Source organism: Drosophila persimilis, unplaced genomic scaffold (genome assembly GCF_003286085.1).
Source record: "Drosophila persimilis strain 14011-0111.01,24,50 unplaced genomic scaffold, DperRS2 tig00000863-arrow-arrow-pilon, whole genome shotgun sequence".
In the NCBI taxonomy this organism is placed as follows: Eukaryota; Metazoa; Arthropoda; class Insecta; order Diptera; family Drosophilidae; genus Drosophila; species Drosophila persimilis.
Window position 1 is genome coordinate 106,576 of NW_020825364.1, and position 136,441 is coordinate 243,016.

Genomic DNA, 136,441 nt, shown 5'->3' on the forward strand with positions numbered 1-136,441 from the left:
ACCCAAGACCCAACCCCCACCCTACCAGCCAGGCAACAACAGAAACAGCAACAACAACAAGCGTCACAAAGATACGATTCTGGTAGGGTCCGACGCCGCAGCTGAATTTACACACGCTTTTTTGACCGTCCCCCGCACTAGCACTGGGCCGTCCACAATTGCATATCACAGTAGCACCACTTAATTGTTGATAACTTACAGAAAAACAGGAAAAAGCAAGTTGAAAGAGTGCTAAAATTGTAAATAAAACCAACACTTGGAAAAAAAAATTCGTCGCGGATTTATCGATATAATGACATTGGTCAGCGAAAAAAACGAAAATAAAGAACAACAGCTGTGCTGTGGATGAAAAGGAGGGTATGGTCAACAGCAAAACGGCCCAGAAAATCAAACGATTTCAAGGCAAAATCCACCCCCTTTGCCTAATATACCTTGAAGAGCGTCAGACCCTCATAAATATACCAAAATATACTGTCTCATTTTGAAAATATACCGCGAATATACCGATGTAAGGAATGAACATGGTCCACTTAGCCCCCCCCCTCTATTTAAACAGGTGAACAACTTGATTTATATTTCTCTCTTTTGATATTCGACTTAATGTTACCAACTAGCAAGAACCCTCAGCGCTGAACACATAAATTTATCCGATTGGTGAATCAATTTCCTACATAACTGGCTAATTTTAAGTACTCTCTTTTATTTCATTGTGTTTAAAATAAGGTTCAAACAAACGAGATCAACACAAATGTCCGTTTTCTATATAGCAACTACACGGTAACTCTGGGGATCCAGTCGATTGGATTATCGCTAGAGCTGCGCGCCAAAGTGGAATTGTTTTTAAAGTGAATGAACGACATAGACATGAATGAAATTCAGTGGAATGAATGATGCAGGACGGCACGATTTGAGAGAGCATGGAATTTTCTGTGTCCTATGTTCTTTAATGTACCTTTAAACTGAAATTTAATTCAATAGATTGATAAATTATCCCATTATACAGAAAACTATATGGTATACCGTAAATGGTCACCCTGCCATATCATGTTATCGATGAGACGACATCCCACTGTTAAGCGCAACAGGGCGCTGTTATGTTAAGTGCGCACTCATGCTCTGGCAACCCTAGTCGTGGGCGGAGAGAGAGCGAGCGCCATATTCAAAAATCTACTGAAAGCCACCGAACAATTTGAAACAACTTAAAGAGGCAGCGATTTGTATTTTTAAGCGGCAAATCAAAAGACTAAGCGTGATTAATGATGGCCCGGGCTTAAGGGCGCCCCGCCCTCATGCGAACATTTTGATAAATTTGTCTGCCTTTCCGTACGATCATCATTTCCGGCATGATTCTGGGCGATTGAAGAGACCGGACGACCATAAGTTACAACCCCCCGGCGGCAAAAGATGGCAAAAACAAAAACCTACCGACTGCAAAAACAACTTGGTAATGGTAATACATAAAATCATAAAAATAACCAAGAAAAATTCATGACTTTGGAGAAACCAACGGACCGCATATAGCGCTCGTATGTGGGGGCCGTCTTGGCCTTTCGTTTGGGGTTGTTTTTGGGCGAAATAAAAATAAATTTAATGTTTCTGTAAGAAACATCCTTCCCTTCTCTTCCCTTTCCCCCAGCATTCCTTTCTTGTCAAGCATATCATAGATATCCAGATACAGATACAGATACAGATCCAGATATGTGTATGCGCGTAATTTATGCTGGAAAACATCTCGAGCATAAACAGGAAACAAGCGTCCACGCTACGCTCCTCCTTCCTTCCTTCGTTCAAGTCAAGACGAGTGAGTCCTGGGCTTGGGCTGGGCTTGGGCTTGGGCTTGGGCTGGGCGCAAATTCAATTAATTTCAATCGAACGCCTGTCGTTTTGCCCATCCGGCATTCGATACCCCGCGATCTATAGGACAACAAATAGAGACTACAACAGAGAGTGATACCACCCCTTGGCTCGATAAATCTCGGAATGGGATGGCGATGGGTATGGAGATGGGAATGGGGATGGGAATGGGGATGGGACACACACGACACACGCCGCCGATGTTATGACTGGCTGTTGGCCAGAAAAGCCATCGACATGTGTGTGTCCCTGTGTCGCAGCTCCTGCTGCGTCATTGCTTTAGTTCCGGTGCCAAGCCAAGATTTATGTCGTCACAATGGACACACAAAACCCGCGAGAGAGAGTCCTTTTCGAATCCTTTCGAGTGACCCACTTGGGACTGACCAGCAGAAGGAGATGCGGCAGAAGTGGCATTGGCCCGGGGGACACTAATTGAACGATCTTCCGGTTGGCTAATGGGTTAACTCTGTGAGTGCCTGCCTTTTGGGTCGTCATGTCATATATCTTCCGCCCCGGGGCTGTGATAATTTCGGAATTTTACCAACCAAAATGTAGATGCTCGACTCTTTTCTACGATTTATTGCCCTCTAATTTGGTTGATAATTTTCCTATTTCTCTGGGAATTCTTTCTCTCGTTTTCTGGTCTATGATTGCGGATGCAAAGCTCGGCTGCATACCCATAAAAATCAGGGATTTATAATTAATAATTTTCACATTATACATTTATGTGCAGTGGAAAACGGGTAAAACTAGAACTTCAGAAATTTGATAAGGAAACGGGGGATATTTATGGGATGCGTGGAGATCGTATTCAAGTGGTTTTTGTTGGGTTTTTTAATGAGGAAACATGAACGAAAGCTTGATTTAAAATGTGTGAAATGAAAGAACAAAATTGGGGAAGACTCTGTCTATCTTCCCACGGAAAATATAGATATCCGTATACCTATCTATCTTCTGTCGATAAAAAGCATGGCTTTGGGGTCCAATATGGTGTAAAAATAAATCATTTTCGGCAAATACTTCCCGTCAATCACAGAAGAATATTTGATTTCGAAATAGGAATCTGCAGGACATACATATTTTAGATTTAATAAATCTAGCTCCTGGCTCTATTCAAGTTTAAAGTCAACAAAACAAAGAGATAGTTCTTCAGCGAAAAAACACTCCTTGGAATGCCTCCCCCAAAAAAAAATCCCCGACAAATTCGAAGGCACTACAAAAAGGCATTTGCATGCCACACACACACACACACACACACACACACACACACACACACACGCACACGCACACGCACGCACACAAAAAAAGGGAGAATAAAACTTATATTGAGAACAATAAAAATTTATGAAAACCCATTAAGAGGCGGCTGGAAAAACAAGCAAACGACTACAAATTGCCGGCAGCCGCCAGAGTCGCAGAATCCCAGTCCATTCCCAGTACCATTCCGTGGCACGCTCTTACCCCTTGAACATTGAACAGAGGGGCGGGGAGGGGTGCGGAGGGGAGGGGGCTGAGCATTTTTGGCCACAAATTATTTTTATAGCTGCGACCGATCCCAGGCACGAGCCACGCCACGACCAAGTCATAACCGATCCACGGTTGCAGAGCTCTAAGCCCAAAGAAGTGTCCGGATGGACGTTTCGCTCGTAAAAAAGGAGCAGAATTTTCAGGGGGCCAGACGACTGGGTGTGTGTGTGTCATTGTCAGTGTCATTGTCGTCTGGGGCATGGTCATGGAAGAGAGCAAATTTTAATTGATGACAATTTCATTAAAATTTTGAGCAGGCAGCAGCGGCAATCCTGAAAATCTACATCCTGCAGTCTCAGCAGGGGGAGGTGTCCTTGCTCCAGATGGAGATGATAATCATGATGAGACTGCGAGTGGGAGTGGGGAGTGGGGAGTGGGAGTGGCTCTGAGGCAGGAGTTAGCGAAGCATGAAGGATGCAAAAAGTTAATCGCTCAGGCGGATGGGTCCATCCACGAGGCACTTTGTATCTGGACAGATGTGTTAATGCTTCTCTCTCTAGTTTCTCGTCTATCGTCTCTCGTCTCTCGCCTCGATTCTCCGTTCTCTGCCCCGTGCGGGGGTATTTTTTATTGCCCCCCCGGTCGACAGGGGTATCCTGCATCCTGTGTGTTTGCTCGCTAAGTAAATTGCGTAAATTTATGGCTGTGTAAATTGTTTAATGACTCAACAGTCCATGGAGTATTTATCCCGGCCAGGGCATGCACCGACATGGACATGGACATGGGCATGGGCATGGGCACGGACATGGCCGTGTGTCCTAATGGCCATGTTTGAGGTTGAGGTTGATTCACTTTAGAGTCCTGGAGGCCGTCAAGTGGTGTCAAGGCGGTGCCCAGGGTTGATGGTTGGGTTTCCGACTGCCAGTTGTGGCCATAAACAAGTTAAAACTTCTCATTTACGTTGCTCATTTATTGATAGATTTTATTGCTATAGATTCTATATCGAACTGCAGCATTAACTTATTTATGTCGTTAATGGCATAGAATTTGTCTAATTGTTGGACTGTATTTATCGCTCTGAGCATTCCCCAGCAGGGTACATTATGCTGCCTCGCGGCCCAGTCAAGGAGCAGCTCACTTGGATACACTACCAATGGCATTTGACCAACGAGGCCACTGAGGAGCTCCGCAGCTATCTGAACTTGCCCCCAGAGATGGTGCCTTGGACCCTGAAGAGCCCTGGAGAGGTGGCGGTTCGCGGGCGGATTCTCTCTCTATTTCCTCAAGAAAATAACATTCTTCATAATTCATTATAATTATAATGGTGGAAAGCTCTACCAATCATTGCTACAAATCTAATCGAAGAGCTATTATACTAATTATAATAATATTTATTAACTCTTTAAGTTTATTATAGAAGAGCTGGCAGGTCTGGCCTGACCCGGGGTCTGCCTCTCGCTGTAGCCGCATGGTTTGAGTGGAGTGGCAGAGGAGTGATTGAGGGAGGGTACAGAGGACCGCCCTACACCTGACAGCTCGACAGTGAAACAGAAAAGAGCAACACACGGAGAATTACACGGATTTATGAAAATGCCCACAAAGCGTTCCACACGCAAAGCCTGGAAAGCTTGGATATGATATGCACTTCCAAGGAAAACACACACCACATCGCATCCCAGCCTTAATGAAACAGGGAACAGGAAAAGGAGGACCGACACTCTAATAGATACAAGGACTGCTGGGGAAACTACATATTTCGAATTTTCTTATTTCATTTTGATTATTTCCCAATTCTACAAGAACAACTTATTTCTCATGCAATACTCACTCACGAGTTACCAAATTAGAGAATATTCTGTTCAACTCAAATCGAAACAGTGACATATGTACATATATATATTATATTAGTTTTTATATTTATGCCTTGGACTTGGCTTTGCCGGTCTGGGCCAGATTGCCAAAGGATTTAGTCTGTTAAACAGACTAACAGTTTACAAACATTTTTGATCTAAGATTGAATTTAAGTTTCGTAACAGCTACTATGTCGGAAAATACGTTTTCCTTTCTATAATCCTATCTATCCTGGCCTACTATACACCGGAGAGCTCCACGGCCACGACCTCATCAATGACATTAGGTACATTAGTTCTTGAAAGTGTGTATTTCGGTGGTGTTTTAAATTTTTTTTTAGGTAACTAGATTTGCATAGACAGTCCCAGATGGGACAAATCCCATACATAGTACGAGAAATCAATCCATGAATTTCGACATATATTAATATTCGGCTGCGAACTATAGTTTCATATATCTCTTCATAAACCATCGGATAATATTTCCAAGTCACAGGACTATACATATGATGTGGTTTCCATACGAATCATGAGGCAAGGGTATTTAATGCATCGAAATCCGAAACGAGTCCTATATTCTTCATTTATATATTCAGTTCAAATAAGTATAGATGTACTGCCCAAATATACCATAATTTTATCCTTGAATGTCCCGCTCTTTAAAATAAAGACCTCCCTCTCCATGGCACCCTTGCAAAATGTGTTAACTTGTTGTTGTTTGCAAATTTTTAACAATTTTCAGAGGCAATAAATAAAGAGTTTCGTTTTTTCAAAGCAGTTTTGGATTACTGAACTGCTGAACACGTGTGAATTCGTCCATTTAGGGAACCTATGTTATATTGTGGTTGATATTCCCTCGGTGGCTGAAAAGTGCATTAGCTAGAAAATTCGAACTACATATGTATGTACATATGTAGGTAAACATAAAGTGTTTCAAAATTCACCTAAGAAAACAGTCAAAGAAAATCATTTCAGGTGGTCCCCCCACTTCTCGTTTTAGTTATTTTTTTCTATATAAAATATATTCAATATATTCAAACAGAAACGGTAAATAAACTATAAGCAAAAGACTTGGAGAAGACATGGGCCTTATCCTAGACTCCTACTCCCACTCCTACTTCTACTTCTCCTTCCTTTTTTTCCTTTTTTAACAATTAGTACCTTATTTTGTTGAGAATTAATGCCACGAAAGAACTGACCTCTAAAAAAGGAGCAAATCATTAAAAATATTTGAAAAAGTATTAAAAATGTTAGAAAACTTGAATTTTGGGTCGCTATATCTTCAGGCATATCCACTTTATCGACATGAATCAAAAATCCAATGAAAGGTCGCTCGATTCTCTTTTTAATGCATTAGTTTTGGTGGATATCCGCGGATATTCACTCACGTCATTGAGCAATGCCACAAAATCGAGGTGTATATTACTGAATTTAGGTACAACGCTGCAACCTAATTTGTTTTGTGTTCTTTTGTTCCTTAGAGATCGCTACAATCTCCAAATGTACAATATATTGAAGGAAAATCCTGAAAATCCACCCATTTCTAGAATATATATGCAAAAATATATGGGAAAAAAGAAAAATCTTTTGATCTATAGAAGTTCCATGATATTTCTGAGATCTTAAGCGCGGATCTTTTTAAATTTGTAGGAAATTGTAAACGTTCTATAAACATCTCTATCGATGTATGTATCCCTCTACAAGATATGCTATAACAAATGGTTTTACTCAACCTCAAATTGACTTCTCTGAGACTTGTCTATCGAAACATGTAGTACTGCTCCCCCAAGCATTGCCGCCGTCTAAAACAATGTTGCATGAATGTTTTTTTGGAGGAAGCACTCACATGCCAAGATTTAGGAGACGATTTTCCCTTATCCGAGCTCTGTCATCTGCCCCGGCCCACTGTTTCAGAGGGCCAGGGCCAGGGCCACGGCCAGCAATTAAGCAAACATTAAACATGTAAACAGCTCGCAACGCCCCAGAGATGAGGCCTGGAGATGGGTCCACCACAGAGGACTGAAGGAGAGTGTAGAGTCTAGAGCTGAAGGATGGAGGATGGAGGACGGAGGACGGAGGATGGTGGAAAAAAAGTCCATTCCTCGTCCGTTTTCCAATTCGCTGACTTGTCGCACCCAGTCAGAGAGTGCTCGACGATAAACGGCACTGATAGCGCGCAGCATTTATCAAGAGGGACGGGACGGGATGGGGAAGGGAAGAGCAGCCCTGAGACAGAGCCAGAGCCAGAGCCAGAGCTCGAGCTCAATTGAGTTTCAAATTGATGTCACCATTATCGGGAGCTGTCATCTCAGCAGCGTGATGGGGTGACGCCACAATGAGGGATGGGATATGGGATGGGACAACAGAGCCAGAGCCAGAGTGAGAGTGAGAGTGAGAGTGAGAGCATCCCGTTCGTCCCAGAGATGTTTCCCAGTATTTATATATAATTTTTAGTCATCATTTATCAGCGGGAAACATTTTCACATGCCCGCAATTGCATATTTATGTAGATGCAATGTGCAATTTTAGTTTGCGCTTCGATTTAAGTGCTCATAAATAAAAATCCAAGCAAAAATCCACCCCTTAAAGGGATCGAACATGGTGAGGGAGGGGCAGGGGGAGGGGAAAATGGATGGAATGGGATGGGATGGGATGGGAGTGGATGGGGTGGGCATGTCCACCCCAAAAAAGCAGAAACTGTCAAAAAGGCAACGGGCAAAGTTTGTAAACAAAACTAATGCCGACATGGGTGTTGATAAAGTTCTCCAAGTTCTCCCCCTATCAATACCATTCCCATCCATCCTCTTCTCCTTATTGAATTGCCCTACACGCTTGATTGCCCGCTAAACGGATGTGCGCGGGGAGGGGGAGGGCGGAGAGGGGAGAGGGGAGAGGGAGGTTACATGGCCATTCGATTCGTGTATGACATGTGGATTCGTCATACCAAAAAGCGCAAACTATTATCCCAGTCGCGACTTTTGTTCTGGTTTCCTCGCGCACAAAAACATCCACATCCACATCCACATCCAAAGGGGTGCACTGGAGGATGCAGTATGCACACAGGACTACTACTGCCAGCCGGGGCCCGTGCTCATGGTTCAATGGAATTGTGACTTGTGTCTAATGGACTATCCATTGTCATCCTCTCGCCGGCGACCTAATGGGCATCGCCGCAGAAACTAAAGCAGTTGCACAAACACACAAACATTCGAATGCAGATGGAGATGGAAATGGAAATGGAGATGGAGATGGATGGAGACTTTCCTATGGAAATGTTCGGGAATCTGTTTGGCAGCTGTAACGATTCCGGTTTTGATTACCTCTAAAAGGGGGTAACATTCGGGAATTCAGTTTTAATTATGTCCCCAAGTGGTAATCTGCTTAGCTAGAGAAATCGAAGCCTAATGGCAGGAAAGGACTCTTTGGATTTCCTATTAGTTTGTAATTTGTTCCAGGCCCCATCTAGAATGCGGGTGAACCATCTTTAAAGTTAATATAGCTAGTGCAATCCATTCGGTCAAAGCTCTAAGAATCAGTCCCACTTATCAGCCAGCTAACATGAATTCTCAATCATTACTTTGGTATTTATCTAGCTTGATTTATTCCCTTTGCGAATTACTACAACCCATAGGCGTATAATCGGGAACATTGCCTCCTTGCTGGGGGCCGATATACCCAAAATTTCTAGTTCCTAGATATATACATAAGTATAGAATAAGGAATATTCTAGTCAGTTTTATCATCATTAAACACTTGTACGCTTAAATATTCCTAAAGAGTTTTGAAAGTCTTTGGAAAAGTGGTCTTCTTTGAAACTCGACACTCCAAGAGTATGGGGGTATGTTAGATTTGAGGTGTAACACCCAGAAGGAAGCGTTTCCGAGCCCATAAAGTACAGACATTCTTGACCAGCATCAGAAGCCCAGTCGATATAGGCATGTCTGTCAGTCCGTCCCTCCCGATAAGCGCCTAGATCTCTGAGACTATCAGAGTTAGAGCAATCGCATTTTGCGTACAGACTCCTGTAATAGCACACTGAATCAAGTTTTTTTCAAACTTAGCCACGCCTCCTTTCGCCCCCACAAAGGACGAACAGAGGAAAAGAGATCGGGTATATATGTGACCGATCGTTTTCTTTTTAAATTAAATACTCGTACATATATTATGTACGACATATAAAGCCACAGTTCGTGGCAGCACACGATTGCCCCAGAACTCAGGCTTGGAGGCGGCAGACAGGCAGACTGGACTATAACCAAGGAAACGACAAGGAACTCTGGGGCAGGAAGCATCCTGGTGCTCTTGCGGCAGCTATGCTTATTCGACTCCTTTCCTTTCAATGAATTGAATCATCTCTAAGAGGTAATGCCCCGCCGTTGATTAAAAAACTCGGTAAGCTCTGTTCGGGTCATTAGCAAATTACGAGGCAGAATTCAATTTCGGGATTCGCAACAAAAGCTGGGTCGTACTGTGTCGTTCTGAGCTGAGTAATCCCTTGATGGCTAATTTGCCTTCTTATTGAGGAGCAGAAATACAGAAGAAATCTGCCCAGATCGGATGACAGTTATGGAAATTTATGATTCATTGTCTGGCGACAGCCCGGGATAGGATGGGATAGAATGGGATGCGGATTGCCCATTGCAATGTAATCCATTTGTTTGCGCAACATTTGTCACGCTGCCAGTGGAGTAGTGCCCTGCTCCTCCTCTTTGAATAGTAGGAAGGGATGTGGCAGGACATGGGCAAGGGATATGTCAACAGCTACAGCTACAACGCACATATAGTATGTACTTGTACGATCCACAGCCACCCCGTTATACATATCGTAACGTAACCACTTTGACTTTGATTTCAATTCCCCTTTTTTTTTGGTTTTCGCAAATGTTTGGCAAATGTTGCAAACTGTCGACGGTTTTGTTGGTTTATGGATTCGAGGGGAAGGAGGGCAGAGCGTGGTAACGATTCCGGTAGCGATTTATGAATTTCATTTACTAATGGATTGGATTGTGGCGAACTCTGATACTCCACAGATGTGTAAATATGCAATATGGATTATTTTTAAAAATATTTTCGATCTGTTTCGGGGGGTAGGCACTCGTAATTGATCTGACTGATACTTAAATGGATTGGAAATGGATTAAGAGACTTATCGATTCATTTATTTCAATAGATAAATGACTTTGACTTTGACAGTACTGACTAAAGTTTTCAGGGGCCTGATTTAATAAGCTAGAATAGAATAGAATTAAACAAGTTTTTGATGGCAGAAAAAGCCTCTCGGACGCAGAAAATGTTTAAAAACATTCATGAATAAAATAAATGCTAAAAAAATGTCAGATATAAGCTCCGTTTGCATTTGTGCCTTTTAAAGAATATCATTAAACTTATAAATTATTATTAATCATTAATCAAGAGTAAGAAATGGTACAAGAGTTTACCTACCTTCAGACACACTCGAATATTTTTACATACATTTGTGTGTAGAGTCGAGATTTACCATCCACCATTCGAAATTATTATGTTGGTGACCCCGATGCATCGATTGTGCGGGTGAGTTCTGTTCTCAGTATTTCCACTTCTCTTGGTGAAAAAAATGGTAAAAAGTGGATTTTTCCCGACATAGGCACTTCCATTCTGGCGTTAAGTTTCATTCGTACGACAGACTGTTAAAAAAATAATGAAAAGGTCCAATTTTGAATACAAAAAGCATACCAATTGAGTATTAATTGGGAAGCCTTATATTTACCAACGAACTGACAACAATCGAATGTACGGTTTTAAAGATTTAAACCTAAATATGACCTGACCAAAAACAGAAGCGCTTTTTGAGGTGGCAAAACTCTGCGGATTGGGTGGGACTATCTGTATAACATTTCTTCATACTAATAAATGAAATATTTTGTGTTAATTTCCAAGTAAGAAAATATCAAAACCTTTCCTGTTATAGGGACTTTGAGGAGAATCTTTTCTCAAGTATCATCTTTCTCATGGGAGATAATAGCAAAGGAAAACAGGACTGAATACAGGAATGTTAAGCTCTGGCTTATTTTAATAGGTTAATAGGTTTAATAGGACTTTTAAATTTATTTTGTATTTTTGAATCATTTTATAAACATCTTTTGTTCTTTGTAGGTATTTTCCACAATCAACAGTATTTAATGTTTTATTTTTTGTATTTATTATTTACTTGGCAAACTTTATCTCTGCATCTATCTATCTTTGAACTGAATCTATCTCCTCATCACACATCTAGTGTGTAAGAATATTCTCTCAGTGTATCCCTACGCATTCATTCCCCAAAGCAGAACGAAGCCATTTTCTATCCCTGTGAGCCTCGCTCCGATTGGCTGTTGTAAAATGTTAGTAGCCGTGCAACTGCCCCCAGTTCCGTGAGCGCCTCCCACCCTGGCACCAGCCATGATGTGCGACTGGTGTGCGATGTGTGGACTGGTCCTGATCCTGCGCACTGTCGGCTCTGGCCAGTACATAAGAAGCCTTTGGTTTACATAAACGGTTGGGCCGTGGACCGTGGGCCGTGGGCCATGTGCCATCCATCCAACCACACAATCGACTACATCTCACTCTTCAGCTGCGGAGGCCAACCCCGGACCCAAACCCCACTCTCGGACGGAATTTATAGCATGGCCCATGACTGCCGTTGGCTTCTGTCCATTTATCTTTGGCTGGATGTATTCCTGGCTGTTTGTTGTTTTTTTTTTAACCAGAAGGAGCAGGAGAAGGAGAATGGCACCCAAACCACATTGGACTATGCCCACAATGCCACCAATGGCAGTTACATTTTATGGCCAAAGTTCACCAGAAGCCTCAAACCCCCTGCGTGCCCCACTCAGAGCCCCACGCATTTGGCGACCAAGTGGCGCCATTTTTGCCGCATTCTCATCGAGGCTGGGTGGAGAGGGGGGCTTCAGACAGGACGGCAATTCCAGTTTATGCTAGCGCAGACTTTTTGCAAAAATAAAACATTCGCAGGAATATAAAAACAAAGCAGAAAAACTATAAGAAATGACGTTAATGTTATGGAGGAAATGTTCTTCTGATGATTTTTTTTTCTATAAAAGGATTTTTTTATTTTTTTCAGTTTAAACATTTCTATCGAGAGTGGAATGGACAACAGACTATACTTGTACTCGTACTCGTACTCATACGCGTACTCTAATTCGTTTATAAAAAACACACTTGACTTCCATTTGTAATCATAATTTATCAGTATTGTATATATATTAATATTATTCAGTATAAAACTTTCATGAAAAAACAAAAAAAAACTTAGTGAGAGAGAAGTTTCATCATCAATCATCATCCATCGTCCATCGTCCATCAACCGTCATCCGTCATAATAATTCTTACATAAATTCACTTTCAGGCTAAATAACAACAAAAAGCTGGCTATCCCTTTGAAAATGGAAAGATTTCTGTTGCCCATTCATCAGTTCAACGCACATTCAATTAAATAAACGATATTATGGAAAATTTGCTACATTTACGGAATCATCTCATACATATATTTATATAGATTTTTTTCAATTTTTATGTTTTTTTTTGTTGGTTTTTTTTGTTGTTTTTGTAAGAAATGCCTGCACGCGCGTGATATGCAGCGTTGAGAATAGTGACTTTCGACTTGCCCTGCTGGAAAACAAATAGAAAACATCTTCATCAGACTATGTTCTAGTTGGAGAGGGGGAGCCGGGGGAAAGGGGTATAGGGGTATAGGTTTGTCTTGTGGCTTCTTCGATCGATCGATTGTTTGTATTGCTTGGCATTGTCATGAGGCGACTGCATTGTTCAGATTTCTTGTTCATTCTTCAGTTTAAGTAGTTAATGGCTTCAATTTCGATCCGGCACCTGACTAATCAATCAATCAATATTCGTCAAATACAATACAAACGGAACAATTACATATGCATAATTGTAGAGCACTCTACGCTGTAGTCTTAAGTAAATCATTTTCACTAAATTTAGTTGCGCCTAGTCAGGTGTGTGTGTGTGTGTGTGTGTGGTTGTTAATTGTGTTTGTATTCCATGTGTTCCTTCTGTTCCTTGTGTTCTGTGTGTTCCGTGTGTTTGTTGTTGTTTGTTAGCATTTTGGCCTAATAGAACTTTTTCGCCTGCGCCTCACTGCGGTTCCTGCAAATGAAAAGAAACGAAAAGAAAGTAAGTAAATAAAGAAGATGCTAGATTCTATGTTAGAGATCTGTTACTCACTTGAATATATTATAGATAAATACTAGCAGCAATTGCACAACGGTTACACTTAGAAACAGTGTGACACCCACGCAACTGCCGGTGGGGCAGTTGGCCACCTGCGCTGCGCCCTGTGGCGCAGATGCCAATCTGTAAAGTAACGGAAGTAAACGGAAGTTGAGAATCACAGCACATTCTCTATGCGTAGCTGAACAACTCACTTTTGTCCCACATGGGAGATGCCCTGCTTGACCTGATTCATGCCATCACGCATCTCGGCTATGAGCGTTTGCACATCGTAGCCGGTGGACTGGATCTGGGCTGTGGGAGCGTGCTTCTGATTTGTCTGAATGTTATCAGTGCGCACATTGATATCGCCCACCAGTTGCCGTATCTCCCGTATGGAGCTGAGCAGAACATTTTGATTGGTAAGAAGCAAGTCCACATCGGTTCTGCTGACCACACCGCCGCCACCCAATTGCTGCTGCTGGGGCACACTGCCTGCGGCTGCTGGTGGCAGGGCCTGTCCGGCGTTGGCGGCCAGGCCGCGAGAGACCAGCGTTAACGTGTTCTCCTGGCGTCCAATGATCTCGTCCACTTTGCGGGACAGCTCGCGCAGGTGTTCGGCGATTTGGCTCTGTCCCTGCCAGATTTGACGCAGCTCGCGCTGGTCTTCCGACTCGTAAAACTCGTCAAAATCCTCCTCGTCTTTGTGCTAGAAGAGAGGCATACGAAAGCGATTAAATCACAAACAGATTATGGCGTATCAATGGAACAGATAAGCCGCTAGGCGCCAACCGTCGGCCGCCAGCGGATGGCTTTATCTGTTGTCGTCGTGGCACCCACCTCGTTCGGATGCTCCTTTTTGTATTCCAGCTTTTGCTTCTCCAGCTTATCCTGATACTCGTTGTATTCCGCAGTCAGCTTCTGGTTGTCCACCTTCTGGTTCTCCTGGACCTGCCCAGCAGCGTGCAGGGATGTGGTGAGGAAGTGGAACACATCGTGATCATCGGCCAGGCCGCCGGTGGCAGCCGAGACACCAAAGTAGCCGTTCTTGGGCAGATTCACGCCATCGGAACGCATACACAGCTCGTAGTCGTCGTTGTTGTTGGTCATGCCGTTGTGAATGAGAACGGTGAGCACGTTGTTGTAGTACTCGATGCGCGCACGGGTGGGGAAGGGCTTGTTACGGAAATCCCTGAGGCAACCGCTCAGCAACTGCGTCGTTCCATCATTGGTATGATCGTACTGCTTGGTACCGTCGTTGACTACCGCACTGATGTAGGGATTGTTATGCTTGTTGTCGTTGTCGAAGGAATCAAAGATAATGCCCAGACCATTCCAGCGGTCCGAGGAGCCGAACACCGGCCCATTGTAGTCTCCCTTCTCGGTGGTGTACCAGAAGGCCAGACCATCGGCTCCGATACGGCCACGTCCCGTCACGCGGAACACAATCTCCACATCCCACCAGTCGAAGTTGGTCTGCGTTTTGGTCCAGATGGCACCCTTCTGCGAACGCAGCGACGGTGCCACACGCACACTCTCGGAGCTGGCAATGGCATCTGAAAATTAAAGCAACAAGTTGTAATCGTGGTGTCGCGAATCGGGTCTAAATTTAAATTAAAACAAAGTGCCTGCGTGTCCACTTTGCCGCTTGGCAGCAGCCAGTTCGGGCCATCGCCGTCTCGCTCGCACTCGCTGGAGGCGGCGAATGGGCCAAAACAACTGACGTGGAGCTCTTCTACTTACTTCCCCCGTACTCCCAGAAGGGTACGGTGCCGTCTTTTTGGGCCAAATACGGCGGCTTAAACGAGTACTTGTACTCGAATCGACGGTGCACGCCAACGGCCCCTGGACTCAGGTTGGTCGTCGCATATGTTTGTTTAGCAAATATGCAGAAAATGGCCAGGAATTTGCAAAATGTTGGCAGCATTGCTTACAATTTTATTTTGACAACAAAACTGACAAACGAAAGCCAGTGGGGCCGGAGATTTATTAATAAAGTATACGGTCTGACTCTCAGAAATATGCCGTCTTATTTTACAAATATACCGAAAGTATACCGATGAATTATTTGTATTTCATATACCATCATATTTTTCGATTTTAATATTCGGTTGAAAATTGCCAGCTAACTAGGACCCTCAGAACTGAAAATAAAATGGTATCCAGCAATCTTATTAATTGTATACAAGTATGGTTTATTGTAAGAAGTTATCTTTATTGAATTACTTATAAAATAAAGTTTAAACAAAGAGGTAAATTTTCACATTTTGTACATGCGGTGTAGTTAACACGCTACACATTTGCTACATATTTATGAAATTATCAACAGCGACCTCTAGAGGGGAAATGAGTAAATATACTGAAAGTACTAGAAAATATTAAACATGCTCAAAAATACTACAAAAAGTATAACATTATCCATTTAAAGCATTTAAAAGTACTGGAAAATAAAAAAAATATTAGAAAATACTCAAAAATACTATACAAGAATATATAAAAAATATTCTGAGATACATAATAGAGTATAGTCTTTCAATCATAGATTACTTAAATTATCAAATCGAATCACTGCAACATTTATTCCACTTGATTGCATTCATAACCTTGGCACTCATTGAATGCACTTTTAAACAATTTAACTTTGACCTATACACCTTTTTTAATTTTGCTAGCGGTCTAGTGTGACCAGGCTTGCATGCGCTACGGTTACACTGTTATGTTTGTTTACAATTAAAATCAGTTAACAATTCAAACTTTGCATTAAGAATGAAATTATGAAAGCAAGCAAGAATGTATTATTTGTGGAAGCTGTGGATAAATCCGTTATTGAGGAACAGAAGTGCAATCAACAAGTTTTTTGTGGCCTAAATTATATAAAAATCCCCCCTGCTTGACTTCCTTTATTAATTGCATTATTGTTGCACTAATCGCTTGTTTGCTTTCTTTCTGTTTGTTTCTGTCCACTTTATCTTTATATATAAATGTATTCAGATACGAATCAAATCCACTGAATTTGTTCTGAAGTTTTTTATTTTCATCAATTTGATTGGTTTCTTTAAGTACAGCTTAATTATTCATTTTATCAGCAAAAAAAATGTAAAAGACGTCAGCATGGTCAATAAATAACGTGGTCTGATCGTTAAAAAAAGGGTACACAATAATGTCGCCACCAAAAAACAGAAGAGTGAATCTGTGTACAAACATCAACACTGATTTTGTTCGCATACCCTTTTTTCGGATCTATAAACTAGGCTTACAGCATATTTGATAAACAACTTAATAAAGAATCCTTAAAATTAGCCAATTTATGAGAAAATGTATTCATTAATCGGGTAAAATTATGTGTTCAGTGCTAAGGGTCCTATCTTGTTAGTAATATTAAATGGAATAACAAAATAAAGGAATATGACTTCCTATCATGGACAGCAAACGATTAACCTACAGTGGGTTAATCGTTTGCTGTCCATGATAGGTATTTAAAACACAGACAAATATTATGAAACTTGAAGAATCTTATTCCAGCTCAGGTGAAAGACATCTTATTAGTGAAGGGAGAGGATAGGGTGAATCTACAATAATAATTTACAAGGTGGTTCACCTGTTTAAATAGAGGGGGGTTACGTTGGTTAAGTTCGTTCAATCATCATGAACGAAACGTTAGCAGTGCTCGTTACTAACGAGTACTCGCTCGAAATTACTCGCACACATGCATAGGGATGGATGTTTTTGTTATACCTTTTTTAGGGGGGGTATTATGATTACGCCCAGTTGTTTGCAACAGCAGCATACATGCCCCATTGGCATTTTTCAAGGGTATTTTATGCTTCATTTCGATATAGTATTGATAAAGACGATCGATCTGCAACGAAGATGTTTTGCTTTCACATACACACATGCAGAGAGGGTATGATGGGCGTATTAGACCGTGCGACTGTACGTGTGCCAATCCACTGAAACACGAACCCCACACCAGATGGATGTGTATGTATCCCACTGTACAGCGTATGTATGGTGCATGAAATATGTAAGGGGAGCAGAGCATAGGCATGTTTGTATGTAATGTAGGTAATATTTAATCCATTTACTCTAAGTAAGCACAGGAGATTGTTGTTGTTGTTTATGTAGTACATGATAAAAAAAAAAACAGAAATACACAACTGCATGTATGTAAAAAAATCGCGTAATTTTTTATAAATGTACTCGAATAAATGAAGTTTTCTATTCCGTTTCAACTAGAGAGAGCAATTCGAGGCAGAAGACAAATGTTCCGGGACAATTTGCGCTGTAAAAGTTAATACAATATAAATCTTACGATATATTACGAATCCATCCGACACTCTACACATGATCGATCTTTAGGGAATCCAGACTGGTGCCATCGGCCTCGGCCTTCTGCTGATAGTAGCCGTCGTAGGATGTGGTGGCCTTCATAATCTCCTGCTGCTTCTGCAGCTTCGTAAGCTGCTCGCAGGCAGCCGCAGCGATCTTCTGGCGCTCGATGTCCGCTTTCCGCTTGGCCTCGTTCTCCTCCATCTGGTGGGCGAGCAGCTCAGCGGTTGCCGCCGCCCTCTCGGCAGCTGGATCCTGATACAGATCGTAGTTCCTCGGCTCGGCCTCAGGATCCAGTTTCATGAAGGTGGGTACAGTCGGAGCACTCCTCTCCGGCACATGTCGGCGGCCGGGCTTCTCGTGCGTCTTGATGTGCTTCTTGAGGGCCGTCTCCTGGCGGAAATGCTTGTTGCAGATCTTGCACTCGAAGGGCTTCTCTCCCGTGTGGATCCACTCGTGGTGCCGCAGGATCTGTGCCTTGGAGAAGCGCTTGGGGCAGAAGCGACAGGCAAAGTCCTTCACCTTCTCGTGGATGATCTTGTAGTGGAGCTTCATGTTGCCAATGTTGTTGAAGCCTCGTCCACAGCCGGGACAGATATGCTGGCCCTCCTTCTTGGTGAAGTTCACCTGGGGCGACCACGAGGGCACCGACACAGAAGGTATGGGATTGACGGCAGTGCCCGCCAGCTGCGAAATGTCCACCCGTTGGACGCGTCTGGAGTTCTTCTGTTTGGCCAACGGTGCAGCGGGCCCGCCACTGCTAGCGCAAGCCTTGAGCATGTCGTCGTTTGGATTGGGGTTGATGTTGGTATTGGTGTTGGGATTCCCCAGGCCATCGCCTTGCATTTGGCCTGGTATCGGAATGGGAATGTTAAGCTGTTGTTGCCGTTGCGGCTCTGACGGTGGCAGATCCCGCTTCTCGTGCGTCTTCAGATGCTTCGTGAGGCTCTTCTCGCAGAGGAAGATCTTGCCGCAGATCTTGCACTCGCAGCACTTTTCTCCAGTGTGGCTCCGCTCATGCACCTTGCAGGCATGCGACTTGCCGAACGTCTTGCCACAGTACTGGCAGGCGAAATCCTTCCGCTTCTCGTGCACCACCTTGATGTGGTTCGACAGGGCCTGCTTGTTGTGCGAGGCGTGGTCGCACTGCCGGCACTTGAACTTCTTCTCCTTGGTGTGGGTGAGAATGTGGGCGTTCCACTCCTGGCGCGTGGTCTTGCCCACGCCGCAGTAGGGACAGACGTGGTTCTTGATGCCCGCATGTCGCATCAAGTGATCCCTGAGGGCGCTGTTGATCACGAACCGCTTGCCGCAGATGTTGCAAGGGTAGGGCAACTCTTCGCCCGTGTGCTTGTACATGTGCTTCTTGAGGGCCGTGGGGCAGCGGAAGACGGTATCGCACTCCGGGCAGGGGAAGTCGCGCAGCGGTGCGGCTGCCTTGGTTATGTTGTGCACCTTCTTCATGTGGAACGTGAGCAGCCTGATACGGGGGAACGTCTTCTCGCATCCCTCCGCGGGACAGTGGTGCACCTCGGACAGTTCGGTGTGGGCATGGTCCACATGGATGCGCAGGCCATTCGCTGTGGTGAATCCTTTCCGGCAGGTCTCCACTTTGCACTGGAAGGGGAGCAGATCGTTGTGGTACTTCATGTGCTCCTCGTAGCGGATGGCCTTCTTGAACTTCTGATGACAAATGTGGCAGTCGATGATACGATGGAGGTGCCGCTCATCGGCTGGAATCCTCTTGCGTTTGGGCTTCTCCCTGTTCGAGCCATCGTTGTCATCGTCGTCGTCCGAGTCGGAGGTGGAGCTGCTGAAGTCGTCGTAATCCTCCACCTTCTTCTTCTTGGGCTTGGGCTTCGACTTGGCTGGTGTACGGGTGGACTGGGACTGGGTGGATCCCCTCATGCGTTGGGCCAAAGGAATGTCGTCGTCGCTGCTGTTGGGCTCAAAGTCCAGATCTCTGTCGTTGTCATTGCCGCTCTCAATAGAAGAGTCGTCGTCGAACATTTTCAGTACGTTGCTGGGCGAAGCCTTCACCTTATCCTGCTTGACGCTCTCGTTCTCACACTCCTCGGCCTCCTTGTCCACATGCTCCAGCATCTTGAACACATCCTCCTCGTTCTCAATCAGCTCCATTTTGTGGTTTAACAGGGGATCAAAGTTGATGTGATCCTCATCCTCTCCGGGCAGATCGTGGGCCGTCGAACTGGGATCCAAGACATCGAAGTTCGTCTGGCAGGTGAAAACGTTGCTGGCGACAAGGTCCTGGAACTTCTGCACCGAGTCGACGCACAGTTTCTGGAACTCGTGCAGGTCGTTCAGCCTGGTGTAGCAATTGCTGCACAGATTCTTGGGAAAACCATCGTTCTGCTCGACGGAGAGGGACGTACACAGACACAGTTTTTTCGACAGGCCTGGCACTAGATACAAATCGTATGCGGCATCGTTTTGCAAGTGGTTCAGGCAAATGCGACACAAGGTGTGTATCGAATATGTCCTGGCCATATCCATGTTGCGGTTTGTGTTTTGCGGCAGCGTTTTCAACAATTGAGATTTGCTTTTGCGTTTTTCCAGCCAGCCAGCAATAAAAATAATATTGACACAGAAAAAAAACGTATACTCGTCGTCAGCGAAAAATGGGCGAGTGGCAATAAGAGAAATGTACTCGTACTCGGTTAGGTATCAGTGATGCCGCATGGGCTAGAAAAAAGCTAGATGATATAATTCTAATTTGAAGTAGTCATGGATACAAAAAATGTAATAATCTGTTTCCTGAGCATCATGGCTCGTATTGAAGCACCTACATGTAACATTCACATATTCCACACTTACAGTTATAGCTAAACATCAGACAGCATCGGATGCACTAGCACCTAGCTCTAGCTAGCTAACCAGCTCTCGCTGGTACAGACTAAACCGCCGAGCTGCCACAACTGCTTCAAGCTATACATCTCTAAAAACGCGTACATTTTTGTTGCAATCAGCAACTTCAGTCGCAGCTCGGGTTTCCCTCCATGGATATGGTTGCAAGCGAACCATATCCCGCCAACTCAATATGCCGCCTTTGTCTGATGTACCTGGACCAGAGCCCCGCCCACGATCTCTATCTGGAGCCAGATCTGGCCAAAAAGCTAACCCTCTGCACCACCCTCGATGTGGATCAGCAGGATGGCTTTCCCCGGAGAATCTGCCATGGATGCTTTGGGAAATTGAACGAGTTGCAAGAGTTTCAAAAACTATGCCTGGACTCTGTGCAGCGATTCAAGGAAATGGTGGCCGCCAACAGAATCATCACCATCGAATTGTTGGAGCCGGTGGCGGAACAGGCAGCGGAAGTGATTGTAGGGCCGGAGGAGCAGGCTAGCTATGATCCACTGCTAAATCATAAGCTGGAGATTATTGAGAACGAGGAGGAGGTTTTCAAGATGCTGGTGACTGTGGACAAGAACGTTTTCTCCGACTACACATCCGATGAGGAGCCGGAAGATGGCGAAGAGAAGAGCTCCACTGATGACGAACTTCCATTGGCCCGTCGTTTGCTGGGAGAGGGAGAGGAGACGGCCAAGGAACGGGCAAAGCGAAAAAAGATTCCACCTGCCGAGCGTCGCCTCCGTCGTATCATCCCCTGCACCATTTGCCCGCAAAAGTTCAAAAAGCAATCTAAATTCGACGAGCACATGAAGTATCACAACGACCTCCTGCCCTTCCAGTGCACAGAGGAGACCTGCCGAAAAGGATTCACCACAGCCGGCGCACTGCGTCTCCATGTGGACTATGCGCACACCAGGAAAGCGGATGAGATACCCTGCACCGTGGAAGGGTGCAAGTTTCTGTTTCCCCGGCTGCGGCTGCTCACCATTCACTTGAAGAAGGTCCACAACCAGACTCGGGTGAGTGCTCCGCGAGCGGAGCAGCCGTGCGGCGAGTGTGGCATGGTCTTCCGCTGTCAGGTGGCCCTCAAGAAGCACATGTACAAGCACACCGGCGAGAAGTTGCCCTACCCTTGCAACATCTGCGGCAAGGGATTCCACATCAACAGCGCTCTCAAGAACCATCTACTGCGGCATGCGGGCATCAAGAACTACGTCTGTCCGTACTGCGGCGTGGGCAAGACGACACGACAGGAGTGGAGCAAGCACATGCTGACACACACCCAGGAAAAGCAGTTCAAGTGTGCCACCTGCGACCATGCCACGCACACAAAGCGTGCGCTCGACAATCATGTGAAGATCGTCCACGAGAAGGTCCGAAACTTTGCCTGCCAGTACTGCGGGAAGACGTTCGGCAAGTCGCACGCCTGCAAAATCCATGAGATGACACACACGGGGGAGAAGCGGTGTGAGTGCAAGGTAATAGAGAGAGAGATGAGATCCTCGAAATGAAAGGAGTCTCCTTCAAAGAACAGCTTTCTTTATTTCAGGTCTGCGGAAAGAAGTTCCTGTACACCGAGAGCCTCACAAAGCACCTGAAGATACACGAGAAGAGCGTGGAGCGAGCCCTGGAGACGTATCGTCAGCGGCAGGGAGAGACCTCTGCCGACCAGGACCAGGCCCAAGTGGATGCCAATCACCTGATGAAAGTCTGCGCGGAATCGGTGGCCACAATCCCTCGGGATCCGCGACGCGTTGAACGTGTTGATATGGCCCAATTAGCGGGCACAGTGGTTAATCCCATTCCCAGCGTATCGCTGCCCTCCAGCGCGCCGCCCCAGGCAAAGTTTGTCCAGAAGGAGGGCATGCATCTGTGCCCGGGGTGTAATCAGGGATTCAATAATCTGGGGAACATGAAGCGACACTACAAGAGCATCCACGAGAAGGTCAAAGACTTCGAGTGCCGCTTCTGTTCGCGACGCTTCGCCAACTCGCAGTCGCTCAAGCAGCACGAGTGGATACACACGGGGGAGAAGCCCTACGCCTGCAAGACCTGTGGCACCCACTTCCGCCAGGAGGCGGCTCTCATCCGCCACCAAAAGGTGCACGACGAAAAGCCACCCAGGCCGGCGAAACCCCCTAAGGAAATCACAGACAAGGCACGCCAGAAGCTGCTCCAGAGGTGCGAGCGCAAGCGCAAGGTGGAGGCACTGCGTCAGGAGATAGCCCAGGCCGCCAAGGAGGAGCTGAAGGACTTGGAAAAGCAGCGTGCCCTAGAGAAGGAGCAGAATACCTACGAAAAGTATCAGGCAGCTGCCGAGGCGGTGGCCACCACCCCAACTGGCAGTTGAGGTTGCCCTCCCAGAGGAGTATAGTTAAGGCTTTTTGGTTTCAGACTGAGAAGAAAGTATTGCTGGTTAATATTTAACCCATTGTTAAGACTTGAAGCAACTTTAAGTTCAGTTTAAAAGGTGTCGGGCCGAGAGTTTAGTTTAAGCAAACACAGGATTAAAGTTTTTCCGATTTTTTTGTATTTTTTACTTTCACTTGCTTGTTATTTTATGAGAGAGTGGTTGAATGTCGTCAAATGATTGCAAACCGTGAGGACACCGTCGAAAAAGCCATCCGAGGTGTCCGCCAGTTCATATGATAGATGGAGTGATGGATGGATGGATGATAATGAGATTAGATTAAAATGATACAAAATTGTGATCAAACAAATCTACAAGTAGATAGCAAAAATTTTGTATACATTGAGTAAAGCAAGAAGTGTTCTAAACTGTGGAAAATGTGAACCAATTTCGGACGTCATGGGCCACGCCTGTGTCTGCCTTCTAGGGAGCCTCTGGTGTCTTCAAATTGTACTTGGCCTTGATGTTGTTCAGCTCCTCCTGCTTCTTGTCCATGTCGACACGCTTGAAGGCCTTGTTCGACTGGTAATAGAGGACCACCAGATAGCGATTGCACACATTGAAGCCGGATAAATGGTCGCAGGCGTTTTTCGCATCAAATATGTCCTCATACACAACAAAGGCTGTGCCGCGCGTCTCTGGTGTGTTGCCCCTGTGGAGAGAGCAGATAAAGAACCATTAATGAATGATGCTGCAGACGAGACACAATGGGCCAACTTACACGCGTATCTGACGTATAGCACCGAATTTGCCGAAAATATCATACATTTCATCCGATGTTATTTTGTACGGCAGGTTTCGCACATAAAGCAGCCGATTCACCTCTGGCGGCAGGCGGATCTGCAAGAAAAATGCACCAAATATTTCATTTACTTTCTGTCTGGAGTTTTCCTTTCACTGGGGGCACCACTCACATGGTTGCGCTTATTCATGGCGCGTCTGGTCGCGACGGATGTTGAAACGCGACAAGTTAAGAAACTTTCACTCGGCTGTCTGGTAAGCTAGGCGGCTTTGTTTGACCCCGGGATGAATGTCCTGAAGAGCGTGGTCTCGTCCTTTGTTTAAAATTAATGTCTGTCTGGCCCCAAACCTAAACAATGTTGGTATTAGGGTTGAAACCGGCCGACTCTCAGAAATATACCGAAACATACCGTCTCATTTAAAAAATATACCGTAAATATACTGACGAATTCAAGTTCTAATTTACATATTGCTCGTTTTTGATATTCCCTGGATTATTACTAACTATATAGAACATTTAGCCATGCCCACTTAATTTTATACGATTAATGAACTTATTTTCAAGTTGACTCGCTTATTGTAAACACTTGCTTTTATTACATTTTACGTAAAAAGTGGTTTTAGCGAAAATGGTCAATTTTGATATTACGTGGAATGTTATTAGCTAAATAGAACCCTCAGCCCTGCCCACTAATTGTATACGATTTATGAAGCAATTTTGTACTTAAATGATTTATTCTAAATACTTGCTTATATTGGAACTAATATCCTTTTCCCTAGGTTAAGCAGAATGTTGCCCATATTGCGGGACATGAATACTCGTTTTCTGGGCACATGAATCGGGCCATCAAATTAATATTTGCTGCAAATTTTTGCAATACGTTTTTGACGATTTTTATTGGTCGAAAGCAAAAATAGCGTCGTTTCGGTTTCAAAACCGTTTTAGTTACAAACCGTTTCCATTAATGTGCGCTAAATTTAAACCCAACCACATGAAAAAATAAGTTTATAGGGATATATTATATGTGGTGTATATCAAATACATATTAAAGTAACTTTTCAATACCAAGTAAACAATGTTGGCTTTTAAAGTGGTTCAGCCTTGAATACCAAGATCTATTTTTGCCGACAACCCTTGCACTGGTTGGGAAATGCAGTTCCAATCAATATGTCCGATCGAAGAGAGCCTGAACCGATTTGAAGAGAGCGCCAAATAGAAATGGTTTGAAAGTGAATAAGCAACAAGGATTTAAATGAAGTCCGTTGGAATAAATGATGCACGGAAGCACGTTTTGAGATAGCAAAAATTCAAAAACCTGCGTATGGAAGTTTCTGTATCCTTTGTTCTTAAATATACCTTTAAAAATTAAATTTAAAATTAATGTCTTTTGTCTGGCCTCAAACCCAAACAAAATTGGTGTTAGGGTTGAAGCTCCGATTATTCGATAACCTCTCTATAGAGACCGTTGCCACCCCTAAGTGTGACCATATTAGGAGCAACAATTTATACAATATATAAAATCCTTTTGACATTCGACAGGACAAGTATTCCATGATAAACCATACATTAAAATAGTTAGTTCTCAACACATTCCCAAAAATATAAATATTCGCGCCACGAATATTCAGTGGCAATAGCAAAACCAATCGATATCCCACACAACCCTGATAATTGTGCAAAGAAAAGGCGAAAAAAGAGAAATTTATAGAAAAAGTTCAAGTACTTTTCGAGTGAATTGGTTTTAACGCATACCGCTATTATAAACAGTAAGTGGAAGGTGGTTAATTAAACCACATCTAATGTCCTATATAGTGTTTTTCCGTTGTGAAATACCGTGCTAGAACATGGCGGTGATAGGCGGGTGCTCCTGAAGGAAATTTTTGTGTGGCTTGTGCTTGTGCGCCCACCAAAAGTATTTCTTTCGCTCGCACGCATGTAAAAAACCACCGCAGGGAGGCAACAATCGGGCGAGATACTTAAAATAAATGCGATTAGGGCAATTTGCAGATGATGTAAATATTATATGCACATATGTACTGCAAAATACATGTGCATCTGCGCGAGTTTGCACACAGTGTCTGTGAGCGCGAGGGTGTGTGTGTTTGTGAATGTGCGAATGTGTAGGGGAGTGTGGCCTCGAACAAAGTGTCTCTCTGTCCATCCATCCGTCCGTGCGTCCGTCCATCCGTCCGTCCTACCCTTTCGAGAGGGCATTCAACTTGCCGCCGAATTAGAATTAAAATTCGAAAATTCAAGTTTGTGTGAATTTTTAGAAGAGCTGCACAATGACGTGGGAACCACAAGGAGACGGTCTGCAGCAGATCATTGCGATCTTGAAAGAATCTCAATCCCCGGACACAGCGACCCAAATGGCCGTACAAATGGTGAGAGCTCTCCGCAAATTCAACAGGGGAAAGGAGGAACCTTTTGATTATTAATTTCTATGCGTTGTATTTCGTGCTGTAGAAACTGGAGGAATTCAATCGGTATCCAGACTTCAACAATTATCTCATCTACGTGCTGACAAAACTAAAAACAGAAGACGAGCCGACACGGTCGCTGAGCGGCCTAATCCTAAAGAACAACATCCGCATGCATGGCAGCACTCTGCAGCCGGAGATCGTCGAGTATATCAAACACGAATGCCTGCAGGCTGTGGGCGATACCTCGCCCCTGATTCGGGCCACAGTTGGCATACTGATCACGACGATTGCCAGCAATGGAGGCTTGCACAACTGGCCCCAGTTGCTGCCGTCGCTCTGTGAGATGCTCGATAATCCAGACTTCAATGTGTGCGAGGGTGCATTCAGTGCTCTGCAGAAGATATGCGAAGATTCCGCCGAGATCCTGGACTCGGCTGCCCTGAACAGACCCCTGAACGTGATGATTCCCAAGTTCTTGCAGTACTTCAAGCACACCAGCCCCAAGATCCGTTCCCATGCCATCGCTTGCATCAATCAATTCATCATTAATCGCTCTCAGGCGCTGATGATCAACATCGACTCCTTCATTGAGAATCTGTTTCACTTGTCGTCCGATGAGGATCACGAGGTGCGCAAGAACGTTTGCCACGGACTCGTCATGCTGCTCGAGGTGCGCATGGATCGATTGATGCCGCACATGTCGCAGATAATCGAGGTAAGTTCCCCAACAATGTAGGCAATCGTTTGGCCACCTTTAACCACCATCTCCGTTTTAGTACATGCTTCTGCGCACCCAAGACTCCGATGAAGGTGTGGCCCTGGAGGCATCTGAGTTTTGGTTGTCGCTCGCCGAACAGAGTATCTGCAAAGATGTTTTGGCCCCCTATTTGGCGCAGCTGGCGCCCATACTGGTGCGCGGCATGAGGTACTCGGAGATTGATATTATCCTGCTCAAGGGAAATGTGGAGGAGGATGACATGGTGCCGGATCGCGAGGAGGATATACGCCCACGATTCCACAAGTCCCGCACACACACAATCAAGAGCGGCCAGGAGGCGGGCGGCGGCCAGGCCGGTGCCGCCGGCGAGGATGACGACGAGGATTACGATGATGGCCTGGACGATGACAGCTCTCTATCGGAGTGGAATCTGCGTAAGTGCAGTGCGGCCGCTCTGGACGTCCTGGCGAATGTGTTCCGCGAGGATTGTCTGCCCATTGTGCTGCCCATCCTGAAGGAGACGCTCTTCCACCAGGAGTGGGTGATCAAGGAGAGTGGCGTCCTGGCCCTGGGCGCCATTGCCGAGGGCTGCATGCAGGGAATGATTCAACATTTGCCGGAGCTGATTCCGTACCTCATCAGCTGTCTGTCCGACAAGAAGGCCCTGGTGCGCTCCATCACCTGCTGGACGCTCTCGCGGTACGCCAATTGGGTGGTCAACCAGCCGCACGATCAATACTTGAAGCCCCTGATGGAGGAGCTGCTCAAGCGCATCCTCGACTCGAACAAGCGCGTGCAGGAGGCCGCCTGTTCGGCCTTTGCTACCCTCGAGGAGGAGGCCTGCACGGAGCTGGTCCCCTATCTGGAGTACATCCTCAAGACGCTCGTCTTTGCCTTCTCCAAGTACCAGCACAAGAATCTGCTGATCCTGTACGATGCCGTAGGCACCCTGGCCGACTCGGTGGGCCATCATCTCAATAAGTCGCAGTACATTGACATTCTGATGCCGCCTCTGATCGACAAGTGGAATCTGCTGAAGGACGATGACAAGGACCTGTTCCCACTCCTAGAATGCCTCTCGAGCATTGCCACAGCCCTGCAATCCGGCTTTCTGCCCTACTGCGATCCGGTGTACAGACGCTGCATATCCCTGATTGAGCAGACTATTAACCAGGAAATGGTGCGTGTGTTTTCATTGCCAAAATCTCTGATTTTACTTTAGCCTGTACTTGTAGCTGTGCAAACAGAGCCAGACATTCGATCATCCGGACAAGGAGCGCATGATTGTGGCATTGGATCTGCTGTCGGGCCTCGCCGAGGGCCTGGATCGTCACATTGAGACACTGGTGGCGAACAGTAACATCATGCATCTGCTCTATCAGTGCATGCAAGATGTGCTCCCAGAGGTGGGTCACTTTTTGGGCCTTTTCTTGGATTGTATCTCATTAGCGAATCGTTCTTTAAGGTGCGCCAATCGTCGTTTGCACTGCTGGGGGATCTAACCAAGGCCTGTTTCCCCCACGTGCATCCCTTTATGGCCGAGTTCTTTCCCATTTTGGGCCAAAATCTGAATCCCGACTTCATTTCGGTGTGCAATAATGCCACATGGGCCATAGGAGAGATATGCATGAAATTGGGTGAGTTTTGGGGGCTTTTTACTTGCATAATTAAATGGTTGGTTTGGTTTCGATGGCCCAATCTCGGGTCGAGTAGAGCGCGGAACAAACGAAGATTAATTTTTGATCGATTTGCAGGCGAGGAAACAAAGCAGTACATACATCTTGTACTCAGCGATCTGTTCGTTATAATCAATCGCCCGAATACGCCCAAGACACTGCTGGAGAACACAGGTGAGTGGTTCGAGGAGGCTCGTCATTGATTTCAAAAGAGAAGCTGCTGTTTAAATATATATATATGTGTATATATATGCTCATATATGTATGTATGTATATGAACACATGTATATGTGTATCAATGATATTTATTTAACATATATCTCTGTATGTATGTGTGTATGTGGAATATTTGAACATTTGTTTCTGTCTTATTTTCTGTCTCAAAACGAACAATCAAAACGAACCGAAATCCATTCACATACCCGTACCACATGCATAGATATAGATATTCTAAGAAATACGATAATTTATATATCAATTTGAGTGTGTACTATCAATCGAATCGAATCTAAATATCTGTGTTAATTATTGATTTATTTCTAGTTAATATATGATTTTCTGATTTCCACTTTTGTTTTCTGTTCATTTTAGCAATAACAATCGGTCGTCTAGGTTATGTGTGCCCGGTTGAAGTGGCTCCTTATTTGCCCGAATTTGTGCGACAGTGGTGTGTAACACGTTTTATTCAATTCAACTAGATTATGCTTTCTTTTCCTCTACCTATCGCCTTACCGTAAATTGAGCTTAACACTGAAACAACCAATCAATCAATCAAAATCAAACAATCCCACCAGTAACACACACTTCATCTATCATTTGTACTCCCCCACTCGCCTCTCGCCTCTCGCCTGTCGCCTCACAAATTGACTGGAATTTCAAACGTTTACATTTGAACTTTCGCCTGCGGGTCGCTGCCCCAATACCAATACCAATACCAATGCCAGTGCCCGTTCTAAAATTACTAAATCTCTTGATTTTACATTGATCTTTCCACCCGAAACCATTCGGTATACAGGTGCACATCGTTGCGACACATCCGGGACAATGATGAGAAGGACTCGGCCTTTCGTGGCATGTGTAATATGATCACGGTGAATCCAGCTGGCGTGGTGCCCGACTTCATATTCTTCTGCGATGCCATTGCCTCGTGGGTGAATCCACCACAAGATCTGCACCAGATGATCCAGAAGGTAAGGGGCGGGCGCTCCCTTGAAATGAAAAAAAACAACCTTAGAAATGATGATAATTGAGTAAACGCCTCCCATAGATTCTCCATGGCTTCAAGACACAGGTGGGTGAGGAAAATTGGCGTAGATTTGTGGAACAATTCCCGACAACACTGGCCGAGCGCCTGGTCACCATGTACAACATCTAAGCAGCCCACATCAGCCAGCGGAATGCAGAGCAGAGCAGAGCAGAGCGGAGCAGACAGGAGACAGAGTTCTAAAACTAGACAATTATGTACAAGCATGCGTCGTAGCAACGTTCATGGCTTCGTCTTAATCTTTAACACAGCCCTAAGTTATCCGATTCGATGCTGTTCGAATGTTACGTTAATTAATTGAAATTGAAAACAGCAAAAGAAAAGAAAAAAACACACATAAAACCACATAACCATATGCATAACCACATATACTATATCGATATATCTTATAGAGATTGAGCTAGATATCCAGCATGCATGCATATATCCAAAAAAAAAAACAAAAAGAAAAAGGAAAAAAAGATTAGCAGATCCTAGATCTGGCCAAGAGCTTCTTTAGGCAGTCTGTCCTGTCCTGTCCTGTCCTCTCCTGTCCGTCTGTTTAGATCAAGTATCAATAGAAAACAACAAAAGTATATCCATAGATGAAATTATGTGTTCCGGACGTACTTAACCGGATCCAAGTGCTATAGAACATATTCAACCCAAAAACCCAACAACCCAACCGCCCAACAGCCCAACAATCCAACAATACACTCAGAATCAGCCCCAAGCGAAATAGGGAAATTAATAATGGGTAGACACACGGGTGTTTTCCCCATTCGGTAATTCATGAATATAATAATAATACAAACAAAAATCAAATCGATCGTCGTATCTCGTGTCGCGTTAAACTATAAACGTTAACTGAAAGCGTTGGGCTAATTGTGAAATCAAAGTGAATAGAAATTGCAAATGAATATACATACGTGGAAAAGATTCAGCTAAACCAAAACTCTTACAAATCAAAATAAAGACTGATGTTCAAACAAAACAAAAAAGATTAAGAAAAACAAATCCGTTCAAAGACAAACAGCATACATCAACAAACGATTTATATTTCACAATTGAAACCCAACACTTTCATGGATAATAATGATAATAAAAACCAAAAAATCGTCGCGTTTCGGGTTCTTCGCGTTCGCGTATTCTCGTCGCTCTCGTCCGTTCGTTCGTAAAATCGTAATCGGTAATCGGTAATCGGTCAATCGTCAGTCGTCACGTGCGTGGTATCGTATCTCGTCGGGTAAACCAAAAAGGAAAAACAAAAATCAAATAATACAAGGATTACAATAATACAATACAAAATGCAACTGTTACAGATACAAAAATTTACTTATACACTACACACACACACACAGACACACACACACACACACACACAAACATTACTACGGATGATATTTATTTACAAAATTATAGATTTTTGTTTATTTTAAAGAGAGAAAAAAAAGGAAGAAAATTGAGATTAGGATTTCGTTGAGTATAATAATTTGTTGTTTTTGTGCGATCTGAATAACTGAATACAAAACAATTGACTGATCACTTTTTAAAGTATTATTATATAATTTGTTTGCGTTGTATAGGGACAAGTGTAATTAAAATTATCATTATACGAGTACTACATATAATTTTTATCGAAAACTTTTGCTTTCATTTTGTATTGTATAGGCTTTCGTCTTTTGCGTAAGATCCTCTTTCCCAAATAATCATTTATATTGTACAGAAATTTGTATTTTTTTTACAATTATTCGATGATTAGGGTGTAAAAACAATGTACTACTAAATGGAAACAAAAGTCTTTGAAATTGTCGCGGAACAAATGAAAACAAAAAAAAAAAAAAACAAAAAAAGAGGAGAATAGAGAAACTAAAACCAAAACTCAGTCAGAATAAAACAAAAAGATTAAGGAGATAGATGATGAGTAAACCAAGTAAATCTAAGTAATAGTATTATGTAATTAAATGCAAACTTCGTTTAAGTTTGTGTTAATTTTTTATTTCGTTTCGAGAAAAAAAAAAAAAAAACAAAAACCAGGGGGAACGTGTGATAATAATGTAACTTCGGGTCGTTCGTTCGCGTCGCGTTAAACTCAAACTAAAACTAAACAGCAAAAAAGTCTAAAAAATAAGGGACTTTCGCCCCCGAGTCCCAAATAATAATGAAAAAAATACTTGAAAACTATTAATAATAATACAAAATAAACCAATTGCAAAACTAAATGAAACTAAAAATCGTGATTTCGTTGTACCTTAAACCGGATTCATCGCGGAATCCGGTCGCGTTCGCGTGCGTTTGTATCTCTCTCGGGTGATCTTAGTGATTAGCGTTTAAGCAGTAACTAAAATAAAACAAAAACAAAAACAAAATAGGAATCAACACACACACACACATTGAATACACACACACACACACATTCATAAACATACATATATACATATGAATATAATATATTTATAAAGAAAAATATGCAGCATAGGATTTTGTTCTATGATTTTTCACCACGAAATGTGTTAGGTCAAAAATTAGGACAAGAAAATTCAACAACTACAAATAAGAACAAAAGAACAGAACAGAGAATGGAGTTCAGAATCAAAGAAAGGATAATTTTTTGCAGATCCTAATAAGGGTCGTAAATCGCATGTTTGTTTTCTCAATTACAAAATGTACGTGTATTACAAAATTCAGCTGCGGTTAAGAAAAAAAATTGGAATTTCCGACTTAAATAGATTTTGTTTTTACTCTATTGCCCCCACCTCTCTAATAATAGATCTGATCTGCAACATTTCTAAGTAAATTAAAGTACACATAAATATACATATATACTGGATATATGATCCGATCCGATGCCCTCTATACACATGTTGCAAATATTCGGAAAAACTGGAAAGAAGTCCTCTTTCTGGTTTTTCAAAATATTTGCTATACTGTAAACTCCATTTAATGATTCGTCGATAACTGAGAAACTATATATACTATATCTGAATAAATATGTATGTATAACATTACCATCAACAAAAAGATACAATGTTTTACTCCGGCCTCGAGGGCGTGCCCTGCTTCCCTTGCTCGGAGATTTCTGATTGCTCGTGAATGAAACAATGAAATGCATGCCGTGCACCCGAGAAGGCTAAAAAAAAGTACACACGGTCCACAAAGAACGGAAATCAATGCTACTCACAATTTTATAGATACAAGAAAACTATGCAGAATCATAGAGAAAAGACTGCCGAATCGATGGATCAGATCGGATACATTTTATAGCCAGAAGCCAGGAACAAATGAAATTTTTTTGTGGCTACTCTACGCAATCCTCACTCAATATATCTTTTTCCTTCTCTCTCCCTCTCACACACACTATTCCTCGTGCAGTGTGCACGGTCTGGCGTAGGGGAGCGAGACAAAACGGCTGGTGTTGGTGTGAGAAATGAAAGAGAGAGAGACAGATATAGAAAAATTTGAGTAAAATAGGCGAAGAAACTTTTCAAACACGATTTATATTTAACTGAATGCAGTCTGAACTTCCGTCTTTACTAGAAGAAACCAAATACCGATTTCAGTGGGTTTAAAAATGATTAAAATAGGAAATAGGTGCCGCTGTGGACGCACTACATGCAGCAGATATTCGATACTCATACTCAGACTGTCCTGATGTCGTAGCTGGGACTGTTGTACGTCCATCTGCAAGCACGCCGAAAGATATCCACTTCGGGGGCACAGAAGAAGTCACCTTGGACTTCATTTTCATTAGCTTTGTTCTTCTCCAGGGTATACTTATAGCTTGCATAGCCCTATAGCCTTTTGATTTCGGGCACAAGTGTAGGCTCACAAGGCTCGTTCCCGCTCTTTTTCAGCTTTTTCTGCTCCGAAATTCAAAAAGCATGCCGCGTTGCTGTTTTAATTGGATATTTAATGATTCTAATATTTATTTAGTTGATTTCAAAGGCAAAATACAAGTTCAAAAGAGAGAGAGAGAGAGAGCTATGGCGAAGATTGTAGATTACCAGGGGGAAGGCTAGCGAAGAGAATGAGAGCGTAAGCTGTTCATTCGGCTCTGTATGCGTTCCACAATCTTTGGTGGTGCTCTCTCAAAGAATTGAAAATTACAAAGGAATTAACATATATGTATAAGTTCTGATAAAAATTGGCACAAAGAAAGAGCTTAGAATCTACATTGCTTATACGACTGGCAGATGTGCTGAGGTTCCACGTAACTGCAGGAGCCCCAGGCCCTACGTTTGCCTGTCGATTGTGTTTGTTCGTTTTGGTAATTTGTTCGTTTCGTTGTCCATCGATTGCGTGTTTCGTCAACTTTCACTCCATTGTCCATTGGGCATAGTTTCTTATTTTATAGAATCCAAAATCGTTTGTCCTTTTAGCATTTTGCGAGGGTCCTTCACTAGGGTCTCTTCCACTGCTCACTCTCTTTGTTCCTCTAGTTGAGAGGACAGTGGCCCTGCCAAATGTCGCCAGCGATCATGTTCGGCGTAATTCGAATCGCTTTCTTGTTGATTTCCACGTTGCTGATGCATCCCTTGAAGGTCTTCTTCGTCTTGATGCCCGGCGCCTTCTGGAAGGCATGGTGTCCGCCCATGAACAAGGGACGATTCGTCTTGGTCAGGGCAGAGGACTCGTTGCCCACTGCCGGATTGGAGCTGACAAAGTCCACGGCTATGTTGATGACAAACTTCGATTTGATGGCCTGCACGTGGCGTGTCTTGCCATCGCAGAAGCTCTCGTTGGCGGGCAGCGTGAAATTGGTCACGAGAGTGCTCTTTGCATCCGATTTGACGGTGAAGAAGAGTTCGTTGTCCACCAGCTCAAGAATGGCGTAGGAGTTCTTGCCGTGCACCGAAAAGACCAGACCGTTCGGCTCTCGGGGACGGAAATCAAAGCTGATGGCCATCTCGGCGCCAACGGTGAAGCGCTCGAAGAGCTTCACGTACGGCGGCGTTGTTTGGTTGGAGCTGCTGTGGAAGAACACTCCCCGCTCCACCTGCTCGGAGCATGGCACCACCGAGTACTTTGTGGGCTCCGTCTCCAGGGCCACGCCATCGAACTTGATGTCCGTCAGGCAGCCATTGAAGTACGAAGTGTTGCCCCCAAAGTACGTGTGTCGCCTCAGCTCCGACTCCACAAACTTCGTTATGCCGCCCACAAAAATGGGCATCTCGACGGAGAACACAGGGGGGCTGCGCTCCTGGCTAACCTCCACCGAGCCCGGCTGCATCGTCTGATCGATGATCAGGCTCACCCGTGGAGCAGTGCGCACAATCTCCACCGTGTGCCACTTGCCGTCGTTCAGCTCCGCCTCGCTGGTAATGTTCGCCGTCAAGCCAGCGCCCACTCTCAGCTGATAGGTCACCCGCCCATCCAGCAGATACACTGCTACAAAGTCATCCTTCTGCTTGCTGCTCGCATAGAACAGGAGTCCATTCGGATGCTCTGTGCGGAAGGAGATGCTCACATCGTGATGGCTCTTCAGTTTCACCGGCAGGGAGTTGATCTCCAGCCGCTGTTCCCTTAGCGAGTAGAAGCGATAGCCAGCCGTCTCGAAATCCACATCATAGTTGGGTTCCACTGGGAGTTTGCAGCGCTTGTCGCTCGGTTGATTCATCTTCGGTGTGGGTCGAGTGGTCAGTGTTTTCTGTGGCACTATTTCTGCTGCTTCTGCTGGTGTCGGCCGGACCGTTGTGCTAGTGATTGTGGCAGGAGTAGTAGTTGTGGTGGTGGTCGTGGTCGTGGTAGTGCTCGTCGTGGTTGGGGCCGATGTGGCCAGGGGCTTGTGTGTCGTTATCCTGCCCGGCGATGGCGGTTCCAGCTCATTGGCGCCACTTGGATAGTAGTTGGGCAGCAGATCCGGCTCGTAGGCTGCCAGGAAGGACACAAAACAACACACATGAATATCGTAAGGGATCAGCATCAATCAGCGTCAATCAGCTCAAGCACTTACCTAGTATATCGGGTGGACAGCCATTGATGTTGCCATTCTTCTTCTCCGCACTGTTGGCAAAATTAATGATCTCGTCGTTGACGGTGACATCGCTGATGCAGCCCACGAAGTACGCCAGTGTCGAGAGGGCACCCCTCGGGGTTTGGTAGTTGTCTGGGAGACCCCCGAAGAATATATCACCCGCCTCGATCTGCAGGGGCTCTGGGGAGCCCAGTCTGAAGGAAAAAAGCACAGATTAGATTTCAACGAAGCAGAGATTTCCACCAGAGATAACCTACCGTTCCTCCTCTTCATCATCCACTGAGAGACGCAGCTCCCCGGCATTATGCTGCACTGTGACCACGTGATCTTCGCCGTCGTTGAAGGGCCGCTGATCGATGACCAGTTCGCTGCCTTGGCTCCTCAGCTTCAGATAGCCATCGTCCAGCGTGAGGCCAATGGCAGAGCTCTGGTCATTGTTTGTGGCGTAGAAGAGGATGCCCTTCGGCTGGAGGGTCTTGAAGCGCAGATTCAAATGCAGATTATTGTCGGACGAGATGTTGTGGGAGCGCAGGAACCCATACTCGTTCGGGGCAAAGGACAGGACAGTGGAGAACCGCTCGGGACAGCCCTCCTCCACGCCCGTGCCATTCACGTACTCCGTGAGATCCACCACAATGCCGGAGATGATCACATCATCGATGCAGCCATCAAAGTTTTGCCGGACAATCTCCGAGTTGTTGAATCGTCGCGGATATCCACCGAAGTACATGCGCCGCAGCTTCGGCAGCTCCTCGTCGGCCTCCGCGGGCGCTGTCTCATGGAATAGCAGGATATCGTCGACTTTGAGCAGGCCCGTGCGCCCGTCCCGCCCAGCCTCCACGGTGTGCCACTTGTTGTCGTTGTAGCGATTGCTGCTGCCCGAGGAGACGCCGCCGTTGCCGAGCTTAATGTTGAAGAAGACGGCCCCGTCCACCAGCTCAATGGACATGTAGTGCTTGTCGCGGCCGTAGAAGAAGAGCAGCCCGTTGCTGCTGTCCTTGTCGGCCTTGAAGTTGAATTTGATGGTCGATCGGCTCTTGAAGTTGTACGTGGCATTCAGTTGGACGAATCCCTTGCCCTTGAAGCGCAGCCCCGTCACCGGTTTCTTCTTCTCGAGCAGGACATCCCGCTCGCGAACTCCCTCGGCATTATCCTCGCCGTAGACAAAGTTCCAGAGGCCCACGTTCTCGTCACCGATGCGCAGATCCTCGATGTCGCCATTGAAGTAGTTGGCGGTGATGTCCTCGGGCGCCGCAAAGTCTGGGGCAGCCGGATAGCCGCCCACGAACAGGCGACTATTGCGGTCCACATGCAGTATGTTCTGGGATCCCTCCAGCTGCTTGGGATCGCTCTGGTGCTCCACAACCTCGCCGTTCGGCAGCTGTTCGCGAATCGTTAGCTTCGCCACGGAGCCCACGCGATCGACCACGGCCTGGTACCACTTCCCATCCGACACGTACTTGTCGTTGGTGATGCGCTGCGGTCCGTTGCCCAGATCGATGGTGAGTATCGGGTAGCCATTGACAATCTCCACGGCCACAAAGTCCTTGTTCTTCTGCGCCGTGGCGTTGTCGTTGCCCAGGAAGAACAGGAAGCCCGACTTTTCGTTGGTGCGGAAGAAGGTCGACAGATTCGTGCGAGTGGCCAGGAGCTTGGCCTTCTCGGGGGTCTTCAGCTCTAGGACGGTGCTCGGGCGGAACTTGACGCCCACCTTGATGTTGTTGGCCATCTGGCGGGCCGTCTCCACCTGCCGCTTGAGGTTCTCAATGTCCTGGCCGAGCTGCAGCGTTTGGGTGGCCACGCGCTGCTGCTGATCCTCCACGTCCTCCGCCAGCTCCACGAGCTTCGAGACGGACCCTTCGACATTATCCAGCTGATTGTTGGCCTGCGAGATGTCCTTGTTGGTCAAGTCCAGATCCCGATTGATGTTGTGCGCCTTCTCCAGCTCCTTGGGCGTCTGTGCGCTCACAGGCTCAAGGATTTCGAGGACATTCTTGAGGATCTCCAGGGCATCGCTGGCATTCGCATTCGAGCTCTTCCACATGTCCCGCTGCGCCGCCGCCGGCAGCTGGGCAATCAATATGTTGATGTCCTTCAGCTGCTGCTCCGTCGCATTGTTCCGCTGCGAGATCTGCTGCACCTTGCCCCCGGAGCTGTTCAGTCGCGGCTCCAGATCGTCCTGCACCTTCTGCAGGGATTGGCGTGCCTTCTGCAGGAGATCCGCCGACTCGGAGTACGCCTGGCCAGCCCGCTCTTCGATGCCGTCGGTGATCTGTGTGGCATTGCCCGCAGCGGTGATGGCATCCTGGCTGAACTGCTGGCCCGCATCCACGGCCTCCACAATGCCCGAGTAGGCGGTGGCTGCCTTGATGGCGGGCTCAGCGTGGGCCGTCATGTCCGTGTACTGTTCAGCCAGATCCTGGGCCTTGATGGCCAGCTCTGCGGCCCTCATCTCCGCCTGGGCCGTCAGCTGCTCCGCCTCCTGGTGCTGTTCGTCGCGCAAGGGCAGATCCTCGTCCACGTTCTTGTTGACGGACTTCAGCTCCTCGAGGGCATCGCGCAGGTTGTCCAGCTTCTGGCCAATCTGGTTGAGTGTGAGGTCCCCGTTGATGAGGTAGTTCCCGGCGTCCTGGATGTTCGTCTCCGCCTCCTGCTGCTGCTCCGAGACGGTGGCGAATTTGGAGTTGTCGAACGACTGCTTATTGACGACGTTCAGGCGCTCCACTTCCGCGGACTGCGTCTCCGATTGGTCGCTCCAGTTGAACAGATCCTCGAGCTTGTCGCTAAACTCCCCAATGTCGTTCTTCAGGGCATTCAAGCTCCTGTTCTGCTCCTTGATCGGTTGCACCAGGGCGTCCACCTCATCGTACAGCAGACGCGACTTCTCCAGCACCTGCTCGTTGGCCACCAACTGGATCTGGGTGTCGTTAATCTGTCCCAGGATATGCTGTGCCTGCTCCAGGGCCGCATCGATCTTCGTGCTGGCCGCTGTCTCGAGATTCTTGGACAGCGCCTCCACGGCAGCAATGGCCTCTCTGGCCTGGTCCGCACTCTTCAGTGCCTCGTCGTAGGCGCTGGTTATATTCCCCAAAGTGCTGCTCGACCTATCGCGTATGTCCAAGGCGTTCGCCAGCGTTTGATTCACTTGCTTTGCGTAGGACTTCGCGTCTGCCTCCAGATCGCTGTTCGACTTCTTCGATGGATTCAGGTCCACGCTGGTGGGATCCAAGGCCTTGATTTTCGGTGCCAGCTCATCCGCCAGACTGTCGTAGTAGTTGAGCTTTTGGCTGGTGAAGAAGGCGAGCGTCACGCTGCCAAAGTCCGCCAGGACACTGTCGATCTGGTAGCGCATTTTGTCGGTGACATCGAGGAGCGCGTGATGGCAATTGTTGCACTCCTGGCAGCCCTCGTCCTTGATGAGCACCCACCGATTGGGACACGCATCGCACCGATCGCCAATCACTCCTGGGAGGCACTGGCACTTGCCCGTGTTCGGATTGCAGCCGAAGCCCCGCGAATATCCCTGATTGCAGTTGCATGGGGTGCAGCCCTCCTTCTGGTACTTCCAGTGATCCACTGCACACCGATCGCACTGGCGGCCCGTCACGCCCGGCTTGCAGGCACAGTGTCCCGTGTGGGCGTCGCACTGCGTGGAGTTCGAGGCGGCGCCGCAGTCGCAGGCGCGGCACCCCAGGCCCGACTCGAAGCCGTAGTGATCGGCCTTGCAGCGATCGCAGCGCTCGCCGATGACGTTCTCGTGGCAGGTGCACTTTCCCACGAAGGGATCGCACTCGAGGGTGCCCAGATCGTCGCAGTCGCAGCTCTGGCAGTTCTTCAGCTTCACGGCGTCCCCGTAGAAGCCGGGCGCACACAGGTTGCAAGCGGCCCCAAACGTGTTGTTCAGGCAGCGCAGGCACTCGCCCGTGCGCGTGTCACAGGAGCCCTGATCCTCGGGATTGATGTTACCAGAGCAATCGCAGGGCTTGCACACATCGCCCACGTTCTCGGGATTCCCGTAGAAGCCATTCGCACAGGACTCGCAGCGGGGTCCCGTATAGCCGGGACGGCACTCGCAATGGATCTCATTGCCCGACTCGGAGATCTCGCAGCTGGTGGCAAAGTTGTTCGAATCGAAGGGCAGGGGACAGGCGCAGATCATGCAGTCGATGGGCGTGCCATTGGTGGCGTTCCCATAGTATCCCGACACGCAATCCTCGCAGTGCTCGCCCTGGGTGCCGTGCTGGCAGCCCGTGCAGATGCCCGTGGCACAGTCGCAGGTTTCCGAGTGGCCGTTGCACTCGCAGGGGATGCAGTAGCCGCCGTAGGGTCCGTTCGGGTCACGATAGTAGCCGGGCGCGCAGTCCTCGCACGAGTGGCCCACATATCCCGGCGGGCAGGAGCATCGCTCGACGGCCAGGAACTGATATTCCGCTGTGCCATCGGCATCCTCGTCCGCCAGCGACAGGTACACATCCGAGATGTGCGTGACGAGCGTCTGTTCCCAGTAGTTGGCCCGGATGTAGATGGCCTTCAGGTCGCGCAGAACCATCATAAAGTCCGCCCGGGAGACGGTCTTTCCGGCGTGCGTCTGGAAGTTCGACTCGACCATCTGCAGGCGATTGGTGAAGGGCATATTCCTGCTCGGCTGCTCGTAGCTTTGGTGCACCAAGACCTTATCCTTTCCCATCAGGATCACATCGGGTGCGACGATCGATTTGCCATCGAAGCCGGAGGTGAAGTGCAGCGTGTACGCCAGATCCCCGCCATAAGAGGAGATGTGACTGTTCTGGTTGAGGAGGTAGTCGAGGACCCCGAAGTACGCGGGACGCTCGTCGCTCACCTCGCGGGAGGTGAAGTCCGCCTGGAGCGTCGTCTCGTTCAGCTGCAGCTCCTCGGGGGTCACGGCCCAGAGCTCGAATTCGATTGTCTTGTTGTTGTGGTTGAACTCCGCCGTACTGATGGACACCTGACGCAGCAGACTGACATTGTAGACCCTCAGATAGGCGCTGTCGCAGCGCGAAGTCTTGCCGAAGCAGAAGCACGTGGTGCAGCCATCGGGATTGCTGTCCTGCAGATTGTACGTCCCGTCCACACACTGATCGCAGTCGCGTCCCACGACATTCTTCTTGCAGAAGCAGCTGCCGTCGATCTTGTCGCAGACCTCCAGCTCTGTGCCCGGCGTGTGGCACGAGCACTGGTCGCAGCGCGGGAACTGGTAGTAGCCATGGGCGCACACGTCGCAGGCCCGCCCCTCGATGTTGTCGCGGCACTCGCAGGTGCCGTTGAACATGTCGCACTGTGTGTTGCCATTGGCAATGCCCAGATAGTTGCAATTGCACTCCTCGCAGCCGATCACCTGATGGAAGCCGTACGTGTTCGGGGCGCACTTCTCGCACAGATCCCCGATCACATTCGGGGGGCACATGCACTCTCCTGTGGTCGGTTCGCACATGGCACTGGTGGGGCACTCGCAGGGCTTGCAGTCGGGGAAACCGTAGTAGCGGCTGCGGCAGGTGCCGCACTGCCTCTCAATCACATTCGGCTTGCACTGGCACTGCCCCCCAAACGGACGACACTCGAAGCTCGTGGATCCCGCATAATCGCAGTTGCAGGCCAATGCCCCGCTGTTGTAGTCCGCCGTCACCGAGAACACGGCCTTCTTGCAGAACTCGCTGGCGTTGTGCGTGATGTGGAAGTCGTCGTGGCCGCAGTTCTTGATGAATTCCTTTGTCTGGTCGAAGGTTTCCTCCACCAAGAGATCCTCGTTGTACTGCTTGAGCGGCACCACGACCAGATAGTCCAGCCAAACGCCTTGCGGACGATCGTTCTGTAACGGGTTTCAGTGGCGTTCAAAAAAGAGCACTTTCCGGCGAGGAAGAAGGCACTTCTTACCGTAATTGTGAAATGGAACTCATCGTCAATGTCGAACCAGTCGTATTCCCCGCCAGGACGGATCACGCCTCGGCAGCCGGAGCTCGAGGGACAGTGCTGGATGTCGAAGTGTCCATCGTATTGGTTTTTGGCTGCCGTTAAGGTGAAGTAAACCTGATATTTGGGGTTATCCGGTTGGTAGTACTTCACCAGAATAACATATCGGTCAGGCTCGGCGACCTTCGAACTGTGGGAGCATCATTAGAATATTATTTATCTAGCTTCTAGAATTATACATAGAATATCCCCAATAAACATAGCCTGAAGCCAGCTATCGATGGCACTATCGCACGCGCCCCACATAGATCGATAGGCGGGCCAATCGATTTCAAAGCGGAATTCAAACAGAAAGAGTTCAAGTAGCAGTAAAAACCCCCCTCAAAACCCATTAAATATATGCATTCCTGCAAGGAAGAGACGAATATCTGTTGATTAGAGGTGCACTTACTCTATCACAATGGTTCCCTCCTGATTGCTGTCCAAGTGCACGAGCTTAACGCGTTCATCGAGCACCGCGTACGGGGGCTTGTTCGTGGCAATGCGATCCTCATGGTCCGTTTCGAATTCAATCTTCTTGGAATCTGGCACGGACACAAACTTGGGCGTTGAGCACTGCTGGTTGTGGATCACGCAGACGGGACTGGGGTTGATGTAATCAATGGACCATTGCTCTACAGGAATGGCCGTGACCGAAATGATGGGCACGCGATATTCATCCGAGATATCGGCCTGAAACGGGCGCGGGAGTTATGGGTGCATTTCTGCGGACAGATTAAGTGTTAAGTGGCACTCACATAGATGGTTACTGGCTGCAGATCCTCCTTGCTGATGTAGAAGCTCTTCTCCAGGCCATCGTCGTTCACCGAAGTGCGGCAGACCGTGGAATACAGGCAGGGATACAGGAGCACAGACGTCTCCGAGTCCGGATCGTTCTTCAGTCGCAGATTCACGTAGTACGTGTTCGTGAAGTTCCTGTGGCTGATGTAATCAATCACGAAGATGTAGCGCCCGCTATGTGGCACATCCACGATGTAATTGAGCTCTGGCTGGGATCGGCTGAGCACTGGCACATCTCCCACATGGCTCACGATCTGCAGATGCTCTGGGTCGCTGTACACTTCGGCGGGCTTGGCCGCCTTGCCATTGGATCCGATGAGGAAAGGCACGCTCGCGGGCTCAAAGACCTCCACGGAGGCGTACTTGTAGTGGCGGCACAGCTCCATGTTGCCCAGTTCGCAGGGATTCGAGATCTGTCGCGTGAGAATGGAGGCCTCGTAGTAGGCAGCGGGCAGGAGCACAAAGTAGTCGAGCATCACATTCTTGCTGGCTTTCGTGGTGAAGACGTAGCGTGGGCCGGGATCCAGCACAATGGCAGAAGGCTTGAGGCCCTTGGGTCCGGATACGGTGACAAATTGCGGCTGCTTTGTCGGTTGCAGGAGGACCTTCACGCTGTGAAAAAGATGCGAAATTACAGATATTACAGGATATTTCCCCATAGAGGTCTTTCTGATGCCTTACTTCTGATCCACTTCCTGGGGATTGTCCGACTGTATGAGTATGGTGGCTGTCACGTTCTCATCGTTGGGATTCACATAGCGCAGGACGATGCGGTACAGAGAGGACTTGAACACCGTCAGCTCGTTGCGGACTTCGTTCTGTATCGTGTTGAACACCACGTAGCCCTTGCTGCTGAATCCCGGGAACTTCTGTTCATCGTAATCGTAGCGCACTTGGGTGCCCGATGGCAGGGCCCCGTCCTCGTACTCGTACTGGAACTGGTGGAGCGTCGGGAAGTAGTGTGTGGTCAGGGGCTGGGTGCAGGCGCGGCCCGTGACTCGGGGATGGCACTTGCACTGGCCGCTCGTCTTGTCGCAGACACTGGCCCACGAGCCACCCACATCGCACTGGCAGTCCTTGCAGCCAAACAGCGAGGAGCTGTCCAGGTCGAAGGTGCCATCGCGGCACTCCTTGCAGCGCCGTCCCTGGGTGTGGGGCTTGCACGGGCATTGGCCGGACTTTGAGGCGCACGTATCCAGTCCGGAGATGGTGCCGTCTGTCCAGCAATCGCAGTTCTCGCAGCCGTCGGGATTGCTGATGTTCAGATTCCAGTACAGGGGCTTGCACTCGTCGCAGATGCGTCCGGAGACGCGCTCCTTGCACTTGCAGAGCTCTCCCACGGGCACCGATCCGCAGCCAGCGAATTTGTCTATCACGCCCGCAGGGTCACAGTTGCAGTCCTCGCAGCTGGGGAAGTTGTAGAAGCTCTCCTTGCACGAGTCGCACTGACGGCCATCAAAGTTCGGCTGGCAGAGGCACTGGCCATCGGCATTGCACGTGACGCCCTGGGAGCCATGCGAGTCGCAATGGCAGGCTGAAAACGAAGACCCTCCCACATTAGAACCGCCTCTAGCCATACCTGCACGCCCGTCAAAACTCACGCAAACAATCCGGATAGCTGTAGTATCCGGCACTGCAGAGGGTGCACTGCTTCCCAGCAAAGTTATTCAAGCAGTTGCATTTGCCCGTGTTGTCGCAGGTGATGGCAGAGCTGCCGGTGCTCGAGCAGTTGCAGGGCTTGCAGTCGGGATAATTGTAGAAGCCGGGCAGGCACTGGTCGCACCTGGGACCGCCAAAGCCCTCGCGACAGATGCACTGTCCCGACTGCTTGTTGCATATCTCCGATTCGGTGCCCTGATTGTCGCAATCGCAGTCTGAATAGAGAACAAGAAACAGTGCATCATGGACATGCAACGGATAGAAGCTTCGCTTCCGCGGAAGCCCTACTCACACGAGCAGGCGGGATAGTTGTAGTATCCGTGCTTGCATCTCTCGCAGTTATCGCCCCCAAAGTTGGTCAAGCACTTGCACTCGCCGGTGGTCACATTGCAGTCGTTCGTGATGGATCCAATCTGATTGCACTCGCAGGCCTTGCACTCGGGAAACCCGTAGTAGCCCTCGGCGCACTGCTTGCAGTAGGAGCCCGCGAAGTTGATCTTGCAGGGGCACTGCTGTCCGCTCTCCGCCTCGCAGTGATAGCCGTTCGTTCCGTTCAGATTGCACTCGCACTCGCGACAGTTCGGATAGCCGTAGTAGCCGTAGGCGCAGGAATCGCAGTTGGGCGGCTGGAAGGCGGCGCGGCACTCGCAGTTTCCGGTCTCCTCCTCGCAGTGGCCCGTCGAGTAGAAGAAGTCGCACTGGCAGGCTGTGGAGAACGAGAGAGAGAGCGAAAATCAAAAGACCATTCATGGGGTTGCATTCGTCGTCGTCGTCCTCGTCGTCGTCGCCCCACTTACGACTGCAGACGTCCGTGTCGTTCCAGTGCTTGCCCTTGGGTCGGTAGTACTTTGGCTTGCATTTGTTGCAGTTGATGCCGACGGTATTGTGCTGACAGTTCTGGCACACGCCACCGCCATCGTAGTGGCCGTGGATGTCCAACGACAGACCCTTCCGGTTCACATCCTCGTCGTATTTGCATTCCGTGCTGTGGCCGTGGCAATTGCAGGCTAACCAAACGAAAGGGAAAGGGGAAGGGGGAATCATTAATCATTCATTCAGACCACACATCGTGTGTACTTACGCTCGCAATTGAAGGGTCGCGCATTGGTGTTCTGGCGCCACTTCTTCTGCTCGAAGCCGGGACAACATTCGTTGCACTGGATGCCGCAGGTGTGATGCTGGCAGCGGCAGGCGAGTATTCGCACCGCACTCTTCGGGTCCTTCACGTCGCAGGTGTCCGCATGGCCGTTGCACATGCAGCGCCCACCGATGGAGATGTCCTTGATCGAATAGAAGTAGCGACGCGTCACCGTGGGGTCCTGCCGCGCGACGGACATCAAGTGTCCGAGCAGATTCTTGGTGCGCAGCAGACGTATCCTCACATTCGTGGCGCGGGTCCACTCCTGCAGCACCGACGAATTAAAGTAGTTCGTGCTGCTCGGACGCTCGTTCAGCAGCATCACGGGAATCTCTCCGTTCTCCAGCGGCACAATCTTCGAGTACTCCGTGGTGCAGATGACATCGTCGTCGCGCGAGATCGGCTTGTACGTGTCCTTGCCGAAGTACGTCTCGCAATCGGCGGGCGTGTCCGAGAAATGCTGCCATGGCGTCCAGGTCTTGCCGTAATCCACCGACTTCTCCAGCGTCCAGAGACCAGGACGTGGCGAGTTTCCCATGCGAATGAATAGGTAGGCGACATGGAATTCCTGCAAGGAACGGGCACGAGCAAGGGGAAGCAAACAAATTCATTGAAATTTATCATTCAGATACATTCGTATGTGTCTCACAGATACAGATAGAGGCCACTGGTAGCTTGGGAGCATGAGATCACTGGGGAGGAACTCCAAACATTCGGTCTCTGGCGTTTATTTGGTTTTCTTTGGGCCTTTATTTGCTTTTCAATTTGGTTTCAATTGAAAAGGGAGACCGAAAAACATACAAACGGATCTCAGACACACACGCATGCATGTACACACATACACACATACATATGTACATATGTTCTTTGATTTGTTTAGATTTCTGATATTCTCTGATGGCAGTTCATTGAAATGCTTGCCTGAGTGCAGAGAGATCTTCGCCACAGCATAATTACGCCTCACGCCACATGTTCGCCCCTAAACGAAGCTCCAAATCAACCGAAAAAGCCCAGTCAGCTAAATATAAACCATGTACAATATATGTATGTATGTAGCTACAGACATGGCATTCTCTGGTTGGGGAAACTGCACAGAAGTGCCAAATGCATTCTCGCAAATGAATGCCTGCCCCGCAACGGAAGATGAGATCATGTTCTGGAGCAATTATTCTATGATGAGAGATGATGGAAGAAAACCCTTGCCTTGCCCCCACATGTCTACATGCGTATCGTATCCCACTTCCGCTGCCACATGGATTTGACCTCAGGGAACACTACATATACAGACTATATATACGAGTACATTTGAGACATTTCTTTCAAGAAGATAAGCCGCTGTATGTAGCTTCTAGCAGGCTGCTAGTCGCTGCCCCGGCGATAAGCAGACTTCTTTCTGGTGCTCCCAATTCTCGTTCTCGAGTGTCGCAGCATGCTGCGGATTCCATGCTGGATTCCATGCCCATGTGCTTATCGCCTCAGAAACAAAAACACAAAAACACAAAAAAGAGTCAATGCTCTAAGCGAACAGAAGCGAGCAACATGTAAGCCGAGACTCCCTTCATTCATTCAAATGAACGAGTAAATATCTCTATCTCTGCTCTGCTCTATATACACACATATGTACATATATGTACGAGTATATATGTACTATATAGAAAACTATACTCCGCTGATAACCCCACGAAAAAACTCCCTAGCTCCAGAACATCCAGACATCAGCAAAACATTTCAATGGGGTTCGGACTCTTTTGCTTTTAGGCGATTTCTGCTGTCGTGTGTCGAAGTGGAAACCCATTAAAAATTGTTTTCGAAATTTTACGAGACAAGAGCCAACACACGTTTCAAAGAGGAACCTGAAACCCCGAAAAACAAGTTGCATTCTCCCTCTCTGCCTCTGCCTCTGCCTCTGTCGCTCTCTCTCGCTGTCCTTTCTTTTGTGCGTTTTCTTCTGGTGGTGCTGCCATTGGCCTTACCTGTTCAAAATTGATGGTCAAATCGACTTCATTGTATTTCATGCCTCGGGACAGGGGCGGACTCTGCCACCAGGCCTCGGTGCCATCGATGGCGTTCTCTGGCGGATGATTTTTGTCCGGCACATTCGGATCACACACATCGCAGACCTGCAGGAATGGCAAAGATCAAAGACACACATGTTAGAAAAATCCACAGAGTTCCAGTTCCAGAGTATTTTTAGAGTCCAACGTGCAACACATGGGGCACACACACGATCTTGTATGTATACCCATGAAAAAAAAACCATTCTTTTTTTTTTGTGTGTTGGGGCGTTGGTGGCGCTGTCCCTTGTCGTACCTGTCCTTGGATGACCGAGTAATCAATGTGATCATTTTCCGTATTGGCGCCCACCAGCTTGCAGTAGAGCTCGGGTCCATCGGTGTCCTCGCCGCATGTGGCAGTGGCAAAGATCTTGCGGCCCGTGGCCAAGTTGAAGTACGGAGGCGTTAGCTCCGCCTGGCACTGGGCTATTGCTAGCAGGAGGCACAGGGCCACACCCACAGGCACTGGTAGCCCCATTCTTGGGCTGGCGATAAGGAGAATCCTTTCCAAAGACCCTGCTTCCGGTTTCACTATTGTCTTGTCGATTTTCACTTTCTTATCTTTTGGTTCGGTTTTCGGTTCGTTTTATTTTGGTATTTCTTTTAGAGAGCCCATCCAACCGCACTGGATGGCTCCTCGCGAGCAAGTGATGTCACTGCAGCGAGAAGTTTTCCTCGAGACCGACCCCAGATCCGATCCGATCCGTTCCCAGAAGAAACCTTAATCTCTCGCACGAGTCGCGGGGTCTCTTCGTGTCCGATTCGATCCGACCCGATTGTCTCTCGTTCGTCTTCGGCTGGCTCCCCCTTGGAGCATGAAGTAATCTGTTCTTTCAGCCTTTGTTGTGCTCTCACCGTTTATTGTTTACTTTTGTTTGTCTGCTCTCTCTCTCTCTCTCTCTTTGCTGTATGCTTCGTTTTTCGCCGGCCGGCTGGCTGGCTGCTCGGAGACGAAACGGAATCGAAGCCAAACAAATGGAAAAAACTGGTTTTTTGCTCTGAGGAAATGCATGGAATCGAATCGAATCGATCTGGTGCGTCGTCTCTGTCTGCTGGTGAATGGATGTTACTATTTGGAGTTTTTTGCTCTCTGCATTTGAATGCTCTACCATGGGGCAGGGTGATTTTGTGATGCCGTTTGAAACGGCAACAAATTGTGGCTTTCCAATCCATTGAGCTCACCTTTGAGCTGTTTGTCCAAGCGATTCGTGGACAGTGTATGTGTACCTGCAATTAAAGCTATATTTAAAGGAAGAGTTGTGGCAGAATCTGACACTCACGCCACTTGTAGTCAGGTAATGGGGTATCTATGGATTCCATCCTGGTGGCAGAGCCTCTGCCAAGAGGCTGCGGCGCTTCTTCTCTGAGTCCGAAGGCGCATAGATGGCGTCCTCGCAGCCGGGAGGGCCATGCCTAGAAAGATTCTTTATGAGTATCAGTTTTAACAAGAAAACAACGTTTAGGAAGCTCCACTAATTATGAGCAACAATCCATCGTCAAACAGCGGCTACCAAAGGGGGATGCGTGCCTCTGCCGTGGTTAGTAAATGTCCCACCGCGCTTCATCGTCCAATAAAATGCCAAAAACTAGTAGAGTCCACTAGACCGATGACAACTGCTGTTAGTTAATCCAACGGTACAAGATATGCTGCTTAATTTCAACATAATTATTGTTAATTAGTCTGGAATTGACTAATTTTGGCGCGAAAACTTCTTGTTCGCGGTATTTTTGTTTTTTGTAAACAACAGACATGTAAGTCGATAGCATATCGAGAGCAGTTCCTATTAGCATCGCATAGAAGTTGCCGATGTTTCCCCCCACCCCTGACCGAAATGTGCAAGCATCGATTGCTCAATCAGCCTTATCGATACTGATCGTCCATCACTTTCACTGAAAAATGGCGGCAAGTGCACCGGCGCGGCGGGAATTTCGGGCCCGCGATCGTAATAAGAAAAGTGCGTGCAAATAATTCAATGTTCAATGTTTTGTCGCGTTTATAATCGTGGTGTTGTGCCAGAAAAGTGTAATTGCGAAATAGTCTAGCGGAATGGGCCCCGCCTAGGCTATGCTGCCAGTGCAACAAGTGTGTGTTTTGTGTAAAAGAAGTCCGCAGGGGACTTGGAAGTTGCGTAAATATTTTAATATTTTCTTTAGTTCTTCATAAGTAAAAGTGATCTAGTGAAAGTGAAATAGGCTAGGGGAATGGGCCCCCGCTAGTCTATGATCCCGTTATAGTGCTGGTGTCGGTGTGTGTGAAGTGCGAAAATAAATGAAAATGTCTCGTTTTTTTTTTTAATTTATAATGAATGATGCAGAGAAAGTTATAATTAAAAGTAAGCTCGAGTCGATTTTATTTTTTGCTTTCCAGAAGTGTTATACCTTTTTTTTGTTTTTGTGCCTTACCATTTACCAAAATGGCCACCCGCCATGCTCAGGTGCCGCTGGTGTGCAGGAAGGTGATGTATTAAAGCATCCCAAAACATGTCCAATCGTGTCCAAAACCAAATTCAATTCGCGTTCGTTTAGCCCGTCATCGCCAAAATCCGAAAATTTATTGCATTACCGTTAAAACCAGCGAAATGCAGAGGAAAAGCAGCGAGCAGCCGCCACTAATCTTGTGAAATAGCAGGCTCTACAGGTGTCAGTGCGCGCGTGTGTGTGTATGAAAGAAGTGCGCGAGTGAATTTTAAAGGTCTTTAAAAGGTCGCTAATTTCGCTGATAATATATCATCAAGTATAAACTCTAACTAAAACTAAATATTGCACGTGTTAGATCTTTTTTTTCGACTTGTTATTTATTGAATTTTCGCGTACCGCAATTCTCAGCACCGTTACAGCTGGTACATTAGTGTCAGTGCGTGTGTGTGTGTGTACAAAAGTGCGCGAAGAAATCGAAGGTGAAGTCGAAGCAAACGCAAACTCGTTCAAGCCTGTCCAAAAGCAGAAAATGCAGCCCACCATCGCCAAAATGTTGAAGTTTATTGCTATACCGATTAAAAAAAAGCCAAATGCAGAGGAAACCAGCCAGCAGCGGCTGCCGCGCGGCTGCAGCGCTGCCAGCATTTGAAAATCACGATCAGAACCAAGAAATTGCGCGAAATTCATGACCAAAGCGTCGGCAGCGCTGCCAGCGTCACTGCTGCCACTTGTTGACAGCATGGGCTCTTTTTTTGGTGGCAGCCAGCCTCTTGGCTGATCGGCTCGGGGGGCGATCGGATCGCAATGACAAAAATAATTGCATTGATAAAGACTGCCACTGCCGTGAGTGTCAGAGCGAGTTGTTTTCGGCCCCAATCGTCGGTCCGTCGGTCCGTCGGTTCGTCGGTCGTCTCTGCGGCTGGATTCAAACGAGTTCTTATGACGTAATTCGCCGCGACGTTTACCGTTTGTCTTGCTCGTTCCGCTGTTGTTGCTGTCGCTGCGCTTTATGCAATGCACGCAAATGAACATTGTCGGAAAAATAAATGGAAATATTCGGTTATATGAAAAACATTAGTGGTCGGAAAAAACCTCCGCGATTGCCACATCCAACAAGAAGTTCTTGATTTAGCCTGTCCCACACAGCCGTACAGGCCGTGCATGCCGCAGAGGCCGCACAGGCCGCTCAACCCACCCGGCACAGTGGGCCGAAATGAGGCTAAACGTCATGCCATGGCGGTAAGTGGTATTTTATTTCATTGAACTTTATTGCACACACCCTGCCCTTCCCTGTTTCCCTGTGTCCCCATAGCTTTCTCTGAACATTCGCGCCAGATTTGTTTCACTTTGCGATAACTTTGGGAGACGGGTTGGGAACTCTTGTAGCTCTTTACGGTTTACGGCCGTCAGGTGGCCTGACCTTTGCCATCTCATTCGCTCCACTGTGGCAGCGCTGCCGGCGCTGGCGCCGACCGTCGGCGTCGCCGTTCACTCGGACGCGTTTTCACTTATTCGCGATTGCATGTTCGGATCGGCGTTCAATTTGGTTCTTAATCTCGTCGCGTGTGGTGCATGGAGCCGCGGCGCAGCTGTTCTCCTCCGATCTCCTCCGCACTCCTCCGTTCTCTGCCATGGTGCTGCTGAAAGTGATCAAGTATCTAGTGGGTTAGTGAGAGTATTTGTTGGTGACTTTATCATCAACCGAATCATTGTTTTTTGTTTGTTTTCCATGTGTCCCCCCCACCCCCTGTTGTGCTCCTGTTGCTGGTTTTCCTGTTCCCTGCAGGCTGCGTGGCGCGTGTCTGCCAGGAGTTGTCCCAGAACATGACTTCCCTCAACAAAATGTTTAAATATCATTTGCTGGAGATCTCCTAGCGCCAGGAGACAGGACATGGAGAGCATACAAATGTAGATTGTGTGGAGATCCTTCGTTATTTTCTAATTTTTTAGTCTTAGAGTGGCTCAAGCAAGTCTTTTGTTATGGAATCCACAAATAAAAAACCAAAAAAACCAAAAAACCAATGCCACCCGCACTTTGGAAACTCGAACTCATTTCGGGGTATCGGCTCGGCAGTAGAATGGCAATTCGATGACCTTCAGAGGCACAAACCCCCCACCCAGTTCTTTTTTTGTCTTTCATTTCCAGTTAATTGTTTATTGCATTCATTCGAGTGGAACTCGAAAAACTGTTCCGAAGAATTACACGCTAGAGATAGACCAAATAGTGCCTGAGCTTTGGAGTTTCCCCACAAAGTCCCCAGAAAACCCAGAAACCCCAGAAATGACCAGCGTGAAACAGGTCTCTCCCTCTCCCCCTCTCCCTCTCTCCCTCCCTCCCTCTCTCTCCCTGAAATCTCGTTATGACTGATTGTACAAACAAAAGCGTAAGGCGGCAATCCAGCAGTATTTACAATTAAAGCCGGGCTAAAAAGGTGAAAAATAAATAAAACAGAAATCATGCAAAATTAATATTCGATCGCGTCGTCTGTTGCGACGTCACACATAAGCATCTTAGCGGCCAGCAAAAACCATGGGTTTCATCAAATTAAGTAGCCAAAAAATCCCCGTTTTTGGATGTCAAGAGGAGGCGAGCGAGCGAGCGAGCGAGCGAGAGAGAGCGAGAGAGGGAGAAAAGAGGGGCTTGGTCGAGACGGAATAGAGACGTCATTCCCGCAGAGAGAGACTATTCATTCATTCATTAATCATTCAGAGATGATTGATGCCTGTTTTAATTTTAGCCAATTCTCTTGCCAACAACAGCGTGTATTTGTATCTTTATCTCTGAAACGCTCACACAAGCAGAAGATGGGTCAAAAGATGGTCGCAACAAAGACGTCACAGAATTGATGGCATGTGCCCAAATGTATCTTGTATCTACCACACATTTGCATGGCATACACATATTCCTATGGCACAGTATCTCCATGACATGCAGACGTCATAGATTTTTGATTAGGACTTAATTTTTGGAACTTTTCGACACACATTCGATTTGGGAGATTCACGTGATTTTAGTCTCAAACGGCTACGTCATGGAATTTTGGTGGTGGCATTTGTGTGTGGGTTCAGATTCAGATACTTTAGTTCAGCAGATACAGATATGTATCTTGTTTAGCATTTGGATTCACGAGACTTGGGGTTGAAACCAAAAAAACCTAGAAAAATCATACGTATCTGTATCTGTATTTGTATCTGTATTTGTATCTGTATTTGTATTTGTATTTGTATCTGTATCTGTACTTGGCCTTGGCCTTTGACCTGCTGGATATTTCCATTCAATATTGTATACCTAGACGAAGATTATTTTTATTTATACGTTTATACAGAAGATATATCTAAGATTTTGTCATTTCTGGCACGATTCACGAGATATGTATGTGGGGTCCTTGGGACTACTGGTCCTTGACGAAGGACCTGCCAAAGTTCATGACGCTGCTTACGAATGTCAGCATCGATGTGATCATCGAGTGGGCGTGCTTGGAGCTCTCCGTGGTGTCGCCAGGGGCCCCGGAGCCCCCTCGGTCGTTGTTTCTTTTGACCTTGACCCTGGGGGAGGAGGAGGCCTTGCTCCTCTTCGGTTTTCCCGACGGCATTTCGGCGCTGCCGAAGAGGCGGTCGAGTCGCGGGAAGACCAGCCTTCGGCTGCCCCACTCGCCGCTGACTTCGTTGAGACGGTCGTCGTCCTCGTCGCTGAGCTCCTCGCGGTACGGCAGGGAATGGCCTTCGGGAGGGGAGGGAATTCGAGGATGAGAGGTGAGAGGATGAGAGGGTGTCTGCTGGAGGGTGTTTCCCCTGCACTTACTCGTGAGAATCGTGGCTCCGACGATGAGGAGTACCGCCAATGTCTTCGATGAGTGCATGTCGCTTGGTCTTTCACTTGGTTCTTGATAACGGAATGAATCGAATGGCCCAGCAGAGCGGAACTTTATAAAGAAGCGCCCCAGATTGATCTACGTGATGGAATGGACTGGACTGGAATGGAATGGAGTGGAGTGGAAAGCAGTGGAAAGCAGTGCGCACGTTTCACCGAACTATTGTCTCTTTTTATTATTCATATATTTAAATTTAAGTCCAAACACATAGCCATAACCATAATTAACACGAAATCTATGTAACCGGAAAAAAAAGAAGCAGAAAACATCCAAAGGTCCAAGAGTGTCTATGGATTCGCGATGCTGTTCGGGGTCGTCGGCTTGGACGACCTCAGCTTGAACAGCTCGTAGGCACTGTCGTGCTCCGCATCGGCCAGCCGCTCGTCGTGCACTGCCCCCGTGCTCCAGTAGACGTCCTCGAGCTGGTGGCGGGAGGGCTTTTCCGTGGGTCGTCCCGCGGCCAAGCTGCTGCACATTGCTGCAAAAGTTACAGTGATAATTGCCCTGTAAGTGACTCGACTCCAAAACACTCGACACTAACCACAGACGAGTAGAGTTGCGAGGAAGAAGTCGAATTTCGACGACATGCTGTTCGATATTTGATGTTTGATGTTTGATTGATCTCTGGATCGGTCCGATCTGTGGCATTAACTGACGGAAGAAATACGGATGCCTCCCCAATTTATATACCAGAAGAGACCACGGCCGAAATGCTCTCTGCTCTGCGCTGATTGGTGTTCAAGGAGGAGACCAACCGATGGACGCGATGGACGGGCGGGTGGTGCCTGCTAGCTGGCGTATCTGGTATCTGCCGTTTGGTGTCTGGCGTTTGGTGTCTGGCGTCTGGTGTCGTCGTGCGGGAGATTATGCAAAGTATCTGCCGAAAATAAAGACAAGACAAAAACAGAATAAAAGGCTCGAGGCATCGGCGGCGTTCTGTCTGTCTCCCTCCCCATACGCCTGGGGGCGCACGGGCTGTCGCCACAGCTGTCTTTGTTGTTGTTGTTGTTGCCTTTGTTGCTGTTGCTGCTGTTGCTGCTGTGGCTGCCACCTATCTACCTACCGGTCTTTGACGTCTTCGTTGGGTGCACGTGAGCTCCGAGCCGAGCTCGTCGATTGATGAATTATTGATTTAATCGCTGGCTAATTAGTTAACACATTCGATATTTCATTCGCTCGTTCGCTCAGTCGCTCAGTCGCTCAGTCGCTGTAAAAGTGTGCCATGCCCATGCCCTTTCCCCGAGAGATATTTTCATTTCAATATATATTTGATTTGTTTTTTTCTGGTTAATCTGTAATCATTTTTCAATTTTCGATTAGGAATAGCTTAAGGAACATTTTGGGCCAAGAAATACATAATTAATTAAATATTGTACAAATGTTTTGGGCATCTCCATGGAATCTCCTAATCCTTTTCGTAGCCAAAGAAAACTGTCCACCTCTCGTATGTGGATGACTGTTCGCACAGGAACGATTCCATGGCGCAGTAGACACTGCTGTAGTCCGTGAATGCTGTGGGAGTACGTGAGTTCGGTTCGATCTTGAAGGTGGTGGGGGGGAGGGGGACTCTGTTCTACTCACTTCTTCCCGCGTGGCAGGCCGCAATGTCCATGAGGCACTTGGACGGATACTTTCGAATGCAGTTCCCGTCCTCGTCCAAGCCGCAAATGGCAGTAGACTGCCCCTCCGTCTGGGGGCAGCTCTCCTCCGGCGGGCAGGGGGATCGAACGGAGGTGGAGATGCATGCGGAAATGTAGAGGAATGTGCAGGCTGCGAGGGGTGGCACGGGATTAGGCTTGGAAGATGCTTTTTTGGGAAGTACTACGCACCCAGGAAGAGGAGACCCATCACCAGGGTGGTGCTCATTTTGGATACAGCCCGCGACCGCCGACGGCAAGAGTGGGAAGCGCACTGCGCCAACGAATCTATAGCCGCAATTTAATTAGGCGAATACGCTGATAAAAGGCGATAAGAATACGGTTACGATTACGGTTTGCGGGTTACGGGTTACGGGTTACGGGTTACGGGCACGCCTTGGTTGAACAATCAAATAGATAAAGAATATCATCATCTATAGAAATTCTATAGAAACTGTTGGATCTCTGCATGGATCCACCCGAAAGCACGGCTCCCCGCCCGAAGGAAGACATTCGAAGCGGATAGAGAGGATAGAGAGGGGGGAGGGAGTGCGTATCATAATTTATTTCCAGAACAGTGCAAAAACGATTTTCTATATAGAAGTTCGACTGTTCGACAAGATCCTCCATGGAAGCCGTGTCCACAGCCAGTCGTTTCCCACGAATCCCGCCTTTAGTCAGCTTCGAATCACTGAAAATGGAATCCGGGAACTACGGATTCAAGCCAGCAACACCTTACGGCTGTGCTTATTCGGCTTTTAACGAATATTTGTCTTTTATTTGGCGGAAGATATAGTATCTTTTTATACCCGATAGGTAACGTGTGTGTAACGTCCAGAAGGAAGCGTTTCCGACCCCATAAAGTATATCTATTCTCGATCAAAGTGCCCGACGACATGTCCAGACACGTTTACTGTCTCTCCCGTAGCCCCACTGACTACGTATCGGGTATAAATGTAGAGTAGCGGTCGCAGCAGCAACTCCCAACGGTCCCCCTCGTTAAATTTCAGTACGAAGCTCAATGAATTTTGGGTACGAAGAACTGTACGAAGTATAGCTCTCCAACAGATCAGCTGCTGGAAAATCAAGCCGTCCCCATCCTTGGCGTTCAACGACAAGGCTACTCGTAGATACATTGACGATTTGGGGAAACCGTCCGCTTTTGGTGCTGGTGCACTCTCCCAGAAGGCTCCTGCTCCTCCCGCCTGGAGGCCTGGAGGCTATGCTCAGGGCGCAGGATCGTCGGTGGACCAATCCGGCTTTGGACTTGGATTTGGAGCCAAGCCCGTGTTCGCGGCTGCTCCGGCCTTCGGGGCCGTCGAGAGTCCCACCTTTGGGGAAGCCACAACGTTTCGCAATTTCAAAGGCCCGAACGTCTCCGCACCACCAGCCGTCGGAGCCCCAGGGACACTGGCAGGCGGCAACATCTTCGACTCCTTGGGTGGACAGATATCTGGCTTATCCTTTGGCGATTTGGCAAGCCAAGTCCTTTAAAAAAACATCACGCTGATAATCCAGCGAAGGAAGCGAGTACCGATGATGCAGGGCTCCAGTGTCGTCTACTCTTTGACCTTTGGGCAGTGCATTTGTGGGCCTCCCTTGAGTGGAAGCGACTCGCAGGAAAGAAGGATGAATGGACGCCAGAAAGGGGCAACATCGTTTAATAAAAAGGCAAAACAAAAGAACTTTTATTGGAAGAACATAAAATATTTTGATGGGTTTTGTGGGTTTTGTGGTTTGAGTCCGTGCTAGCGCGCTCCAGAGAAGGGGAAGACTGGCCCCCGAGTGCTGCATACTTGTGTGCGTTGAGAGTATCTTCAAGATGCCTTCGTCTGGCTGCGATACAGCTTCGAGTAGATGCCGTTCTTGGCCAGCAGCTGCGCGTGGGAGCCCTGCTCCGCGATGCGTCCCGCTTGAATCACGCAAATGACGCTCGCGTTCTGAATGGTGGACAGGCGATGGGCAATCACGATGCTGGTGCGTCCGCTGCACGCGGAGTCGAGGGCCTGCTGCACCACCTGCGAGAAGGAAACCAATTGAGAGAGGGGTGCCATAGAGGGGTGCGATAGAGGGGGGGGGGCTCGGAAAAGTACCCTTTCACTCTGGAAGTCCAGGGCGGAGGTGGCCTCGTCCAGGAGCAGGATCTTGGGGTTCCTAACCATCGCCCGGGCAATGGCGATGCGCTGCTTCTGGCCACCGGACAGCTGGGTGCCCTTTGACCCCAGGACGGTGTCGTACTGGGCGGGCAGGGACATGATGAACTCGTGGGCATTGGCCATCTTGGCGGCGTCGATGATCTGCTGCATGGGAATCGTGCGGCTGGTGTCCCCGTAGCCAATGTTCTCGGCGATGGATTTCTCGAAGAGCGAGGGCTCCTGCGAGACGAGACCCAGGCGGCGGCGCAGGGTCTTGAGCCCCATATCCTGGTGGATGCTCTCCTGATCGATCAGCTGTGGAGTGAAGTGGAGTGGAGTGGAGAGGGGAGTCGGACAGGGAAGACACTGAATAGGAGGACGGATACGTACAATCTTCCCCTCGTCGGGATCGTAGTAGCGCAAAAGGAGCTGCACGCAGGTGGACTTGCCCGACCCGGAGGCGCCCACGAGGGCCACCGTTTGTCCCTGCTGTATCTCCAGATTGAAGTCCTGCAGGACCTTGAGGTGGGGCCTCGACGGATACGCGAACTGGAGGCCCCGGTAGCAGACGCCCTGCTGCACCCCCACATTCGTCTTGTGCGGCGATCCATTGCCGTTCTGCAGCAGGGACGCGATCCCCGGATCCGGCGACTGGATCTGCGGCCGCCGGTCGATGATCTCGTACATGCGGTTGGCGGAGAGGAGGGCCGCATTGAAGGCCGGCGTGAAGGCCAGCGATTGGGCGAGGATGAACAGTCCGTAGAGCATGGTATTGGAGATCCTGTGAGGGGAGAGAGGAGAGGATAGATCATGTTAGATCATGCGATGTGGGGGTGGGGGGTACCACGCTGGACGATGGACTCACTTCATGATCGTCTCGAATTTGATCTTCCCGTCGGCGCACATGTGTCCGCCGTAGGTCAGGGTCACCGCGTAGCCGAAGAACATGAGGGACTTGCCCAAGGAATTGACGAGTCCCCGCCACTTGAGGCGGGTGAGGATCTGCACGCGGTAGCGCTCCACCTCCTGGTCGTAGACCCGAATCAGCTCCGCCTCGCGGCGCAGGCCGGCGACAGTGCGGATCTGGGCGATGGTCTCCGTGGCTATGCGACTCGTCTCCTCCAGGACATCCTTCTCCTTCAGCGCCGAACGCTCCCCGAAGCGAGCCTCGAAGACGATCGAGGCAATCATGAAGGGGGCCGTGCTCAGGCAGATCAGGGCCAGCTCCCAGGAGTACGGAAAGGCGATGGCAATGCTGCAGATGAAGTTCGTCAGCGCCTGGATGATGTTGCTCAGCGGGAAGCCGATGGCGCCCTGGACACTGGCTGCGTCGCCCGAAAGCCGGGCCGAGAGGGCCCCAATGCTGTTGTCCTTGCGGTCGAACCAGCCCATCTCCTGCTGCATGATGCTGCTGAAGGTCCTGGAGCTGCAAAAGAAGAGAATCAAGTGGGGGTAAAGGACTCTCCCCGAGGACAAGGACAAGGACAGGGACAGGGCAAGGGACAGGGACAAGGACTCACCGCATTCGCATCGTGAGCCACACACCCGCCAGATTGAAGAAAAACGTTTGAATGAAGCACACGATGCCGGCGGCGACGCCAATCACCAGCGAAATGATGGCCATCGAGGAGCTCTGATCGAGCACCTCCTCGTCGGTGGGCTTCGCCAGCGAGCCGTAGAGCTCCGCCAGGACGATGGAGAAGACGGGCATCGTGACGCCGTAGATGCCCGCGCAGATGGCTCCAATGATGAGGAAACTCCACTCGGGCCGAGCGGCCACGACGATGCGGAAGAAGGTGCGAATGTAGTTGCCGCCCGTCGCAGGCTCCTGGGGGTCCACGTCCTCCTGCGGCGAGCTTGGCGGCGCCACACCGTTCAGGTGCTTCATCTGGAAGGCGTTCTTCTCCAGCGCCTGCGGCTCCGCATCGTACGCGGAGCTCTTGCGCTCCTTCTTTGGGACGGCGGCCTCCTCCTCCATTTCGTTCATTAGCTCCTCGGCCGAGTCGTCGTACGCGTGAACGGTGACCATTTTGTGGTAGAATCCTTCGATTTTCATTAGCTCCTCGTGGGTGCCCTGCTCCACCGCCTTCCCCTGCTCGATGTACACGATCCGATGGGCGTGGCGGATGGCGGAGAGCCGGTGGGAGACCACCAGCGTGGTGCGCCCCTTGCAGGCCTTGTCGAGGGCCTCCTGGACGAGCTTCTCCGAGTGGTAGTCCAGCGCGGAGGTGGCCTCGTCCAGGAGCAGGATCTTGGGCTGCTGGATGAGGGCCCGGGCGATGGCAATGCGCTGTCGCTGTCCGCCCGACAGCTGGACTCCCTTTTCGCTGATGTTTGTGTCGTAGCCCTGGGCGAAAGGAGTGGGAGAAGGGTTAATGTCTTGATCTTAATCTATGGGATTCAATCAGCGGATGAGCGAATCAGCTACCTTGTGGAGGGCCACAATGAAGTCGTGGGCATTGGCGGCCTTGGCGGCATCCTCGACATCCTTTTGGGTGGCCTCCGGCTTCCCGTGGCGGATGTTCTCCCCGATGGAGCCCTGAAAGAGCACCGGTTCCTGGCCCACCACCGCGATGTTGGAGCGCAGCCACTGGATGTTGTACTTGCGGACGTCCTCGCCGTCGAGAAGGACCTGCCCGAAGATGGGGTCGTAGAAGCGCTGCAGAAGCTGGATGCAGGTGGACTTGCCACAGCCCGAGGGTCCAACGAGGGCCACCGTCTGTCCCTCCTCCACGACGACATTGAGTCCCCGAAGGACGATGACGTCCTCCCTGGCAGGGTACCGAAAGAACACGTCCCGAAACTCCACGGCCCCCTTCAGCCCGTAGTTGAGGATCTTGCCCGCCTTGGAGAGCGGGTCAATCAGGGATCGCCGATCGATGACCTCGAAGATGGCCGCCGCCGATCCCCGAGCCATCGCGAACGTCTCGAGGAAGGGGGAGGTGCGGGAGATCTGATTGGCGGCCACGATGATCCCCGAAATGACGATCATGACCACCGCTGGGGTGTACACCCGCTCCTCGATGGGAATCGCGGGGTCCCTGTAGAAGAGAATCAGATTGGCGCCGTACCAGAAGGCCCCCGCCCCCGTGATGAACATCATGGCCTTCATCACCGTGTCGCTGAGCCCCGAGAAGGCGCCCTTCCACTTGCCCGCCTTCAGGGCGGGCTTCAGGAGGGTGTCGTAGCGCACGGACTCGCTTTTCTCGCCCCCAAAGGCCACCACCGTGCGAATGGCGCCAATCACCTCCTCCACCACAGAGCTGGCGCGCACATACGAGCTCTGCTCCTTCGCCGTGAGTTTCCCCTGGTACTAGAGAGCGGGCGAGAGAGCGGGAAGCACAGAGAGTAGTCCCATTATTCCACACAAATTACAGTTATTCCCCCCCTCAGCGACACTCGAATACCTGTCCCCGTCCCCATAGGCATCAGCCGCATAAGTCGGGCAGAGCACGAGACTCGCCTCGCCAGCGCGCTGCCGCGCAGCCGCTGCGTCGAGAAGCCGAAGAGGGACTTTGGTTTCCGAAATCAGTTCGGGTGATCGCCTCGCCTCGGCTCGGCTCGGCGACACACACAAACCTCATACTTGATTGGGCGGGCTACTGTGGGAGGGGAGTAGTTCTCGCACAGAGAAGCAGACAAACAACTCACTTTATGGGGCTTTGCCTTTGCCTTGCCGACGGCGACTGCAACGGCGACAGCGAAGGCGACAGCGACAGCGAAGGCGAAGGCGAAGGCGAAAAGGGAAACGATGCAAAATTGTTTTTGCAATTAACATGGGCTTCTGCTAATCGACTGATGTGTCGCCAGTGCGTGTGAGGGAGTGGCGGGCGGGGGATGCAGGGCGCACCAGTAAATAATTTTAGCAGGCACTTGTTCCCTATTGCTCTCTCTTTCGTTCGCCGGGAGGATACTCGAGTGTGCGTTGATCTGGGGCTGTGCGAAGTTGTGCAAAGATTGCGAGAGGGGAGCCTTCGGGGCACTGGTACTTACGTGTGCCACCGCGGAATTGACCGCGAGGGTGAGGGGTATGTAGAAGACTATCGACAGAGCCAGCTTCCAGCCGTAGACGAAGGACAGGACCACGCTGATGAGCACCTCGCACAGGATCTCCACGTAGTGGCCCAGGTTCTCGGCGATGCCGCTGCGTATCTTCTCCATGTTGCTGCAAAGGGGAATCATCAGGAAAAGTGCACTGGGGGGGAGGGGGGGGGTCCTCTGGGGTTACTCTGTTATGCGGACGGCAAAGTTCTGGTCCTTGGCCATGTCGTGCCACCCGATCTCCTGCCTGAGGGTGGCCTTGAAGAACTCCCTCCGCATGCGCACCGTGAGCCGCAGGGCGAGGCGGTTGAAGGCGTCCACGTAGTACATGCCGGAGAAGAGCATCAGGAGGGTGTTCAAGGTCATGAGGATGCCAAAGGAGACGCTGTCCTTGCGCAGCTCCTCCATGTTCTCCTCGTACGTGGCGTTGGTCCTGCAAAACGAAGGGCCTGATGGAATCCTTCGCCTGGAGAGAGATCCGCATGGGCGGAGGACTACTTACAGCACCTTTCCGCCTCCGAAGAGCGACAGCCCGATGGTAATGGAGCTGGTGCCCTGCCCCAGGGTCCGGTCGATGAACATGGCCACCAGTTCGCTGTACACCACAATGGCAATCGGATAGACCAGAGACTGCAGGAGGGCTGCTATCAGGGCGGACACGAACAGGACATAGTCCCAGGCCGTGATGTAGCGAAAGAGTTGCGTGTAGCCGACCATCGGATGGGCATCCTTTTTGGCCTTCTTTTCCCTCCCTTTTCCCTTTGCCTTTCCCCTGCCCGAACCGTCCTCCTCCGCCTCCTCCTCCGGGTGGGCATCATCCACGTCAGCGTGCTGTGGCATCTCTGCGGACTGCTTTCTCTCTCAAATGAACAGACTGGGAATCTATCTTTGTATCTATTGACCCCTCCTGAGAGGTCAATTAATAGTTAAGAACCGTTTGAATGTCACAAAACGAAACCAAAAACCGGAATACCCTCCACTTCGCGCCGCTCCCCGTGTGGCCTGCTGCCGCAATTTGTTTAATGGAACTTCAATGAGTTCTTGGCTTTGGCTAATTAACTCCACTGCCAGATGCAATCCGAATCTGAATCCGAGCCCGAACCCCAACCCGTACCCGCACCCGCACCCGCACCCGAACCGATCTCTGCCTTCGATGGGGCTTACAGCTTTTAATTGTTATGCATTCCCCACACACACACACACAAACACACACGCACAGAAGAAAATATTCCAATTTCCAAGATCCGCAGTGACCAGATCTTTGGAGATCTGTTCTGTTCTGTTCTGTTCCGTTCCGTTCGAAGTGCAGAATACAACTGTTGCCTCCCCAGAGGCGATGCCGCCAGTTGTTGTATTTTTGTTTCAAAGGTTTTTCTTCTATTAAATACGGTTCAAATACGGAAAAGATCGTAGAACTACGTCGGAGTCGGCGTCTGCGTCGGCGTCTGCGGATCGGCAGTGGGTTCTCCCTCCGACTCTGACGAAAGTCTCTTTCTATTAATTTCAATTGAATTTTGAATTGATTTTAGCAGCCTGGCGGCCCAAGGTTTTCCTCATTCCTCATTCCTCATTCCACGTGCCATAAGGTGTGGTCCCCCACCCCCACCCCTCCCGCTCCCCCTTCCAAAAAAATCTACTATAGATTTATAGATCGGTGGAAATAGGTCACGGAATTTGCATTCCATCAATTCGTTGATTTCTTGCGTCCTATAAATATGATCTCAACTGTCTCCAGAGACAGCACTTTTATGGGGAATGAAGGAAGATCTGTTCTGTTATCAAATGGAACGTTTATGGAACGCCCCGGGCGCACGGTCCCACGGTCGCACGGTCGTACGTACGTTAATGGTCTTACGTATCCGTATAATTAAGATTAACATGCCATTGACCATGACACCATGCCACTCCTCCACAGAGTGCCACTCGTGTGGCGCTACGCTCCTCTTTGATGACAGATATCCATGCCATAAAGAGCTCTCTAAAGATTTCGCTTCCTTATCGCTCCGAATGAAAGATAGCAAAAAGCAGTTTGTGGGTCTCGTGTGGAAAAAGGTTCTTCAAATGGAAGAAACTCTGGAACGACACGCGACACGCTCGCAGGACCTGTGGAGCGGAGCGCCCGGGATCTCCGTGTCCACCCAGTCGGGTCCCATAACCCCCCCTAACCCTCAATGCAGCCCCAGATGTCGTCCCAGATGTCGTTCTAGCCCGCTGTAGAAGTTGCAACTGCGACTTCGGAATTTAATTTCTCTAATTGGAGATTGTATTTCGCATTATATTAATTAAAACCAATTTCCAAATACTTTTTTACTTTGTATTTTATGGAAAGTTACCCAATTGAACCAATTGAGAGATAATTCCGTCAACTTTGATGCGAAAGCCCGTCTTTTCCCTTACTCTTTGCCCTCAAGAGATTCACCTCGAAGTGTCTGCAAAAGTCTATCCAAAAAACATCCCATTACGGCTTACGGAACGCACGTCAGAGGCCTCTGACCTCGGGGCCTTTGAAAATGAATTCTCAATACTTCATATAGGCGTACGAGTATCGCCACAGATAGTCCCGCCCGATCCGCAGGGCTGTGCCGCCACCATCTCCGATTTCAGTGCCATATCCTTTTGGCTTGTACTCGTATCCTTGGGGCCATTCGTACATTCGACTGTTCCCATTTTGCTGCACACAGATTTCAATTCGTGCGACTGGCGGAGCAGGTCCAGGCTCAGGGGGAGCCCCTTCTTCCCTGTGCCACCTCGTGCCCTCTGGGACAGATCGCCGCTGCAGAGAGCTGGCCAGGAGACCAGGACAGGGGCTCGTCCCTAGGGCGCTTCAGCCCGTTTGCGTGGGTCCTTGCTCCCTTTTCTGGCAGTAAGAGTATACTGGAATACGTGGAATGCTGTCGTGTTTTGTTAATTGTGATATTATTTATTTATTAAAATGCAAAAAAAAAGTCCTGCTTAAAAAAGAAAATGCTATACGCGATGCGCGATACGCGGCAAGCGTGAATCTCTTGGATATTGGGATACAAGTTGCAGTGAATATATGTTCTCCGGCGATCGTTTGCTCCGGAAGGCGCGGCCTCGTCGGCGCCTCAGTGATCCTTCTGGGTTTTGTGGAGCTTCGCGTAGATGCCGCGCTGGGAAATGAGCTCCAGGTGGGTGCCCTGCTCCACCACGCGGCCGTTCTGCACCACGCAAATGCAGTCGGCGTTCTGGACGGTGGACAGGCGGTGGGCGATGACAATGCATGTGCGTCCGCTGCACGCGGAGTCGAGGGCCTGCTGCACCAGCTGCTCGCTCTGCAGGTCCAGGGCCGAGGTGGCCTCGTCCAGGAGCAGGATCTTGGGGTTCCGCACCAGGGCCCGGGCAATGGCGATGCGCTGCTTCTGCCCGCCCGACAGCTGGGTGCCGCGGGCCCCCATCCGCGTGTCGTAGCCGTTCGGCAGCGAGATGATGAAGCTGTGGGCATTGGCGCTCTTGGCGGCGGCCATCACCTCGGCCATCGAGACGGAGCGACGGTTGTCCCCGTAGGCGATGTTCTCCGCGATGGAGCGCTCGAAGAGGGTGGGCTCCTGCGAGACGATGCCGAGGCGGGAGCGTACGCCCTCGAGGGTCAGATCGTGCTGGATATCATCGTGGTCGATGTGCTGTGCAGCGGTGGGGGGAGAGAGAGAGGAAGGTATCTGTAGAATGAGTATCTATGGCGATGAATGGATCCCTTACGATGGATCCCTCATCCGGGTCGTAGTAGCGTTGCAGCAGCTGCACGCAGGTGGACTTGCCGCAGCCGGAGTGCCCCACCAGGGCCACCGTTTGGCCCTTGAGCACCTCCAGATCCAGGCCCTGGAGAATCTTGGCATCGGGTCGCGTCGGATAGCGGAACTCAATGCCGCGGTAGCGCACGCCCTCGAAGAGATTCAGTTGCTTGGCGAGGGTGTTCCGGATGGTGCCCATGGGCGAGACGATCCTGGGCCTGCGGTCGAGGATCTGGAAGAGGCGGTGCCCGGCCACGAGGGCCGCCGAGAAGGCGGGGGTGAAGGCCAGCGATTGGGCGAGCATCATGGAGCCATAGAGCAGGGTTTCCGAGACCCTGCCAAAGGAAGGGAGAAGCCGTTAGGAGGAAGGAGCAGAGGAGCGGCCGATGCCGGGGCCGGGGCCGGGACCCTCACTTGATGATGTCCTGGAAGGGCAGCTGTCCCTCGGAGACCAGGACGCCGCCGTAGCAGAGGGCCACCGCGTAGGCGAAGAACGCGGACGCCTGCATCGTGGAGTTGAGGACGCCCCGCCAGCGCAGCTTCTGGTGGATGAGGCCCTCCACCCGATGGATCTCCTGCGTGTACTGCCGAATGACGTCCGCCTCCCGCCGGAGCCCCGCCACAGTGCGGATGTTAGTGATGGATTCGGTGGCAATGCGACAGGCCTCCTCAATGACTTGTTTCTCCCTCACGATGGCGGTGGACATCATCCTAGCGAAACGAGTGGGGTTGCGAATGGAATGAATCGAGTGAATCGAGTGAATCGAGTGAATCACGTGATCCGCGGAATCACGGACGGGAGACATACTTGGCTTCCAGGATGACTGAACCGACGATTATCGGACAATTGGCGAGGCAGAGGAGCGCCAGCTTCCAGTTGTAGTACATGGCGACGGTGACGCTCGAAGTGAAGTTGGAGAGGGCCTGGATCATGCCGCTCAGGGGATACCCAATGGCACCCTGCACGCCCGCTGCCTCCCCCGAGAGACGGGCGGACAGGGCGCCCACGGAGTTGTCCTCGTCGTCGAACCACCCGACCTCCTGGCTGACCATCGCCTTGAAGGTCATGGCCCTCATTCGGGTCGTCAGCCAAATGCCCGCGTAGTTGAACAGATACGTCTGCAGGAAGCACACGAGTCCCGTGACGAAGGCGAGGCCCAGGCACGCCCACGAGAGGACTGCGGTGCGGCTGAGGGCGTCCTCCGGGTCCTGTTCCGCGAGTGCGGCGTAGAATTCACCGAAAATGATGGAGAACGCCGGATAGAGGCAGCCGACGGCAATGGCACTGATTGTCCCGAGGACCAGGTAACACCATTCGGGGCGGGAGAGCCGCACGATCCGCGCGAAGGTGTGGAAGAAATTGGGCTTCTCTGCGGCGGTGGCAGCGTCCTGCAGCTTGAGTGCGTTGCTGTCCTTCGGGAGGGGCTTCACGATGGGCTCGTCGAACTGCACGCTGTTCTCCTTGTGGGCACCCTTTTCAAAGTTCAAAGGACTCGTCTCGAAGGACTTCTCGAGGAGTGCCAGGCTTTTGCCTGGAAAGGGATTGAAATGTTATTGAAATGCTTGCGAGAACTGGAGTCCATGGAACTGAATGCCCAGTCGAATATACCCTCGGAGGTACACGGTACATTTTCTTTCGTTTCATTTACAAAAGTCTCGGCAGAACGAAAGAGAGAGCAATAGGGAACAAGTGGCTGCTAAAATTATTTATTATTTATTGGTGCGCCCTGCATCCTCCCGCCTCTCCCGCACACGCACTGGCGACACATCAGTCGATTAGCAGAAGCCCATGTTAATTGCAAAAACAATTTTGCATCGTTTCCCTTTTCGGCATCGCCTTCGCTGTCGCTGTCGCCGTTGCAGTCGCCGTCGCCGTCGGCAAGGCAAAGGCAAAGCCCCATAAAGTGAGTTGTTTGTCTGCTTCTCTGTGCGAGAACTACTCCCCTCCCACAGTAGCCCGCCCAATCAAGTATGAGGTTTGTGTGTGTCGCCGAGCCGAGGCGATCACCCGAACTGATTTCGGAAACCAATGTCCCTCTTCGGCTTCTCGACGCAGCGGCTGCGCGGCAGCGCGCTGGCGAGTCTCATGTTTGTGTGGAATATTTTCGCGCCAGTAAGTCCCGAGTTGTTTCTTGTTGTTGTTTTTTTTTTCAGAGAGACATGCAGAAGGGAGTTTTATGGTTTTACGGATTTGAATGGTATTTTTGCTCGCCTGCTAGTAGTATTTTCCTAACTGTGACTCCTCTGGGGACTCTCCACTGTATCTGTCTCCTTCCTGTGTCTCTCCTTCTGCCGTACTTACGTTTGGCGTCATCGATGGTCGTCTCTTCGTCCTCCGTTTGCAGCTCGTCGGGCATGTGGATGTCCCCGGCACGCACCATTCGGTAGTATGCGGACTCCAGGGCCATCAGATCGTCGTGCGAGCCCTCCTCCAGGACCTTGCCGTCCTGGATGAAGACAATCTTGTCGGCCCCGCGAATGGCGGACAGACGATGCGACACCACAATGGTGGTGCGTCCCTTGCTGGCCAGATCCAGGGCCTGTTGCACCTGCTTCTCCGATTGGTAGTCCAGGGCGGACGTTGCTTCGTCCAGCAGCAGGATTTTGGGGTTTTGGATGAGTGCCCGGGCGATGGCAATGCGCTGCTTCTGTCCGCCCGACAGCTGGGATCCCCGCTCCCCGATCATTGTGCGATAGCTCTATGGGTGGGAGGGGGACGTGGACGTGGATGTGGATGTCGATGTCGATGTCGATATCGATGTCGATATCGATGGGGTGTCACTCACCTCTGGCAGTCCCGTGATGAATTCGTGGGCCCCCGCCTGGGTGGCAGCTGCCTCGATCTCCTTCTGGGTGGCCCCCGGCTTGCCGTAGCTGATGTTTTGGGCAATGGTTCCCAGGAAGAGCACCGGCTCCTGGCCCACCACCGCGATGTTGGAGCGCAGCCACTGGATGTTGTACTTGCGGATGTCCAGGTCGTCGAGCATCACGGAACCAAAGACGGGATCGTAGAACCTCTGCAGAAGCTGCACGCACGTGGACTTGCCACAGCCGGAGGAGCCCACCAGAGCCACCGTTTGCCCCGCGCGGATCCTGATGTTCAGGCCCCGATGGACGGTGACCTCGGGGCGGGAGGGATACCGGAAGAAGACATCCTGGAACTCCACGTCGCCCCGCAGGCCGTAGTTGAGGAGCTTTCCATCCGTCGAGAGGGGATCGATCTTGGACTGGAGGTCAATGACCTTGAAGAGGTTGGTGGCACACCCACGGGCGGTGGCGAAGGACTCGAGGAAGGGCGCTGTCCGGGCGATGTTGTCCGCCCCCACAATGATGCCGAAGAAGGCGATCATCAGGATGGCAGGAGTGTACTCCTTGTCCTCCACTCCGCGGTCGTCGATGATCAGGTTGACGCCGTACCAGAAGGCGCCCGCACACGACAGGTACAGCATGGACTTGAGCAGGGCTTCGCTGAGGCCCGAGAAGGCGCCCTTCCACTGACTGGCCTTCCGCGCGGGCACCAGGAAGTTCTCGTAGCGCTGCACCTCCGCCTTCTCCCCGCCAAAGGACACGACCGTGCGAATGGCACTGAGGATCTCCTCGGCGAGGTTTCCCGCCCCCGCATACGATTCCTGCTCTCTGGCCGTGAGTTTTCCTTGAAACTAGCAAAAGATACAAATGTATCTGCATCTGAATATCTGCGTATCTGTGCATCTGTGCGCCTCGGATCTCACCTTTGCCACATAATAATTCACGAGGATCACGATGGGAATGTAGGAGCTGACGGCGAGCGTCAGCTTCCAGCCGTAGCTGAAGGATATGGCCACCGTGATGATGAAGCCCACAATCAGATAGACGAAGTGTCCCACCTTCTCGGAGATGCCGTCGCGTATCTTCTCCACGTCACTGGAAGGGCAGAAGCAGAAGCAAAGGCAAAAGCAATGAGCACACTCGCTGGCGGGACTCCTCTGGCGGGGACTCACTCGACCATGCTCTGGACGAAGTTCTGCTTGCTCGCGAGGTCGTGCCAGCCAATCTCCTGCCGCATCACCGAGGTGAAGAGCATGATCCGCATGCGCGAGACCTGCCGCAGGGCCACCACGTTGAAGATGTCCACCGAGAAGATGCCAGCTATGAACATCACCACCGATGCGATGGTCAGCAGCAGGCCGTACGAGATGGAGTCGTCGTAGAGGGCCTCATTCCTCACCGCCAGAGTGGCGTTTGTGCTGCAGGGGAAAACGGGAGAAGAACGGAAGAAGAGAGAAGAGCGGAAAGAGCTTTGTAGATCAGCCTCTACGGATAGGCGGATAGGCAGGTCCTCCTTCGACTTACAGCGACTTTCCGCCCCCGAAGAGGGGCAACGCGTGGACCTTCGAGCTCGTCCCGAACTCCATGGCCCGGTCCACCAGCATCGACGTGAACTCGCTGTAAATGATGACCACTGCGGGCAGGGTCAACGCCTTGACGCAGCACATGAGGAACCCAAAGAAGAGCCACGCGATCTCCCCGCAGGTGGAGAAGCGGAAGAGCTGCAGGAAGCCGATCGGCTGTGTGGGCTCCAGTCCTGCGGCTACCGGCGCCTCATCCAGGGACTTGCCATCGGTTGTCGTCGTGCCAGAAGCCTCGTCCATCTATCGGTACGACGAAGGACGGAGGAATAGTGTTAATCGAGCCAAGACCCGCGATTTATTCACGGACACAGACACGGACACAGACACAGACACGGACACGGACAGAGACAGACGGCACGCAAAGGTTAATTCAATTACTGCCACACTCTCAGAGGCATGTATCTGTATCTGTGGCTGTGGCTGTGGCTGTGGCAAGGGTACAGCAGCTACTTTGTATCTTTTGCCATAGTTCTCTCTCATTGACCCGCGGGGTTAACGAGTAATAGAATCTACCGTTTATTATTGGACATTCCAACGCCAATTTGGAGCGATTCGATTCGATTCGAATCAGAGGCCCGTACAGAAATCTGTGTGGCGCCATTCGCCCCCTGGCCCCTGCCCCCTGCCCCCTACCCACTCTCCTTGTCGTGGGATGGATGATCACCTTTTAATTGATTTTCAACACTTTTTGATCCTTGAGATACTGTATCTATGCACTGATTTCTGCAGAATATCCGTTACTGCTCACTCGGACCGCCCAAGCGCGACTGCTGGAACACCGTCCGCGGAGCCACCCATTTATGTTGATTCCCCGATGTGGATGCTGGACAGAGTACTCGGGCTCGGGCTCGGGCTCGGACTCGGGCTTGGGCATGAGTACTCGTGAGTGTATCGTATCAATCGCTCGCTGTGGGGTTCACAATTCTAATTGATCTCCGCTTTCCGCTCTTGGGGTAGGTTCCGCCGAAAGAGGCGCTTCAATTTACAATGAGAGCAAAAGAGACATTCTGTAGAGGATTTTTCTTTTCTTTATTCTTTTTCTTTAATTTTGTACGAGAAATGCATTCGGGAAGGTGGAGGGTGGAAGGTGGAGCGTGGAAGGTGGAGGGTGGAAGGTGCAACAATCTAAAACGGAGGCAGACTCTTGAGCCTCCCAAGGTGTTGCGCACCTTCAGGCAGCGCTTCTGCTGCGTCTCGAGAACGGTGGGCCTCGACTTTGCGATGGTCTGCGATGGCGCCTGGGAGCCAGTGGTCGGCTTCAAGCTGGGCTGCTGGTGGCTGGGCTGCTGGCGGCTGGGTACCTCGTACCTGGTACCTGGTACTGTGTAGTCCATCAAGGAAACATGCGCGTAGAAGATCCTTCGCTCCACGTTCAAGGTAAGGAATGAATCCCTTGCGGAATACCTGTGGATCTTTAACATGTGCAATCTCTGCAGACTTTGGGGTTTTCCTGCCGGCACCCGACTGGCTGGCACCCAAAGCGCGTCCTCCAACGATCACGGGCCGAGAAGAGGCATGGGGCCAGGCAGGTATGATCCCCCGACATACATGATCCCTCGTGCCTACAGGTGTACAACAAGCAGGAGTGCTGGGAGGCAGCTATGAAGCCACCCCAGAGGGTCTGTAAGAGCTGTAAATCCATCTACGCGCAGAATAACCCAAGTGCTTCGCCATTTCCCGTTCCACGGCTATAACTTTCGAGGGGATAAGAACTCAAATCTGTTTTAGCTGTTCCAACAGGTGTTGGAAGTGAGAGAGTTACGGACAGTTGCAGACAGTTACGGACAGTTACGGATAGTTATGGTATAGTTCTGGTATTGCACAGCCTTCGCTATAATATTGGACTATTTCCTATTTCCTGTCTATACTCCATCCGGGTTTCGATATTAAATCAGTCATTAATTTGTATGCAAAAGATGTCAAATCCAAAGAGATTTCCATTCCATATCGATGGTCGACATCTATCGGTATCGTGGAGGGAACGTGCGCTTGAGGGAACAGTTTAGTTCTCTTAGTTTGTTCGTCAATTTAGTAAGAAATAAAACCCAGAAACCCCAAACCTAGTGGCACGGGATTATTTGTGGATTCCTTCGAGCGTTTGCTCGCAGTTTATTCGCAATTTGTTCGCTATCGCTTAACTATCGAAAAGTGCTCGTGCTTCTAGAACCAGTTCCAGATTTAATGTACTCTTTTTTTTGTTTCTGTTAAGTAAATTTGATTTTATTTCAGTTTAAAGTTTAAAATTACCAAAAAAAAAAAGAAATAATGAAAATTCTTCATCTGCCTCGTCGATCATCTGTATCTGTATCTGTACAAAGGAGCCTAGAATTTCTTAGATCTGTGTTCTTCTACCATCCTCTACATGGAGTTACATGGAGTTCCACATTAATCCTAAAGATGCACAAATTTTATAGCTTGAACAAACAAAAAACAAAAAAAAACACATACAATAATCGCATATCACATATTATGTTTTTTGGGGCGGGTGGGGAGAGGGGGAGAGGGGGGGGTGTTCCAAAGTATTTACACGGTCCAATGTTTGCACGGGTAATATTTAGTGGAGATTCTCTTGGTAAAGATTTTATTCGTAATTTATTCGCCCAACTATCGAGAAATACTCGCGTGTGCCGTACGATATTACGATCCATGACGCTACGATCCGTCTGTGGGCTATATATGTATGTGTGTATATTGATGTGTGCATATGTATGTACAATCCGAAGAGAGGATTACTCTTGTTTTGTTCTCTTTCCTAGATGATAATATCGTATCAGTGGTTCTGGAAGGGGGTGCTTAATCCTACGACGAAAGCTATAATCCAGTGGATGGGTCGGAGTAGGTGTCCTGTTCCTCCGCTCAGACATAGACCTCTCCTGTCTTGGCCTCGGGACTGTGTTTGGCGAGGGTTGAGGGAGCACTCGTGGCCGTTGCCGTTGCCGTGGCGCCGCTCTGGGGCAGGCCGATCGCGCCACCGGATGAAGAGTTGTCCACTGTATCCACTGTGGGGGCTCCTGCCGAACGCACCGAGGAGCGCACTGTGGGGTCCTGCAGGTTGAAGCTCAGACTGAAGCTGTTGTTCCGCGAAATGTTGCCGTTGCCGTTGCCGCTGCCGCTGCCGTTCAGGGGCTTCACGGACAGGAGGGCCGTGGTGGTGATGCCGCCGCCGCCGCCCGCTCCCGGTCCCACGGTCATGCCGTTGCTGGAGCCACTGTTGCTGTAGCCGTCCTGATCCTGGGCCAGGTCCACGATGGACAGGGACGAGGGGGAGCGCTGAATGGAGAGCGAGACGGGGATCGTGGTGATGACGTCATTGGGCTCGTAGCCACTGGCCGTTGTCGTGATGGTCGGCAGCTGGGCGTTCGCCGCGATGGGAAGGATGCTCAGCGTCCCCGTGGGAATGGTGTCCCCGCCGCCGCTGCTGTTGGCCATCGTGAAGGGAAACGACAGCGTGGTGATGTTCGTGGCAGCGGAGAGGGCTACGGAATCGAGAATCGAGAATCGAGGGGAGAGAGATTGTGGTTAGAGTATCTGAATCTGCATCTGCATCTGCATCTGCGGGAGTATCTGTGCCCGGGTACTCACTGCTGACTGCTGGAAAGCCATCCTTCATGTTGATGGCCTGCGCCAGGGCCGCTGTGGCTGGGTGTCCTGGAATCAGAGTGTTATTCGATGAGGAGCTGTCCATCTCTTTGATGGGCGACAGGAGGAGGGTGCCCAGCACCTGGCCGCCGCCATCGTGCCCCAGATGCATGCCCCCTCCCATGCCCATGCCCATGCCCATCCCCATCCCCATGCCCATGCCCATGCCCCCGATTCCCCCCATTGCCCCCATTCCCGTACTGGTGCTCGTGGTGTTGGTTGTGGTGTAGGAGGAGGGGTACATGTGGTGCGCCCCTCCCTGTGCCTGTTGCGGGGGCTGCTGTGGTGCGCTTTGGTGTTGTGATGGCGCCATAATGACGGCACTAGAGGCTACAGTGGATACGGATACACAATACGGTGCATGAGTGGGGTGCTCGGAGATGGGGAGGGGGGGGAAAGACGCATGCCACTCACCTGGATTCGTGCTGCCGTCTTTTGCCACCTCCGGAGTGGGGATCCGCGGCCGTGTCTTGGCCACATTCACATTCAGGCCATTTAGCTTTGAATCTAATGAATAAACGTGAATCATTTGACATTCATTTGTGAAGCATACTTTTGGGGTCATGTATCTGTATCTGTATCTGTATCTGCATCTGCAGATGCATCTGTACCGCGGTAGATACTCACTTTGCTTTATCAACTGCCTTTGGGCGCGTATCGACTTGCGATGCACAAACTTCCCGTAGAGGCTCGACTTCTGCTGCGACTGGGAGCCCCCCATCGACGGGAGCTGCTGCTGCTGGTGCTGCTGCTGCTGCTGCTGTTGGAGCTGCTGCTGCTGGAGGATCGTCAGGGGCAGGCCCGACTCGGGGCTGGAGTAGACCGAGTTGAGGCGATGCCGATTGAACGGCATGCCGCCCGAGGAGTAGGCCGTCGATTGGCTCCGCATCGAGCCCATGCGCGACAGCTGCCGCACGAGCCAGTTGTTCTTCCGGCGCTCCACCATCGGCGTGTCGACACTCTCCTGCAGAGCGCGCACAGGGTGTTGTATTGGGGTATTGCAGTGTGCTGCAGGATATTACAGGGTACTCACGTAGTCCGCATAGACATCGTCGCTGAGCATTCGCTTGCCTGCGCCGCCGCCGCCGGGCATTATGTTCGCGTACATCGCGTCCTCCTTCTTCACCTTGTACTTCTCCGCGGACCCCTTGGGCTCGTCCTTGCGGTAGTGCTCGGAGGCCACCGTGTAGGGCAGGTCCTTGGGGACGACGCACTCCCAGTACTGGTCGCGCAGCAGCTCCGGATGCTCCTCGTGCATCTCATCGACAATCATGTAGGCGGCCTACGAATAAATACGATCGTAAATGGTTCGTTAATGTATCGTAAATGTATCGTAAATGGTTCGTTGATGTATCGTAAATGTATCGTAGATGGTTCGTTAATGTATCGTAAATGTATCGTAAATGTATCATAAATGGTTCGGCCTACGAATAAATACGATCGTAAATGGTTCGTTAATGTATCGTAAATGCATCGTAAATGGTTTGTGTCATGTATCGTAAATGGTTCGTTAATGTATCGTTGATGCATCGTAAATGTATCGATCCCAATCAATTCGCGATCAAAAGTGGAACAGATCAGTCGAGTGGTAGATATATGGAAATCAGGAGTGGTGGTGGTGGTGGTGGTGGTGGTGGTGGGGCACGTGCTTCCCATTTCTGATGGCATTTCAAGTGGAGAAAGAGAGAGAGAGAGAGAGAGAGCGGGAGCGGGAGAGGGAAAGGGAGAGCGAAAGAGAGAGGAGGCGGCACTGAGACCTAATTACATCACAAAAAAAATAAATAAAAGCAAAAACATATTAATGCCAATCCACTGTTTTGTGTGTTGTTTTTATTGTTGTTCCACTTTTGAAACAAAAGAAAAAGTGAAATTGTTGATAAGTTTTTTTTATGGTTTTTTTTGTTAATTTATTTCATAATTCCAGGCCGCACTTCAAAAAACACACACAAAAACCCAAGTGCTCGGCTCTTCGCAGCCCACAACAGCAGATAATTTTATTTGCAAAGATATTACAAATTGTAGCGTTAAAAAGAGACATCGAGAGGGAGAGAGTGAGAAAGGAATGCTCTGCCTTGCGGATCGATTATTGCCTCTGATTGGGGCAGAGTTTGTAGAACGCACAGAAAGCGACTGCCCAGATGTTGGATTTGGATGCACCTCCTCCCTGGCTGTGCTCATCCGAGATGGATACTTGTTGATGTCCGCCCTGCAGGGCTCGGCATAAACAGCCCTGAAGGATCCCCACTGATCCAGCACATTCAAGGACCGTGGAAAATACTGTGGACTCTGTTTATGAAATAGTAATATCCAGGGCTTGGGGCATCCATGAGTTATCTTCAGAAAGACCAAAGTTATTCTCCCAAATAGTCCCAATTTTTGAAATGACTGATCGTCCTTGGTCCTATCTATAAGCTGCCTCGGGCTGCGGGCACCTCGATTCTCGAGGACTTTAGAGTCCCCTGAGCATAGCCCCCATCCAGGATCCGTGCATGGTTTATGCCATAGATCTCTCCGACTCGAAGGAGAGACTAAGACTTTCTAAGGGCTGTATATTGGTAGGACACATAGACAGGGTTTATGGGGTGGCCGAAGGTGGCTCTCTGTGTGGGCAACCATCTGTTCCGAAACAATTTGTTGGGGTAAATAAAAATAAAAATATGAATACAAAAATGTACGAGTGTTACTCATTTGTTTAATCATTTCGTGGTGCTCTGTTTTTCCATTTTTTTCCATTTTTTTCTTCTATTTATGGGCACACGTCAATCGTCAAAGCCTCAAACCGTTAACCGTTAACCGTTAACCGTCAAGAGTCACGTTTTGGTGGGGGTGTGGGGTGCGATAGGTGCGAAATAGGCCACGAAATAGATGGGATGGGAGAATGGTAGAAGTATTTTGCAATAACAATAACCTCCCTCCCCCTCCCTCCCTCTCTCTCTCTCTCTTGGGTGATAAGCGAAGCATTTAAGCGTTTTCTTGGATATGCATTTCTCCCTCCATTCCATGCCATCCCCCTCTTCCTCCACCTGCACCCCCTGCCCCACACTCTTGATTCTCCACTGAAATTTCGGAGTTTAAGCCATAAAAAGACACACACACACACACACACACACACACACACTAGTAGTCGTACTCGTACGAAAAACAAAAACAAAATTCAATGATAAAAGCGCTCTACAAAAGAGGTTTCAATGTTTTCAGTTTTTAAACGAAACAAAAACAAAAACAAAAAACAAAATACAAAATACAAAAAAAAAACCTGTTTTCAATTTGTTGTTGCCGCTGCTGGCGGCTCGGCTCGGCTCGGCTCGGCTGCTGGATTTTTGTAAATAATTGCAAGCAACAAAACAGCGGCCCACAGCAGACCCCCACACAGATACGCGCGCGCACACAGATGCAGGTTCAGATACAGATGCAGATACAGGTGGTGCAGGCGTGGTAGGGGCGGACGGGGGCGGATGAGGGCACACTGCAGACAGCATTTGTGGATACAGAGATACAGATATGCAAAAACAGAGCTTTAAACCGAAGTCAAACGTTCCAGAAAATACCCCAGAGAACCGGGGGCGGAGGGTCGGAGGGGCGGAGGGGCGGAGGGGCGGCGAGGTGGAATACTGGATCTTTGGAACGGAACGAGATACGAGATTAGCGAATATTCATCTAAAAACAAGCGATACACCGCAGAGTAGGGAATTTTTCTTCTTGGAGGAGACTCTCCAGCGACTCTCCAGCGACTCCCAGCATCCTTCGGAGGAGTAATGCGGCCCACCTCAGCCGTTCGTCCATGGATTTCTACAACCAAATACCTTAAACGACGCCCAATGAATGCACCTTTACGGAAAAATGTATCACAAAATAAGAAACTATTTTTTTCGACTTTTGCTGGGTTTTTAAAGTATTCATTTTGAACAATTAACTACCCCAAAAAAAAAAAGGTATAATTGTAGAGCCTCAAGTCTATCAGAAAAAGCCAAATCGATCAGAAAGAGGAGATCATTATTCATTAGTCTGCGGTTGCGGGTTGAGATCGGAGACCAGAGACTGGAGATCGGAGACCGGAGACCGGAGGCTTGGGATCGGGTCGGGTATGGATCGGCTTGGAAACACTTGACATGTTCGGTGCGATGAATCGAATACACCCCTGTTAGTCGATGGTCGATAGTCGATAGTCGATCGTTCATCGAATACCACATTAAATCAAATGGAAATTTATATTTGCTTTGGCCACGATCTTAAGTTGGCACACAAACACATTTCTCGGATATGTACAAGGATTTCCACACATTAATAAAGATTTATACACGACAGAAAGACAGACAGATAGACAGAACCAGAACTAAAGATAGATTTATGCATAGATCGTATGATCGAGAGGAGTCGGAAGAGAATCTCTGGAGCAGCAGTTTCTCGCCCGATTATCGCAGAGATAATCCCCCTTTGCCCCTTTTTTTTGACTCTTTTTTTGCAGCACGCTAACCCAATTAGCAGAGTCTCGAAAAAGGCCAAGATCCGAGCAGTCATGATACTTGGAAACGCTCATAATTACGGATATAATTGTGCTCTCAGACTCGGACGCGGAGTGAATGGTTTGTTGTTAAGTATCTGATGGATACACGGATGTGGATGTGGATGTCGATGTGGATGTGCCTTGTCCCGCCCCAAGGTCTTTGTGTCTTAATTGCAATTAAGGTTTCTGTTTCATTTGAAAATTCTTTCGGTTTAATTTGGAAATCGGTGGCTTAAAATTTAATTTAATTTAAATTTCTCTCAAGTTTATGTTAAATAATTTTAACTGGCAGTTGGACAGGTTTTCAGCCGTTTCATTTGGGGGGTGGGGGGGATTTTGTTGCTCATAATTTAATGAAAATATCACGTATACGCCGCGGGGATTATTTATATATTGAAGATTGCTTATTAGAGATTTTTCATGTCGAGCCATGAAACACCTTGTGCCTCGTCTCTGTGTGCGTGACTCACCTTTATGTGGCGATCGATCAGCCAATTGAGTTCTATATCATCGTCATCCTCGCCAAAGGGGTTGATCAGCACCTCGGCCACCTTCAGCCAGCCCACATAGAAGACGAACTGCAAGGGAGAAGGGGAAGGGAAACACGATTAAATCGAATCAGATACCAGCCCCACAGCCCCACAGCCCCACAGCACCACTCTCCTGCCTTCTCTCGATACCTTTTCGCGCGAAAACAGTATAAATTAAATGGGCTAAACACTTGTCTATCCATCCGTCTATCTGAAGCAACTTTGGGGGAAAAGTATTTCTCAGACGTGACCGCGAATCGTTTACATAAGAAGGCAAGTGGCAGGCGGCAGGCAGGCGGCAGGCAGGCGTCGAGCACTTGAAATCTGTCCAGAGAGAAAAACCCACAGAAACCGCAGAGCAGAAACAGCCTTTGTAGCTGGCCGAATATCATGATATCTACAGATAGATAGACAGATCTATATGTATCTGCAGTGCACACTGCACTCCCCAGCGAGAGGGTATCGTATCGGCATCCTCCGTATCGGTGACAAGGTATCGCCATTACATTTGGCGGTAGCCAGGGCTGGCCCGGCCTGGCCCACAGTTTCAGTTACATTTACGTTAATGAGCCACAAATTAAACAAAAAAAATAACAATAATAAGCGGGGGGAAAAAAACAAACAGAAAGCAGAGAAACAGAGAAGCAGAGAAACCGCAACAAGTTTTTGTTTAATATTTGTACAAAACGTCAACGAGACGTGCAAAATTGTTAAAGATTTATGGCTTAAATAAAGCGGAACGTGCAAATTATAAGCAAATAACTTCTAAATGCTCTTTGAGAATTTTGAATTTGAGAATTGAACGCGACATGCAGCAGGGGCCATCGGTTGGGATGTTGGGGGGAAAACTCACCTGCAGGACGGTGAAAAGCGGGAAGTACAAATCGGGGTCCTCGCGTCCATTGCGATCCAGGACGTTCGGGAGCATTTGTCGCCCCAGAAGGGCGGCAATAAAGTAGGTATACAGCACGAGGGTGACCACCTGTGAAGAGCATCTCGTAAGCGGCAGAAGGAGTCGTTAGAGAGAGAGGGGGGGGCCCCCCCCCTGCGTATCGTACCTGCGTATAGACCAAAGGAACACAGACCGTGTCGTAGCCGATGAGGCCACCCAGACGCCTACGAATATCCGATAGTTCGACCAGAATCGTCTGCACGATGTGGTCGGAGGCGATGAGGCCGTCCTTTCGCGCCCGATTGATGATGTTCGTGGCCCAGACGAGCGGCATCCAGTACTTGGACATGGGGCTCTTGGCGTTCAGGGCCTCGAAGATCTTCATCTCGGACTCGTGCATGAGGCCGGCGTCCACCAGGTGCTGGGTGGTGGGGAAGCGCCGCTTCACACGCAGCGAGATGCGCTGCAGAGTGATGACGTAGGCCAGGACCATGTACCGCATGATATTCCTGCGCATCAGGCGACCCGTTTCGTTCTGAAGGGACCAAGGGATTAATATTGATACACTCTCGCTGTCTGTGGCGCTTACGTTTACTCCGCCGTTGGCATTGGAGATGGCGGCGCTGATGAAGAGGGCCAGCGTGTCGGGCCAGGGCAGCAGGCGGTACTGTTCCCACCAGCGTTTCACCACGAGGTTCACATAGAAGCCGAGCACGAACGACATGGGTATGCTCTCGCCCTGCTGTCCGAAGTACTGCCGGATTTTGTTGAAGATCCTGCCCCACCAAGGAGAGAGAGTAGAGAGATTATCAGTGGCCCAGAGACGCCCGGAGAAGCCCGGAACGGGGACAATACTCACGCCTGTTGGTTGGCGGTCAGGGCGAATCTATAGATAACATTTATGGTGTAGTAGAGGCACAGATACGCGACCAATTCGCGCCAGATCAGTTTGTAGACACTGCCGCGCCATCTGCAAAGAGGGGAAGGTATTGGGTATTACTGGATCGATGGAGTTCGATGGAATATCTTTGAGCTTTGACGATGATTTCCTCATTCAGTATAACCCCCTCCTACCCTGGTATTTGTTCACTATTTTTCATGCTTAATGGATGATGATGATATTATAAGCTTGCATGTCGCTTCCAATGAATTCTAATGGGGTTGGGGCTTGGGGCTGGGGTTGGGGGATGGCCTTTCGATGGTGTTTGTCTGTGAATCGAAACACGCTTTTGAAACTGGTCTAACTCCCCCCCCGCCCCGCCCCAATGAGGGTCTTTCGGGGTCTTTGTTCTGTTCTGTTCTGCTTGTTTTGATCCAAGGTCCCTCTGTGATCTGTTGCTTAAAAGGCCTCAAGGAGAGATTAACTATTAAAACTATTAAAAAAAGAAAAAACATGTTTTAAAACGCACATTCCTAGCATCAGAGAATCGAATCGGAATCACTTTTTGGGCCCCATGGACCGATGGCCCGATGGCCCGATGGCCCTACCGTTTCGACGGTTACGAGTGAGTGCACTTTCGGGGAAACAATTAATGCAAAAAACCTCTCGAATAGCAGATGTTGTGGAAGCGGAACTGTCGCTGTCGCTGTCGCTGTCGCCATGGCGATTGTTTACACAAAACTTCGATGTTAATTTCGTTGGTAAACAGGCAGCCAGCGGCACAAGTGGAAAGATGAGTAATAGGGGAAAAACCCCCGCAGTGCGGAGAAGCAGTACCACCAGAGCCACTGGGTGACCCACTTAAGGCTCCTCAACAGAGTCCTCCCCTCCTCCGGGGAGATGGATGGGATGGGATGGGATGGGTACTCACTTCCATAGGATCTTCCAGAAGCAGCCGAAACTGCTGCCATTTGGCACTTCGCCCGCGTATGAGACGGTCATTGGGGCGGCTCTTGGTTTTCGGCTACACTTCTACTCGTGTAGAGTGTATCTGTATCTTTTGCTGTGTGGCCGTATCCGCGGGAAGGCCGTATCCGAATTGTTTGCTGATTGATTTTGTACGCGAATATTGTTTTTGCTTGGCTTTTTGTTGTATGTTTCGTCGCTGTTTCGTCATTGACAGCAGCGGCCACGACGGCGTCGTCGCATGTCGCTCTCCCGCTCTCTTCGGAGGAGAGTCCCTCGCCAAAGCGATCTCTTCCTCTCTTCAAAGGCGTCCTCTCTCTCGCTCTCTCTCTCTCTGTCTCTCTGTGCGAAACGGAGTCCCTCTCCGGGTTTGTAAGCTTCTCTCCTGCAAAAACAAAACAACAAAAAATTGAAAATAAATGCCATAACAATAGCTGCTGCAGCGGAAGAAGGAGAGAGAGAGAACAAGCGGGAGAGAGAGAGAAAAACCCCAACTGTAAAGCAAAGACACACACACACACACACACACACACACACACGAGTGTATATATCGTATGTTTTCGTTACATGCAAATAACAAAAATACAATTTTAACTAAAACCGAAATTCCCGCACGTTTCGTTTCGTTTCGAAGGGTTTTTGTTGCTTTTCCATTTCTATATTTTTTGTTTTTGTTTTTTTGTGTATTTATTTGACATTTAATTTCGATTGCACTTTCCAATGGGGCGGGGACGGGGGAGGGTGTAGGGGGGTAGGGGTATCATCTGTAATTAGTTTTTATTTTTGATTTAGGTTTTTTTCTATTTTTTATTTGCATTTATAGAGTTTTAAGGCTCTGCGAAACACTTTAGACCTCAGAAATATATATTTAATTGGTTTTTTTAGTTTCACGCACATCACTTTTTTTTGTATTATTTTTTGTATTATTTTTTTATTACAATCTTCATTCACCTTCGAGGCATAATTATTTTTGTTTTCTGCTGCCAGGATTTCCCCAAAAATACGATCAGCGGAGAGGAGGCAAGGGATAGAGGGGGGGGGGATACACGCTCAATGCCAAAAACTGTTTTATCATCTTTTAATTTTTGGCTTTTTTTCTCTTCTTTTTTTCACCCGAAAAACCTTGATTGTTTCTCTCTTTATTTCGTGCCCCGTCAGCGCCTTACAGTCCCCCAGTCCCCCCAGCCCCCCAGTCCCCCAATCCCCGAAGTCGCAGTTTCCGTCTGTTTACTTTTTTTTTTGGGTGGAGGGGGGGGGGGGGGGGGGGAGGGTTTTGATTTATTCCGTTGTGTATTTCGTTTATGTTGCGTTTCTCTCCCTAAAAATTGTGATTAATCGAATCATTTTTGGTCGAAGCTAAATCTTTGATTTTGAGAAACCGAGAAACCGAGAAACCTGTTGCGTGTTGCCCGGAGAGACAGAGACAGACACAGAGACAGAGGCAGAGAGAGGGAGAGAAGTTTTCGAGGTTATTTTTACTCCTTTTCGTTTGCTTTTGGCTAGTCGCCAGCCATACGATTTGTATTTTTTATTTTTTATTTTTTAAAGCTGCAAATATTTGTATTTGCATAAATGCGGAGTGGGGAGGGGGAGGGGGATTGAGAGGGAGTTCTAACTGAAACGGGTTCTCTCCATCGCTGGATCGGCTGTATCGGCGGGGGGTGGATGGGGGGGCGGGGGGTAGGGGCACGGCAGAGTTTTCACTCTAGTGCGGCGTTAATTTCGTTTACAAACATGGCAGGTGATCTTCAGGAATGTACGAGTGATACGAGATTCCACCCAATTCTCCAGCCAATGGATAACCGGTTGCTGTTGTTGTTGTTTTTTGGTTGTTGTTGTCACAAGTCACGATAGCCGTCGCCCCTCCGGCGGCCATCCACCACCCACTTGTCCCTCGATCTAGTGGCTAGATACATAGATACACAAGTAGTGTGTGTGTGTGTGTTTCCCAAGAACTATCCGATGGGTATCTCAAGCGATTGTATTGCTGAATACAGAATAATTATATTGGATGCCGAGTGCACAATTACCATAGAGAGATTTCCATGAAAAATTCTCGCACTTACGAGCTGGGATCCGGCTAATCTGTCTGTCCGTCCGCCTGTCTGTCCGCCTCGTATCTGCCTCCGAAAACAACTGCAATTCTTTCGCAATTTGCCCAAAAATCCACTCCCTTCAGCCAGAGGCTGTAAATAGCCACAGTCACCCATTGACCCGCTCAAAAGATAGCTCAAATAAATGTCCCCTTCTTCCGTAATACATTATCAAACAGGGCAAACAGCGAGCTGACAGATACAGAGGCTACACCGTGTACATGCCGAGATAAAAAGATACTCAGATACATCTCCGGAGCGAAGCCTGCCAGGCAGCCTTCACTGCGGCGCAAAGCCACGGGCAAACACAAAGAAAGACAAACAAAGCAAAGCAAAGCCAGTGCCAGTGCCCACGGACATTGATTGGTGACGAAATTCAGACTCGAATAAATTTCACTTTCTTCTGACGTATTTCGGACGGGCCCGAAGTTGCCGAATTGTTTAACAAATGAGTCAGGCGCCGAAGTGGGCCTAAACGGTGGCCCTGGCCCCCCAGATTGATGGGCGGTGGATCCCCCCTCCTGAGACGGCAGTGGGAGTATTTCTTGCCTCATTAGCACACAATAAAAGAGGGGCAGCCCGACTTCTGTTAGCATCGTTAGCATTTTCCATAAACTCATTTGAGGTGCTTCCAATCGAAAGCCCCTCGAAACGAGCGGATTTATACGGGAAAATGGGCACCTCTTGATGTAAATTGGGTATAAAATTAGCGTGTTCGTTAGGTAATTATAGATTTAACACAATAAAGCGATGAATAGATGGATATCCCCTGTGGAGAGTCGCCCCAACTGATGCATCTCTCCTGAGAATGATCCATATGCCTTGTGGGGAGGACATCTCTCCGGGAATCCATGCCCCTTGGGCCAAAGGCCCCCTCCCACTCCTGTATCTAATATATCTAATAGGATATCTGATGAGTTTTCTCGGACATTAATTAGTGGATTATAATATTTCCATGCCCGTAACGATTTTAAATCAATTTAGTCGTGGATTTTCCCATGTTTCCCCATTCATTTATCATTCCATGCCGTTGGGGCTCACACAAGTGCATCAATTACTTCATTAACAACAATCTTCCACAGCTATTTATGGCTAATCCCACTCTACTATATGTATCTTGTATCTATATACTTGTATCTACTCGTAATTGCCGCATCATTTAGCCTTTTATTCAATTGAAAAATTGCATTCGAATTTGGCTTGAAGCCAAATGCTGCCGCCGACACCCAAAAACAAAAAAATACAACAAAAATATACGAAAAAAAAAAAACATAAGCTCTGAATAGACGGCGGCTTTACGTGGAGCCGCCCGTCTAGGCCACGCGCTGGCGTGTGCTTACGACTACAGAGCAAGATACAGATACAGATACAGCTAAAGATACCGTGTCTTTGGGCTTCCCTGGGAAATATTTGATGTTCTTGCACTTGCACTTTAGTTTGATTTTTGTTCTTGCATTTTGGAGGCATTTCATCCGACGATTACACGGAAAACAGCAGTGCAACAGCAGCCAGTGGCAACAGCCGTGGAAAATGCGTCTGTTTTTTCGTATATGTATATATTATAGTGTTTCTGTTTGTTTTTCTCTCTCTCTCTCTCTCTCTCTATTGTGTTGGAGTGCTGCGAGCCAAAGACAGACCTCGGAGGGGGTGAGCGGGGGGGTCTCCCAACGCAAGGGGTTCCGCACGATCAACTGGCGATTGGCTTTGGGGGCTTTGGGGCGCCTGTGGGCCCCAGCTCAGAAACTGAACAAAACGTACCACCGAACCGCACCGCACCGAACCGCACAGCGACACGATGTCCGACGTCTGTCCGACGGGTTTAACGCTGGACTTGGACTCCCGCTGAAGCTCCCGATGTCCGATGTCCGACGATGCCGATTCCGATGTCCGACCAAACGGCTCGCCAAATGCTACGAAACTGTGCTCCACCGTTGGCCACAAGCGGCTCTTAACTGAACTTTTTTTGTGTTTTTCCTACAGCTTGGCAACAGGTAGTGGCAGCAGAGGCAGCAGAGGCAGAGACATGCGGCAGAGACAGCGGCAGACAGTCGGCTTCCATTGAAATTTTCGAGTGTATATGTGGGTCTAGAGGCAGGGGCGGGTGTCCGCTTTTAGAGGGGGGTTTCTCGTGTTAAACCAAAAACCCCTTTTGGGGCCACTCAGCCACTGCCTCTTCAAAGGGAGATACAGTGCACTCTCTCCTCGCACTCGCTCTCTCTCTCTCTCTCTCTCTCTCTTCCAAACTCTGTGCCGCTCTGAGAGTCGGCTTTTGGATGTGGCTTTGATCAGCTGTTTCGGCTTTAGATCAGCGAAGAGAGTGAGAGAGCGATGGAGCCAGGGAGCGTAATACTCATTTAGAAGAGAAAAGCGAATAATTCCACCATGGAAGAGAGAGGGACAACGAAAGGGAGTTTGGTTGGTCCAGTGGTGAGCCAGAATTTCCTTTGTTCCTTTCATGTCCTAGTTTTTCAGGGTAGATTTAATCAATTTAATTGAATTTTTCACCATCTGGTAGCAAAGGGGAACGTTTTCCAAAAAAGCAAAGCATACTTTTGGGCTGGTGCCATTTTGCTGCGGCAAAGGCGCAGAAAAATTCAAAGCCTACTTTTGGGCCCTCACAATAATTCCATTCGCATTGCATTCGCCAAAAAGTGCAGCATACTTTTGGGCATGCCAAGTTTTCTGACAAGAAAACGTTTTCGTTACTAACAAAATACTTTAATAAATTAACTATTAAACAAAAACTAAAGACTAAAAACAAAAAAAAAAACAAATTAGCTAAGCTTAACCCTTGCCAAACCGGTATTAACCCTTGGTTCCCTTGGTCATCTTCTTTCCGCTCTTTGCGGATTTCTCTGGATCTCGGGTACGCGCCGGCGACGTCTTGTAGCGCAGCCCGTGCTCCATGTAGGTGAAGGGGGGGTTCGGTTGCGTGAGGCAAAAGTACAGGCCCCTGGCAGTCGAAGGGTAAATGAGACCAATGTTGAGGGTGTTCTGGAACTGGCAGTCGCCCTGCCGGAATTTGGCCCAGCTTTCGCATTTGGTGGCGGGGATCATGACGCCCTCGATGAGTGCCTGCCAGAGAAAGAGAGCGGAGAAGAGTTGGACATCGAGAGCGAGAGCGAGAGACAGAGACAGAACATACCTCCATGAAGAGAACGAACGGATACATGTGGCTGCAGATCTTGGAGTCGCAGCCGGGCTGCAGTTTCCTGCGCGGGAAGTACCCAATGCCATTCGGATAGATGTCGATGTGCCCCACGGGCACACGCACCCCAAAGACATCGCCCTCCCCGTGCAGCACCACCACGCGCTCCGCGACGCCCTGCTTGACGAGGATATCGGTGGTGCGGCACATGGTGGCCGGATCGATGGCCACCAGTTGGCCCACCAGCTGCTTGGATCCCCTGGCGAAGAGCTGTGCGCCCAGGGCGGCGATGTTCGCCCCCACCGAATGTCCGGCGAGCGTGATGTCCTGCGGGGCAATGCCCGCCTCCCTGAGGGCCTTCAGCACATTGTAGATGGCATATCCGTGCACGGAGAGATGATGCCGCACCGCGTAGTAGAGCTGTGCCACGTCCCTCGCAAAATCCACGACAATCACATTCAGATCCCGCCGGCTGTTCTGCAGCAGCGACAGGTGCTCCTGGACGCTGAAGTAGCTGTCGGCCGTGTGGAAGGCATTCACGTAGATGAGGGTCTTCCTCTCCGGACTGATGTCGAAGTCTCTCAGCTGCGAAATCGACTTGATGGGCAGCTCCACGCTCCGATTCGTGACGGTCATCACGTGGAGTGCCGCATCGCTGGGATTAATGCCCTGGAACAGAGACATGACGCCCTCGTCCACAGGGGCATCGCCTAAGAGTCGGTAAGAGTCGGTGGGAAAGCAGGCAAGTTAGAGATGGGCTGGGCAAGAGATGGGGAGTTGGCAGGGGCGTCCGGACTTACAGAAGGCTCTCCACCCGCGATTCAGTTGCTCTGTCAACAGCTGAATGTTGTGCTTCTGGATGGTCTCTATACTTGCAGGTGTCTTGGGCTTATTCTCCTGCGCAAGGGCCATCATCGAGGGCAGGAGCACGGCCACGGCCACGAGGAGGGTCTTCAGTGCGTTTGACGTGATCGTTTCCATGGCCACGGCTTCTCTCATGGCTGAAGGTGCTCCGACCAGAGCTTTTATAGATCTACGTTCTTATCGATCGTCTCTCTCTCTCTCTCTTATCTGGCAGTTCGTGCCACAGCCACAGCCACCGCCACGCCACGTCTGAGACGTCTGGGCAGCGTCTGCCGAAAAAAACACCCCTTAAGATAGTGGATATATCTCTTGGAGCTATGTGCCCCAATCTATGATTGATTATGTTTTTTTTCGGCATCGAATCGTGCTCTCAAAAACCGAAAACAAAGATCGTTCGTGCCAGAAGTTTCCTTTATTCGAGATTAAATTTTTCATTCACTTTTTTTTTTATCTTGTTCTTTTTCAGATGCTTTCGAGTGCTTGGAGATGCCAACATATCTAAGGGTGCTCTAGGGTAAGATACATATATAATTTATACTAGATTTTGTTCCAGACACGCGTCCGGCAGCAGCGCCCATCGTTTCGGGCTCTCATTCCGCCCGGAATTGGCTTTTGCTTCGACTTTGTGTCCTTTTTGTTTTTGTTTATGTTTTGTTTGTGGCTATATTGTAATATATTCTCATATGTGGCTGTAAATTTCGACTAGAACCCGAATGTTATTCCGAGTTTTTTTGGTGTGTGTTTCCAAATTTACGCTAATTTTCTGCTAATGAGGTAGCGGCGGTTGTTGTCGGTCGAGACTCTCTCTCTCTCTGCTCCTCCTCCGCCCCTCTCTGGGGGGAGTGGGGGGTGGAGAAGGAGAGTTTCCTGAGAGTTGCCTTAAAAATACGATCCTTAGAAGCTACAGAACAGAAAATGAGGGGAGTAGTGCGAGGGAGGGAGGTGTAGGGGTAGAAATTCCATAAAAAAAAAAAAAAATCTTTCAACTTAAATTTTTAATTATTATTATTTTTGTTGTTTAAATAATAAATACAAATGAGAAATGCATTAGAAAGATAAAAAATAACAAAAAAAGAAAAAAAACACATTTGGTACGGGGAAATACTTGATGGCTTCTTGTGGGAATTTTCACTGGATTTTCCCTGCCCTCCCCCCTCTAGGATTAGTCCCCGCCTAGAACTTGAGTCCTGCCTGGACATCGGCCATGATGGTGGCCGACTTTTGCAGCTGCTCGATTTCGGTGGCCGTCAGGATCTGCTTGACGACGGAGGTGACGCCGTTGGCGTTCAGGATGCAGGGCAGCGACAGGAAAACGTCCTTGTCGATGCCATGTTCGCCCTGGAAAAGGAAACGATTGCTTGAGTGAATGGTGTTCGAGTCCGGCGACCAGGCGACCAGGAGACCAGGCGACGACTTACCAGCACTGAGGTGGAGACCGCTGCCACGCTGCTCGTGTTCCGCAGAATGGCCGAGGCCAGGGAGGCCGTGCTCAGGCCGATGGCCCACGAGGTGTAGCCCTTGAGCTTGATGACCTCGTAGGCCGAGTCCACGACCTGCTTGTGGAGCTCGTTCCACTTCTCTGGGTCTTCGCCGGTGCCCAGAATGGGGTTCAGCTCACGCAGGCGAACGCCGGCGATGTTGACGCCCGACCACACGGGCACCGAGCTGTCTCCGTGCTCCCCAATGATCCAGCCGTGGCAGGAGGTGGGCGCCACGCCCAGGCGCTGCGACATCAGGAAGCGGAAGCGCGACGAGTCCAGGTTGGTGCCGCTGCCGATGACGCGGTTCTTGGGCAGGCCCGACAGCTTCCAGGCCACGTAGGTCATGATGTCCACGGGGTTGGAGACCATCAGCAGAATGGTATCGGGACTGTACTGCAAGGAGACGCAAGGGGGACATTCAGAGAGGAGGCCTGCAGGGGCGGGGTCTCCGCGGGGCACTTACCTCCACCAGCTTGGGGATGATGTTCTTGAGGATGTCGGTGTTGCGCTGCACCAGGGACAGACGGGACTCGCCCTCCTTTTGGCGGACTCCAGCCGTCACGATGCACAGCCGCGAGTTGGCGGACGCCGCGAAGTCGGTGCTGGCCGTGATCTGGGGGTTCTTCAGGAAGTTGGAGCCGTGCTGCAGATCCATCAGCTCGCCCTGCAGCTTGTCCGCGCAGACGTCGATCAGGCAGACCTCCTTGGAGACGCCCTGGGCGAGGATGCTGAAAGCGCTGGCCATGCCCACCTGGCCGATGCCCACCACGGTGACCTTGTGACCCGAGCTGGGCAGAACTTCGGCTACTTGGGCCAAGAGGCTATCCTTGATGGCGGCCATTGCTGTGGGGGAGGGGAAAAGGGAATTCTTTAGAATTTATCCACTAGTTTTTTTTGGGTATATACTCTCTCTCTCTCTCTCTCTCTCTTTCACACAGATTTCACGCACGTACCGCTCCCATAGCGGCATTGTTTAACCTCCACCAAGGTCGTATTAATGAGAAAAACGCGACATCGCCAGAGCCACACGCAACAACTGGCGCGGGAACACATTGCCGAAAAAATTCAACTTTTTCGAGGTTTTTTGGCTCGTTTTTCATAGACCGAAAACTTGTGACCACCGAAGGGGCTTGGGCAGGGGGGAAAGCCAGCAATCAGGGGGGGATCTGGTCTTGTCACTTGATCGCTGGAGACCCACTGGAGGACTGGGGCGTGGTGCTCAATTAGAAGCCCCCGACCCGCGGATCGGAGGCTCAGATTTTCACAAATGAAGCGAAAACTGATACCAAAATGATATCGGAATGATAACGGAATGATTTATCAATGAAATAGATTGCGAAAAACCATTCCCAAATAATCGTTTTATTAGTGATACGAGAAAGATGATGATTTTGCTTCCTCAGAGGCTTATCTTATCGGAGGAATCGAGGCAATTAAAGCACTTGAAGCTAATCCCAATTATCAGTGGAATATCAATGGAATCTGGTGTGAGGAATGCATGGGATTGTACCCTATAGGAAGGTACGGATCGCATGGAGAGGAGTATTTCAGGGAAGAGCTCCGTATAAAGGGGTGTCCCAGGAATTGGCTGCTTGGGAATACAAAAGCAGGTTCTAGGAGGAAGAGTTTCTATGGGAAGCCACCACTGTAGACGGACCATAGGAGGGTTTGCGTCACAGGAATAGTGCGTCATCCCCGTATCTTTGCAACATTTGCCACATATAGATAGATTTTCCCGCACGATAAGATTATTCGCTGGATTGTAAATGCATTTCGAGCACGTTTTTAATGAGAACTATATTGTCGCAGGTGTCGAGTGTTTTTCCCCGCGCAATTTCCCCTCCGAAAGGGCGATAGCGATCCGTGATATACAATGCCAGAAATGAGATCTTTAATAATGATGAATGATTGGAAAGCATCCCGTGTTTATTTTCGATGGAAACTCGTAAATATTTATAGAAAATGGGCGGAGGGTTGGGGGCGGGGGGATGTATTTGTGCTCGAATTTTCCAATAAACATCCACAGACGGAATGTGAGCGAGGGCTTTGGTTTGGGTGTGGAATCACTTGTTGCAAGCAGCAGGAGGACACTCTTACACACGAAATACGGAAAATACACGGAACGAATGACCTTCCTTCAAAGTCAAAGCCCCCCCCCCCCGTCCGAACAGCTGTTTGGCGGCGCACAGCGCATGCTCTCGAATGAAAATGAAAGTGAAAGTGGGAGTAGGGGAGGGGAGCGCAGGGGGGGTGCTGTGGGGGCACTGCCCAATCGAGTCCGGGAAATGCCAAATGTGGAAGGCCAAGGGCGAGGCTTGGATGCGGTGGAGTGCAGGGGTGGGCAGGGGAGGGCAGGGTTTCGAAAGTTGAATGCACTTTCGATGATGAGGCAGGGATCCTCTTTTTTGGCGCTCTTATAGAACGGGATATATAAACTCCATTGGGACACTGCCGCCCCGTTTCCTTCCGCCCTTCGATGGGCCAAGAAGGGGGGGAATTCTTTTTCAGTCACTTTCAAAAATTATCCAAAAAAAAAAAGAAAAGCCAACTGAGATTTCAGACTTGAGATTTCTCCATACTTCTCCCAGTATTTATCTGTAGTGTCTTTAGCTTACTTTTTGCTTTGTTTTGTGCTTTTTGGGTTCACTTTTTCAAATGGAAAATACTTTTCGGACCGCTCTCTGAGGTCGTCGACACTGTTTGTTCCGTTCACTTTGCGGGTTCGTTGCGAACTGTTGGCTCCACAAATGCGGGCTGCGGATGGAATTTGTAGCTTGCCGCCGCCGCCGACTGGATTTTGTAGGCTCTCTCGCAGTCGCAGTCGCAGTCGCAGTCGCGGTGGCTGTGGGCAGCGGCAGCGGCCGGGGCAGGATGAAATGACGAAACCGCCGCAGTGGCATGGTGAAAGTGAGAGCAATGCTCTCTTCGGTTGCTCTCTGGCTCTCCAGAATTTTCGGCTCCACCACATTTGGGCCATGTTCGAAGTCAAGGTGACCTTTTGCCTGTGGGTTGCTCTGCTTCTCTGCTCCTCCTCCTCCTCCTCGGCCGCTGCTGCTGCTGCTATTTATAGGCCTCACGTTTTTTGGGGCTTATTTGATTTGTTGTTTTGTTTTTTTTTTGCTTTTCCTGGAGCTCGTGGCAGCTGCGCTGAGGGTGGAGTGGGAGGAGAGGAGGGGAGGGTAGCCACTTGAGAGGTGGATTGTGGATCAGAGCACAGAATATCATTGTCGTAGGAGTTCATTAATTCATTCCCTCAGCCATAAATTACTGGGATCTCTGGATCTCTGAGCAATTCCGATTCCTACGATCTTTTTTCCGGTGGTTGTTTGTGTCCGTTGCCGTCGCCTCGTGACAACAGCTGGGCTCTCGGGGCTCTCAGCTGTCGGGGCACGTGCCCCGCCAGAGATCCAGTCAATAGGTATGGAATTGTTCTTGGCCAAGAGCCCAGTCAGGCGGCTGCAGAACCGGCACTCAATTAGCCAACAGCTGCTGGCGGCAGACGTGCGATTTATTTATAAAAGTGCGAATTTCCCGCACTTTCAATGCCCTAGAAATACGAGAGGGGATTACCCCAGGCAAAGGGTATTTCCCGGGCTCGAATAAGTCAAAAAAAGGGAAAGAGATGCCCCATAGGTGACGAGGTATCAAAAGGAAGATCCCACGATTAGAGGGTATTTCGTTGAAGAGGAAAAAGATGGATCGTCCAAGGTATGATATCATCTGAAGACCTCGGGTGTGCGAACGTCATCGTCTATGCCTCGTGCTAAGACTCTGAAAACACCCTGTAAATCGTGTCGTCTACCTGCCGAGAGGCAATGCATGCATTTCACCACCATTCGCCACCGGAGAGGGCAAGGGAGAGAGAGAGAGAGAGAGAGTAAGAAGGAGAGTGCGAGAATACCCGCTGCACAAGTTTTTTGCCGGCGTTCGTGACTAGCCGCACACACACACGGACACACGGACACACGGACACGCACGAATGATTCACTCTGCAGTCTACAGTCCGCTCTACCGGTCTCTCTCTCTCCCTCTCTTTCCCTTCTCGATTTCACGATTTTATTCATTTACTACGTCATCAACAGCTGACGAATGAACTACAGCTCACCCCCCCCCGACCAACCACCACCCACCCATTCGATGCCACTGCAATTTTGTTTGATTGTTGCGAAAGTCTCTCCGTCTCCCTCTCCCTCTCTCTGTCTCGGAAAGTGGGTCACCTTCCCATGGCGCAGTGTGTGTGGGGGTCAATGTCAATGCGAATGCACTTCCTCCCCTCCCCCTTCCACCCCAGAGCTACCGCCCAGACCTCCTCCAGACGTGCACAGGTCACACTCAATGAAGCCATGACGTTGTCTTCCACTGCGATGATGAAATGTGGCCCCAAAATGAATCGTAGGCTTGGGTTCTCTGGGTTTATTGAACTCTTGCAGGGCCTGTACCTGCTGGAAACTCTGAAAAGCACTTCCCAAGGCAGAAACCTGTAAGCCGAGGCTGAGATACGAGTATGTGGCAATTGAGAACTTTGTTTAGAAAACAAAGTCAAAAGTACAGAAATTGCTCGAAATTTAAGAAAGAAAAAACGGAAGAAAGGCAGCAAGGAAGCAAGCCGTTGTTGTCCTGTCACCTTGCAGTAGGTCGCCTATTCGAGTAAAACAAGCAGTTGTACAGCAGCACTCGTAGCGAAACAATACAGAATATCAGATAGCACAATAATAATTTATTTCACAAGCGACAAACATTCTCCACAAACGCACAATGAACTCTGACGACTTAAAGGGTATACTGAAGGGCGGCAGCAACGAGGCACCGCAGAAGCCAGCAGACCAGAAGACGGCCAAGTTCGACGAACTAAACGTGCTGGCGACCTTCCATCCGGAAGGCAAAACCTACGGACACATGATCATTGACGAGCCGAAGACCCCGTTCGTGTTCGAGGATGAATTGCCAAAGAAGCTGGACACCGCCGAACTGATGGAGAAACTGCGCTTAACCTCGCAGTCGGCGACGCCCTGCTTTGGCATAGAGCAGGACTCCGATGACTCGTCGGACGATGAGGACTTCCCCGAGTCCGTGGAGGAGAAGGTGCGGCGCATTGAGTTCGAGCGCCGCCGCAAGCTGCACTACAAGGAGTACTTCTCGGTACCGCTGGCCCGTCGCCTGATTGCTGAGGAGTTCGGTGATATGTTCCCCTCAGAGCCGACCTGCAAGTGCGAGCCAAGTTCTGGCGTGGACGAGACCGGCCCGACACGGGCCACGCACGACACCGTGATGGAGGAAGAGCACCAGCTACTGGACCCAGAGCAACCCAGCTCGCACTCCTTGGCCCACGCCGAGTCCAATGACGGCGGGTACAGGATCGACCCAGAGCCGGTCCTTGATCCCAGCCACCCGTGCTACCAGCAGTTGACGGCCCAGACCAACCGCCCGTTAACCGCCGAGACCGACGAGGCTCTCCACATTGCCTCGCTCGGCTATATGCGCAGCGTTCCATCGATGGGCGAGGAGTTTTCGGACGGCAAGCAGGTCCGTGTGCCAAATGCCTCTTACGTGGCTGGTCCCAAAGGCAAACCGACGAAGAGTCCATCAGCAGGCACATTATAAAGAGATGTCAAAGATGGTTGGCCTTTCGCTTGATTTGTTAAAATTATTATGTTACTTGCAGAAATGAATCATCAGATTGTAAAATCAGAGGCAAGGTTTTGTTTTATTTTTTGAAGATGCGAAAAGCGTGTGCCATTCAATATTTTATCTAAACTTGTCCACATTTTTATAAGCTTCCTCGTTCAACACTTCCAAAATGTAGCAAATGCTTGGATCGGCGCTGTGCAGCTACATGGACATGTCGTAGTCATCTACATGGCGGCGCAGTGGCGCTCCCTTATGTAGTTGAGAGATGTGACATTACTTATTACATGTCGAACGTAAATAACGGGATGTTGTGGGGAAGGTATTACTTCGTGGTGCGGAGTGTGGGGTCTTCCCGGCTTCGCTCCTTGGCTCGGCTCCTTGATGACGCTTGCTGCCATATTGGCAGCCACGTGCCACGTCTGCTCGTCGGCTATCATCCGTTCGGTGAGGGTGTCTGCGTTTACTCCTGGGCTCGTCTCTTTTCCTCCATCTTCCCTTCTCGGCTTTGTCCCATCGTGAACCGTCATGCCGCGTAGCCGAACCGCAGCCGTACAAATACAAATGCAAATACAAATACCACTACAATTAATAATTACTAGAAAGGTTGGTGAGTATTAGCAACTAAATAAGAGGAAGAGAATCAGTGGTGGATATAATATGGTAGACGGAATTATAATCCGAGCATAATTCCCTAAAAGGAATAATTCGATATACAAAGTGGAAGGAACAACGGTATCAAAATTCCAGTGAGTCTAATAGGAACAGATCCCAACAGGGCTGTCTGTGTCAACCCTGATCAAGTTGTGCACAAAAGTCACACCAAGCATTTTTCTACCGTCAACTAAGGATGGGACGTTTACTAATCACAGTCTGCTAGAGTAAGATGGGAGTCTCCCACCCGCATCCCAGTTAAGGCCCCGCAGAGCAAAGAGTAAACAGCTTTTCTGTACTGATTCTATACGGTCCTGGTGTACTTTGTACTGCGGGCACCATACACAGGAACTAGCGAGGTGTAGTGAGTCTTTGTTATATAGGGGTCGTCCAATTCCTTTGACCATCTCTTAATAAACCCAAGCACGCGCATGGCCTTTTTTACCATGGTAGAAATGTGTTCAGAAAACTTTAGCTTGGCGTCTAACATAACACCAAGATCATCCACCAGGGTAATTTTCCCAAGAGAAGCACCACATAGGGTATATGGAGCCAACAAGGGGCTAGAACCGTGAAATATCATAGCTTTGCATTTCGAGGCATTGAGGTGCAACAAGTTTGCACAACAGCACGACTGAAAGTTGTTGAGATCGGATTACAGGAATGTAATGAAATGTCCTTATACTGGACACAGAGCTTAGCATCACCCGCATACATAAGTACTCGAGAGTATGTTAATACCGAAGGCAAGTCATTGATAAAGAGTGTGAAGAGTAAGGGGTCTAGGTGGCTGCCCTGTGGTAGTCGCGAAGAAACCTTTACTGGTTAGGAGAGGGAGGACTCTTCAAGTACCCCTAGGTATTTTAGGGCGGACTTGGTAGTGAAGGCAAGGACAGACCATTCATTGCGAGCCAGGATGTTATACTTCCAACCGCTACGTTGCATTTGTCGCTTCCGGTAGCTGGAGCCGCGTCTTGGGTGCTTCTGTGGTCGCTTAGGACCTTACGGGTTTGCTTCTGATGGCGTCTCTTAGGGCTTTCCGGTTGGCCTTGAATGACACTTTGTTGCCCCCTTGTTGCATTCCTAATGGCGAGATGTCCGTCACCGTGCTTGCAAAGGTGAGGTCTATGATGACTCCCGGCCCGCATTGCTGTACGTCGGGGTGCTTCCTATGTTCAGGAGACAGACGTTCAGGCTTGTGAATTCGTCCAGGAGCGCTGTTCCACGGGGCGTGCCCAAGTCGTGGCCCAGGCGTTGAAGTCCCCCGCTGTTATGACCGGGGATCTGTGATCTCTGATGATCGCCTGATATTCGTGCTGCGTGAAGCGAGGCCCCATATAGTAGCTATACAAAGATGTGACTACCAAATATACATATAGCCCAACCTGGATGCTCTATGTGATCGCTTCCACAGATTTGTCCCCTTGTAGGGCCCACTGAGCAGCACTACGTTGATCTGCTGCTTCAGAACCGTGTGTGTCATCAAGTCCTGGGCAGTACGGCAGTGGTTGAGGTTAAGATGGAGTAGCTTACCCTGCAATCAGCTGGGAAATGGCCGTCTTGTTCTCCGGACGGCTGCGGCTGAGGACCAAGGGAGCTGTTGAGCGAGTGTCTCCGTTGTTGCCCACGCACTGAAGACACTTGGGGGGGGGGGTCTTGCATTGGTTCTGCATGTGGAGAGGGGCCTCTCCACAGCCTGTTCCTGTCCTTAGGTCATACACTTGTAGCAGTAGTAGTAATCGGCATAATACGTCGTCGCATGCGGCACACAATCCAGGAGCGTCTGGGCGAGGGCGGGCTGGGCGTTCTGTGTGGCCACCTGCGGGCACCATACACTCTTCGCATCCCCGGTGCTGCTCGGTACTTGCCCCAAGTCGCAGCCGATCGCTGCAGATATCGCCTCCAGTATCTGATAGCCTGTCGTGAGCTCGTCTACATCGAGCACTTCGACCGCCACTATCTGCTGGATGGGCTTCACGACTGCTAGGGGAGATAGCACTGCCTGGTTTGCATTCTAAGACTACTGGGTCAGAGGGCAAGTCCAGGCAGGATCAGACGGTTGTTGCATCCTGAGGAGAAGTTCGCCCGAGGCTGTCTTCCCTGTGCCCTAGTCCTGGCTCTTCAGGCCCTGGAGCGTTGGTGCTGCCTTCATCAGCTTCAGGATGTCCGCGTATGTACTGCGTCCTCTTCGCCCTCTTCGTCGTCCTCTGATCTCGTTCCACTTCTGTGCGGGTTCAGTGCTTCGCGCGCTGCTCGACGGCTTCTTGGTCGCCTCTTGTCGGCTGGCGTCGATAGTTTGTGCTTACCGTGCACGCCGTCCTCCTTGTCCCGGGGTGATGGTCCGTTCCTGCGGAGTCCTGGTGTTGTCTGAGTCCCTTGGCCACTCTGGGTTTTGTGGGGTTTGGGTGGGAGTCCTGCGGTGTGCCAGTGGCATTGCCATTCCCCCGTAGCTGCCTTTTCTTCTTCAACAGGGACCTGACCTCCAGTTGCAGCTCCTTCATGGGCGACATCATCTTCTTGGTGGTCATGTTGTTCTTTTCGTTCATCTGGTGCCATAGGTCGTCCAGTATTGCACTGGGATGCGTTGGAATTCTAAGGAAAAACTCTGAAAAGCACTTCCCAAGGCAGAAACCTGTAAGCCGAGGCTGAGATATGTGGGAATTGAGAAGTTTGTTTAGAAAACAAAGTCAAAAGTACAGAAATTACTCGAAATTTAAGAAAGAAAAAAAGGAAGAAAGGCAGCAAGCCGTTGTTGTCCTGTCACCTTGCAGTAGGTCGCCTATTCGAGTAAAACAAGCAGTTGTACAGCAGCACTCGTAGCGAAACAATACAGAATATCAGATAGCACAATAATAATTTATTTCACAAGCGACAAACATTCTCCACAAACGCACAATGAACTCTGACGACTTAAAGGGTATACTGAAGGGCGGCAGCAACGAGGCACCGCAGAAGCCAGCAGACCAGAAGACGGCCAAGTTCGACGAACTAAACGTGCTGGCGACCTTCCATCCGGAAGGCAAAACCTACGGACACATGATCATTGACGAGCCGAAGACCCCGTTCGTGTTCGAGGATGAATTGCCAAAGAAGCTGGACACCGCCGAACTGATGGAGAAACTGCGCTTAACCTCGCAGTCGGCGACGCCCTGCTTTGGCATAGAGCAGGACTCCGATGACTCGTCGGACGATGAGGACTTCCCCGAGTCCGTGGAGGAGAAGGTGCGGCGCATTGAGTTCGAGCGCCGCCGCAAGCTGCACTACAAGGAGTACTTCTCGGTACCGCTGGCCCGTCGCCTGATTGCTGAGGAGTTCGGTGATATGTTCCCCTCAGAGCCGACCTGCAAGTGCGAGCCAAGTTCTGGCGTGGACGAGACCGGCCCGACACGGGCCACGCACGACACCGTGATGGAGGAAGAGCACCAGCTACTGGACCCAGAGCAACCCAGCTCGCACTCCTTGGCCCACGCCGAGTCCAATGACGGCGGGTACAGGATCGACCCAGAGCCGGTCCTTGATCCCAGCCACCCGTGCTACCAGCAGTTGACGGCCCAGACCAACCGCCCGTTAACCGCCGAGACCGACGAGGCTCTCCACATTGCCTCGCTCGGCTATATGCGCAGCGTTCCATCGATGGGCGAGGAGTTTTCGGACGGCAAGCAGGTCCGTGTGCCAAATGCCTCTTACGTGGCTGGTCCCAAAGGCAAACCGACGAAGAGTCCATCAGCAGGCACATTATAAAGAGATGTCAAAGATGGTTGGCCTTTCGCTTGATTTGTTAAAATTATTATGTTACTTGCAGAAATGAATCATCAGATTGTAAAATCAGAGGCAAGGTTTTGTTTTATTTTTTGAAGATGCGAAAAGCGTGTGCCATTCAATATTTTATCTAAACTTGTCCACATTTTTATAAGCTTCCTCGTTCAACACTTCCAAAATGTAGCAAATGCTTGGATCGGCGCTGTGCAGCTACATGGACATGTCGTAGTCATCTACATGGCGGCGCAGTGGCGCTCCCTTATGTAGTTGAGAGATGTGACATTACTTATTACATGTCGAACGTAAATAACGGGATGTTGTGGGGAAGGTATTACTTCGTGGTGCGGAGTGTGGGGTCTTCCCGGCTTCGCTCCTTGGCTCGGCTCCTTGATGACGCTTGCTGCCATATTGGCAGCCACGTGCCACGTCTGCTCGTCGGCTATCATCCGTTCGGTGAGGGTGTCTGCGTTTACTCCTGGGCTCGTCTCTTTTCCTCCATCTTCCCTTCTCGGCTTTGTCCCATCGTGAACCGTCATGCCGCGTAGCCGAACCGCAGCCGTACAAATACAAATGCAAATACAAATACCACTACAATTAATAATTACTAGAAAGGTTGGTGAGTATTAGCAACTAAATAAGAGGAAGAGAATCAGTGGTGGATATAATATGGTAGACGGAATTATAATCCGAGCATAATTCCCTAAAAGGAATAATTCGATATACAAAGTGGAAGGAACAACGGTATCAAAATTCCAGTGAGTCTAATAGGAACAGATCCCAACAGGGCTGTCTGTGTCAACCCTGATCAAGTTGTGCACAAAAGTCACACCAAGCATTTTTCTACCGTCAACTAAGGATGGGACGTTTACTAATCACAGTCTGCTAGAGTAAGATGGGAGTCTCCCACCCGCATCCCAGTTAAGGCCCCGCAGAGCAAAGAGTAAACAGCTTTTCTGTACTGATTCTATACGGTCCTGGTGTACTTTGTACTGCGGGCACCATACACAGGAACTAGCGAGGTGTAGTGAGTCTTTGTTATATAGGGGTCGTCCAATTCCTTTGACCATCTCTTAATAAACCCAAGCACGCGCATGGCCTTTTTTACCATGGTAGAAATGTGTTCAGAAAACTTTAGCTTGGCGTCTAACATAACACCAAGATCATCCACCAGGGTAATTTTCCCAAGAGAAGCACCACATAGGGTATATGGAGCCAACAAGGGGCTAGAACCGTGAAATATCATAGCTTTGCATTTCGAGGCATTGAGGTGCAACAAGTTTGCACAACAGCACGACTGAAAGTTGTTGAGATCGGATTACAGGAATGTAATGAAATGTCCTTATACTGGACACAGAGCTTAGCATCACCCGCATACATAAGTACTCGAGAGTATGTTAATACCGAAGGCAAGTCATTGATAAAGAGTGTGAAGAGTAAGGGGTCTAGGTGGCTGCCCTGTGGTAGTCGCGAAGAAACCTTTACTGGTTAGGAGAGGGAGGACTCTTCAAGTACCCCTAGGTATTTTAGGGCGGACTTGGTAGTGAAGGCAAGGACAGACCATTCATTGCGAGCCAGGATGTTATACTTCCAACCGCTACGTTGCATTTGTCGCTTCCGGTAGCTGGAGCCGCGTCTTGGGTGCTTCTGTGGTCGCTTAGGACCTTACGGGTTTGCTTCTGATGGCGTCTCTTAGGGCTTTCCGGTTGGCCTTGAATGACACTTTGTTGCCCCCTTGTTGCATTCCTAATGGCGAGATGTCCGTCACCGTGCTTGCAAAGGTGAGGTCTATGATGACTCCCGGCCCGCATTGCTGTACGTCGGGGTGCTTCCTATGTTCAGGAGACAGACGTTCAGGCTTGTGAATTCGTCCAGGAGCGCTGTTCCACGGGGCGTGCCCAAGTCGTGGCCCAGGCGTTGAAGTCCCCCGCTGTTATGACCGGGGATCTGTGATCTCTGATGATCGCCTGATATTCGTGCTGCGTGAAGCGAGGCCCCATATAGTAGCTATACAAAGATGTGACTACCAAATATACATATAGCCCAACCTGGATGCTCTATGTGATCGCTTCCACAGATTTGTCCCCTTGTAGGGCCCACTGAGCAGCACTACGTTGATCTGCTGCTTCAGAACCGTGTGTGTCATCAAGTCCTGGGCAGTACGGCAGTGGTTGAGGTTAAGATGGAGTAGCTTACCCTGCAATCAGCTGGGAAATGGCCGTCTTGTTCTCCGGACGGCTGCGGCTGAGGACCAAGGGAGCTGTTGAGCGAGTGTCTCCGTTGTTGCCCACGCACTGAAGACACTTGGGGGGGGTCTTGCATTGGTTCTGCATGTGGAGAGGGGCCTCTCCACAGCCTGTTCCTGTCCTTAGGTCATACACTTGTAGCAGTAGTAGTAATCGGCATAATACGTCGTCGCATGCGGCACACAATCCAGGAGCGTCTGGGCGAGGGCGGGCTGGGCGTTCTGTGTGGCCACCTGCGGGCACCATACACTCTTCGCATCCCCGGTGCTGCTCGGTACTTGCCCCAAGTCGCAGCCGATCGCTGCAGATATCGCCTCCAGTATCTGATAGCCTGTCGTGAGCTCGTCTACATCGAGCACTTCGACCGCCACTATCTGCTGGATGGGCTTCACGACTGCTAGGGGAGATAGCACTGCCTGGTTTGCATTCTAAGACTACTGGGTCAGAGGGCAAGTCCAGGCAGGATCAGACGGTTGTTGCATCCTGAGGAGAAGTTCGCCCGAGGCTGTCTTCCCTGTGCCCTAGTCCTGGCTCTTCAGGCCCTGGAGCGTTGGTGCTGCCTTCATCAGCTTCAGGATGTCCGCGTATGTACTGCGTCCTCTTCGCCCTCTTCGTCGTCCTCTGATCTCGTTCCACTTCTGTGCGGGTTCAGTGCTTCGCGCGCTGCTCGACGGCTTCTTGGTCGCCTCTTGTCGGCTGGCGTCGATAGTTTGTGCTTACCGTGCACGCCGTCCTCCTTGTCCCGGGGTGATGGTCCGTTCCTGCGGAGTCCTGGTGTTGTCTGAGTCCCTTGGCCACTCTGGGTTTTGTGGGGTTTGGGTGGGAGTCCTGCGGTGTGCCAGTGGCATTGCCATTCCCCCGTAGCTGCCTTTTCTTCTTCAACAGGGACCTGACCTCCAGTTGCAGCTCCTTCATGGGCGACATCATCTTCTTGGTGGTCATGTTGTTCTTTTCGTTCATCTGGTGCCATAGGTCGTCCAGTATTGCACTGGGATGCGTTGGAATTCTAAGGAAAAACTCTGAAAAGCACTTCCCAAGGCAGAAACCTGTAAGCCGAGGCTGAGATATGTGGGAATTGAGAAGTTTGTTTAGAAAACAAAGTCAAAAGTACAGAAATTACTCGAAATTTAAGAAAGAAAAAAAGGAAGAAAGGCAGCAAGCCGTTGTTGTCCTGTCACCTTGCAGTAGGTCGCCTATTCGAGTAAAACAAGCAGTTGTACAGCAGCACTCGTAGCGAAACAATACAGAATATCAGATAGCACAATAATAATTTATTTCACAAGCGACAAACATTCTCCACAAACGCACAATGAACTCTGACGACTTAAAGGGTATACTGAAGGGCGGCAGCAACGAGGCACCGCAGAAGCCAGCAGACCAGAAGACGGCCAAGTTCGACGAACTAAACGTGCTGGCGACCTTCCATCCGGAAGGCAAAACCTACGGACACATGATCATTGACGAGCCGAAGACCCCGTTCGTGTTCGAGGATGAATTGCCAAAGAAGCTGGACACCGCCGAACTGATGGAGAAACTGCGCTTAACCTCGCAGTCGGCGACGCCCTGCTTTGGCATAGAGCAGGACTCCGATGACTCGTCGGACGATGAGGACTTCCCCGAGTCCGTGGAGGAGAAGGTGCGGCGCATTGAGTTCGAGCGCCGCCGCAAGCTGCACTACAAGGAGTACTTCTCGGTACCGCTGGCCCGTCGCCTGATTGCTGAGGAGTTCGGTGATATGTTCCCCTCAGAGCCGACCTGCAAGTGCGAGCCAAGTTCTGGCGTGGACGAGACCGGCCCGACACGGGCCACGCACGACACCGTGATGGAGGAAGAGCACCAGCTACTGGACCCAGAGCAACCCAGCTCGCACTCCTTGGCCCACGCCGAGTCCAATGACGGCGGGTACAGGATCGACCCAGAGCCGGTCCTTGATCCCAGCCACCCGTGCTACCAGCAGTTGACGGCCCAGACCAACCGCCCGTTAACCGCCGAGACCGACGAGGCTCTTCACATTGCCTCGCTCGGCTATATGCGCAGCGTTCCATCGATGGGCGAGGAGTTTTCGGACGGCAAGCAGGTCCGTGTGCCAAATGCCTCTTACGTGGCTGGTCCCAAAGGCAAACCGACGAAGAGTCCATCAGCAGGCACATTATAAAGAGATGTCAAAGATGGTTGGCCTTTCGCTTGATTTGTTAAAATTATTATGTTACTTGCAGAAATGAATCATCAGATTGTAAAATCAGAGGCAAGGTTTTGTTTTATTTTTTGAAGATGCGAAAAGCGTGTGCCATTCAATATTTTATCTAAACTTGTCCACATTTTTATAAGCTTCTTCGTTCTCTAGAATGTGTAGGCGATCCATCGATCCATCGATCCATCGACCCATCGATGTTCAACGTAAGCGGATTATCATTAAGTTAATTTTTTTCGTAGAAAAGTGTTTACCTTTCCTGTCAACACATGACAGATGATTCCATCTGTCTTTCGCCCAGAATCCACTCTTAAATAAACGCCTTTTATGGATAATTTGGATGGTTTTTCTGAATTATATAGTTCTGCCCCACCAAAAGTATGGCAAGTGACGTCATATCCGGCTAGCAATCGAAAAAGGGCGGCTGCAACACTTCCAAAATGTAGCAAATGCTTGGAGCGGCGCTGTGCAGCTACATGGACATGTCGTAGTCATCTACATGGCGGCGCAGTGGCGCTCCCTTATGTAGTTGAGCAGATGTGACATTACTTATGACATGTCGAATGTTAATGCTAAACGGTCATGTTATGTTAATTCTATGTTAAATGGTTTTTCTTGTCCGCCATCTATAGTCCGATCTGGACGTGCCGCGGGTTCTTGTGATCGGGAGTCTTCTTCTTGTGCTTATTGTTGGGAGACAGATTGGCATGAAGAGAAATGTGGATATTTTTGTATTTGCAGTTATTGATTTTACTGTCATATAACTGCGTCATATCTTTTCCGGTTTGGACAACTCTGGTTCTATTGGGATCTGGAAGACTGCAAAAGAGGTATTCCTATGGGAAGAGCATGCAGTGGGAGCGAGAGATTCCATTGTATGCAAGAGCCGAAAGCAGCGCTGCGACAGAGATAGTCGATTGTTAAACTCCTAAGATCCAACTTTGCCACAAATCGTGCCTCAGTCCTTCAGGCAATCTCCTTCTCTCTTTGCAGAAAGTTAGCCAAGTGCAATGTCAGGACCCCTTTGCCAGACTCATACCCTATATAGTATATATCATAGTATTCTGCCCCTGTAGGCGCCTAGATCTGCTTCGGGATGCTGCACAGTGGGCGAAACGGCCACATCCACTCTACGTGTAACATTAGAATCGGTCAACTATATCATACTATAACCAGAAGTCGAGAAACCGGTCCTAAACTCATTCAAAATCTCGTTTTTATCGTTTAAACACGCGACTATTCGGGTCACCCCTATAAAAGGCATTCAATAGCTCAAAATCAGCTGTTGCAACAGATGTTCGGCTTGACTTTTGACGGCTGTCAAAAGGGGAAGAAGGAGAGAAGTAAAACGGTAATTATTTAAACACCCAGTGGGGTATTCGAAATCGAATGCCTCTCCCTGCCCCCACCAGATGCGGGAGCTCCTGTCGCAGCCCTCCTCCAATGGCAGATGCTCTTCTGGTCCCTGGCACCGCTTGGTCCATTTTTGGTTACAATTTCTGACAATCTTTTGGAGATTTCATTGGCAGCTTCCCATATTACGCAACGGCAAAGGCATATTTGATGCATTCCCGGAGATACGGATACATTTCTCATGTATCTCCAGAAGCCAGGAGCCAGCAGCCAGCAGCTAGCAGCCAGCAGCTAGCAGCCAGCAGCCAGAACTAAAACCAGAGCCATATGCGTGCCAGCAGTGCCACTCGAAACGGAGTGAGAGATGCGGCCAGAAACCGATAGTGCAACCTGCAACTCTCGTAGCCCAGTGGCAGTGGCATCGGTGGCACCATTGGCAGGGGGTGTTATCAATGCGGGGGAATCTGATTAGCGGCCGTGGCAATGAGTGCAGCAGCAGCAGCAGCAGCAGCTGGAAAACTGGAGATGTGTGGCAAGAATAAGAGCAGCAGCAGGAGAGCAGCATCGTGTAAGCCAAGTGGCACGCAATCGGGGGTACAGCGACTCTGGGCGGGGGCTGGGGCTGGGGCTGGGGATGGAATGGGGGGAAGATGTCGCCACTGCCGCTGCACATTAATATTCAAAAATTGCGTTTTTATGCTAATTTACACACACTCCCCGACTCGTACGACGCGACGTTCCCTCGGGAGGGAGGGGGGGGACTAAATGGCCAACCTGTCGATAGATTACTCAATGACAAGGAAGCCCAGGAGGTGGCAGGAGGAGGCAGGAGGAGGAGGAGGAGGAGGAGGAGGCAGGAGCAAGAGCAGCCGCCTCCAGTTGTTGTTTCTATTTTCGCTCTCTCCATCGTTCCCGGGGATGATCATCTTTTGGGGGCATATCGCAGTCTTGCAATCTTTTGTGGCAGCCAACAGCCTTATTATTTCTGCTCTTATTACTCATACGCACTGGTGTTTTATTTATGGATAGAGTTTGGTGCCGGTCTCCCTCTCCCTGCTCCCTGCTCCCTGCTCCCTGCTCCCTCTTTCGTGCTGCTGCTGCTGCTGCAGGTTGCAGGTTGTTGCTCGCGTAGTTTAGCAATAATTAAGTTGTTAAATTGTTGCACGTAAGTCAAGAGCCTGCTGTCTGCTGCCTGCTCCCCGCTCCCTGCTCCCCGCTGCCTGCCCCTGCGACGGATGTCCGTCGTTCGGTGAGTGGAGTCCCCGCCTTCGTCGACGTCTGCATCTCCGTCTGCGTCTGCCACATCTTGTGGCGGTGGCTACTGCTCCGCTCGGTTTCTCCGCTTAATAATAATGTTCGGGCTCGAAGCCGGGGCCTGACTTACGATCCACGTCCTTGGGTTACTGATATATGCGATACTTAAGGTATTTATTACAAGCGATTGTAATCTCCAGCCTGTATTTTCTTTATACGAAACACATATAAATTCGAGTACGATGTACCCCGTACTTTTGGGGCAGCAGCAGCGGCAGCTCCCAGCCGCAGAAACGCAAAATATTTTGTAGACAAGACGCCTTTGTAGCTCTTGTTTCTGCTGTAGGCTCTGTTGATTGCTATTTCAGGTAGTTGTAGGGTAGTTATAGGGTAGCAGGGTATATGCACTTCTTCCAGATGCATCCACAAGGCAGGACAATGATGTTTCTGGCAGGACCCGCAGCTGATGCCCATCTGAGAAGTGCGGATGGCAGCTGAAAGACAGAAACTAAATTTAAATACAAAAATACTAGAAATACTAGAAATACCGCCCCAAATCGTCAATGTATCTACGAGTAGCTTTGCCATTGAACGCCAAGGATGGGGACGGCTTGATTTTCCAGCAGCTGATCTTTTGGAGAGCTTTGTATACTTCGTACAGTTCTTCGTACCCAAAATTCATTGAGCGAGGGGGACCGTTGGGAGTTGCTGCTGCAAGTCGGGGCCAGGCCTTGGCCGCCTGTCGTATCACATCCTGCGGCTTGAGGTCCAATGTTGAGGTCCTGTTGCTTTGGCGGAAATTTCGTATAAAATTCAGATATCCATTTTTGGTAATGGGGCCAGGGTTTCCCCTCTTCCTGTTTCTTGAGTCCAAGCCACTCCCATGGCAATCCCTATCAACATTTCGCCTGAACTTTGATCTCTGTTCATCCGTCGATAAACGTCTAGGAAGTTGAGGAAAGGATTTCGGAGTTTTATCACATGCACGAGACATAAAAAAGACGTACAATCAGGACTAAAATTATGTGCAGATTTGGCGTAATCCTGGCATTCCTCGAGGTTCTCGCAGAAAACCTCCAGTGCATAGAACATGCGATCCATGTGTGTGGGTTCCGGCTGGCCATCTGGCCCTTCTTCAGCTCCACAACCAGTTGGTGGAGAAACTCAAAGAGCACGGGCAGAATCTGGGGCAAAGAAGGCCGAATTGCGCACGGCTGGATCCTGATCGATAATTCGAGTATCTTTCGGTGTATCCAGTTTTTTGTATTTAGTATTTGGTATTATTATGGTATAGTATTTGGTTATTATCGAGATTCTAAGGCCCAAAGAGTTCACGACTCGTAGAATACCCTATAATTGATTCACTGGCTGGCAGGCAGGCTGCATGAAGATGTTGCACAAACGACGCTGCCTGGACGCTGCACCGCATGGCAATTAATCATTGCCTCATTCCTTAATCTCATTATCAGCTGTGCCTCTAGCCCTGCCCCTGCCTCTGGCCCCCTTGCCGCTCGCTATCTGGCATACCCCATCGCTTTGGAATACCCTGCATATTTGCACTTGGAGACGACTCCGACTCCTCTGCCTCATTAGAGCTGCTGCAGCGCCAGCGATGGCGGTGGCGGTGGCTGAATCTCAGCACAGCGTCCACCAAATTATATAATACATAAACTATATCTACACACACATACTCGTACAGAGGGGGCATGAGGCATGAGGCATGGGCATGGGGCATGAGGCATCCCCTTCCCATCCCATCCCCAGATTCCACACACAGATCCCAGGGCACAGAGCAGCAGAGCAGCAGAGCAGCAGAGCAGCCGAGGAGAGGACCAGTTTCCCAAGCTTTCGTTGTCGCTGTCGTTGCACTTGTTACGTTTTCTATATACCCTTCACAGAGAAACAGAAAAAAGGGTATCATGCTTTTGGCCACCACCAGGAGAATCGATATTTTGAAGATTTGAAGCATCCGTGGGGGGATGCGATTTCGACTGGCGAGTGTCTTGAATCGGAAACACTACGGGACGGTTTCTTATAGCAAAGGATTGCTCGAGTCGGAGAATCGTTAGCCTTGGCCAGCCAGCTGTGCCTCGGAGGGCCGCCTGCTTTTGGCGCCTGCCAAGGGGCTCGTTTGGAGGCCGTCTCTTGGCCTAATCCTGGGCTCCCTGCATTGTATTCATTGCAGGGTATCTCCCTCTTCGACTCTCGATCCGTTGTCATCAATTTAAATTGTTGTTGGTGCTTTTTTTTCTTTTTCTTTTTCTTTTTCTTGTGCTGGATGCCAAATATGCAAAAAAGGCTTTGGCGCATGTAATTTTCTTTGCTCCCCAACTGCCCTGTGCCACACATCTGTGTGTGTGTGTGTGTGTGTGTGTGTGTGTGTGTGTATGCTGTGCATATAATGATTATTGTAAGGTACAAGTGCGAGAAATCGTGTTAGATCGCGGGTAATAAATTTAGACACCAAACTATGCAAAAGGAAAAGAGTCCTCTGTCCCTCTGTCGTTTTGCCATCGTACTCCTCTCTCTCTCTTCTCATGAATCTCCTGGCAATGTACTTGCCACACTGCCTCCCCCCACCCGCCTGCAGCCTTCTTCCTCTGCCGCTGCCGCTGCTGCGCTCCTTCTGTTCTTGTCTTCTTGTTGTTGCAAGTTTTAAGCACTTCCTTTTATTATATTTTATGGGCACTTGTTTGTGCCTTTCCCCTGTCCCCTGTCCCTCCCCCCCGCTTTGGGGACTTCTTTGAGAGGCGGCCTCCAGCCGTCCCGTCCCGTCCGTTGTTTCGTTTCTCTTCGGTTTTTTATAGTGCGTTTAAGCCAAAGGAGGCTCTTCAGGCTTTTGTGGCTTTAATATCCCATTAGAGCGGATTCCCCATTGAAAAGATCTGCTGCCCCGTGTTTTATTTTGGAATAATGAAATTAATGTGCGGCTCATCGATGCATCGATTGGGCCCCATTGCTTAGGCCCCTCCCTCCCTGAAGGGGGGTGGAGAGGGGGAGATCCCCCTCGAGACACCAGCGTAACATATCTTTTACGCTCCATTGACTTTTAATTCAATTTGGGGAATACTCGACGGAATATATTCGATTCGATTATTAGTTCTGTGAATCATTTACAAGCAAATGCCGCCACCGCCCACCGCCCCCCGTACACACACACACACACACATCCACATTACTCATATTTCATATAAAAAACTCTTCGAAACGAAACACAAAAAATGAATCGTTGGGCAAACCTTTTTTTGTTTTTGTTTTTGCTTGACATTTTTCTATGCCATTAACCGACGACAATTTGAACCAAAATAAACCATTTTTACAAGCATATTATTACAGGGTATTCGAAAGGAATGGAAATGGAAATATAATGGAGTTGAAAGCTGATTGAAACCCATCGAAAGCCAGCGATTTGGGATTTCCGAGGATCCTACGCGGCAGACACAAGACTCGAAAGATAATTTCCACCTAAAGATGGAAATTAATTTCGACATCTTTCCGGATAAAGATGGGCCTCTATGTCCCGAATCGAATATCGTCTCTTGGGGGCTGCCCTCAAAAATTGTTGGGGAAGTTGTTGAAGTTCTTGCAGTTGCAGTTCTCCTACAGGGTACTCTACAGTCGAATCACTCCTTTGTATAGTGATATCGTGGGTTTTTCGTTCCTACTACCTAGTGGGTTTTCATCAACAGTTTTGTTGTTGTACTTTTCTGCTGCCTTATGACTTTTCACCAATGCACTCGACGCGGCGCGGCGCGACTCGTGGCCTGGCCTGGCTTTGGCCCCACTTTTGCCTCTTTGGGGCCTCTCTGCGACTCGCGAATCCATAAGTGAATGGGAAACGAGCCCTTATACTGGCAGACCAAGTCTGGGGCAGAGACACACGGCTATACAGATACAGATACAGCTATACAGATACAGATACAGCTATACAGATACAGATACAGCTATACAGATACAGATACAGCTATACAGATACAGATACAGCTATACAGATGCACTCAATCCGTTGTTATTAGTAGATATGTCATATTAGAGGCAACTACCAACAACAACAACAACAACACCACCACGGGTTGGTGGCTATGGCTTTTGGCCAAGACCAGCTTCACTTTTAGCCACGACATTCATTTTGAGCTCAGCATGAGGCAGAAATTGAGGCACAAATCGAACCAGAAAGCCCAAACAGCGATCGAGTTTTGTGGAGTTTCAATTTTTGCAATTGCTACAACAACAACAACAACAACAACAACAACAACAACAACAACAACAAAAAGGAGTTTGTTTTTGTCGACTTCGATAACATTTCGACATTTAGCTGGGACTTTTAATTGAATTGCCAATGGAAACCCCATCGAAAGATACAGATTCAGAGCCAGGCTGAGAGCCAGACTGAGAGCCAGGCTGAGAGCCAGTGCCAGTGCCAGTCGCCAAGTCGCCCAGCCGTCCAGTCGGTCAGGTGAAATCGAAAGTTTTCCAGCAAATCTCGAGCCTCCGTTCGTCATCGAGCTTTCTTGGCTAGATCCTTAGCCTCTTTCACCGTCTTTCACCGCCGTCTCTTTCACCGGCTTTCTGTCAGATCTACAGCCTGCTTTCTTCATCGATTTTGCTGCTGATCTCCAACCTCGTTGAAGGTGGTTTCCCCACAAGGAGCGGCCGAAATGAAACACATCAGATGCTTCTGCTAATTAGATATCCGAATAGTGGCTCCTCCAGGAGATCGGAGGACGTCAGAGCTGAGCAGCAAGAGCTCCGAACAGACCAAGACCCATCCATCCATCTATCTATCTATCTATCTATCTATCAAAGGATAAGCCAGATATCTGTCCACCCAAGGAGTCGAAGATGTTGCCGCCTGTGTCCAGTGCCAGTGTCCCTGGGGCTCCGACGGCTGGTGGTGCGGAGACGTTGGGGCCTTTGAAATTGCGAAACGTTGCGGCTTCCCCAAAGGTGGGACTCTCGACGGCCCCGAAGGCCGGAGCAAGTCCAAGTCCAAGTCCAAAGCAGGATTGGGCCACCGACGATCCTGCGCCCTGAGCAAAGCCTCCAGGCCTCCAGGCGGGAGGAGCAGGAGCCTTCTGGGAGAGTGTCCGTCCAGCACCAAAAGGGAGGGTTTCAGCAGTCGGCTGGCGATGGCTGAAATTTAACGAGGGGGACCGTTGGGAGTTGCTGCTGCGACCGCAACTCTACATTTATGCCCGATACGTAGTCAGTGGGGCTACGGGAGGGACACTAAACGAGAATAGATATACTTTATGGGGTCGGAAACGCTTCCTTCTTTCCCCACAAATCCAGTATACCCCTGGACTCATTTTCAGTATCGGGTATAAAAAGGAAGACAGAGACAGAGAGACAGAGAGAGAGAGAAGAAAAGAGAGTGGTGGCAATAAGAGAGTTCCATTGGCAGGCTTTTAGCTCTGCCATAATTCAGGCGATCCGATAAGCGATCTTAACTATCTACACGATCTCTGGGACAGACAGAGACAGCGAGAGACAGGGAGACAGCGAGAGAGAGGGAGAGAGGGAGAGAGGGAGAGGGAGGCTCCCAGAACGTTGCCGCAACTTGTTGCCAATTGCGGGATCTGCTGCTGTGACAATATTTGCATGCCGCAACGATCCGTTCCGTTCCGTCCCGTTCCGCTCCGATCCGATGCGATCCGGGGAGAGTGCGCGCGGCGGTATCTGCGGCATCATCTCATCATCGATATGCCATCAATGTGGAATGGTCGCAAATTATCTGGGGGTCTCTGCTGGCCTGGCCCTGGCTCCTTAAAAGCCTTCGAATGGAGCGAACCCAGCGAGCCTCTTTGTGGCAGCTGCTGCGAACGAGGCACTGCACGTGTGTGTGTGTACGAGTATCTGTGGGATAGTATCTGCTGGATTCGCGTACTGTGTTAATGCTTTTGTGACATTTTAAGGTTCAATTTGGCTAATACGAGTGTCTGTTGGCTTGCTAGCTTGTTGGCTTGTTGGCTTGTTGGCGGTGCAGATAAAAGTAATGATTGCCAGCAGCAGCGAACGAGAGCGTGAGTATCTGTGGGATACGCGAGTATCTTTGCCCCCTCAGCCCGCAATTAACTTAATTACAATGCATCTCGCATTTCTCCCTCGTGGGGGAATGCCCCATGCGTTCGATTCCAACGCCACCTCTCGATTTGTTTAAGACAACAAATGTCTCTCTTTCGGGAGGCGCCTCCTCCTCTGGTCCTGGCCGTTGTCGAGGGGGGGGGGGCATGCCCCCCAGTTGCCAGTGATTTTTGGCTGGCCAACTGTTGGCACAAATGTTATGCCAAATTGCAGCTACCGTTTTGCCACAGTCCCGACAGTCCCGACCGGCAGACAGCCGAAAGAAGTATCTTGTAGATGCAGCCTCAGTGCTTTTTTTTGTTTGGTATCGTTTTTTAATCTCTTTCTCTCTTTGCTGCGACGGCTGCGGCAGCGGCAGCGGCAGCGGCTACCCGTGTTGCCCAAAATCGCTTTGGCAACGCAAGCGAGGGGCAGGCAGCAGTGGCAGTGGCAGCAGTGGCAGTGGCAGTGGCAGTGTTTGATCTCATCATCATCATCATCATCTTCGGGGCTTCGTTTGGTTCGATGGATCCTCCTTTGGCTGCTGCTCCCCCCTTTCTGCCCCTCAATACAAAAAACGACAAAAAACACGGCAACAACTCTTTTTTCTCCTCCTCCTCCTTTTTTCTTCTGGCGGAAAGGACATCAAACAGAAGCGGCGATCGCTTCTAATTTGCATAAACATTCGTTTAACATTTATCCCCCAAAAACGTTTTCGTTGTCTCTCCCCCCTCCCCCCTCTCTCTTTCTCTCTCTCTCTCTCTCTCTCACTCTCACTCCAAAAAGTCGTCATAATCTTGGAGGCAACAGTGTTTATTTTTGTGGGCGATTTCTTTTGGTTTCTGCGCGACTCCGCAAAAGAGCAATCAAGACCAAAAATAAGAACCCGCTTTCCGGCTGCCACGGCTGCCACGGCTGCCACAATTGCCAGGCAAATCATCAGCTGGCAGGAGTGGAACAGCCAGCAACAACAGTAGCCACAAATCGATGCTAATCTTTGGGGCAAGAAGCCGAAATGTGGCCGCTCGAAGCTTGCCCTTGGATGCCCTGCAAAAACGAAAGATTCGGGACATTGGATTATGATGGGGATCCTCCTGGATCCTCAAACCTTTTCCCTGAGTCTGAGGGAGTTTGGGGGACCCCTTTAGAGGTCTGGTTTCCCTGAAAGAGTATTTCCGATTCCTCTGAAATACACAAAAAAACACCAACAAATGTCGACAAACCAATGAATGGAGTTGTCGCTGTGGCTCATTCGATTCTCGCATTCGTCCTTTATCGGTGGTCGATGGTCCATGGAGGATGGAGGATGGAGGATGGTCGATGGAGGATGGCCGATGGAATGTGGCCAACAACTCAATCTCCAACGGGTTCTCAGCGCGTTTTGGGGGAGCCTTTGGCGGATAGACACGCGATCGGTTCTTCCCATAACAGCCCCCCCCCCACTCATCGTAACTCCTCCTCCCACCTGCCACATTTGCTGGCACATGTGGCACATGTTGTGGCACAGCTGTCAGGGAAAACAAATAGAAATTGCAATTTTCAATGCCGAATCTGAATCTGAATCCGAATCCGAATTCAGGTCGCCATGGGTTGGCCACGTTGTCCATTGCCTGTCGGAATGGTGGAGCGGTTGAAGGGGTGTAGGGGGTGTAGGGCGTGTAGGGGGTACGGAAAGGGGCGGGCGGAAACTTTGCAGAGAGCAAATGATTCGATTAGGGGCCAGAAGGAGATTGAGAATGAGAATGAGGCAGATCTCTGTAAATCCCCTCAGATATCCCCGATTGGAGGAGATCTTTTGGGATCTATTGGGAGCCGCATGGGAGCGGCCCTTGAAGGACTCAGACCCGATCATTCATCCTCTGGGATTCCCAACCCTCCCTCCCTCCTCCCTCCTCCCTCACTCCCTCCTTCCTCCTCCCTTCCTCCTATCATATTTTTTCACATTTTTGCCAGCACGAAAAACCCAAACAATCGCGATGGACAATTATCTAGCATTAAGTGCCACAAATTAGCATTATTTCCCCCCCCGTTTTGTGCACCACAAATGTGTTGCAAGTTGTCAACTGTTGCGGTGCACCGTGCACCGTGGCAGCCCCTCCCCTGTGGCAGCCAACTGTCTGCCTCGCCACCGTTGATTGGCGTTTGAGTTGCGCCTGCGCCTCCGCCTGCGCCTCCGCGTTTCGTTCGAAACAATTAATTTGAATAATTAGCAGCCGAACGATGAGAGCAGACAACAGCAACAACAAATGCAGCCACACTTGCAACTGCAACACGAGACGGACGGACAGACGGACGGACGAGTGCAGACTGCTTTCAACTTCTTGTCGATGATTGTGTCACGCCAACAGAAGTTAAGGCCAGGCCAGGCCAACGTCAAAGTCAAAGACGAAAGGCGGCAATCGGCAATCGGCAATCGGCAGCCGGCAACCGGCAACCGGAGAGGTGCGCCTCTATAAAAAATGCATTTGGCACTTGAGAATTTATGTGCCTGCCCCCCTGCCCCCCCTGCCCACTGCCCCCCTGCCCCCCTGCGGAATGAATCTCTCTCGCTGGCTCTGGATGGCTTTCTGGATGGCTGTCTGGTTGGAGTCTCTGGTATCCTCGCGAGTCCGTGGAGTACGTCACGCGAAATGATGAATTACTCGCCGGGGACGCGCGTCACTCTTTGATGAGAAACGACAGCGTGAAATTAGACAAAAGCAGAGGGGGAGGAAGGTGTGTGTGTCCCGTGTGTGTGTGTGCCACATGTGCAACTCCATGCCTGCTCGGGGGTTGCAAGAGCAACTCTCCAAGCGGCGGCTAGGACGCGCCTTGACTTAATGAAGATGACGACGACGACGACGCGACCGCTCGAAGGAGGCTCCTCGAAGGACAGACAGGAGGCGTGAGGCGTGTGTTTTAATCCTTCAACCTTCCATCCATAGACAAGCCGCCGAGTGCCTAGGTGTTGCTGTGTTGCACGGTTGTCACTGCAACACACGCACGACACGAGGAGAGGCGTTAATTTATTACAAATTATTATGATTCCTCTTTTGTGCGCGATTTTTTCCGCATTTTTAGCCGCTGCCACATGCAACAGAAGGAAGGGCAAAGCGGCAACGGAAGGGGCCAAGGCAGTGGCAACATCGGTTACTGCTGCAACAGCAACAACAACAACAACAACAACAACAAGCGACTCGTTGAAGACGTCTAGACACAAATGCACTTCAAAGGTTAAAAACATGATAAATGTCGCCTGTCGCTTGTCGTTTGTCGTTTTGCTGCATTTTGTGACGTGACAACTTTCATGTTGCTTGCTTACTGCTTGCCGCAGCTGCAACACTTTGGGGCATGGCCATTGTCAACAAATTAATCAAAGACGTGCAGCAATTAACAGGCAACAAAGGCAACAAAGGCAACAAAGGCACAGCCCCCAAAGGATGGGCCCAGATGCTCGAGGGAGGCGCGGATCTGGTCGGTCTGATGTGTGGGAAACAGGAAATCCATGGAGGCTGCCACTCCTGGCTCCAACAACAGCCTCCAACAGCCTCCTCCTACTGCCACTCGATTTACTCGATTTTCCCATTCTAATTTCATGTTTCTCTAATTGTGATTCCCATTTCCCTGCCATTCGAATGAACAGAAAAACTTGTCCACCCCCCCACACTCCCCGGGCCCCAGAATGAGGGACCCCAAGATGTGGCTTCATATTCGGTCTGTGCCTCAATTGGTGGCTGGCATTCCTCGTGCGAATATGATGTGGCGGCGATCGTGTATGGACCGCAAACTGCGACACCAACGACCGCAAATGCAACAACTGCCACAGCAACAACAACAACAACAGCAACACTAACAAGCGGACGTTTTTGGCCAAATTAAGTTGTTGTCCAGAGCTTGCGGTTGTTCGTATGTGTGTGTGCCTCTCGTACGCACAGCGGGTTGCAAATAACAATCTCCACAGCCACTGCAACAGCCAGAGGCAGCAACAGCAACAGCAAAACAGCAGAAACAACAATTGCAATTGCAACAATAATTCCAAGAACAACAGACACGAAAAACTCACTTCAATACAAAAACTACACTGCACTGTGGAGGCTTCAACAACAACAACAACAAAAGCCATTGCAATGATTCCAACAGCAACAACAACAACAACAACAACAAAAGCCATTGCAATGATTCCAACAACAACAACAACAACAAATTCATTCATTTTTAACAACTACAACAACAATTGCTTAGAAAATCAACTTCAACAACCATTCCAACGCCTACAAAAATCAGAAAATACAACAACAATTCCAACACCAACAGCAATCAAGTATTCAAAAGAAAAAAAGAAAAAAAAACCTAGAAGAAATAATTACAAAGACAAAAAAAAACCAATCGAGCTCTCGTAGTCGTTTATTTTCTTACCATTCGATATTTTCAGCGTCTTTTTTTTCGTGTTTTTTTCCCCCCATAAAAATTGTCAATATCTGACAGATTTTACGCGGCGTTAGAGAAAATGGTGTAAAAACAGCGAATAAAAAGCCAGGAAAATATTCAGCGGCAGAGTTCAAGAAATTCAGAAATTTATCAATTGAGTTGCAGAAAGGAAAGGGAAAGGAAAGGATTTCGTTGGGTGTCTTGTGGAAATATTAACGACAGAATACCCTGGACTCGAGCGATGTACATATACGGCTGAAGAGCAGGAGAATTCGAGAAGGGATGAGAGATACCCTCTAAAGGATCCTATTCAGGATATGCTTGTTGTTTTCCGTGAGAAAAAGCCACAAACTCAAGGAATATCTAATAGGAGAAAAGTATCCGAAATGTATTCCTTATGGGGGACACTCGTGCGGACACATTGCGGGTGCTAAAAAGCTACATGAAGGATATTTTAAGAATTATTTTTATATTTTTATATTTTAAATATAATATATATATATTATTTTTTTTTATATTAGTTTTTGGATTTATAGGAATTTATCTTATAAAAGATAATTATTAAAAAGGTGAAATTTCTTTGCCGATTTCTTTCTGGGGGCCTTTTCCGTTCTCTGTTGGAATCTCTTGGAGTTTTTCTTGTTTCATTCCTGCCTGGCATACCCCTCCACAGCCGCTCAGCCGAGGGTAGCTCTGCCACTTGGCTTCCCCCCAATTAAAAATAAGAGAATTATTAACTTAATTTTGCTAGTCGCGAAAATACTCATACTTTGTTTTTTGTTTTTTGCGGCGATTACGAAATATTCGATTCGTTGTGGCCGCCGCCGCCGCCGCAGCGCATCGACTGGGGCACGGAGGGGTGGGGGACAGCCGCTTGGACAGCCAAAAATTATTAACTAAAAAACACAGAAATTGCAAAAAGATTGCCTGGAAATTGACATTTGCTCGTTAATGTGTGCCGTGCTGCATGCCCCGCCGCCCGCTCTGGCTCTGGCTGTGGCTGTGGCTGTGGCTGTGGCTGTGGCTGTGGCTCTTGGGTCCCATGGCTTCGGGCCAAGATTCGACTCCACTCGAGCAGCAGCTGACCAACCGATCGACCGACTCTTGCCTCGTTTGTCGGCATCGCATGCGACTGCCAATAATTTAGAGCTTTTAATAAAAATGTTGCTGCTGTTGCAGCCACAACAACAGCAGCAGCAACAGCAACAACAGCAACAGCAATAAGCAGCAACACCGTTGGCGGTGGCAGCTTCGCGTTCGATTCGCGGTGACTGTTGCAAGATTTATATCATAATTTATTTATTAATTTCATTAAGTAAATTTTATTTGATGAATGACGCTGTCTTTTTGGTCTTTTTCCGTCGCCTTGCAGCACCGCACCGCCCCGCCCCGCCCCGCACCCCGCACCGCCCCCCACCGATTGTTGCCGTTTGCTGTGATTTTTTTTTGTTTGTGGCCAGCAGCGGCGGCATCGGCAGCAGCGGCGGCACTAAAGAGATGCCATAAATAATGCACCCGAAATTAATGTGGGAGTCAAATTGGTCGGGAAATATTTAATTGGATTTGGATTTGGACTTGGAATTGAATACCAATTAGAGGGTATTTTGAGATTATGGACCAGGGGCACCTCCACCATGATACCACCCTATATATATAGTCTATAATCTGTGGGGGGACCCTTCTGGGAGGAGGCCTTGGCCACCAAGGACATGGGCCCAGTGGAGGGGCGCACAGAGGCTCGCAAGACTTCCCAACTAAAGTGGTTCGTCCTCCTTTGGCGAAGAAGGATGTCCCTGTAAGCAATCACATCTGAAAAAGATCCAATAATAGCCCATAAGGGACCAAAGAATTTTACGCGAATTTTCATGGACCGAAAATGGAAGATTAAAATGGAACCAAGAGACTACAGCGCCAAGGATGGTCTCCATTTGTGATGGAAATGTGTGCATTTGTTCTCCTTATTCTCCGCTTCCCCCCCGCTTATAGAGGGTGTAGAGAGGGGAGGGTAGAAGACTTTTGGGGGGCAATAATCGGCCGAGATGCATCCAATATTTCCGTGTATATAGATCGTTGGTGATTGGACGATAAGTGGACTTCTCCAAGGAGGTCTGGCGGTGGGAAAGAGTCCCTGATCCTGCTCCCTGATCCTTCCTGCGCGCTGTCCTGGGATCTGTTTCGAGTTCGAATCAAAGTAGAGCCCAGCAAAACCCATTGAGCACTCCCCTCGAGCACTCGTCTGAGCAATCTTCCGATTAGTTTTAATCCGCATCGATTTAATTTGCAACACAAAAGACCGATCCGACCCGACCCGACCCGGCCACTTGTTGCACGGAAAAACGAAACAGAAAACAAAAGACCCAAGACCCAGGCAGCGGAAAATTCTTATAGGAAAATCGTTGGATTATAAAAGTTAATGGCATCGTGAATAATGGCCGCACAATTTGGGCAGACATCAAAAAATGATTAAAAATGCATTTAGATTTATATTCGAATAATAAAGCCGAAATAATAACAACAACAACAACCAAATGCAGCATCGCATACATTTGGCTAACAAAACGGCCCCCCAGACGAAGTTCCCCATCGAATTGTTGAATGTTTAATGTTTTGCGCCATCTCATGGCCAACAACACCAACAAATATCTTTTAGAATAGCAAAAAAAGATACTCGTCCAACAACAACAACAAAATAAACTACAACAATGAAGAAAAATCAAAAGCCCATAAAACTGACGACTAAAATCAATTGCGACGCTAAACTTTAATGCCCCAACAACGGATGGGGCCCAGGGGGGCCCAGGGGGGGCGGCTGGTGGTGCACTGCCGGTACAGTGGGAGAGGTGGCTGTCCGTCCGTCTCTCCATCCGTCTGTGGCAAGCGAAAAGCTACCAAAATTGAAGGTTTCAGCCGCACAAACAGAAACGGACGGGCCTCTTGCCAAATTCAATGGATTTTACTTTTCGTTTAGCCAAAAAAAAAAACAAAAAAACCCCACAAAAAACACAAAAAACAAGCAGGCAGAAAATAAACCGAAACGCTGTGGCTATGGCTGCTGCCTGTCGTGACCAATTAGTGATCCAACTGGGGGGGAATCGGCTATGAGCGAGGGGGAGGAGGAGGCGTGGTCGCGCAGGCGCACGTCAGAGCCAAAGCCACAGCCAGAGAGCCAGAGACAGAGCCAGAGACAGAGCCAGAGACGGGAATAAAGACAGCAAAACGCCAGCAAAGACCCGATCGGAGACCGAGGCGCACTTTACATTCAAATATTTTGTGACACAAAACGTTTGTTGCTGTTGCCGTTGCTGTGGCAGTTGCAACTCTCTTGTGGCAGCATTTGCTGCCGCTGTGGGTCTCGCTGCATATTTGTTTTTTGGCTTTTGTCTGTGGCAAATCTTTGGCCATTTTTCTAGTTTTTGGGCGTGTTCTTCGGGCGGTGCCCCCATGCGTTTAAATGCCTCGTATACCCTATCGCATAACCCTATCGATAGGGCCTGCTGCCCTGGAGTGCCCTCTAGGTGTCCCAGAAAGTGAAGGTTCAACGCTCAGAGATGGTTCGAGAAGCCAATCATTGAGAAGAAGTGTCTGCCACAGTGAGTGCCACAGTGCCATTGATATAAGATCCAAACTCCAAGATCCAAAAAACTCACTTAAATACGATTTATAGAATGATCTTAAACCGGATGGAAAACAATTAAAATGATAGAAGTAGGACCTCAAAGCGCTTAGAATTATGTATCTAAAAAGTATCTTAAAAATTGGCAACAAAAAACACTTGAAAAATACAAGAGATAACCTCAAAACGGTCTAAATATTTAGCTACAAACTATATACGAGTAAGCCACCTCTAAAATGCTCGAAAAGTGGCCTTAAATGTGATCTTAATTAATTAAATCTTAATTAATCGTCAAAAAAGGAAATTATATATATATAAATTAATAAAAATAAAAACGAGGCACAAAAATTATCTAAAACTTGTATTGTTTTATTTATTTATTTCTATTTTATATTTAAATCAATTTTAAATGCAATGCAAGTCGATGAAAGTCGATGAAATAATCTCGAATATTTCAGATAAATGGAATAAAGGATATTCGTAGTGCATCGAGAGTGCGGCTTACCAGGGAATTATCTTTGGCTTTCCTTAATTTAGTGTCCGTTTTTCAATTTAAGTTTCTCGCATATTAGTCAGCAGCATGCCACAAACAGCAGTGGCAGTGGCAGTGGCAGCATCGAAGCGGAACCCAAGGCAGGGGTTCGCTCCCATGACTCATTTTGGCTGATGCGCGCGACATTAAGAGGCGAAAAAAGCAGCAGCAGAAACGGGCAACGGCCACAAACACTCACTTGACTCGAAAAATCTGCAGAGAGAAATAACTGTCAGACTGTGCAACACAGGCAACACAGGCAACACAGGCAACACAGAACACAGGCAACACTAATTGCTGGAAAATTGCAAACACAGAGATGGAGAGACAGAGAGGGGGAGGAGGAGGAGCTAGAGAATGGAGCCACATGGGATGGATGGTGGATGGGGGACGGGGGGAGGGGCATGCAGCCAGGAGGCAGACATACATAGAACAAACAGCAGAACACAAAAATCACAACAGCAGTGGCAGCGGCAGCGGCAGCGGCAGTGGCAGCGGCAGCGGCAGTGGCAGCGGCAGCGTTGTGTTTAACCAGAAAAAATCTTAACGGAATGAATGCAACAAACGAACAAAACAAGCAACAACGAAGCCTGCAACACACAGTCGTTGCAACAGCAGCAGCAGCAGCAAACAACTCAATTAACACAAAACAACCAGAAAGCAGCAGAACATCGCGAGTTTTTGTTGCTCTCTGTTTTTGGTTGTTGTATTTTTGGATTGTCTCCTGTCTCCTGTCCCGTGTCTCCTGTCCCGTGTCTCCTGTGGAACATAACCCTTTTTTTCTCTGTCTTTAAGGCCTCAGGCCTCAGCCTTGGATTTGAGTCTCTTTTTTTGTTCGCTTGTGGCCTCTCCGCCGAGAGATGGATTTCTGCAATATTTATATTTCCTTGGGAAAGGGCAGGGCAGGGCAGGGCAGGGGGCTGGGGAAAGGGAAAGTGATGAATGAGTGTTCTGTAGAACTTGGAGGAATTACTAGAGACAACATGCCATACATGTACTTGTCCATAGCTCAATATTCTTTCGTACGATCCGAATACCTTCTTATAGTTCGAATAGATATCCCCTGAAACATTGGCTCGTACCCTCATATATAGTATGTGGATGGGGAATGGTCCTCTCTCACTGCCGAATCTTTGCTTATGTTTTGAATACCTTCGAAGCCTCTCTGACGAGGATCCCCCTTTCTGCTCTTGGCGAGGGTTAGGACTGAGATTCCCTCTGACGATCCCTTTATTGCGTTGTACTACGATGTATTGACCCACTCCGATATGGTGTCCCTGCGGAACACAAGCGAGCCACCATTCAATATCTTAATGCGCCGCAGGAGTTGTCTAACTCCCGTACAGCGCACTTCGTCTGGCTGGAGCCGACCATTACAGAGGCGACCCGAAGAGCAGATCGGGGGCTTTGGGATGTCACGGGTCTAAATCTTAGCAACTCTGAAATGTTCCAGGTCAATAACTATGGGATGGGAGGCTCGTTCAGGCGCCACAGTGACCTTTTGCACTCCGTAAGCATGTCCTTAGTCTCCATCTAATTGATATTCCCATTCGGTTGCCTAGGAAAGAAATTATCTAGTGAGAGAACGCATTGCCACGGCCATATTTGACGTAAGTGAATGATGGACGACGATTCCTTCCCTCTGTCTATTGTCGAGTCTATACGATGTGCTAAGCGATGTGCCCCAGGGCGGCGCCACCTTGTTCACAGAGCTGAGTGTGACCGTATTCCCCCAGGCAGGGCCCATTCCGGAGATCACGATATGAGAACACGCCACACAGGTTGCCCCGTCATCGTGGGTTCCAAGTGGAGTAGGTTTTCCCTTAGACTTAGACCCTTTAGCGATACCTGCAAATAAGTATTACCTTGATTTGGTTCTTTTCCTGTTAGTGATGACTCGCTGGATATATGACGATGGTCAGGCGTGCACCAAGCCCTGCCACACGAAGCTAAAGAGCCCCATGGCTATGGCCTAAGCGGAGATAATGTGCCAGTAAATTGGATTACTCTACAAAAAGTGCATGGCGTGAAATTTGTATTTTGTTTCCCATAGTTCGATTTCAGTTCGAAAATGGCCAGTTGTATGGGGACGATCGAATAATTTATGCCCAAAGGTCTCGAAATTGATCGTATTTCTCCTTTCTCCAGTCTTAAACTCATCTTAAAGGCTGTTCTGGGATCTGGTTCTGGTGTTAGGCGATATATATCGTATCAGTGCTGCACGAGAACTAAATTAGCTGAGCTCCAACAATGTTTTTGTTGAGTTCCAAGAAGCCCGAGATACGAGTAAATGCAAATGCGACTGCGAATGCGAATGCCTTGCCTGTCCATCAGGGGAGACACCCCCCGCCCCCCACCACCCCCCCTCAAGTGATAAGAGAACCTTTTGCCGCCCTGGCGAATATGATTTATGAGCTGTAAATTAGCCAAGTGTCTAATTTGTGGCGAGCATCCAAAGCATTGACAGCAGGCCAGGGGGCAGGCACGGGGGCAGGCACGGGGGCAGGCATTCACATTGTTGCAATCAAATGGGAAATGTTCTTTCTTTTTCTGCTTTGGAGGGGAGGGGATCGCACTTTGTGTGTGGATTCATCACAAGAGAAAGAGAGAGAAGCCGCCAATGCCACAGAGCAGAGCAGAACATTCGACTGGTGGCATTCGAGGGAGAGCGAGAGGGATGGAGGGAGAGCGAGAGGGAGGGAGGGGGGTTTAACTTAAATTGCTAATACCTGACATTGGAATGTTTTTAGCACTTCAGTTGTGTTTGGACAACAGCAACAATGGCGCACACACACACACACACACACACACACACACACACACACACACACACACACACACACACACAGAGAGAAGCGGCAATGACTTGGCCAAAAGCCCATTGGCAGCGGCACAGCAGTTAAGCCGCCAACAAAATGCAGATGCGGCCGGAATGGAGGCATCCACCTCTCACCCCCGCTCACCCCCTCTCACCCCCCCTCACCCCCCTCATCCTCTCATCCTCATGCATTTATGCAGACGCAGACGCAGTGCTGCCGCCAGCTTGTCGTCGATTTACCTTGCAGCATCACCTCCAGCAGGCCTGCCCCCTGCCCCCCGCCCCCCGCCCCCTGCCACCAGCCACCAGCCACATCCTCATCTTTAGCTGCAGCCGCATCTTCTGCCTCATCCACAGCTCTCATGCTGCTCCCCTTTCTCCAGCAGCTGCTTAGCAATGCGCATATATTTGCCAAGTGTTCGAATGGCTTTGATCGACGTGCCCCCTGCCCCCCCCGCCGCAGCCCCCGCAGCCCCAGACCCAGCCTCTGGCTAAGAAGAAGGTGTCTTCTGGCCGAAAAAAAATAAGAATAAGAAATGCCAGCCACCAGCCACCAGCAGCAGCGGCGGCAGCAGCGGCAGTGGCAGCGGCAGCAGGTGTTGCTGCCTCGAAACTTCAAATGCAAAATCCCCCCAAAAGCCATCGCCAAATTGATTTGTCAATCGCTGGCAAACACACAACAAGAAAAGAAACGAAAAAGAAACGAAAAACCGCAAACTTCTCTGGCATTTGAAAGCCATTTGAATAACATTTCTCCCGCGGGTCCCCAAAGCTGGAGTTGAGACAAAGCTGGGACTCGGAGACCTCTGATGACTGTTCTGCCAGAGGCTGGGCAGCCCCTCCGCCTCTAAGCCCCTCCTCCTCCCAATGCGAGGAAAGAAAGTATGGGGCGCACTCGCACTCGCACTCGACTTGGGCTTTGGATATTCGGCATTCATTCGAGAGAGCGGGAGAGACGAGAGACGAGAGAGGGAGGGCAAAACTGCTGGTTGACATTAAAACACTAGACAACTGGGGCTTGAGAACTCGTGGAAACAATCCGCAGAAACAATTATGGCTTTTCTCCTGCCCGATTATGCGGGGTATTCGCGGGCATGATGTGTGCTGTGCAGCAGAAGAAAGGATAGAGGAGTGTGTGGCGTCCATCAACTGGCCACAGAATGGTCCATGGAGTGCCCTCTCCCACTCCCGCTCCGATCAATGCCAGGATATTGATGGGAGATCTTCCAGATGGGGTTGCTTCGTCCTCGCAGGCAGGCATCCGTAAGGAAGAGGAGGCCGAAAGGAGAGCCATGGCGGGATGTCCTTCTGGCCGCTCCATCGAAGGCTCCTACTCCTCCGCCTTCGTTGGACGGTGGGATCCTGAGACTATCCAGCAAGGACCTCGTCATCGACTTCTGGTTCTAGTCGAAGGACAGGGTACGATCTAGTCTCAAGGCCGGCTTTCGCAACTTTCTGCATTCAAGATATTGCATCTCTATAAGAAATACAGTTCCATATAGTTTTTCTTTCTTTTTCTTCTCGTTTTTTTCGGTGCTTAAGTGTGGCTTTGCTGCGGCCTGCAGCTGCAACGAGAGTTGTCATCGTTGCTGCCCCGTTGTTGCATGGTCCCTGGTCCCTGGTCCCTGGTCCCTGGTCCCTTCGCCAATTTGTTGCTGACACGACGACTGACGACTTGGCTTTCAGCCTGCCCCTGCCGCTGCCCCTGCCCCTTCCCCTGCCCCCAAAGAAGAAGAGAAAGAGAGGGGCTTGGCCCAGGCAGCAGGCAGCAGGCAGCCAACAGTTGGCAATGGAAGCGCATAAAAACTAATTGATTGGATGCCAAGATGTTAAGCGCATAACGGCAGCGGCAGTGGCAGCGGCAGTGGCAGCGGCAATAGGCAGTTGCAGCGTGCACCGTGCACCGTGCACCGTGCAACGTTGTCGTCAACGGGGCAGCCTATCCCCCGAGCGCTTGGTGGCGTCTCTTCAGCATTGCAGCGTTTTATTCAATTTAAATGCGCTTGCAGCGTTTTGCCTGGCCTCCCATATGTTGCCACAGCCAGTGCCCCGCCCTGTGATCTCTCCCCCTCTCCCTCTCTCTCCCCCTCTCTCCCTCTCTGCTGCAGAAATTCGCTTAAATTAATTATTTTTTATTAACTTTTCGCTCATTGATAAAATATTTCAAATACTTGCCTGCTGCCTGCCCGCGGACAGGAGACATTCCCCCATGCCCCCATGCCCCCTCGCCCCCCCCCCTCCCCCCCTCTCCCCCCTCAAAGCATTCCTTCTGCTGGAAAGGAAGGAATTAAATCGCCAGCGGGAAATGCATTGGCAAATTTGTCGCATGCGAGACTTTTACACATTCGATCGTTTTGGGGGCATTCTTGGGGCCACCCCTCCCCCCCCCACTCCCTGTACTCTCGGATGGACATCAAATTTGATGGAAAAATACTTGCCATAAAAAGATACTCTTCGATATTTCTTCCAGGAGGCAGAGCTTTGGCCAGAATGATGGGAATCGATTCGGCCTCACTTGAGGCCTAACGGTAGTCCTTCTGATGGGAGGAGGAGAAGGGGAGGAGGAAGAGGAGGAGGAGGAGAGAGGTGTATCTATGAATATCTCTGGGATGCGGAGTGCACAGGCATTTCGGGGACTCTTTTCGATGATAGATTCCAGCACCTACAGCAGATCCAGCAGGTCAGTGGTGGAAGGAGTCTCTGGTAACCCTTTGTGGTTTAGTATCTGTGCCTCTCCATTTGTATCTTCCGACTTTCTGCCATATCTTTGGCAGTTAATCGCGTCAACTCGTTATCGTGTGACGTTGAAACCACTCTCAGGGCCAGCACACACACACACACACAACACACACACACACACACACACACACACACACAGACAGAGTCGAGAAGAGTCCAGTGGAACATTTATCAAAAGTTATTGCAAATTAATTGCAATCTGTGTGCCTCAATCTGCGGCATCATCTCGAGGCAGTGATCTCTTCTCTCTCTGGCATTTTGTTTTTTTTTTGTTTCGGGGCCAGCGACTGCTCTTGCGGCAAGAGCCGCACTCTTGCTGCTGCTTACCAAAATTTATTGATGCCTTATTAGCTGATAATCACAACACTCGAAGGATCCCAAGGGTGGGGCAGGGCTGGGGCAGGGCAGGGCTCGGGTCTGGTCTCTGGGATCCTCGTCTGGGGGAAACGGTAAATGCGTAAAAGAGTGCCCTCGCATATGGCATATTAAAGTGCATTAAGATAATTGAAATGGCCAATAAAAAATACAATATTTTCCCTTTTCAAGAGATGTGCTGCATGCCACATCTCCCTTCGGTGGGTCCGGCCCCGGTCCGGTGTCAAGAACTTGTCCAAAGTGTTGAGTATCGCGCTTTGGGCGTCTTTCTGCTGCTCAGATTTTTCGGTGGATTTCTCTTCGAGGCGACAGGGAGAGGGGGGGAGAGGGGGGAGATGGGGGATTCTCGGAATCCGCACTCGCGCGCTTCGGTTGCTCTTTTCCTTGGGCTCAGTGCTGAAACGTTTTTCAATTTTCACATTTCTCATGTCTGGATGTGATTTAGTGATTATATTCCACCGATCTCTCTCTCCCTCTCCCTCTCGCTGTGTGCATTATGTATATGAGTTATTAATAAGCTTTCTTTTGATAAGAGATCCCCATTCTTCGGGGTATTCAGGCATTCATTCCTCTGCTGTTCATACAATGGGCGTGGACGCGGGCTCTCCAAGTGTTTGCTTAAAATGATTTAAGGCGTTGCTCTCTCTCTCTCTGTCTCTCTGAGGGCTCCTCTCTCCCCTCTCGAGCTCGGAATCCAGGACGCACATCTGTTGATTGCTTTTTTGTATGTTATTCACCGGAGACTATCCGTTGTCTCCGTTGCGGGGATCGCAAAGGCAGGATGACGCACTCGAGTGTTGCACAATCTTTCGTGGGTTCGCTTGAGACAATGTTTTGGCTCGAGGAATGTGCCACTAATTGAAAGACATTCCTTTCGAGGCGTTTGGGGTATAAGTACTCCCCGTTTGGCGGACACTCGGACCAGTTTTCAGCCGGAATGGGAGGCCGAATAGTCGTAGCCCTCGTGTACTGCGGCCTCCTCCTGGAGCTCTGCCACGGCGGCGGGGGGCTGCCGCGCATCATCAACGGCGGCAACGCCACTGCCAAACAGTTCCCCTACCAGGTGTTCTACGAGACCTTCGTGCTCGAGGACAGCTCCTTCTGGAGGCCCACCTGCGGAGGGACCTTGGTCTCCAGGCGGATTGTCCTGACGGCTGCCCACTGCTTCGCGCTGGATCCCTACATGTGAGACCCTCCAGAGCCCAGCAAGTCCCTCCCCGAAGATTCATTTGATTTTTGTTTGGGTTTCGAAAGCAAAGCCCTGAGGATTTACCTCGGAGCCGTGGACAAGTCGAGCGCCAGCGAAGAGGGACAACGGCGATTGGATGTGGACCGCAGCTGCGTGGTGATCCACGAGGACTTCCAGCCCCTCACGTGGCACAACGACATCGCCCTCATAAGACTGCCCATTGATGTGCCCTTCAGTGAGTACATTCGGGCCGCCAGGCTGCCGCAGCCGACCAACGACTACGTGAACGCAGAGGCCACCGTCTCCGGGTGGGGTGCGTACCAAGGTACAGTCCTCTCTCCGGCTTCCCGGGTCCCCGGTTCTCATCCCAGCTTCCGTTCCAGCCTCGGCCAGTGGGGACCTGCTCTGGCACGATCGCCTGAAGTACTACGACATCGGCGTCATCTCGAACGAGGAGTGCGAGGAGAGGCGGCGGCCCGTCTTGCCGGGGATGTTCCCGGCATCCTTCATCTGCATCGCCCCCAGCGGGAACGCGCCCTGCCGGAACGACTCTGGGGGACCCCTGGTGCTCAAGGACGGCGGGGACTTCGTACTCCTCGGAGTGACCTCCCACGGCCTCAGCCGGAACTGCACCACCCACCTGCCTACGGTCTATACCAGAGTCTCTTCGTTTCTGGACTGGATACGAGACCATTCTGGGGCTCAAATTGAGATCTGATTCAAATATAACGCCAGGCCATAGGTCCAACCCAAGACAGTCCTTTGTCCCCCCTTTATCTCTCTTTTTTTTGACCTCACGCCGGGATCTATCCGGTTGTCCTGGCCGAGGATTGCATTGGTCTGTCGTTGGCTACGTGGAGCGGGATGGATGGATGGGCCAGAGTGCCCCTTTCCCCTGCCTTTCTGCCTCTCTGGGCCTTGCCCTATTGCTGGCCCTACGATTATGATGCCTTTTGGTGGCTTGACGAATCCCATTCCACTCTCCCGGAGCGGGAGATCGCCGACACCAGGAAGTAAATGCTCTACAATGGCAATCCCCTTCTTGACTTTCCAGGAATTTTCGAGGCGTAGCAACTGTTTGTGACATGTTTTGATTTGTGTGTTTGGGTCCGACGACGTTTACGACGCGAGGCTTGTAAGTCTTTCTGCCAAAACATTACAATGGCCAGAGACCTCCCCAGACCCAGAGCCAAAGGCAGAGCCAAAGCCAGAGCCAGAGCCAGACGCAGAGCCAGACGCAGAGCCAGGCCCAGAGACGAGGAAACCACTAGAGCAATGCTTGGCTAACGGACGACGAGAGGGCCTCCAGAACTCGACAGATCTCGACAGAACAGAAACAGGAAGGGGGAGGGGGTAGGGGGAAGGGGGAGGGGGATGGGGGAGGGGGGAGGGAAAAGAGAACGAATCGAAATGTTATCGATGACATTAATAGCGATTGCGCTGAGGCTTTCATCAATTACAAGTCTGTTGTTGGACATGGATCTGCCTCTCTCTCTCTGCCTCTCTCTCTCTCTCTCGGGGGCCCTCTCTCTGTGGAGAGCTCTTTCAACCTACGCACAAGCAGAGAGCCCCAGCGAAAATTGTAAATTATTACAATGCAAATGATTTCCATATTGTAAATATGATGTGAGTGCTGATAAAAAGGCAGGCGAGCAGGGGAGCAAGGGAGCCCGCCTTCCAGCCCGACTTGAGGCCTGAATGGGGGCACAGGGCCTGCAAGTTTGTGCAAACAAAAGTTCAACGCATTCAAAGTCGAGTCAAGGCAACAGCAAAGGCGGCAGGCAGCAGGCGGCATGCGGCATGCGGCAGGCGGCAGTTTAAGTAATTTTGCGAGTACCGTTTTTGGGCTTCAAGTTGGGTTTTGGCCCTGGCTTTGGCCCTGGCTTTGGCCCTGGCTTTGGCTTTGGCTTTGGCTTTGGGTTTCCTTCTTCTTGACCATCAAACCAGCCACCAACGTCGTTTTGGAACGCCGGCAATCAAGTCAACTCTTGCTCCGACTTCGACTTCGACTTTAACTCGCGCCGAACTGTATTAACTCTCTGTCTGTCTGTCTGTCTGTCTCTCTGTGTGTCTCTGTTTCCCCCCCTCCCCCCCTCTATGCCTTGAAAAGAGCGCCAACTGTTGCCGAATGTCTGTCGTTCTGTCTGCTGCCCCGTCAGATGGCAGAGGAATCTTCCTGTTTGCACACAAACGTCACGTTCGAGTCACGTTTCCAGAGGAGCAGCCCCAGCCCCCCATCAATGGGGTGCCCGGGCACTCTCTCTGTCTCTCTCTCTCTGTCTCTCTCTCTCTCTCTCTCTCTCCAACAAACAGTTGATGTTTCCCACAAATTTAAGGCCGCGCAGAGGGCTTGGGCTTCGGTTTCGGCTTCGACTTGGGCGCTGGCGTAACGCAACAATTTCGCAATCACCTGACAATGTGACAGGTAATAGTCGTGTCCAGCATACACTAGACATTTGCATACTCGCACTCGTACGTCCTCCCGGTCCCCCCGGTCCTCCGAGCGGGCCCCGGCGTGGCGAGTGCTGCCGGACGAGGCTGTGAAGTAATTTCGTGGCAGTGGAGGTGGCACTGGAGACTGTGGCAGCAGCATACTGTGATAAGTAATTGCATTGCGTTTTCCTTCGTTTGCGGAACACACAATTTGGGGCATCACCTAGGCCTAGGTCTGGGCCGAGGAGGAATCGAAAGGAAGAGCCAGCCAACCCATTCATGAAATGGGCCCCCGCCTCGAAACCTATACCCGTACACCCGTACCCGTACTCCTACCCGTACTCCTACCCGTACCCGTACTCGTATAAATTGCTGAGATTTCTCTTCTTCGCCTTGACTGTTGTTCGTTTGCCAGTTGCTGGCTGGCTGCCTGGCTGCCTGGCTGCCTTGTTATTAAAAGTTCAACCCACATGAGAAGCAATTTGCAAAACTGTTAGAACGAATAAATAGTTTAACAGAAAGAGCAGCCAAGCAGGAGGGGCAGGAGGAGGCAGCCACAGATACAGGGAATCAGCAGAGAAAGAGGGAGAGAGGGAGGGAGGGAGGGAGGGAGGGAGGGGAGGGAGGGAGAGAAATGCTATCCTAAGTGCCACTTGAGTTTGGAATTTGATAAACCAAAGAAGAGCTCTGGAAAATCTCTGCAAAAGAGAGATGCATTTTCACCTTGAATCAATTTCCCCCCTCCCCCCTCCCCTCCCATCATCCTCTTTTTGCAGCAGAAAAAAAAAACAAAATGCAGATTGGCCTTAAGTTGAGGCAACACTTTTGGGGGCACCCTTGCCCCTGCCCCTGCCCCTGGCTTGGCTTTCTCCTACGCTTCTCTCTCTCTCTCTCTCTCTCTCTGTGTGACTTTTGGCCAATGCCAAGTGCCAAGTGGCCTCCTCCTGGCCTGCCCTGCCCTGCTCTGCTCTGCTCTCTGCTCCTCCTTGGCCTTCTAGATATTTATTCAATGGAAGAGCCAGAGCCAGAGCCAGAGCCAAGCCTTCGTTTGAGTTGCACTTTTGCCTGCCACATCTTCACTGACTCCAGCACTCTTCCCTGCCACATCTCCCTGCCTCTCTCTCTCTGCCTCTCTCTCTCTGCCTTTGCCTTTGCCTTTGACTCTTGGCTTTGACTCTTGTTTGCTTTTCGCTGATTATTTGCCTCTGATTAAGTTTATGGTTCATAAACCAGAAATTTCAATTCAAATGCAGATTCGCTCGCTCCGCGCCACAGAGAGAACTCCAGAGAACTGCAGAGAACTGCAGAGAGACGAGCGAGAGGAAGAGATTTTAAATAAATTACATGAGCATTTTGCTTGGCTCTCGAAAGCTCTGTTGTAGGCTAATTGTATGCAACAAGAGAGGGGCGGAGGGGAGTGGAAGGGAGGGGCGGAGGCTGCAACAAGACATCCTCCTCCTCCTGCTGCTGCTCCCCCTCCTCCTCCTCCCCTTCTCTATTCCCTGCGCCCACCTGTGTGTCGTCGGGATTTTGGGTTGGGTTCCGATCCTCCCCGCTGCAAGGACGGGGAGGGGGCAAGCGACAGTTGCAATTTGCAATGCGCGTCGAGCTGGCAAGACTCGCAGATGCTTTCGCGCCAATCTTTTAATAAGAATCAAACACTAGACGAAACGGAAAACTCAAAACCATTTCTCGAGCAGCAGCCCAAAAGCTATCGCTGATCGTAGCGGTAGGTAGGCAGCAGACCAGCAGCCACACAGCCACACAGCCACACAGCCACCCTGCCACATCTTGTGGCCAGTCAGCAGCGGCAGCAGCAGCGGCCTCTCGGAGTGTGGAATGGTCGATGGAGATGGAGATTCGAATTGTTGCGCCTGGTGGCTGCCTGGTGGGCAGCAGACGCTCATTACGACGGCGCACTGGATTGCCTGCTGCCTGTTTGGGGGCAATCATGCGTTGCATGGCACCCTACTTGCAACACGCCAAAAACAGAAGTTCTTGTCGCTTGCTGCCATTGAGAATATTTCAAATTGCAATCAGATGGCAGCCCCCCAGCCCCCCCAGGCCCCCCAGCCACCCCGCCTCGCTGCCGAGGAGGCCCTGCCACCGGACTCTGCCCCGCTCGCGACTTGCAACGCGCTGGCGGGTGTTCGGCTGTACTTGCAGCATTAGTTTCAATGCGCTTTAATTTATTAAAATATCAAATTTAAGTACATGCTTTGCAGAGAGTCTGCAACAGCGGCAGCAACAGCGGCGGCAGCTTGTGGCAGCAATCGAGATTTGTGTGTGATTAGTGGCATCTGAAATTGGAGAACCTTTGGCTGCTGCTGCTGCTGCTGCCTGATAGATGGTCGGGTCTCCGGGGGGAAACGAGGAAAAGAGAAATTGAAATTGAACTGAAATTTGGCTTTGAGATATTCGACGGGGAGGGCGGCGGGGGGAGTCGCGGAGAGCTCCTATCTGCTCCCCCATCGCTTCGAGCTCCTCCTATCAATGCGATCACTGGATGATTCGCTGAGGGAACCACCTCCTCCTCCTCCTCCTCCACCTCCTCCTCCTCCTCCTCCTCCTCCTCCTCCTCCTCCTCCTCCTCCTCCTCCTCCACCTCCTCCACCTCCTCCTCCTCTCTTTTGCCGGCTCTTTCGGGGCTAATGGCTTTGCACTTTAGACCCAAACGCATGGGCACGCCCCTTGGCCCACAACGCCCCTGACCTACATAACCACCCCTCTCCACCCCCTCCTGGGCTCTGGGCCGAATACGTGTATTAATTAAACCCTAAGGAATACCTAAAAACAAACAAGAAAAAAGGAAAAGAATACAAAGGAAACTTAAATTTCCCGGCAAGACACTTTCCTTGTGGACTTTTGTCTCAGACACAATATTATACCTCGTGATCTGTGGCCGCCCCGAGGGTATGCTGTACTTGTGGATGGCCTCAAAAAGTACTCGATTCGATGTCTATTGGATCTCCGGAGTCATCTTCGATCTCCTTCGTTGGTTGGGCGCTGAGCGAAGGGAATTGATCGGGTACTTGCGATAGCATGCCAAAAACCTATCGAACAACGATGAAATATCGATAAAGGACCCATTGAACGACGATCGTAGTTTTTCCGACAATCGGAACGGGGAAAACCCCATGGAATATCTGTGGGGGGGCACCTCCGTCGCTGTTCTTTGGATTCCCAGAGGGTTTCCTTGGGCATTCTCCCCCGACTAGCGGGTATCCTTTTGGTCGGCAGGAGGACTCGTAATCTTCAATTGCAACAGAACTGGAACCCAAAATCCATGCTGCATGCTCCAAGCTCCAAGCTCCAAACCGTTAGCGTACATATTTTGCGCCGTGTGGCACCACACCAATCGTTGCACCGTTGCTTTTGATGTTCGCGGTGCACACACAAAGCCAGACAGACAGACAGACAGACACATTAACATAAATATGAGCGAGAGATAAGTGAGGAACACACCCAGGTTCCAGGTTCCAGGCTCCAGGTTGCACTCTTCGCGACGAAGCATGCAACATGGGGAATGAAAATTTGCCACAAGGAGATCGCCTCTCGCCTGGGCAGAGGAGGAGGCAGAGGAGGCGGCGGTTGCCTACTCATTGACATGCGTTAGACAACAAGAGAGAGAGAGAGAGGGGGAGAGAGGGGGAGCAGTGTTGCCACAATGGGCGGCGGTTGTTTTTGGGGCGTTTTAGATGCGACTCTGCTGAGGGGGCGTGTCGGCAGCAGAGGCAGAGGAACAAAAATCTCAATAGATGATCGTAAACACAATTTTCGTTTAGCGGTCAGAATGCGCAAGAGCAGCGCCCCCGAGGGAGGGGTGGTGGGCCGGTGGGGAGTGGCATGCAACACAACATTTGACGCACATCATCGCCGTGCGGCTGGCAACATTCAAATGGTGCAACGAGGCTTTCGGTTCGCTTTTGGGGGCAATCAAATGAAGACTCCTCGCCTCCTTCTGATGATGCCACATGATGCTGCCACATGATGATGACGATGATCCCCGATGCTGATCACCGATGATGATGTTCCCCTGACGATGAGTACGACAATGGCAATGACTGTTGCTGTGCCTCCCTGCTCCCCTGCCCCCCCTGCTCCCCTGCTCCCCCTGCCCCCCCTGCTCTCTGATTCTGATGGGGCCCCAATGTTTCGCTCAGTTCGGGCCATAACGAATCGCAATGCAATGCCCAACACGTTAAGGGTTTGCCCCCTCTCCCCCCCTCTGCCCCTCTCCCCCTCTCTCTGTCTGTGTGCCGCCGTAACCAAAGAGGCGGCGGCAAACAACGCGCAATTTATAAAATGTCTTAATTTTTGCCTGGCCATTCCCCCAGAAATAACAACAACAATATTCGGTCGGGGCGTCCGGCCAAAACGCCGCAGGAAAGCCAAAAGTTGTCCAGCGCTTAAGCATCGCTCCTTAGAGAGGAGAGGAGAGGAGCGGACGGGGTGGACGGGGTGGAGCGGAGTGGAGTCCACAAATGGGACTTCTGTAACGAGCGAAGAGTGCACCAATCGCTGAATTTATATCCATTTTTACTTCGGGATCCATGAAATTGATGAGAATTCTATGATTTGGGAACATTTTGGGAACATTTTATCCAAAAATGGCACTCCTAAAGAGCAAAGCTTGGGATATCTCTCTCTCTCTCTCTCTCTTTTGGGTCCGATAGTTTACTCATATCGAAGCGAGTGAGCCGGGGGCCTGCTCCCTAGTACATCAAATAGATGGGGGGATAGGGGAGATACAATTTGGATGTGTCCCCGATGTTTAAAAGCTTCTAAAACCTCCAAGGGAGGCCATGGAGGGACGTGTCTATAAGGATTAATATCCACGTAAATATCTACCGGAATTGGGAGCTGAAATCTTCTCCGATATCGGGATTGCTCGTCTGTTGCTCTTCCCGGTTCGATGGCAGACTTTATTCCGGGTCGTGTCACGAGGGGCGGAGTGCTCCTCTCTAGCGCGTGGCCTCTACGTGGAGCCTGGGACTAAAATGACTGACGCTGATGCCTGTGTCAGTTTGTTGGACAACTTGTTGCCTGTTGCCCCTTGCCTGTTGCCTGATGTCTGTTGTTGTTGCTGCTGTCGTCGTCATCAATTTTTTGTTGTTGCAGCAGCGGCAGCAGCGGCGGCAGCAGCAGGACTGTTGCTGTGTTGCTGTGGCGATAAATTGCATTTTAAGCGTATTCCCTGGCATTATTATGACTTTATAAACTCTGCGGGCCTTTGCAATGCACTTTGCATTTGTTGCAGCTCTGCGGCTGTGGCTGTGGCTGTGGCTCTGTAGCCCTGTAGCTCTGGTGCTCTGTGGTGCTGCTTTCTCACCGCCCCAATGCAACGCCTATTCCAGAGGCAGAGACAGGGGGCAGGGGCACAGGCAGGGGGCAGAGGCAGATGAGGATGAATCCCAGGGTTTGGGCCAGGGACGACGCAACGCAGGCACCCCGAAAGGTGTGAGCTATTTTTATATATTTTGATTGGCAATGATGAAATGTTGCTTGCTGCGCCATGCCACATGCACCATGCACCATGCAGCATGCCACATGCACCATGCACCATGCCTAAAGAAGGGGCTGGGCTCTCCTGTTGGCCCTTCTTGTTGCTCAATCGGGGCACTTGATGTGCCTGAGATGAGGCTCTTCTGAGTCTTGGAGTCCTGGAGTCGGGGAGTCTCTTTCTTTGGCTCGTAACAAGATAATTGCTTAATTTGATTAGCAATTGTTGCTGTTGTTAGCCGCTGTCTGTGGCTGCCGCTGCCGCTGCCGCTGCCGCTGCCGCTGCTGCTGGCGGGGCGTGCAAATTGCTAACAATTTTGATATTTAAATTATTGAGGAACCGAGAAGGAATCAGGAGAGGAGAGAGGAGTCCAGAGGAGCCTCTCCCCGACGCCGAGGGGACGACGCAACAGGCAACAGGCAACAGGCAACATGACAGCTCAATAAACATTCCATCAAGAATGGAGTGTAAAAATCCAATTTTCATAAGTGGCCGCCACTCGCCGGTCGCCAGTCGCCAGTCGCCACAGTCCTTTAGCGCTCGTCCTTGCTGTGTGACTCCTCTCTGCATCTGGGCCTCCTCTTTGGGCCAGTGGCTGGATTGGGCCTGCTTTGCATCGGCATAAATTAGCAGCTGCAGCTGCAGTCGCGGTCGCAGTCGCGGTCGCCATTCGGAAGGAAGGCCAGCGATCGGCCTTTCATTCCACCTAATTATGAACTGAATGCACGAGGCTATTCCTTTTCCCTCCTGCAAGTGGAAGTGGAAGCTAATTTGTCAATTATATGGAAGGCTCTATAGCCCTATAGCCCATAAAGCCATCAGGCCGATAATTAAGTGGTAGCTGTGGCCCATTCCAGGGGACTGTTTTGCTCTTTGGGAAATCCCATTCCTACTCAAGAGATCTCTTTTGGTTAGATCTTTTCCTAGAGGCTGTTCCAATGGAACTTTTTACTGCATTAAAAGGAAGTTTTTGCTTTGCTTTGGGAATTTATGGATGGAATGCGGAGCGATCAAGTTTCAGTATTTTTCTCCCATAATACCAAATTAACGTTTTTCTATTTTT

At 49.7% G+C, this 136,441-nt stretch overlaps 18 protein-coding genes across 19 annotated transcripts; 7 read left to right on the top strand and 11 right to left on the bottom strand.

The window, feature by feature from the left end:
- Window positions 1-12,373: 12,373 nt before the first annotated feature.
- On the bottom strand, window positions 12,374-15,306 carry LOC6599461 (protein ERGIC-53). Its single transcript, XM_002024574.2, has 5 exons — window positions 15,123-15,306; window positions 14,220-14,935; window positions 13,595-14,088; window positions 13,395-13,523; window positions 12,374-13,316 (listed from the first exon to the last, which is right to left on the bottom strand). Exons 1-5 carry the CDS (start codon window positions 15,304-15,306, stop codon window positions 13,280-13,282), a joined length of 1,560 nt encoding a protein of 519 aa, XP_002024610.2. The 3' UTR covers window positions 12,374-13,279.
- Window positions 15,307-17,473: 2,167 nt separating this feature from the next.
- LOC6599462 (zinc finger protein 668) lies at window positions 17,474-20,295 on the bottom strand. Its single transcript, XM_002024575.2, has one exon. The coding sequence runs from the start codon at window positions 20,220-20,222 to the stop codon at window positions 17,718-17,720; it is 2,505 nt and encodes an 834-aa protein (XP_002024611.2). The 5' UTR covers window positions 20,223-20,295; the 3' UTR covers window positions 17,474-17,717.
- Window positions 20,296-20,681: 386 nt separating this feature from the next.
- LOC113566721 (zinc finger protein 14 homolog) lies at window positions 20,682-23,365 on the top strand. The gene is made up of 2 exons (XM_026993607.1): window positions 20,682-22,060; window positions 22,132-23,365. The coding sequence occupies exons 1-2, from the start codon at window positions 20,726-20,728 to the stop codon at window positions 22,930-22,932; spliced, it is 2,136 nt and encodes a 711-aa protein (XP_026849408.1). The 5' UTR covers window positions 20,682-20,725; the 3' UTR covers window positions 22,933-23,365.
- LOC6599463 (splicing factor 3B subunit 6) lies at window positions 23,090-24,081 on the bottom strand. Its single transcript, XM_002024576.2, has 3 exons — window positions 23,907-24,081; window positions 23,714-23,832; window positions 23,090-23,644 (listed from the first exon to the last, which is right to left on the bottom strand). Exons 1-3 carry the CDS (start codon window positions 23,922-23,924, stop codon window positions 23,416-23,418), a joined length of 366 nt encoding a protein of 121 aa, XP_002024612.1. The 5' UTR covers window positions 23,925-24,081; the 3' UTR covers window positions 23,090-23,415.
- A 1,272-nt stretch (window positions 24,082-25,353) lies between these two features.
- On the top strand, window positions 25,354-30,499 carry LOC6599464 (transportin-1). Its single transcript, XM_002024577.2, has 10 exons — window positions 25,354-25,500; window positions 26,008-26,118; window positions 26,201-26,872; window positions 26,934-28,055; window positions 28,111-28,281; window positions 28,341-28,512; window positions 28,630-28,725; window positions 29,143-29,218; window positions 29,567-29,741; window positions 29,819-30,499. The coding sequence occupies exons 2-10, from the start codon at window positions 26,020-26,022 to the stop codon at window positions 29,924-29,926; spliced, it is 2,691 nt and encodes an 896-aa protein (XP_002024613.2). The 5' UTR covers window positions 25,354-25,500; window positions 26,008-26,019; the 3' UTR covers window positions 29,927-30,499.
- Window positions 30,500-33,683: 3,184 nt separating this feature from the next.
- Window positions 33,684-48,007, bottom strand: LOC6599465 (laminin subunit alpha). The gene is made up of 13 exons (XM_002024578.2): window positions 47,644-48,007; window positions 47,307-47,453; window positions 45,277-45,901; window positions 44,993-45,202; window positions 44,488-44,901; window positions 44,138-44,410; window positions 43,218-44,070; window positions 42,494-43,148; window positions 42,148-42,428; window positions 41,661-41,886; window positions 36,026-41,595; window positions 35,748-35,962; window positions 33,684-35,665 (listed from the first exon to the last, which is right to left on the bottom strand). Exons 1-13 carry the CDS (start codon window positions 47,863-47,865, stop codon window positions 34,230-34,232), a joined length of 11,127 nt encoding a protein of 3,708 aa, XP_002024614.2. The 5' UTR covers window positions 47,866-48,007; the 3' UTR covers window positions 33,684-34,229.
- Window positions 48,008-51,375: 3,368 nt separating this feature from the next.
- On the top strand, window positions 51,376-51,817 carry LOC113566727. Its single transcript, XM_026993630.1, has 2 exons — window positions 51,376-51,470; window positions 51,592-51,817. The coding sequence occupies exons 1-2, from the start codon at window positions 51,437-51,439 to the stop codon at window positions 51,678-51,680; spliced, it is 123 nt and encodes a 40-aa protein (XP_026849431.1). The 5' UTR covers window positions 51,376-51,436; the 3' UTR covers window positions 51,681-51,817.
- A 1,274-nt stretch (window positions 51,818-53,091) lies between these two features.
- LOC6599466 lies at window positions 53,092-53,686 on the bottom strand. The gene is made up of 2 exons (XM_002024579.2): window positions 53,608-53,686; window positions 53,092-53,526 (listed from the first exon to the last, which is right to left on the bottom strand). The coding sequence occupies exons 1-2, from the start codon at window positions 53,663-53,665 to the stop codon at window positions 53,198-53,200; spliced, it is 387 nt and encodes a 128-aa protein (XP_002024615.1). The 5' UTR covers window positions 53,666-53,686; the 3' UTR covers window positions 53,092-53,197.
- Window positions 53,687-54,951: 1,265 nt separating this feature from the next.
- On the bottom strand, window positions 54,952-55,569 carry LOC6599467. The gene is made up of 3 exons (XM_002024580.2): window positions 55,507-55,569; window positions 55,259-55,447; window positions 54,952-55,189 (listed from the first exon to the last, which is right to left on the bottom strand). Exons 1-3 carry the CDS (start codon window positions 55,541-55,543, stop codon window positions 55,083-55,085), a joined length of 333 nt encoding a protein of 110 aa, XP_002024616.1. The 5' UTR covers window positions 55,544-55,569; the 3' UTR covers window positions 54,952-55,082.
- A 1,404-nt stretch (window positions 55,570-56,973) lies between these two features.
- Window positions 56,974-62,582, bottom strand: LOC6599469 (multidrug resistance protein homolog 65). The gene is made up of 9 exons (XM_026993606.1): window positions 61,993-62,582; window positions 61,678-61,923; window positions 61,443-61,614; window positions 59,878-60,762; window positions 58,970-59,796; window positions 58,315-58,875; window positions 57,840-58,230; window positions 57,408-57,764; window positions 56,974-57,332 (listed from the first exon to the last, which is right to left on the bottom strand). Exons 1-9 carry the CDS (start codon window positions 62,328-62,330, stop codon window positions 57,132-57,134), a joined length of 3,978 nt encoding a protein of 1,325 aa, XP_026849407.1. The 5' UTR covers window positions 62,331-62,582; the 3' UTR covers window positions 56,974-57,131.
- Window positions 62,583-64,389: 1,807 nt separating this feature from the next.
- LOC6599470 (multidrug resistance protein homolog 65) lies at window positions 64,390-70,364 on the bottom strand. Its single transcript, XM_026993631.1, has 10 exons — window positions 70,295-70,364; window positions 69,572-69,870; window positions 69,220-69,465; window positions 68,971-69,142; window positions 68,026-68,898; window positions 67,542-67,938; window positions 66,048-66,771; window positions 65,654-65,950; window positions 65,208-65,574; window positions 64,390-65,131 (listed from the first exon to the last, which is right to left on the bottom strand). The coding sequence occupies exons 2-10, from the start codon at window positions 69,868-69,870 to the stop codon at window positions 64,577-64,579; spliced, it is 3,930 nt and encodes a 1,309-aa protein (XP_026849432.1). The 5' UTR covers window positions 70,295-70,364; the 3' UTR covers window positions 64,390-64,576.
- A 1,819-nt stretch (window positions 70,365-72,183) lies between these two features.
- Window positions 72,184-85,065, bottom strand: LOC6599527 (bestrophin homolog 15). The gene is made up of 13 exons (XM_026993599.1): window positions 84,772-85,065; window positions 81,007-81,426; window positions 80,055-80,165; window positions 79,785-79,971; window positions 79,362-79,730; window positions 79,157-79,285; window positions 78,244-78,351; window positions 74,303-74,551; window positions 73,897-74,233; window positions 73,684-73,776; window positions 73,418-73,599; window positions 73,213-73,351; window positions 72,184-73,106 (listed from the first exon to the last, which is right to left on the bottom strand). Exons 2-13 carry the CDS (start codon window positions 81,075-81,077, stop codon window positions 72,487-72,489), a joined length of 2,595 nt encoding a protein of 864 aa, XP_026849400.1. The 5' UTR covers window positions 81,078-81,426; window positions 84,772-85,065; the 3' UTR covers window positions 72,184-72,486.
- Window positions 85,066-85,916: 851 nt separating this feature from the next.
- On the bottom strand, window positions 85,917-87,281 carry LOC6603946 (phospholipase A1 member A). Its single transcript, XM_026993600.1, has 3 exons — window positions 87,083-87,281; window positions 86,280-86,992; window positions 85,917-86,209 (listed from the first exon to the last, which is right to left on the bottom strand). Exons 1-3 carry the CDS (start codon window positions 87,279-87,281, stop codon window positions 85,940-85,942), a joined length of 1,182 nt encoding a protein of 393 aa, XP_026849401.1. The 3' UTR covers window positions 85,917-85,939.
- Window positions 87,282-88,133: 852 nt separating this feature from the next.
- Window positions 88,134-91,363, bottom strand: LOC113566722 (L-lactate dehydrogenase). Of its 2 annotated transcripts, none has more exons than XM_026993610.1 (4): window positions 91,243-91,363; window positions 89,091-89,470; window positions 88,565-89,020; window positions 88,134-88,484 (listed from the first exon to the last, which is right to left on the bottom strand). In XM_026993610.1, the coding sequence occupies exons 2-4, from the start codon at window positions 89,466-89,468 to the stop codon at window positions 88,320-88,322; spliced, it is 999 nt and encodes a 332-aa protein (XP_026849411.1). In that variant the 5' UTR covers window positions 89,469-89,470; window positions 91,243-91,363; the 3' UTR covers window positions 88,134-88,319. The 2 variants fall into 2 exon arrangements, with proteins under 2 accessions (XP_026849411.1, XP_026849410.1); XM_026993609.1 differs by lacking the exon at window positions 91,243-91,363 and adding an exon at window positions 89,581-89,825.
- A 1,933-nt stretch (window positions 91,364-93,296) lies between these two features.
- Window positions 93,297-94,317, top strand: LOC6599531 (protein phosphatase inhibitor 2). Its single transcript, XM_002024589.2, has one exon. It carries the CDS (start codon window positions 93,383-93,385, stop codon window positions 94,226-94,228), a length of 846 nt encoding a protein of 281 aa, XP_002024625.1. The 5' UTR covers window positions 93,297-93,382; the 3' UTR covers window positions 94,229-94,317.
- A 3,484-nt stretch (window positions 94,318-97,801) lies between these two features.
- LOC113566720 (protein phosphatase inhibitor 2-like) lies at window positions 97,802-98,647 on the top strand. Its single transcript, XM_026993601.1, has one exon. It carries the CDS (start codon window positions 97,802-97,804, stop codon window positions 98,645-98,647), a length of 846 nt encoding a protein of 281 aa, XP_026849402.1.
- A 3,570-nt stretch (window positions 98,648-102,217) lies between these two features.
- On the top strand, window positions 102,218-103,063 carry LOC6599532 (protein phosphatase inhibitor 2). The gene has a single exon (XM_002024590.1). The coding sequence runs from the start codon at window positions 102,218-102,220 to the stop codon at window positions 103,061-103,063; it is 846 nt and encodes a 281-aa protein (XP_002024626.1).
- A 24,124-nt stretch (window positions 103,064-127,187) lies between these two features.
- LOC6599534 (chymotrypsinogen A) lies at window positions 127,188-128,199 on the top strand. Its single transcript, XM_026993602.1, has 3 exons — window positions 127,188-127,438; window positions 127,508-127,767; window positions 127,826-128,199. Exons 1-3 carry the CDS (start codon window positions 127,191-127,193, stop codon window positions 128,158-128,160), a joined length of 843 nt encoding a protein of 280 aa, XP_026849403.1. The 5' UTR covers window positions 127,188-127,190; the 3' UTR covers window positions 128,161-128,199.
- Window positions 128,200-136,441: the final 8,242 nt, after the last annotated feature.

Coding starts and splice junctions, on each gene's coding strand:
- LOC6603946 (XM_026993600.1), bottom strand. CDS start 87,281: ATGAGAGAAGCCGTGGCCATGGAAACGATCACGTCAAACGCACTGAAG. Junction 86,993..87,082: donor TCGCGGGTGGAGAGCCTTCT/GTAAGTCCGGAC, acceptor ACCGACTCTTAG/GCGATGCCCCTGTGGACGAG. Junction 86,210..86,279: donor CGTTCGTTCTCTTCATGGAG/GTATGTTCTGTC, acceptor TTTCTCTGGCAG/GCACTCATCGAGGGCGTCAT.
- LOC6599463 (XM_002024576.2), bottom strand. Junction 23,645..23,713: donor GCTATACGTCAGATACGCGT/GTAAGTTGGCCC, acceptor CTCTCTCCACAG/GGGCAACACACCAGAGACGC.
- LOC6599531 (XM_002024589.2), top strand. CDS start 93,383: ATGAACTCTGACGACTTAAAGGGTATACTGAAGGGCGGCAGCAACGAG.
- LOC6599534 (XM_026993602.1), top strand. CDS start 127,191: ATGGGAGGCCGAATAGTCGTAGCCCTCGTGTACTGCGGCCTCCTCCTG. Junction 127,439..127,507: donor TTCGCGCTGGATCCCTACAT/GTGAGACCCTCC, acceptor GGGTTTCGAAAG/CAAAGCCCTGAGGATTTACC. Junction 127,768..127,825: donor CGGGTGGGGTGCGTACCAAG/GTACAGTCCTCT, acceptor CTTCCGTTCCAG/CCTCGGCCAGTGGGGACCTG.
- LOC6599532 (XM_002024590.1), top strand. CDS start 102,218: ATGAACTCTGACGACTTAAAGGGTATACTGAAGGGCGGCAGCAACGAG.
- LOC113566727 (XM_026993630.1), top strand. CDS start 51,437: ATGGTGCTGCTGAAAGTGATCAAGTATCTAGTGG. Junction 51,471..51,591: donor AGTGATCAAGTATCTAGTGG/GTTAGTGAGAGT, acceptor TGTTCCCTGCAG/GCTGCGTGGCGCGTGTCTGC.
- LOC113566721 (XM_026993607.1), top strand. CDS start 20,726: ATGGATATGGTTGCAAGCGAACCATATCCCGCCAACTCAATATGCCGC. Junction 22,061..22,131: donor AGAAGCGGTGTGAGTGCAAG/GTAATAGAGAGA, acceptor TCTTTATTTCAG/GTCTGCGGAAAGAAGTTCCT.
- LOC6599464 (XM_002024577.2), top strand. CDS start 26,020: ATGACGTGGGAACCACAAGGAGACGGTCTGCAGCAGATCATTGCGATC. Junction 28,056..28,110: donor AGACTATTAACCAGGAAATG/GTGCGTGTGTTT, acceptor CTGTACTTGTAG/CTGTGCAAACAGAGCCAGAC. Junction 29,219..29,566: donor CCCGAATTTGTGCGACAGTG/GTGTGTAACACG, acceptor TTCGGTATACAG/GTGCACATCGTTGCGACACA.
- LOC6599527 (XM_026993599.1), bottom strand. CDS start 81,077: ATGACCGTCTCATACGCGGGCGAAGTGCCAAATGGCAGCAGTTTCGGC. Junction 79,972..80,054: donor CTGACCGCCAACCAACAGGC/GTGAGTATTGTC, acceptor TTGGTGGGGCAG/GATCTTCAACAAAATCCGGC. Junction 73,107..73,212: donor TGGCTTTCCAGCAGTCAGCA/GTGAGTACCCGG, acceptor TCGATTCCGTAG/CCCTCTCCGCTGCCACGAAC.
- LOC6599467 (XM_002024580.2), bottom strand. CDS start 55,543: ATGAGCACCACCCTGGTGATGGGTCTCCTCTTCCTGG. Junction 55,448..55,506: donor GATGGGTCTCCTCTTCCTGG/GTGCGTAGTACT, acceptor CACCCCTCGCAG/CCTGCACATTCCTCTACATT. Junction 55,190..55,258: donor GGCCTGCCACGCGGGAAGAA/GTGAGTAGAACA, acceptor GTACTCCCACAG/CATTCACGGACTACAGCAGT.
- LOC6599470 (XM_026993631.1), bottom strand. CDS start 69,870: ATGGACGAGGCTTCTGGCACGACGACAACCGATGGCAAGTCCCTGGAT. Junction 69,466..69,571: donor TTCGGGGGCGGAAAGTCGCT/GTAAGTCGAAGG, acceptor TTTCCCCTGCAG/CACAAACGCCACTCTGGCGG. Junction 65,575..65,653: donor CCCTTCCAGGACATCATCAA/GTGAGGGTCCCG, acceptor TTCCTTTGGCAG/GGTCTCGGAAACCCTGCTCT.
- LOC6599461 (XM_002024574.2), bottom strand. CDS start 15,306: ATGCTGCCAACATTTTGCAAATTCCTGGCCATTTTCTGCATATTTGCT. Junction 14,089..14,219: donor AAAAGGAGCATCCGAACGAG/GTGGGTGCCACG, acceptor CCTCTCTTCTAG/CACAAAGACGAGGAGGATTT. Junction 13,524..13,594: donor ATCTCCCATGTGGGACAAAA/GTGAGTTGTTCA, acceptor GTTACTTTACAG/ATTGGCATCTGCGCCACAGG.
- LOC6599466 (XM_002024579.2), bottom strand. CDS start 53,665: ATGCACTCATCGAAGACATTGGCGGTACTCCTCATCGTCGGAGCCACG. Junction 53,527..53,607: donor CGGAGCCACGATTCTCACGA/GTAAGTGCAGGG, acceptor CCCCTCCCGAAG/GCCATTCCCTGCCGTACCGC.
- LOC113566722 (XM_026993609.1), bottom strand. CDS start 89,680: ATGTGTTCCCGCGCCAGTTGTTGCGTGTGGCTCTGGCGATGTCGCGTT. Junction 89,471..89,580: donor ACAATGCCGCTATGGGAGCG/GTACGTGCGTGA, acceptor CCTCCCCCACAG/CAATGGCCGCCATCAAGGAT. Junction 88,485..88,564: donor CGGTCTCCACCTCAGTGCTG/GTAAGTCGTCGC, acceptor TTCCTTTTCCAG/GGCGAACATGGCATCGACAA.
- LOC6599462 (XM_002024575.2), bottom strand. CDS start 20,222: ATGGATATGGCCAGGACATATTCGATACACACCTTGTGTCGCATTTGC.
- LOC6599469 (XM_026993606.1), bottom strand. CDS start 62,330: ATGCCACAGCACGCTGACGTGGATGATGCCCACCCGGAGGAGGAGGCG. Junction 59,797..59,877: donor TCATTGTGGCCCTCCACAAG/GTAGCTGATTCG, acceptor CCTTTCGCCCAG/GGCTACGACACAAACATCAG. Junction 58,231..58,314: donor AAATTCGAGACGATCATGAA/GTGAGTCCATCG, acceptor CTCCCCTCACAG/GATCTCCAATACCATGCTCT.
- LOC113566720 (XM_026993601.1), top strand. CDS start 97,802: ATGAACTCTGACGACTTAAAGGGTATACTGAAGGGCGGCAGCAACGAG.
- LOC6599465 (XM_002024578.2), bottom strand. CDS start 47,865: ATGGGGCTACCAGTGCCTGTGGGTGTGGCCCTGTGCCTCCTGCTAGCA. Junction 35,963..36,025: donor GATGATGAAGAGGAGGAACG/GTAGGTTATCTC, acceptor TTTTTCCTTCAG/ACTGGGCTCCCCAGAGCCCC. Junction 35,666..35,747: donor CTGTCCACCCGATATACTAG/GTAAGTGCTTGA, acceptor CCTTCCTGGCAG/CCTACGAGCCGGATCTGCTG.